This window comes from Trifolium pratense, linkage group LG5 (assembly GCF_020283565.1).
Source record: "Trifolium pratense cultivar HEN17-A07 linkage group LG5, ARS_RC_1.1, whole genome shotgun sequence".
Taxonomy (NCBI): Eukaryota; Viridiplantae; Streptophyta; class Magnoliopsida; order Fabales; family Fabaceae; genus Trifolium; species Trifolium pratense.
The window spans coordinates 29,206,228-29,350,406 of NC_060063.1; the positions used below are offsets into that span (position 1 = coordinate 29,206,228).

Consider the following 144,179-nt stretch of genomic DNA (forward strand, 5'->3'; position numbering starts at 1 on the left):
CAGTATTATCCCCATGGCCTTTTTTCATGTGGGGGGTGGATATTGTCGGTCCATTTCCGATTGGGTATAAACAAGCGCGATGGATCATCGTCGCAGTGGATTATTTCACAAAGTGGATAGAAGCAGAACCAGTATCTAGTATCTCGGCGGAACAGGTCAAAATTTTTTATTGGAAGAAAATCATTTGCAGGTTCGGTTTGCCCAAATATATTGTATCCGATAACGGCACTCAGTTCGCCAGTGAAAGAGTCGTGGAGTTCTGTCGAAGCAAGGGAATAAAAAATACCTTCATATCGGTGGAACACCCACAAGCTAATGGACAGGCGGAATCAGCGAATAAGGTTATATTAAGGGCATTGAAAAGGAGGCTAGCTAGCAAAGGCGAGGCATGGGTAGCCCACATCTCGCCCATTCTTTGGTCGTATCACACTACCCCCCAATCCTCGACGGGAGAAGCGCCATTTACAATGGTCTATGGCTCAGACGCAATGATCCTGGTGGAGATAAATCCTCCCAGTTGGCGCAGAGAAACCATAACGCAAGAAGAGAACGATAGAGCTTTGGAAGAAAATCTAGACATGATCGAGGAAAGAAGGGAGAGAGCACATTTCAGAGAATTCGCCATAAAGCAAAGAGCCGCTAGGCGTTATAACACTAGAGTCAGACAAAGAAGTTTTCAAGAAGGCGATCTAGTGTTGAAAAGACCCATGGGAAAGGATAAAGGAGGGAAGTTTGCGGCAAACTGGGAAGGCCCTTTTCGTGTGCAAGAAGTCTTTGAAGGAGGAGCATATCGTTTAGAAACTATGGAAGGAAGGACCCTCCCCAAGACGTGGAACATAGCAAACTTGAAGTTCTACTACAGTTAGTTACGGAGCATCACGCCACTGGTGGAAGAATAAGTAAATCCATTCCTTTTCAGCACTATTTTAATGATGTATAAGAACCATTTTCATTAATAAATAAAAACAGTGAGACACTCTTTTCCCCTGTGCAAACTGGGGTTTTTATCGAGGCTCACTGAATTTCAAAATTGTAGTAGTTTTTATTTTATGTCAAAATATTTACGTCAATCAAGGTCAACCTGATTAAGTTACGGGCCGTGAATAAAAAAAAAGAGAGAAAATAAATCAGGGTTGAGAGGCCTTGGCGTCACCCATAGGGGGCGTCAGAAACAGAAAATAAATCAGGGTTGAGAGGCCTTGGCGTCACCCGTAGGGGGCGTCAGAAACAGAAAATAAATCAGGGTTGAAAGGCCCTGGCGTCACCCGTAGGGGGCGTCAAAAACAGAAAATAAACCAAGGTTGAAAGGCCCTGGCGTCACCCGTAGGGGGCGTCAAAAACAGAAAATAAACCAAGGTTGAAAGGCCCTGGCGTCACCCGTAGGGTACGTCAAAAACAGAAAATAAACTAAGGTTGAAAGGCCCTGGCGTCACCCGTAGGGAACGTCAAAAACAGAAAATAAACCAAGGTTGAAAGGCCCTGGCGTCACCCGTAGGGGGCGTCAAAAACAGAAAATAAACCAAGGGTGAAAGGCCCTGGCGTTACCTGTAAACCTTACGAGTAGGGTACGTCAAAAACAGAAAATAAACCAAGGTTGAAAGGCCCTGGCGTTACCTGTAAACCTTACGAGTAGGGTACGTCAAAAACAGAAAATATACAGCGAAGAAAGGCAGGATTATCAACGCCACCAACAGGAAAAGCTTACACACAGTCAAAACAAGGCGTCTCACCATAACGTCAAGTCATAAGATTCTAAAAGCGAGAAGGACACAACTAAATCGTTCGTCATGCAGCGAAACAAGGCGACATACCGCCATACCAGCTACAATCGCCAAAAAGGCAACAGGTATAAAGTTATTCTCAAAACGGTTCATAATCATGTTTAAAGTGTCAAAGACTTCGCAGGTGTAAAGGTGAAAGTTTCCAAGGCAAGAATGATAGAAGGCGTTACCTCATAATGCAATATCAAAAGTATGAAGCAAGGAAATCAGACAAATGAAGAAATTAATAAAAGACCCAATAAAGGGCAAGATGTTCAGGCCACAAGAAGGCATACAAAATAGTTACAAAAGCCACAGAAGGGCAAGATTAAAATCCATTACAACAAGAGAGTAAAGCATTCATTGAGGAGGAACGTAAGGAACGAGTTTCCCATCAACAATCTGATTCATCGCATCAGCTTCGCCTAGGCGTTTAGCATCGAGATCTGGGAAAAGAAGCTTGACCTGCTCTATGGCAAAAGAAAAGCCTTCATCATATTGGTTGGCGGCATAGAGTTGGAGCTCTGTGACGTCACTCTCCAACCTGGTCTTCTCCTCGCCCAAGGTCCCTGCAGAAAATACCGCCTCGTCCCTCTCCTTGGAGAGTTTGGAAATCTTCTCATCTTGAGCAGCAGCATTCTCTTTGAGCTTGGCTTCGGAAGCGGCATAACCTTCTTTAACCTTTGCCAATTTCTCCTCATAATCCTTCTTCAACCTCTCCGCTTCGCCCTCCTGGTTTTCTTTCAACTTTCTAATGTCCTCCTCCAGCTTGGTCTTGGTCTCAGTATACCTCTTCTCAATATCAGCAAGATTATCATCAACGGTCTTCACCTTTTGCTTCGCCTCTTGGACCTCTTGTTCTTGGCGATTGGTCAGCAAATAGTTGAGAAGAGTGCCCTTAACCTCGTACTCCAAAGCTTTCTTCCTCAAGTCCTCAGTAGAAGTGTTGGTGAAGCGAGTCATATCGCCAACCATAGTCACCCCCCTTTCAATGAACTCAAAGGGGTCAAAAGAGCTCCAAGTAAGGGAAGCACCGGTATCGGCGTCTTGAGAGGGAGGCTGAGAAGAACTGGAAGCCACGCCTTTGCCTTTGGAGGCATCCTTAGCAGTTTGAGTGGTACTCTCAATCCTCTGCTTTTTGGGAGGAGGAGGAGCGACACCCTCGGTTTCCTTTGCTCCAGAAGCTGTTTTCCCCGGGATCTCGACACGGATCCGCCCATCATGCTTTTTCTTACTTCGTCCTTCTTTTGTAGCAGCTTCCTCCACTTGTAGCTGCTTCAACGGGTCGCCCACAGCAACGACGGGATTGGCTTTCTGCTGGCGAGCTTTAGCCAAAAACGCTAGTCTCTCCTCATTCGAGATAGTTCTCATTCTTTCTACAAAAACAAGGAAGGCAAAGAAATACAAGTTAGCAATAAGGCGAGATCAACATTAAACAAATGAAGAAAAATACAAATTTATTACTTACGCAAATACTCTTCCAAGGCGTCACTATTACCCTCACACCTAAGAATGTCAGCGGTATCCATGAGGGCATAGGAATCAAGGAAGTTGACGGTATCTTGTTCAAAATCACTCAAGGCCTCAAAGACGGCTCCCTTGATAAGCCTAGGGTTATCGGTCCAGTAGAAAGGAAATAGAGGATCGTCAACCTCATCATACATCAAATCAGGAAATTTCTCATCACTGCGAACCCGAAAGAAAGAGTCTTTAAAGTTTTTGAAATTGGAGGCATATAAACTTAGGAGACGACGGTTGGGTTGACTACTAAGGGAAATTAGAGATTGAGGTTTCAGGTTCTTTATTTGGTAAAAAGAGAAGAAGACGCCGATTGAGGGTTTTAGATCAAAACCCAAACACATTACCTCAAAGGCTTTAATGAAGGCCCAACTGTTAGGATGAAGTTGGGTAGGGGCGACATTCAAAACCTTCAGCATCTCCGCCTCGAAGGAAGTAAAGGGTAACCAGATGTTGAGCGGTTGGATCACATTGGTATAAAGGTAAAAGTAATCAGGCGAGGTGTCGTTCTTAGTAAACACGAACTCGTCCTCCTTGACGGGCTCGGTTATAATAAAATCTTCATGTGGGGGGTCAGAGAGTTTGACGGCTTTCCTAAAGCTCCTCACCATTTCCATACTGGTATACTTTGAAGAAACTTCCATGGTGACGGGAGTATAACCAGCAACAACCAGATCTCGACAAGGATTCTTCCGCTTTCCTGTGAAAGAGGAAGGGGAGATTATGACGCAATCACTGTCATTACCACTATCACTACTGCTATCACTATCACTACTACTACTCCCAACATCAAAACCCCACAATTCCGAATAAAACCCTCGGTTATTAAGAACGCCGTTAGCCCTAGTATAGTGGGCGCGTACTTGTTGCGCCCACTCGAGATAATCAGGAGAAGAAACAGGAACTCTCTCCTCATTATCACCTAACTCCCTCAAAATAACCATCTTTCTAAGCCTAACCATAAAAATTAGGGTTCCTACTTAAGACAGACCTAATTAGTGAAAAGAGGAAAGGTACGAGATGAAATACCTTAAGAAACTGACGAAGACTTCGAGCAAGGAATTGGAGTCGTCGCAAATAAAAACTGTTGAGGAGATTCGTCAGAAAGATGGAGAGAAAAGCGTAACGGGAGCAGAAGATTTGACAGAAGAAATAAAGAAGAAGGAAGGAATAGAAGCCCTATTTATGAAGTTCCAGTCCCAGTAGTTTAAATTGAAGTTGTAAGGCCGGAACAAGTAATATCACACGCGTCGTCGGATCATATACGTGTCAAAAGCGCGTATCTCGAGAGTAAGTTATAGAAGATTTATCGTCAGATAATCAAACAATAACACCTAGGGGTGAAATTAGAATCGCCTTTAAAGGAACGGTCACGCCGGGAATAAGTATCTCGCCGAGAGTAAGTTAGACTCGCCTTTAAGGCGTAACAAAGATAACAGGGGCAGCGCCCAAAGGGAAGAATTCAAGGCCAAGGCAAAAAGCGAAACATAAAGACAACACATTCAGTTCTAAACAGGAAAAAGGAATCTTTATTAATGGCGAAAAATAAAAATACAACGATGGGAAACCAGAGTTACAAAGAAAGAACTAGTCCTAAATCCTGTCAATCAGACTCCGAGTCCTTCTGCACAGGCTCAGGAAGCGTCACCTTCGATTCCACGGTGATCCGGGATCCATCTTCTTCACCCGACGAAGAAGCACGAGAAGAAAGCTCGGGAGGAACATACGTCTCCAGAAACGAAACGTAATCCTCATCAGCGCTGTCAGAATCAGAAGTATCAGAGGAAAGAACGATAATCTCCACCTTTTTGACTCCTTTAGCCCTTCGGGAACGGGTGGAATTCGAAGTGGTTATCTCCACCTTTGTCTTCCTTTGCTGAGAGTGAGACTTCTCAACGATGGGCTTTTTGGTATTTTTCCTTTGCATCGTGAGGACTCAGAACAACTTGATGAATGGGTGAGTTAACGGTTGGTATTTATAGCCAATTATGTTCAACCCTAGCATCGTTATTAATGGTCTTAATTAATGCTTGGACGGTCGCAACCACTTTGGTTTGACTGCCTCGAAAAGCGTCGTTCTTATGTTTCCAAGGAGTCAAAATTCTACCCATTTTAGTTATTGAAGACTGCAAAGGGCGGCGGTACTAAAAGAAATAAAAGAACAGCACATAAGGAAAGGAAATTGCTCAAAATTCAAATTCTTGCGAAGGAAATACAACGGAAGCAAAAGTACGAAATAAAAACAACAAAGGTCCCAAAATGCGGAAGCAAATTACAAACATAGGAAAAAAGACATAAAGGAAAAGGCGAACAATCAAAGACTTCACGGCATGGTAGAACTCCCCAATTCAACAGCATCGGCAACGGCGATACGGTGCATTTCCTCCAATGCCCGTTTCACCCTTTTCGCCTTCACCATGTTTTCCTCAATAGGCTTCAAATCTTCTCTCAGCTCGCCCTGTTTGTCCAAAAGGTCCACCAGAGAGTGACGCCTGGAAATCAGTTTAGTAACATCATCCCTAATTTCACCTTGAAGAGCCCTCTTTCTCTTCAACAACGGCTTCATTTCTTTGTTTAACAGCGTCAAACGGTCATCCACTCTTCGCTCTTCATTAAAGCATATTCCCAGAATCTCCTCTTGCACGCCCATGGTTTCTTTCGTGATCTCTATCTGGCTGTCAACAGCCTCAGTAACTTCGGAATGGCACTCCTTGACGTTCTCCACAGCAATCACAAAGGAGGCACTATCTTTTAACTCCCTTTCCAGACGCAAAACACTATCGAGAAAGCGCTTCTCCTCCTTGGTCAACCTCCAGCAGTAGTCATTAAGTTCCTTGACGAATTCCGAAAACTCACCAAAATCCTCCATCAGGTCCTCCGTACTTATGGTCAGCATACGCCGGAGTCGCTTGATGACGGGAGAAGCGGGAGATTGACCACATTCAAAGGGAGGATTTTTGGGAGACATTATTTTGAAAAGAAGTCTTAAAGTTGGGCAGATGAGAAAGGATGAGTTGATCATGTCACCGGATGCTTCATTTATAGATGAAAATTTTCATCGTGGCAGCAGTAAGTGGGGAGACGGTTGATGTATATGGCATAGGGATGTAGGAACGTGCGCAAGGAAATGGGGACGTGACGAAAATTATTTCGCGCCAAAACACTGAAAGAAAGAATTCGAACCACATTCAAGCACTTCACTCCTTTGGACTTCGTGCTTGGGGGGCTGTGAACTGGGCAATGGGCTTAAGGAAATATCCAGTAAGCCCAATTAGAGTAAGAAGGATGATAGGCCCAAATCAGGTAAACCCTAAATACCCAATAGGCGAAAAGAAGCTAGGGCGTGACCAGCAACACTGAGGCAACGCCAAGAAGGGTGGATTCTGTATTATTATAAATATCTTCTCCTTCCCTGCGTCAACTGCTAACTTAAGAAGGAAGAAATCAACTTCTCGTAACTGCCAAAGCTTGGAGACCAAGGTTACCATCCCTGTTTTCACGCTGTACCACCGAAGAAGGTGCTGAAGACCGAATTTCTAGGAACCTTAGCTTGGAGAAGAAGACTTAGCGGTCTATAAATAGTTCCACACTTTCATTTGTAAAAGGATCTTCATCTGACTTATAAAACTCTCAGGGTTGTTGGGATTAAACCAAGTGTAGTCACACCATTTAATCAATAATACAATCCCCTTTGTTTTTTACCAGAACAACGACCAACTATTATCTATAGTACTTCATCACTTCATCTTTTTTATATTATGAACTAATTCGGTTTTTTTTTTATGATTCTTAAATATTAAAGAAAAATACAACTTCATTAAAGTTTTTATATAAAATGAATAATACAAAAAAAAAATAGATTTTATTTTGTCTACAAAATTTATTTTTCTGTTGACATGCTTCTTAATAATATTCACTTAATATACCAAAAAAATATTCTCACTTATCGTGTGTTTAATAATTTAGAATAAATTTTAAATAAAATAATAGTTTTTCTATAAATATTTCATCACAGTCAGATAATTTTTTTTTTTTTTAACAAGTCAGATAATTGTTTTAAAAGTAACTTTTATGTTAATTTTTTTTTGAAACCCAAACAGCTTTAACTTTAAAGTTATGTTTTTTAACTTTAAGTTAAAAGTAACTTATAGATTGAAGATAAGTTAGGTCAAACGCAACCTATTATTTACATTTATTATATCCTTATTTGGTCAAACGATTAACAAATTAATTAATACTACTTTTGATAAGAAACAAAAAAATATCCCCATTCAGCTTGCTCAATAGTATATATAACAAGAAATAATTGATCAAAGGGTTCAATATCATTGTATCATTTAATCTATTGTGCAAGAAATATGGTTACAATCTCCAAATTTGTGTTATTAGTTTCTATGCTACTAACAATTCTTGTTGCATTGCAGTTTAACGATAGTGAAAGTACGGTCTTTGACAAAAATCATGTCACCATTACTAACAAACTACCTGGTAATTTGCAGCTTGGTATTGAATGTAAAGATAAAAATGGCGATTATGGGTTTCGAGTAATAAAGTTTGGTGAAAGTTACACCTTCAAATTTTTTGCTTCATTTATAGGAAAATCCTTATATTTTTGTAGTTTTTCATGGATTAATGGTTATAAACACTTTGATATATATGTTCAAGAACGGGATCAGGATTGTAATTTAGATTGTCGGTGGGTAGTAAAAGAATCAGGACCATGTAAGATTAAACCTGCGTCAATGGATTGCTTTAAATGGAATCCTGAGGCTTTTACCTCACCACCCCTACCATTATAGGACAGAGGCAACTTGGTCAAACTCATAATTTGTAACATGATCAATATATTTCCCTTTGGGATTTATGTTGATTAAAGAATAAACATAATAAAATAATAAGATAAAAGTTTCTTTATGGAATCATCATATATTCAATATTACGAATTATATATTAATTTGATCTTCCTTTGCTTCTTAAATTTTATTTTCATTTCTTTTGATATTTTTTTTTTTTACTACCCATTTCTTTTGATGTTAAGATATCATTTTGTTTTTCTTATGTCTCTTATTCCAAACACAATCACATTCTTAGTGCTCATGAGTTGGTAAGTGACTGATTAAAGCAAGATCATTAAAAACTGGATCCGTCGGCTCAACCGTTTGAACTAGGATCCAAATCCATCGGCCCATTCGGTTGAGTCTAAAATCCGAAATGCATAAAACGGGGATAAAAAACCCAAAAATCGAATAAAAATTGGGATTGGCCGGCTGGGTCGTTTGAACAAGGAACCAAACCCATTGTCCGATTTGGACTGTTTTTTGCCAACAACACTTCGTTCTAAACAAGAAAGTTGCAAAATCGAGTGTAAGGCCTCGAGTTTCAACCAACCAAGTGAGTGTCCAAAGTAATAATATAGTCTTGTCAATTGAGTTAGGACATGGACATAAATCAATTGAACTTTTTTTTCTGTCAAGTAGCCGAGTGGCTACCAATTTCACCTTAAAGGTGGATAAGTGGAGTGTCTGGGGTTCAAACTCCGTCTTCTGCATATATAATGTGATATCTATATCAATTGAGTTAAGCTCACAAGAACGATTCAATTGAAGTTAATCTAGTGGTTTTAAGATTTAGATTTCATGTCTTAATTTATATTACGCAAGTTTTATCTAGGCACTTCCTTCACACTTAATTTATATGTCTTAGATTTCATTGCTTATTGATTTTCAAGTTATAAGTTTTATATCGAGTTTTAGGGGTTTCCGCTGATTTTAGTGTTTAGATCGGATTTAGGGTCGATTTTAAGTTTTTCATACGATTTTATGGTTCATGTTTAACTAATGGTCAATTTTAGGATTTTATGTCGATTTTAGGGTTTAGCGACAATTTTAGATTTTTCTGCCAATATCAGGGTTGAGGTCGGGTTTTTTATTATAATTATTATAATAAGATAAATAAAATAAAATGAAGGAAATTCAATTACATTACCCAAACATAAAATTTTATAATCGATGGAATTTGACAACTTTATTCAAACAATGAAATTTGAAAATCAAGTATTTAAAATCTCTTGAATTTCTAGAATCCCCATCCAAACACACTCTTAGCTTATATTTTTTTGTTTCTTTTCCTTCTGTTGTAACTGACAAAGTTTGTTGTAACCAATTGAATTGTTACTCATTGATTAACAAAGTGATTACAAAGCTAAGCTTATATAGCTTGACATACAAGCAAACGCAAATGGGCTTGGCACATACTAGGCCCAATGCAAGCTAAGCCCAAAGACACATATACAACTATCAACAATCCCTCCCTTAAACTGATTTCTACAAACACAAGTAAAAAATCAGTTTATACACACAAAATACTAAACATCAAGTTAAGCACACAAAATCTATCATTCCGATTTTGCTTCTCAGGTCACAGAATGTATCAAGCTTCAATGGTTTTGTCATAATGTCAGCTAGCTGGTCTTGAGTTTTGCACTGAACCAGCTCAATGATGCCATCCTTTGCAAGATCTCTAAGGAAGTGAAATCTGACATCTATATGTTTACATCTGCCATGTAAAATAGGATTTTTTAAAAGCTTGATTGAAGAACTATTATCACAGTTGATGATGGTTGTATTCTTCTGACTTATCCTTAGATGCTTCAACACATTACCAAGCCAAACACACTGGCATGAGCAGGAGGCTGCTGCAACAAATTCTGCTTCAGTAGTAGATAAAGTTACTATAGGCTGCTTTCTTGAAGACCAAGAAATGGCACCACTTCCAAGCATAAAAAAAATATCCAGATGTACTCTTCCTATCATCTAGATCTCCAGCATAGTCTGAGTCAGTCCAAGCACTTAACTGCAGTTCATCATTACTTTTCTTGTATAACACTCCATAACCAGCTGTCCCTTTAACATATCTCAAGATTCTTTTCAATGCAGCTTCATGAATCTCTGTTGGTCTATCCATAAATCTAGCTACAAGACATACTGAGAAGGCCAAATCAGGTCTTGTTGCTAGCAAATACATCAGGCTTCCCACTATCTGCTTGTATCTTTTCTCATCACTTGCTTTTTCTGTTTCATTTTTCACCAACTTGCAACCAGGCATAATTGGACTACTTACTGCATTAAAGTTCTCCATGCCAAACTTGCTTAGTATCTCAGAAGCATATTTCATCTGATGAATGAAAATTCCATCATCAGTTTGACAAACCTCCACTCCTAAAAAGTACTTCATTTTTCCCAAGTCTGACATTGCAAATCTATTCATCATTGATTGCTTGAAGGTATTGATGTGAACTAGATTGTTTCCAGTGACAATTAGATCATCTACATATATACTAACAATGAGAATACCATCATTGTTACCTACCTTCTTGACAAACAAAGTGTGTTCAACATGACACTTTTCAAATTTTTCACTTAAAAAGTGAGCTTCAATCTTGCTATACCAGGCTCTAGGGGCTTGTTTAAGTCCATACAAAGCTTTTCTCAGCTTATACACCTGCTTACTATCACCCTTTAGATAACCTGCTGGTTGTTCTACATAGATGTCTTCAGTCAACTCACCATGTAAGAATGCACTCTTTACATCTAGCTGATAGACACACCATCCCTTGCTTGCAGCCAAAGCTAGCACTGTTCTAATGGTTTCCCATCTGGCAACAGGTGCAAAGACCTCACTGTAGTCTATACCATACTTCTGAGTGTAGCCTTTAGCTACTAATCTTGCTTTGTGTTTGTCAATTTGACCCATTTCATTATACTTTGTTTTATAAATCCATTTTACTCCAATTGCTTTCATCCCTTCAGGTAAGACTGACAACTCCCAAGTGTCATTGTCTTCTATAGCTTTTATCTCAGCATCCATAGCATCTCTCCAAACTTGATGCTTACAAGCCTCATCATATGTGCATGGATCTTCACTACTGCTATAGACAGCCAAATTCTGCAATTCTTGCTCATTGTCAATCTCTGCACCCATCACAAAGTCTTTGAAGTGACTTGGAAGCCTCCTTATTCTAGGCTCCAGCTGATTACCATTTTCATCTTCTGCATCTGTACTCTCATATCCAATGTCCATATCTGAGCTGGACAAGGGAGGATCATGAGGTTCATGAGTAACCTGAGGCTCAACTGGTTCATCAATAGTAGCTGTGATTTCATCAGAGTCAACTAGAACTTTATTTCCATCACTTTCTTTCAGCTTATTGTCCTAATTCCAAGCTTTTGATTCATCAAACACAACATCTCTGCTTATTATTACTTTTTTATCAACTGGATTGTACAGCTTGTAGGCCTTTGATTCATCACTTATGCCTAAATGAACACATTTGATGCTTTTGTTGTCCAATTTCTTCCTTTGACTGTCTGGAACATGAGCAAAAGCAATGCATCCAAATACCCTGAAATGTGCAACAGATGGTTTAATACCACTCCAACATTCTTCAGGAGTCATATTCTTGACTGACACAGTTGGGCTTCTATTCATAATATGTGTACTCCATTTTACTGCTTCAGGCCAAAACCTTTTTGGTACATTTCTACTGGCTAACATGCTTCTAACTATGTTCAAGAGTGTTCTATTTTTCCTTTCAAACACTCCATTTTGCTGTGGAGTGTAGGCTGCAGTGAGTTGTCTTTTAATGCCTTGAGAGGTGCAAAATTCATCAAAAGCATTGGAGGTATATTCACCTCCTCTGTAAGTCCTCAAGCATTGTATCTTGTTACCACTTTCATTTTCAACTAATGCTTTAAAATTTTTGAAATTTTCAAAAGCTTCTGATTTTTCTTTCAGCAAATAAACCCAAGTCTTTCTACTATAATCATCTGTAAAGGTTATAAAGTACCTTTTTCCTCCATTAGAGCTTGGATTTATAGGTCCACAGATATCAGAATGTATCAGTTGAAGTTTTTCAGTGGCTCTCCACTTTGCTTGCTTTGGAATTGCTTCTCTTTGTTGTTTGCCTGACAAGCAATCTGTGCATCTTCCTTCCATATCTTCTAATTCAGGCAAACCATTGACCATTTCAAGTTTGGTTAGTAATTTCAGACCATTCACACTCAAATGTCCATATCTATTGTGCCACAGCTGAGTTCTTTCTTGCTTGGAAAATTGCATACACATTGGCATTATGACTGGTGCTGAGATTAGAAACATTCTATTTGCAGTCATTTGAGTAGTGAATATCAAACCATTTTCATCATGATATCCCTTGCACATATTATCTTTGAACACAACAGTTACTTTCTTTTCTTGCAGTTGTCCAACACTTAGCAGATTTGTAGTTAGGCCTGGGAGATAGTATACATTGGTAATAACATGAATCTTTCCATTGATGAAAAGTTTCACATTACCCTTTCCCATAACAGACATCTTGGTATCATTACCTAATTTCACTGAATCTTTGAATGATGAATCAAAATCATATAACCAGTCTTTTTGACCAATTATATGGTTGTTGCAGCCTGAGTCTAAGTACCAAATTTCTTCTCTAATTTCATGATCTTTATCAGTTCTTGCCATTAATAAGGTTTCTTTTTCTTCATAGAATTCAGTGTAGTTGACATTGTCTCCCCAATCTGGACAAGAACTCTGATAATGACCTAGTTTATGACATTTGAAGCATTCAATAGTCTCCAAATTTTGCCTACCTCTGCCACCTCTCCCTCTACCTCGACCTCTACCTCTTCCATTACTAGCACCTCTTCCACCATTGGAAATCTTAAGTGCTTGTTCAACACTGCTTTCTTGTTGACCACGCATTCTTTGTTCTTGTACCAAAAGACTACTCTGCAGTTCCTCAACTGATAGTTCAGCCACATTGGTAGATTGCTCAATGGAGCACACAACATAGTTGAATCTTGGAGCTAAAGATCTCAGTATCTTTTCCACTATGGTGACTTGCTGCACAGTCTCACCACTAGCTGTCATGCGATTTGCTATTGTTAGTGTTCTTGAAAAGTACTCATCCACAGATTCACTTTCTTTCATCTCTAGTAGTTCAAATTCACGCCTAATTGCTTGCAACTGAGCCCTCTTCACCTTCGTTGTACCTTGATACTTCCTCTTCATTGCTTCCCAAATATCCTTTGCAGTTTCTCGATTGAGTATAGTCTCCATTATTGTGCGATCAATGGATTGGAAGAGATAATTCTTTACCTTGAGATCATTGAGTTTGCTTTCATTTGCAAGACGCACTTGTTCTGCAGTTGCGTTTGCTGGTGCTATGCTAACACCATTCTCAATTAACGGCCAAAACTCCTTTGATCGAAGCAAATTCTCCATGAGCATTGACCAATGCTCGTAATATCCATCAAATTTGGGAACTGTAGGCTGCAGATAGTGCGATTGTTCTGCCATTGTTGAATCAAGAAGCTGAAGAAAAGAAAGAAATTGCAGATATGGCGATGCTTCGCCGGAGAAGAAAGAAAAGAACAACCGTTACGGCGGTGGAAAACGGTTACAACTCCAAAACTGCGGTTCTTGGAGCTAGGCCCTATTGAAAGGCTCTAGATACCACTTGTTGTAACTGACAAAGTTTGTTGTAACCAATTGAATTGTTACTCATTGATTAACAAAGTGATTACAAAGCTAAGCTTATATAGCTTGGCATACAAGCAAACGCAAATGGGCTTGACACATACTAGCCCCAATGCAAGCTAAGCCCAAAGACACATATACAACTATCAACACCTTCATGTATCAGAGAAGTATAGATATAGATATGATTCAAAAGAAAGTATGGATATACAGATAGGTACTACTATCTATAAAGAATTAAATGTCATGTTTTATTTTCATAAACATTTAATTGGATTTTGAAATAGTGCAGCTATATATATTTCATAAAATAATTTACTAGCACTACTTAAATAAAAAGATAAGAAAAAGGTTGTTGGTTAATTGGAACATTATATGTGCCCTCCATTGTTAAGGATTGTCTAAACTTGGAAGGTTTTATGTTTGTGCTGCTATTTGAAGAGTCAGCGTGGAAGTGTTACCCAGAAATAACTTATAATTAACCCACATCAAACATTGTGTACTTGGAAGGTTTTATGTTTGTGCTGGCTATTTTTTTAACCAAATAAAAATACTACTTTAAATATAATTACATATGTATAATTTTTTTTCACACATTTAATTATGTTTTTCCAACAACTTAATGCCCCTAACTTATGTCACAGCAAGCATAATCAAGCTCGCCAAACAATATAATTTTTCAATCCATTATAAAGACTATAATTTTCTATAAATTATCCAATGTGGGACTTTCGGTATTGTTATTTTTTCCTTTTTGTTATTTTATTTTTTCTTAGAAACAAAGTACTATTATAACTTAATTATATTATGTTACAAACACACTTTAATACGGTCTTTGCAAAACATATTCTTTAATGAGTATTATTAACATGTGTTATTAGAAGTACTTTTTAAGAAAGGAGAATATTAACTTGTGCTCTTAAGGGCACATGTTAAGAAGATAAATGTGGAAAAAAAATGATTGAATTTGTGGTGTATTCAATTATCTAAAAATTAAATTTTTTGTATTATTAAATGCTATATTTCTATTTTTAGGTAGCTTAACATGTGCCCTTAGGGCACAAGTTAACATTGATAGCTTGAAATGGGATCAAACCGTGGTCCTTTTTATCAAGTTTTGCGCCAATCACTACTGAATTAACTAACGATTGGTCAGCTATTAGGACTCTTATTCCATCGCTATTATATGTTACACCAACACCTTGATGCCCCTTCACTGTGTGGTAAGTTTGTAATACACATTTTCTCTTAATAATTTTATCTTCAGAAGTTAAATTACCTTAAAACTAGAGTTTGTTCCTCAATAAAATAACTTTTAATTTATAAAAGAAAAAAAAAAACTGAAACAATATTTAGTCCTTATATGAACAACCATCATAAATTTATGTCTTTTTTTACACTGTCATGTGCACGGACAAATCACCATTGTATTTGTTTTGCTCTACCAAGAATCTAAGTTCTTCTCTCATTCTTTATATATCTTTTGAAGAATAATAATTTTCAGCTAGAATACCTTTTGAAGGTAGAATAAATAGCAGACCTTTTACCAAATGGTTAACAAAACTTTTTAAAAACGTATCTAGAATAGGATTAGGTTTACAGTCACAAACCATTGTCGGATCATAATGCTATTGTATAGCTTAATTGAGCAAGAAATCAAAAGTTAATTGATAGATAGATCACTCGTTGTGTTTCGGGAACGAAAATATACGAAGAGCAACAAATGAAGTTATAATTGAAAACCTGAAAGTATATAATCGATCATGGGGATACATTAAAAGAGTAGTTAACGACTCATCTCTGTTATTCTCTATTGTATTAATTAATTTGTTTACACTTCTTTCCTTCCATTCCTATTACACATTCATTTCTATACATATATTGAGTTTGGACCACACCATCAGAACAGAACACGCAAGATTATGCAAGTGATTAAAAACCATCATAGTTACTCAATAATAACTCAAAAACATTATAATGAATCCTACTAATAAAACAATTTTAGTCAACTAAGAAGTGAATTATTTATATCAAATATATTTGCTTAGTTAATTTACATTTTTAACTTGATTCAACATCATAACAATATATAAATCTAGGATTTCAATTTGAGGGTTGTGACCACAATTGGACTCCTAACAACATGCTTCACATCCATCCAAGTTAGATATCCAAAAGCCACTTTCTTTAATTTTGTCATACTTGCAACTTCAATCCTCAACTTGTAGCTTAGCTTATCATTCTTTTCATTGAACACCAACTTGTTTGGGATAACACTGACATGGAACCCTTTAATTGGAGTAATGCTAGCAACATAAATTGTTTGTCCCTCACCAACATTGGTCACTGTTCTGTGAAATTCTTGTACGGTCCTTGAAGAAGAATTTCCACCATTGAAAAAAGCAATAAAAGAAGGGTAGTTGAGATCCAATGAAGGTTTAGAGCAATCATTGGAAGAGGATCTTGTAATGGTAGTGATGTTTCTTTGTGAATATTTAAGTGCACAAAGAAGATTAACATAATCTTGTACACCAACATCATAAACAAGACCAGGGTCAAGTGCTCTATTAGGATTAACATGACCAGCACCCAACGCAAAAGGCGTCGCTGCTTTGTTACCTTTTCCAATGTCTTTGATATGTTCCTTAGTGTTATCTATTATGTCTGATGATGTCATTATTGCCGACCGTATAACCGCAGGGCTCCAATTACGGTGCACACCTTTTATAAGCGCTGCTACACCTGCAACATGAGGACATGCCATGGATGTTCCACTTATAATATTGAATTCGCCGAAAAACTTATGAGACTTCAATTCCAACACAGGAACATTTGTAGGCCATGCCGCTAAGATTGAAGTACCGGGCGCAGTAATATCAGGTTTCAACACAAATGGACAACTAAATGATGGGCCTCTTGAACTATAAGAATCAACACTAGGTGTCGGCTTAACACCAAAACCTGTTCTCATGAAAGACATGCTTGCTATTGAAGTAGAGTGTTTAGAATTGTAACTCTTGATATAAGCTTTTAAAATTTCGCCATTTATTGGATCGACAATGATGGTTGCAAAAGTATTCTGTGAATAGTATGTTTCTGAGGAATTTGAAATCAAAACGGCTCCAAAAACATTTGCTGCATCCAAATAATCGACTTGATCAAAAATGCTAGTTCCATTCTTCTCTTCACATACAACAATCTTTCTCTTCACTTTTTCCAATTCCTTAACATTGTCACATGAACCCATGAAAACAATAGGAACATTATGTGTAGGGAATGTTCCTATATAAAGAGAAATTCCTATGATTTTGTTACCATTTCCAAGTGTAAGTGTCCCTTGAAAATCCCTATCCATAGTACCAGCAGCCACAGTTATAACCCAAGGTGTTCCATTGTGTAATTTTTTAAGGGTTGGTCCCTCATTTCCAGCTGAAGTAGTAACAAAAACACCTTTTTCTATAGCTGCAAATGTTGCTATAGCTATAGGATCTTCGTACAAAGGTACCTCATCAAGACCAAATGATATTGAAAGAACATCAACACCGTCTGATATTGCAGCGTCAATTGCAGCTATTATATCAGAGGATAACAATCCACCTTCCCATAGAGCTTTATACATTGCTACACGTGAATTCGAAGCTATACCTGAAGCTGTTCCAGCTGCATAACCAAAGAATGAAGCATCATCAACTCTACTTCCAGCTGCTGTTGATGAAGTGTGAGTCCCATGACCTTCTTTGTCACGTGTGGAGTTTAATCCTAAGGTGGCGTTTGGATATTTTGCTAATATACCTTTGTTGAAGAATTTAGCACCAATGAGTTTCTTGTTGCAAAGTGATGAGTTGAAATGAATACTATTTTCACATTGTCCTTTCCATTTTGAAGGAATTTTTGTCATTCCATAATCGTTGAAGCTTTTACTTTCTGGCCAAATACCTGTGTCAATCAAACCAACGATGACATCTTTACCGAAATTCGAATCATGCCAAGCTCCTATGTTGGGATTAAGACCAAGAAATTGAGGTGAATGTGTTGTGTCTAGTTTCATGTGTAAATCTTTTATGGATGAAATATAACCCAGTGAATTTTTTAGAGATTCATGTTCTTTTGGTGATAAATTAGCACTGAAACCATTCATGGCATGTGTGTAGGTGTAAATTAACTTAGAAGAAATCGGAGAGTTGTGATTATTGGTTGTTGTGAGTTGAGGATTCTCTAATGCAGAGGAAAGAGTTGATTGATACCATGTGTGATGATTTGAAAATGCTTTAGGCATGGCTAATAAGTTCATGTGGATGATATAGTTATCATATTGAGCTAATGTGACGAAAATCAGTTGAAAGAAAATTGTAATGTAAGAGAACAATATGCATTGATAAAAATGGGGAGTCATGGTTGAATGGAAAGGTTTATTTTCAAAATGTAATTGATGTTATGTTATAAATAGAAAAAACTAAAACCAACATGGCACAGTTGCCCAATAATATTAATAGTTAATACCGAAGATGATATTCGTAAGAATTCATGTTGAATGAATATAAATTGATAAAAGAATGAATAAAATGTACAATAGAGTGACTTATTTATAAAGTTACTTGGAGTAACTAACTCCCTAACTAACTTTCTAATCTATCAACTAATTCTAGTTGGTTAACTATATTGTAATAACTACTTTAATTAGAGACGAAGTTAGTGACGGAATTATAGTTTTAAGTGGATCGATTTAGCAACCAAAGTTTTTAATTGGACGTTAAATCGGTTCTAAATATATTGCTAATGATTTTGTGAACGATTTAGAGTGTAAGTTGCAAAATGTCACTAAATCACTTGTTGCTATAATGTTAGTGATTGATTATGTGATAGAGATGACTTTTTTTTATATGTAAATCGGTCCCTAAAGTAGTGACCAACCAACAATGTCACTATAATTTTATTTTATTACTTTAAACATGTGGTGAAAAGAGTGTCTAATGAGAAATATCCAATTTTGTTCATTTGGTAGGGACATCACACTATATGTGCAGGAGTTCGGGTTTGGATTTGGGACACTCCACTTAATCACCTTTAAGGATGAATTTTCTAGTCACTAGACAACTTGAAGAAAAAAAAAGACTTGAAGAATTAATGTATAACTTTAACTGGAAAACTCAGAATTCACCGAATTAAAATTTAACAAATAAATAGTTAGAGTTATTGTAGATAACTTTAAAAAAATGGGAGAAAGAGAAATTATTATTAATAACAATGATAGTAATATCATTTTACAACTGACCCTTATAAAATTTGAAATAATATCTCTTAAAGTTGCAAAGTTATTAGATATAAATAATTGTCACCCACACATGATTATATTTTTTTTTATGTGACGAAGTAGCAACAGAGGTCCTAAATTTAAATCAGATAAAAATATTCAGTCTAATAATATTGACATTATCCTTACGGATATCTTTTCACCCACAATTTTAAAAAGTTGTCCCAAGGAATCTTCTTAGTCCCATGTTTCCTTATCATGGGTGATGAGCTATATGTGATTGCCATTGCCCATTGGTGTGGATGATTTTCATCCCACTATGGATACCTTTAATTTAATTTGTTTGCAAGGTTTGTACATTCCAAATTTGAAAACACCAATTGTTTGTTTGGTCCATCCTATTAAGGGTCGAAAAAAATGATATTTGATTCCATTCCTACGTTTAATTTAGAAGAAATAGGACCAAAATTTTTAGTATTTACAATTTAATTAGTGACCTAGTACTATATAGTATCCTCCTGCATGTTGATGTAAATTAATATCATCTTGGTGTTTTACAATAAAGGTTTTTAATCACTAGAGTCCCTCATTATATTTTCAGCTCATTTTAAAATTAAAAAAATATATATTATGAAGTTATTTCCATTAATTTTATAAATTTTAAAATATAGTTTATCAATTTTTCTTTTTAATAACTTTTTTGTGAGCTGCAAATTAAATGATTGTTGGTAGTTAAGATGTCAATATAGTTGAGATATGATCGGTTATCATAGTGATGCTTTTGCATCCCAATATTTGGTTAATGGTTAAAAAAATAGTTTTCCACAATCAAAAGACAAATAAATAAGCCTCTATATGTTAGGTAAATGGTGTGTTCTCTATTATTCTCATAAGGCAATGTACCTTATATAGACAAGTTTACAAGGAGGCTTAAGACTAGCTTGAGTACCAAGCAACTAGTTGGCTCAGGCCAACCTGCGCGCGCGCCTGTGGGCTTGGCAAGCCAGGCCTGCTTAGCTTACAACCCAACAAACCCTCCCTTAAGCTAAACCTCTATTACAAGACACCGTTCTACATACTACAAGTACGAATTACAAATTCTAAACAACAATGGTGACATCACAAATGCTAAGTCTATCTCTCAATTTACAAAAGCTCTCAAGCTTTAGTGCCTTGGTCATAATGTCTGCAACCTTGTCTTGAGTGCTGTAGTGCTCCAATTCAACAATCTTCTCTTTGGTAAGATCCCTCAGAAAGTGGTATCTAACATCTATGTGCTTGCATTTACCATGTAAAACTGGATTCTTTGACAGCTTAATGGAGGAGCTGTTATCACAAAGTATCACAGTTTCTCCCACATGTGTTTGAGTAAGTTGGTCAAGTATTCTTCTCAGCCAAATTGCTTGACAGGCACTAGATGCTGCAGCTACAAATTCAGCTTCAGTAGTGGAAAGAGTCACTATAGCTTGTTTCTTTGAGGACCAGGAGATTGGTCCATTTCCATACATGAACACATATCCAGATGTGGATTTTCTGTCATCTAAATCACCTGCATAGTCAGAGTTTGTCCAGCCTTGCAATTTCAATTCACCTTGGTTTCTTTGGTACAATATACCTAAATTGATTGTACCCTTCAGATACCTCAAAATCCTTTTCACAGCAGCCAAATGTAGTTCAGTAGGCCTATCCATGTATCTTGCTACTAAGCATACAGAGAAGGCAAGATCAGGTCTTGTGGCCAAAAGATACATTAGACAACCTATCATTTGCCTGTATTCAGTAGCATCAACAAGCTTTCCACCCTCATTCTTTGTTAATTTGCATCTAGTGACAATTGGACTGCACACTTTGTTACAATTCTCCATACCAAACCTTATCAATATATCTTGAGCATACTTTTGTTGATATATGAATATCTCTCTTTCAGCTTGTTTGATTTCAACACCCAAAAAATACCTCATCTTCCCTAAATCTGTCATTGCAAACTTGCTTTTCATTGATCTTTTGAAACTTTCAAACATCTCTTCATCATTACCTATGTATATCAGATCATCAACATATAGACTTACTATCAAAAATTTTCCTTCTCTTTCATGTTTGATGAAAAGAGTGTGCTCATATGGACACTTGGTGAATGATTCCTGCACAAAGTATGACTCAATCTTGCTGTACCAAGCTCTGGGAGCCTGCTTCAAGCCATATAAGGCCTTTTTGAGCTTGTACACCTTATACTTGTCATTGGTCTGATAGCCACATGGTTGCTCAACATACACATCTTCAGTCAATTCACCATGTAAGAAAGCACTCTTCACATCAAGTTGATACACTTTCCATCCCTTGCTAGCAGATAAGGCCAATATACACCTTATTGTATCCCATCTGGCAACAGGTGCAAATACCTCTCTATAATCAACACCATGCTGCTGACTGTAACCTTTAGCTACTAGTCTAGCCTTATACTTCTCAACCTTTCCATTCTCATTGTATTTAGTTTTGAAGATCCATTTCACTCCAATTCTTTTACTTCCTTCTGGTAATTCAGTCAATTCCCAGGTTCCATTCTTTTCAATGGCCTCAATTTCTTGATCCATTGCTTTTCTCCATACTTCATGCTTTGCAGCCTCTTCATATGTGTATGGATCATTATTGCAGAAAACAGCTAAATTGTGCAAACCATTATCTTCAATTTGCTCTTGTCCAGTCACATAGTCTCTCATCCAACCAGGTGGTCTCCTTGGTCTGGGAGAGATGATGGGATTACCATGTAAATCTTCATCAGAACTTTCAGTGTCACTAACATGTTCAACATCAGGAGTTTGTTGGGTGCTTTCTCCAACCTCCATTGGCTCATCATTGTTCATTTGATCTCTTTCATCATTGTTGCTTAGTGCTTCACTATCATCTAGATCAGTTACTTGAGCCTTTGCAGGCTTATTTTCTTTCATTTCCCATCCTTTTGACTCATCAAAGATTACATCTCTGCTAACAATTATCCTTTTATTGGCTGGATCATAAAGCCTGTATGCTTTTGATTCCTCACTTACACCAAGATGGATACACTTAATGCTTTTTGAATCTAATTTCTTCCTCTGAGTGTCGGATACATGTGCATAGGCCACACAACCAAAGATTTTGAAGTAGTGAACTGCTGGTTTCACTTTACTCCAAGCCTCTTCTGGTGTTACTTCTTTCACTAACATGGTTGGGCTTCTATTCAACACATATGTAGCCCAAATGACTGCTTCTGGCCATAATCTCTTAGGTACACTTCTCTCAGTTAACATACTCCTAACCATATTCAGAATAGTCCTGTTCTTTCTCTCAGAGACTCCATTCTGCTGTGGAGTATAGGCTACAGTGAGTTGCCTTTTGATTCCATGTTGACTGCAAAAATCATTAAATTCATTTGAAGTGAATTCACCTCCTCTATCAGTTCTTAGACATTCAATTTGACAACTTGACTCTTTTTCTACTATTGCTTTGAATTTTTTGAAAGTAGATAGTGCACTAGATTTTTCTATGAGTGGATAGGTCCATGTTTTCCTGCTAAAATCATCAATGAAGGTAATGAAGTACCTGCTCCCTCCATTTGATGTAGGGTTGATAGGGCCACAGATGTCAGGGTGTATCAACTGGAGTCTTTCTGTAGCTCTCCAATTTGAAGTTTTAGGAATAGAATCCCTATGTTGCTTGCCTATGATGCAGCTTTCACAAGTTTTTGCAGTTTCTTGTAAAGCAGGCAATCCCTTAACCATGGATTTCTTTGTCAAAATGTTCAACCCTTTAAGATTCAAGTGACCATATCTACAATGCCACAGTTGTGTAAGATCTGAACTTGTAGTCTTGAAACACATTGGAGTGATCACTGAAGCATGTATCATGTACATTCTATTAGCTGACATCTCAGTAGACATAAGCAAACCTCTGCTTTCATGATACACCTTGCAATTGTTATTGGAAAAGACAATTGTCAAGTTTTTCTGTTGTAATTGGCCAATACTCAGTAGATTATTCTTCAATTTAGGAAGATAATACACACTAGTTATGACCTGCACTATTCCTCCAATTTGCAATATCAAATTGCCCTTTCCCATGACTTGCATTCTTGAATTGTCACCCAATTTAACAGTTTCTCTAAACTCTGAGTCAAATTCAAACAGCCATTCTTTCTTTCCAACCATACGATTGTTGCAGCCAGAATCAAGAAACCAGATCTCATCTTTCAACTCACTTTTGACTGGTTCTTTAAGCTTTTCTTGCGCCATAAGCAAGACTTCACCATGTTCATCAAACTCTGCATAGTTTGCTTCTTCCCATGTTGGACATTCACTCTGGTAATGTCCAAGCTTGTGGCATCTGTAACACTCAACAAGCTCTCTACTTTGTTGTCTACCTCTGCCTCTTCCACCTCTTGAACTGTTTCTTCCTCTTCCCCTACCCCCACCTCTACCATGTGAGACTTGCAAGGCCTGCTCTTCATCTTTTACTAGGGTAGGTTTCATTCTTTTCTCATGGACTAATAAGCTACTTTGTAATTCATCAATTGTAAGAGTAGTGACATCATTAGACTCTTCTATGGAACACACAACGTAATTGAACTTTTCACTCATGGATCTCAACACCTTTTCTACAACTATAGTTTGAGTCATAGATTCACCTGATGCACTCATCTTGTTTGCAATTGCTAAAGTTCTTGAGAAGAAATCACTTACAGACTCATTAGCAGTGATTGATGTTTATCTGTGACGATGTTAACTACTGCCAACTACTATACCTTTCATTGGTATAGGTTGCTGGAATTTGGTGTAACTAACTGCACATGTTATGTTACAATCGCACATAGATAATTGCAAGAAATTACTGGATTATTTCCAAGAATATTTTTGTCAAGTACCATGAATTATTCTTAGGGGCAACATTTTCTACAAAATACTTAGCACTTTTGAAAAGGCCAAACACATGGTTTTTTATTCCATAACTTGAACCAAACACATTTTCTACAAAATAATGTTCTTTAGAGTAAGCTTGAAGCTGTGGATAAAATTGAACAAGTTAGCATCATATTCATATACTAGTATGTATGTATATATATATATATATATATATATATATATATATATATATATATATATATATATATATATATATATTGATAAATTTAGAGTAAACCTTTATTCTGGTTCTCCAAAGATGTTGAAAAACGGGACGAAAACATCACCCGTTTTATGAAAAAGAGTTTTACTTTGACTGCGCGCGAGGGCAGTGAAAAAGGTTTGAGTGTGTTGAGTTGATTTTAGGAGTTTTTTGTGAAAATGTTTGAGAATGAGAATGGTCCGAGACACGAGTCATACGTCAGGGCCTCGAAATCATCCGGGTAGGGAAATTCATACGTCAGTCCCTTCCTTTTTCATCTTTTTAATCTTAAGTCGTTTTAGTTTGATTTAACGAAATCAAAAGAAAATATTAAGAGATGTTTTTTTACGTGTTTTAAGGTTTGAGAATGAGAATGGTCCGAGACACGAGTCATACGTCAGGGCCTCGAAATCATCCGGGTAGAGAAAGTCATACGTCAGTCCCTTCCTTTTTCATTCCATTTATTGATTAAATATTGAAGAATTTAAGCAAGATGAAGAAGAAACAAACCAAGCAAACAAAGCATAGACAATATATACGTATATGTACCAACTGAAGCTTTTGTTAATTTCGTCGATTTTGCTTAATCGTATTTATTACAAGCAAGAGAAAGTTGAGTTTTGGGGTTTTCAAAGTAATGAAGTGCTTTTGAGAAATAAACTTAAGATGAAAGTATTACTTCAAGTAAGCAATCCAAACATTGAACACGAGTTTATTAAAATAAGCTTGATAGGTTTTGATTAATTAATCACTTAATTAACAATCACTTATTAAGTGTTTAACCATTTAAGCACTTAGTAATTTAAGTACTTTTTATCAAACAACTTGTGTTTGGCCTGACTTAATTTTAACTTTTTTCTGCTTAATTTGAGAAGTTGGGCCAAACAGGTTTTCACAAAAGTCCTCAAAATAAAAAGTTACTTATTTTTTATGAATAAAAACTTCAAATAAGTTACTTCTACTAAAGTTAATTTTATCAACTTCTAGTGCATCTCGCTTAACTTTTTGACATGATCATCCTTCAAGACCCATCCATGCCAAAATATTGAATTTCCTTTATTTTTTTATTTATAGTCATTTTTGCTTTTTGCAGGAAAATTAGTAGTAAAATTCTCATGCCATAAGTGGCAAACACATGTCTCTCAAATCATCATTTTCATGAAAATTAGAAGTAGTTGTTGCGTCATGCGTCAATGTTTTTTAAAAAATAATCATGTGTCAATTTTTTTTAATTATATTAGAATGTTTTTTTAACCTTCCGGTTAATTTTTTTTTTTGACTCAAATCTTTCGGTTCTTAAGTGAAGGAACTTTAATAATTCGAAGTTCGGTTGTACTAAAATAAATCTGACCAAAAAATGTTTCATCCAATAATCAAACTCAAGTTCTTCTCAACGATATGTTCTTTGATAAAGCTTATTAATCATTCGAGCCTAATGTCTTAGTTAATTTTTTTCACTTGCGATTTAATAGCAAGTGTAATATGTGAGATGCGATGAATCTCCTCTCTCAACAAATGTTTTTTTATATGCAAAAGTCGATTGAACTCTAACCAACGGACCAAACACCCTTATCATTTAGATAATTTGATGCTAAAAATTAATTTTCTTATCCACAATATTTTTTACATTTCTTAAATATTAAAAAATATAACATTGTTAAAATTTATATAAAAACATTTAATATGAAGGATGATAGATTGTATAAACTTTGTATTAATAATTTATCAAATTATTAAAAAAAAAAAAAAAACTTATCTCACTTTAATCTAGTGGTGACCAGTTTGGGTAGTATGCACGAGGTCTTATGTTTGATCCCCATTGGTAATATTGTGAACAAAAAAATTTATTTAAAAGAGAAATTAATTTAGAAGAAATTTTAAATAAAATGATGTTTTTTGTAGAAATATTTTATTAAAGTTGAACAATTGTTTTGAAAGTAGCTTTTATGTTAAAAAATTTTTAAAAATCCAAACAACTTTAACTTTAGCTTTAAAGTCAAAAATATCAACTTCAGGAAGACTAGCGCCTCCTTTTTCTCTAGTTCCCTCTTCGATACCCATTTGGAACCATTCAATATTATTTTAATATTTTTTTTGGAAAGCCAGTATAGCCTGTTTAAGGTAACTACATCACATGTTTTTTTTTTGTCCAACATATACTCATCTTTTTCATGACAGTATTATTTTTTCTTTTTTATAGAAATAAATGATTATATATACTTTTTGACGGTTATTATTATTATATTAAAAAAAAATTATTCACAATTTCATATACTAGAATGTTTTTATTGATTTTTATATATTAAAAAAAGAATGTTTTTATTGACAAATAAAATGGTAATATTTAAATGGTAGTATAAAATTCACAAGAGAAATAAAATGATAAATTATTTGAATTCAGAATCTATAATCCACTTGATAAAGTTCGAAAATTAGAATCCAAATATACACGACCAACTATTATCTATAGTACTTCATCACTTCATCTTTTTTATATTATGAACTAATTCGGTTTTTTTTTTTATGATTATTAAATATTAAAGAAAAATACAACTTCATTAAAGTTTTTATATAAAATGAATAATACAAAAAAAAATAGATTTTATTTTGTCTACAAAATTTATTTTTCTGTTGACATGCTTCTTAATAATATTCACTTAATATACCAAAACAATATTCTCACTTATCGTGTGTTTTATAATTTAGAATAAATTTTAAATAAAATAAAAGTTTTTCTATAAATATTTCATCACAGTCAGATAATTGTTTTTTTTTTTTTTTAACAAGTCAGATAATTGTTTTAAAAGTAACTTTTATGTTAATTTTTATTTGAAATCCAAACAGCTTTAACTTTAAAGTTATGTTTTTTAACTTTAAGTTAAAAGTAACTTATAAATTGAAACAAATTATTTACAAGAAATTGATCAAACGATTAAAAGTTAAAAGTAACTATTATTTACATTTATTATATCCTTATTTGGTCAAACGATTAACAAATTAATTAATTCTACTTTTGATAAGAAACAAAAAAATATCCCCATTCAGCTTGCTCAATAGTATATATAACAAGAAATAATTGATCAAAGGGTTCAATATCATTGTATCATTTAATCTATTGTGCAAGAAATATGGTTACAATCTCCAAATTTGTGTTATTAGTTTCTATGCTACTAACAATTCTTGTTGCATTGCAGTTTAACGATAGTGAAAGTACGGTCTTTGACAAAAATCATGTCACCATTACTAACAAACTACCTGGTCATTTGCAGCTCGGTATTGATTGTAAAGATAAAAATGGCGATTATGGGTTTCGAGTATTAAAGTTTGGTGAAAGTTACACCTTCAAATTTTTTGCTTCATTTATAGGAAAATCCTTATATTTTTGTAGTTTTTCATGGATTAATGGTTATAAACACTTTGATATATATGTTCAAGAACGGGATCAGGATTGTAATTTAGATTGTCAGTGGGTAGTAAAAGATCCATCAGGACCATGTAAGATTAAACCTGCGTCAATGGATTGCTTTAAATGGAATCCTGAGGCTTTTACCTCACCACCCCTACCATTATAGGACAGAGGCAACTTGGTCAAACTCATAATTTGTAACATGATCAATATATTTCCCTTTGGGATTTATGTTGATTAAAGACTAAACATAATAAAATAATAAGATAAAAGTTTCTTTATGGAATTATCATATATTCAATATTACGAATTATATATTAATTTGATCTTCCTTTGCTTCTTAAATTTTATTTTCATTTCTTTTGATATATTTTTTTTTTACTACCCATTTCTTTTGATGTTAAGATGTCATTTTGTTTTTCTTATGTCTCTTATTCCAAACACAATCACATTCTTAGTGCTCATGAGGTGGTAAGTGACTGATTAAAGCAAGATCATTAAAAACTGGATCCGTCGGCTCAACCATTTGAACTAGGATCCAAATCCATTGGCCCATTCGGTTGAGTCTAAAATCCGAAAAGCATAAAACGGGGATAAAAAACCCAAAAATCGAATAAAAATTGGGATTGGCCGGCTAGGTCGTTTGGACAAGGAACCAAACCCATTGTCCGATTTGGACTGTTTTTTGCCAACAACACTTCGTTCTAAACAAGAAAGTTGCAAAATCGAGTGTAAGGTCTCGAGTTTCAACCAACCAAGTGAGTGTCCAAAGTAATAATATAGTCTTGTCAATTGAGTTAGGACATGGACATAAATCAATTGAACTTTTTTTTCTGTCAAGTAGCCGAGTGGCTACCAATTTCACCTTAAAGGTGGATAAGTGGAGTGTCTGGGGTTCAAACTCCGTCTTCTGCATATATAATGTGATATCTATATCAATTGAGTTAAGCTCACAAGAACGATTCAATTGAAGTTAATCTAGTGGTTTTAAGATTTAGATTCCATGTCTTAATTTATATTACGCAAGTTTTATCTAGGCACTTCCTTCACACTTAATTTATATGTCTTAGATTTCATTGCTTATTGATTTTCAAGTTATAAGTTTTATATCGAGTTTTAGGGGTTTCCGCTGATTTTAGTGTTTAGATCGGATTTAGGGTCGATTTTAAGTTTTTCATCCGATTTTATGGTTCATGTTTAACTAATGGTCAATTTTAGGATTTTATGTCGATTTTAGGGTTTAGCGACAATTTTAGATTTTTCTGCCGATATCAGGGTTGAGGTCGGGTTTTTTATTATAATTATTATAATAAGATAAATAAAATTAAATGAAGGAAATTCAATTACATTACCCAAACATAAAATTTTATAATCGATGGAATTTGACAACTTTATTCAAACAATGAAATTTGAAAATCAAGTATTTAAAATCTCTTGAATTTCTAGAATCCCCATCCAAACACACTCTTAGCTTATATTTTTTTGTTTCTTTTCCTTCTGTTGTAACTGACAAAGTTTGTTGTAACCAATTGAATTGTTACTCATTGATTAACAAAGTGATTACAAAGCTAAGCTTATATAGCTTGGCATACAAGCAAACGCAAATGGGCTTGGCACATACTAGGCCCAATGCAAGCTAAGCCCAAAGACACATATACAACTATCAACAATCCCTCCCTTAAACTGATTTCTACAAACACAAGTAAAAAATCAGTTTATACACACAAAATACTAAACATCAAGTTAAGCACACAAAATCTATCATTCCCATTTTGCTTCTCAGGTCACAGAATGTATCAAGCTTCAATGGTTTTGTCATAATGTCAGCTAGCTGGTCTTGAGTTTTGCAGTGAACCAGCTCAATGATGCCATCCTTTGCAAGATCTCTAAGGAAGTGAAATCTGACATCTATATGTTTACATCTGCCATGTAAAATAGGATTTTTTAAAAGCTTGATTGAAGAACTATTATCACAGTTGATGATGGTTGTATTCTTCTGACTTATCCTTAGATGCTTCAACACATTACCAAGCCAAACACACTGGCATGAGCAGGAGGCTGCTGCAACAAATTCTGCTTCAGTAGTAGATAGAGTTACTATAGGCTGCTTTCTTGAAGACCAAGAAATGGCACCACTTCCAAGCATAAAAAAAATATCCAGATGTACTCTTCCTATCATCTAGATCTCCAGCATAGTCTGAGTCAGTCCAAGCACTTAACTGCAGTTCATCATTACTTTTCTTGTATAACACTCCATAACCAGCTGTCCCTTTAACATATCTCAAGATTCTTTCAATGCAGCTTCATGAATCTCTGTTGGTCTATCCATAAATCTAGCTACAAGACATACTGAGAAGGCCAAATCAGGTCTTGTTGCTAGCAAATACATCAGGCTTCCCACTATCTGCTTGTATCTTTTCTCATCACTTGCTTTTTCTGTTTCATTTTTCACCAACTTGCAACCAGGCATAATTGGACTACTTACTGCATTACAGTTCTCCATGCCAAACTTGCTTAGTATCTCAGAAGCATATTTCATCTGATGAATGAAAATTCCATCATCAGTTTGACAAACCTCCACTCCTAAAAAGTACTTCATTTTTCCCAAGTCTGACATTGCAAATCTATTCATCATTGATTGCTTGAAGGTATTGATGTGAACTAGATTGTTTCCAGTGACAATTAGATCATCTACATATATACTAACAATGAGAATACCATCATTGTTACCTACCTTCTTGACAAACAAAGTGTGTTCAACATGACACTTTTCAAATTTTTCACTTAAAAAGTGAGCTTCAATCTTGCTATACCAGGCTCTAGGGGCTTGTTTAAGTCCATACAAAGCTTTTCTCAGCTTATACACCTGCTTACTATCACCCTTTAGATAACCTGCTGGTTGTTCTACATAGATGTCTTCAGTCAACTCACCATGTAAGAATGCACTCTTTACATCTAGCTGATAGACACACCATCCCTTGCTTGCAGCCAAAGCTAGCACTGTTCTAATGGTTTCCCATCTGGCAACAGGTGCAAAGACCTCACTGTAGTCTATACCATACTTCTGAGTGTAGCCTTTAGCTACTAATCTTGCTTTGTGTTTGTCAATTTGACCCATTTCATTATACTTTGTTTTATAAATCCATTTTACTCCAATTGCTTTCATCCCTTCAGGTAAGACTGACAACTCCCAAGTGTCATTGTCTTCTATAGCTTTTATCTCAGCATCCATAGCATCTCTCCAAACTTGATGCTTATAAGCCTCATCATATGTGCATGGATCTTCACTACTGCTATAGACAGCCAAATTCTGCAATTCTTGCTCATTGTCAATCTCTGCACCCATCACAAAGTCTTTGAAGTGACTTGGAAGCCTCCTTATTCTAGGCTCCAGCTGATTACCATTTTCATCTGAACTTTCATCTTCTGCATCTGTACTCTCATATCCAATGTCCATATCTGAGCTGGACAAGGGAGGATCATGAGGTTCATGAGTAACCTGAGGCTCAACTGGTTCATCAATAGTAGCTGTAATTTCATCAGAGTCAACTAGAACTTTATTTCCATCACTTTCTTTCAGCTTATTGTCCCAATTCCAAGCTTTTGATTCATCAAACACAACATCTCTGCTTATTATTACTTTTTTATCAACTGGATTGTACAGCTTGTAGGCCTTTGATTCATCACTTATGCCTAAATGAACACATTTGATGCTTTTGTTGTCCAATTTCTTCCTTTGACTGTCTGGAACATGAGCAAAAGCAATGCATCCAAATACCCTGAAATGTGCAACAGATGGTTTAATACCACTCCAACATTCTTCAGGAGTCATATTCTTGACTGACACAGTTGGGCTTCTATTCATAATATGTGTACTCCATTTTACTGCTTCAGGCCAAAACCTTTTTGGTACATTTCTACTGGCTAACATGCTTCTAACTATGTTCAAGAGTGTTCTATTTTTCCTTTCAAACACTCCATTTTGCTGTGGAGTGTAGGCTGCAGTGAGTTGTCTTTTAATGCCTTGAGAGGTGCAAAATTCATCAAAAGCATTGGAGGTATATTCACCTCCTCTGTCAGTCCTCAAGCATTGTATCTTGTTACCACTTTCATTTTCAACTAATGCTTTAAAATTTTTGAAATTTTCAAAAGCTTCTGATTTTTCTTTCAGCAAATAAACCCAAGTATTTCTACTATAATCATCTGTAAATGTTATAAAGTACCTTTTTCCTCCATTAGAGCTTGGATTTATAGGTCCACAGATATCAGAATGTATCAGTTGAAGTTTTTCAGTGGCTCTCCACTTTGCTTGCTTTGGAATTGCTTCTCTTTGTTGTTTGCCTGACAAGCAATCTGTGCATCTTCCTTCCATATCTTCTAATTCAGGCAAACCATTGACCATTTCAAGTTTGGTTAGTAATTTCAGACCATTCACACTCAAATGTCCATATCTATTGTGCCACAGCTGAGTTCTTTCTTGCTTGGAAAATTGCATACACATTGGCATTATGACTAGTGCTGAGATTAGAAACATTCTATTTGCAGTCATTTGAGTAGTGAATATCAAACCATTTTCATCATGATATCCCTTGCACATATTATCTTTGAACACAACAGTTACTTTCTTTTCTTGCAGTTGTCCAACACTTAGCAGATTTGTAGTTAGGCCTGGGAGATAGTATACATTGGTAATAACATGAATCTTTCCATTGATGAAAAGTTTCACATTACCCTTTCCCATAACAGACATCTTGGTATCATTACCTAATTTCACTGAATCTTTGAATGATGAATCAAAATCATATAACCAGTCTTTTTGACCAATCATATGGTTGTTGCAGCCTGAGTCTAAGTACCAAATTTCTTCTCTAATCTCATGATCTTTATCAGTTCTTGCCATTAATAAGGTTTCTTTTTCTTCATAGAATTCAGTGTAGTTGACATTGTCTCCCCAATCTGGACAAGAACTCTGATAATGACCTAGTTTATGACATTTGAAGCATTCAATAGTCTCCAAATTTTGCCTACCTCTGCCACCTCTCCCTCTACCTCGACCTCTACCTCTTCCATTACTAGCACCTCTTCCACCATTGGAAATCTTAAGTGCTTGTTCAACACTGCTTTCTTGTTGACCACGCATTCTTTGTTCTTGTACCAAAAGACTACTCTGCAGTTCCTCAACTGATAGTTCAGCCACATTGGTAGATTGCTCAATGGAGCACACAACATAGTTGAATCTTGGAGCTAAAGATCTCAGTATCTTTTCCACTATGGTGACTTGCTGCACAGTCTCACCACTAGCTGTCATGCGATTTGCTATTGTTAGTGTTCTTGAAAAGTACTCATCCACAGATTCACTTTCTTTCATCTCTAGTAGTTCAAATTCACGCCTAATTGCTTGCAACTGAGCCCTCTTCACCTTCGTTGTACCTTGATACTTCCTCTTCATTTCTTCCCAAATATCCTTTGCAGTTTCTCGATTGAGTATAGTCTCCATTATTGTGCGATCAATGGATTGGAAGAGATAATTCTTTACCTTGAGATCATTGAGTTTGCTTTCATTTGCAAGACGCACTTGTTCTGCAGTTGCGTTTGCTGGTGCTATGCTAACACCATTCTCAATTAACGGCCAAAACTCCTTTGATCGAAGCAAATTCTCCATGAGCATTGACTAATGCTCGTAATATCCATCAAATTTGGGAACTGTAGGCTGCAGATAGTGCGATTGTTCTGCCATTGTTGAATCAAGAAGCTGAAGAAAAGAAAGAAATTGCAGATATGGCGATGCTTCGCCGGAGAAGAAAGAAAAGAACAACCGTTACGGCGGTGGAAAACGGTTACAACTCCAAAACTGCGGTTCTTGGAGCTAGGCCCTATTGAAAGGCTCTAGATACCACTTGTTGTAACTGACAAAGTTTGTTGTAACCAATTGAATTGTTACTCATTGATTAACAAAGTGATTACAAAGCTAAGCTTATATAGCTTGGCATACAAGCAAACGCAAATGGGCTTGGCACATACTAGGCCCAATGCAAGCTAAGCCCAAAGACACATATACAACTATCAACACCTTCATGTATCAGAGAAGTATAGATATAGATATGATTCAAAAGAAAGTATGGATATACACATAGGTACTACTATCTATAAAGAATTAAATGTCATGTTTTATTTTCATAAACATTTAATTGGATTTTGAAATAGTGCAGCTATATATATTTCATAAAATAATTTACTAGCACTACTTAAATAAAAAGATAAGAAAAAGGTTGTTGGTTAATTGGAACATTATATGTGCCCTCCATTGTTAAGGATTGTCTAAACTTGGAAGGTTTTATGTTTGTGCTGCTATCTGAAGAGTCAGCGTGGAAGTGTTACCCAGAAATAACTTATAATTAACCCACATCAAACATTGTGTACTTGGAAGGTTTTATGTTTGTGCTGGCTATTTTTTTAACCAAATAAAAATACTACTTTAAATATAATTACATATGTATAATTTTTTTTCACACATTTAATTATGTTTTTCCAACAACTTAATGCCCCTAACTTATGTCACAGCAAGCATAATCAAGCTCGCCAAACAATATAATTTTTCAATCCATTATAAAGACTATAATTTTCTATAAATTATCCAATGTGGGACTTTCGGTATTGTTATTTTTTCCTTTTTGTTATTTTATTTTTTCTTAGAAACAAAGTACTATTATAACTTAATTATATTATGTTACAAACACACTTTAATACGGTCTTTGCAAAACATATTCTTTAATGAGTATTATTAACATGTGTTATTAGAAGTACTTTTTAATAAAGGAGAATATTAACTTGTGCCCTTAAGGGCACATGTTAAGAAGATAAATGTGGAAAAAAAATTATTGAATTTGTGGTGTATTCAATTATCTAAAAATTAAATTTTTTGTATTATTAAATTATATATTTCTATTTTTAGGTAGCTTAACATGTGCCCTTAGGGCACAAGTTAACATTGATAGCTTGAAATGGGATCAAACCGTGGTCCTTTTTATCAAGTTTTGCGTCAATCACTACTGAACTAACTAACGATTGGTCAGCTATTAGGACTCTTATTCCATCGCTATTATATGTTACACCAACACCTTGATGCCCCTTCACTGTGTGGTAAGTTTGTAATACACATTTTCTCTTAATAATTTTATCTTCAGAAGTTAAATTACCTTAAAACTAGAGTTTGTTCCTCAATAAAATAACTTTTAATTTATAAAAGAAAAAAAAAAAACTGAAACAATATTTAGTCCTTATATGAACAACCATCATAAATTTATGTCTTTTTTTACACTGTCATGTGCACGGACAAATCACCATTGTATTTGTTTTGCTCTACCAAGAATCTAAGTTCTTCTCTCATTCTTTATATATCTTTTGAAGAATAATAATTTTCAGCTAGAATACCTTTTGAAGGTAGAATAAATAGCAGACCTTTTACCAAATGGTTAACAAAACTTTTTAAAAACGTATCTAGAATAGGATTAGGTTTACGGTCACAAACCATTGTCGGATCATAATGCTATTGTATAGCTTAATTGAGCAAGAAATCAAAAGTTAATTGATAGATAGATCACTCGTTGTGTTTCGGGAATGAAAATATACGAAGAGCAACAAATGAAGTTATAATTGAAAACCTGAAAGTATATAATCGATCATGGGGATACATTAAAAGAGTAGTTAACGACTCATCTCTGTTATTCTCTATTGTATTAATTAATTTGTTTACACTTCTTTCCTTCCATTCCTATTACACATTCATTTCTATACATATATTGAGTTTGGACCACACCATCAGAACAGAACACGCAAGATTATGCAAGTGATTAAAAACCATCATAGTTACTCAATAATAACTCAAAAACATTATAATGAATCCTACTAATAAAACAATTTTAGTCAACTAAGAAGTGAATTATTTATATCAAATATATTTGCTTAGTTAATTTACATTTTTAACTTGATTCAACATCATAACAATATATAAATCTAGGATTTCAATTTGAGGGTTGTGACCACAATTGGACTCCTAACAACATGCTTCACATCCATCCAAGTTAGATATCCAAAAGCCACTTTCTTTAATTTTGTCATACTTGCAACTTCAATCCTCAACTTGTAGCTTAGCTTATCATTCTTTTCATTGAACACCAACTTGTTTGGGATAACACTGACATGGAACCCTTTAATTGGAGTAATGCTAGCAACATAAATTGTTTGTCCCTCACCAACATTGGTCACTGTTCTGTGAAATTCTTGTACGGTCCTTGAAGAAGAATTTCCACCATTGAAAAAAGCAATAAAAGAAGGGTAGTTGAGATCCAATGAAGGTTTAGAGCAATCATTGGAAGAGGATCTTGTAATGGTAGTGATGTTTCTTTGTGAATATTTAAGTGCACAAAGAAGATTAACATAATCTTGTACACCAACATCATAAACAAGACCAGGGTCAAGTGCTCTATTAGGATTAACATGACCAGCACCCAACGCAAAAGGCGTCGCTGCTTTGTTACCTTTTCCAATGTCTTTGATATGTTCCTTAGTGTTATCTATTATGTCTGATGATGTCATTATTGCCGACCGTATAACCGCAGGGCTCCAATTACGGTGCACACCTTTTATAAGCGCTGCTACACCTGCAACATGAGGACATGCCATGGATGTTCCACTTATAATATTGAATTCGCCGAAAAACTTATGAGACTTCAATTCCAACACAGGAACATTTGTAGGCCATGCCGCTAAGATTGAAGTACCGGGCGCAGTAATATCAGGTTTCAACACAAATGGACAACTAAATGATGGGCCTCTTGAACTATAAGAATCAACACTAGGTGTCGGCTTAACACCAAAACCTGTTCTCATGAAAGACATGCTTGCTATTGAAGTAGAGTGTTTAGAATTGTAACTCTTGATATAAGCTTTTAAAATTTCGCCATTTATTGGATCGACAATGATGGTTGCAAAAGTATTCTGTGAATAGTATGTTTCTGAGGAATTTGAAATCAAAACGGCTCCAAAAACATTTGCTGCATCCAAATAATCGACTTGATCAAAAATGCTAGTTCCATTCTTCTCTTCACATACAACAATCTTTCTCTTCACTTTTTCCAATTCCTTAACATTGTCACATGAACCCATGAAAACAATAGGAACATTATGTGTAGGGAATGTTCCTATATAAAGAGAAATTCCTATGATTTTGTTACCATTTCCAAGTGTAAGTGTCCCTTGAAAATCCCTATCCATAGTACCAGCAGCCACAGTTATAACCCAAGGTGTTCCATTGTGTAATTTTTTAAGGGTTGGTCCCTCATTTCCAGCTGAAGTAGTAACAAAAACACCTTTTTCTATAGCTGCAAATGTTGCTATAGCTATAGGATCTTCGTACAAAGGTACCTCATCAAGACCAAATGATATTGAAAGAACATCAACACCGTCTGATATTGCAGCGTCAATTGCAGCTATTATATCAGAGGATAACAATCCACCTTCCCATAGAGCTTTATACATTGCTACACGTGAATTCGAAGCTATACCTGAAGCTGTTCCAGCTGCATAACCAAAGAATGAAGCATCATCAACTCTACTTCCAGCTGCTGTTGATGAAGTGTGAGTCCCATGACCTTCTATGTCACGTGTGGAGTTTAATCCTAAGGTGGCGTTTGGATATTTTGCTAATATACCTTTGTTGAAGAATTTAGCACCAATGAGTTTCTTGTTGCAAAGTGATGAGTTGAAATGAATACTATTTTCACATTGTCCTTTCCATTTTGAAGGAATTTTTGTCATTCCATAATCGTTGAAGCTTTTACTTTCTGGCCAAATACCTGTGTCAATCAAACCAACGATGACATCTTTACCGAAATTCGAATCATGCCAAGCTCCTATGTTGGGATTAAGACCAAGAAATTGAGGTGAATGTGTTGTGTCTAGTTTCATGTGTAAATCTTTTATGGATGAAATATAACCCAGTGAATTTTTTAGAGATTCATGTTCTTTTGGTGATAAATTAGCACTGAAACCATTCATGGCATGTGTGTAGGTGTAAATTAACTTAGAAGAAATTGGAGAGTTGTGATTATTGGTTGTGAGTTGAGGATTCTCTAATGCAGAGGAAAGAATTGATTGATACCATGTGTGATGATTTGAAAATGCTTTAGGCATGGCTAATAAGTTCATGTGGATGATATAGTTATCATATTGAGCTAATGTGACGAAAATCAGTTGAAAGAAAATTGTAATGTAAGAGAACAATATGCATTGAGAAAAATGGGGAGTCATGGTTGAATGGAAAGGTTTATTTTCAAAATGTAATTGATGTTATGTTATAAATAGAAAAAACTAAAACCAACATGGCACAGTTGCCCAATAATATTAATAGTTAATACAGAAGATATTCATAAGAATTCATGTTGAATGAATATAAATTGATAAAAGAATGAATAAAATGTACAATAGAGTGACTTATTTATAAAGTTACTTTGAGTAACTAACTCCCTAACCAACTTTCTAATCTATCAACTAATTCTATTTGGTTAACTATATTGTAATAACTACTTTAATTAGAGACGAAGTTAGTGACGGAATTATAGTTTTAAGTGGATCGATTTAGCAACCAAATTTTTTAATTGGACGTTAAATCGGTTCTAAATATATTGCTAATGATTTTTTGAACGATTTAGAGTGTAAGTTGCAAAATGTCACTAAATCACTTGTTGCTATAATGTTAGTGATTGATTATGTGATAGAGATGACCAACCAACAATGTCACTATAATTTTATTTTATTACTTTAAACATGTGGTGAAAAGAGTGTCTATTGAGAAATGTCCAATTTTGTTCATTTGGTAGGGACATTACACTATATGTGCAGGAGTTCGAGTTTAAATTTGGGACACTCCACTTAATCACCTTTAAGGGTGAATTTTCTAGTAACTAGACAACTTGAAAAAAGAAAAAAAAAAAAAAAAAAAAACTTGAAGAATTAATGTATAACTTTAACTGGAAAACTCAGAATTCACCGAATTAAAATTTAACAAATAAATAGTTAGAGTTATTGTAGATAACTTTAAAAAATGGGAGAAAGAGAAATTATTATTAATAACAATGATAGTAATGATCATTTTACATCTGACTCTTATAAAATTTGAAATAATATCTCTTAAAGTTGCGGTTATTAGATATAAATAATTGTCACCCACACATGATTATATTCTTTTTTTTATGTGACGAAGTAGCAACAGAGGTCCTAAATTTAAATCAGATAAAAATATTCAGTCTAATAATATTGACATTATCCTTACGGATATCTTTTCACCCACAATTTTAAAAAGTTGTCCCAAGGATTAATCTTCTTAGTCCCATGTTTCCTTATCATGGGTGATGAGCTATATGTGATTGCCATTGCCCATTGGTGTGGATGATTTTCATCCCACTATGGATACCTTTAATTTAATTTGTTTGCAAGGTTTGTACATTCCAAATTTGAAAACACCAATTGTTTTGTTTGTATCCTCCTGCATGTTGATGTAAATTAATATCATCTTGGTGTTTTACAAAAAAGGTTTTTAATCACTAGAGTCCCTAATTATATTTTCAGCTCATTTTAAAATTAAAAAAAAATATATATATTATGAAGTTATTTCCATTAATTTTATAAATTTTAAAATATAGTTTATCAATTTTTCTTTTTAATAACTTTTTTGTGAGCTGCAAATTAAATGATTGTTGGTAGTTAAGATGTCAATATAGTTGAGATATGATCAGTTATCATAGTGATGCTTTTGCATCCCAATATTTGGTTAATGGTTAAAAAAATAGTTTTCCACAATCAAAAGACAAATAAATAAAGCCTCTATATATTATCATTTTCATATATTAATAATTTTTTCAATTCCTGTCAGTTTGTTTTCAATTTATGATGAGGCATTGAGGTGTATTTTGGCTCCTTGTCGCTCATATCCTTGCTTTGTACGTCATGTTTCTTCTAGCAGTCGTTTTCTTTACTTATCTTCTCAAGTTTTCGTCCTTACAAAAGTTTTAGTACATTATTATATAGAGGTTAAATGCTTTCGGTTTTTTAAGTTTCGCGTTTGTATAAGTTAAGTTTTTTAAGTTTTTCAGGTAATAAATAATATTTTTTAAGTTTTTTATTTGTTGCATCATTATATCCTTTCAGTTATCCTACGTTTTCAAAAACTCTGACGTGACTGTTAATTCTGATATTAACCATGATAAGGTTTAGTCTAATATAAACCATGAGCCCTAGACAGTTGGGATCCAACTAGAAGGAGGAATAATTAGAAGAAAATCGAGTAACAGTACAATAAGTTAGAAACTTAAGTATCAATTCGGTGAAAAATTAATTCATATAGACGATGGGATACTATTATTCTTCATGCAATGTAAGATAACTCTTATTTTTACAATATTTATAGAAAAGAGTGGGAATCAACATCCAAACCCCACATTTCCATTTATATATTTTGCCCTCATTTGATTTGAAAGGTTGTGTTAAAGGTTCACGCGTGAACAATATAATGAAATATATATGCATATATATATGCAACAATTTCTTCATTATTCTGTGTAAGATAATTGTCTAAACTATGTATAAATGGGTAATTAATGAAGGGTTTTGCTATAAGACGTCTTCAAATTAGAACGTGTCTTTTAGCAAGCTACACCTTTGTTAGTTGACAAAAATATCTAACTTTTTTTTTAAACAACCAAAAAAGGAGGGGTATTACCGTAATTAACATATAATTATAAAAAACAAAAATCCCAATTTTCTAGTTGAATGTCATGAGATCTTCTTCTTTGAACCAATTTTTTTTTCTTCAGTTAAACTGATTTTTTTTTATCAGAGCAAAAATTGATTTTCTTTTCCTTCATCATTCAATTTCCATTTTTTTATCAGGCATCTCCGTAATGAATGACCAATGGGTTGATAAAAAAAATAAAGACTTATTGTTTTGATAAAAAAAAATCACTTTAGCTTCTTTGTTGTTGTTGCCGAAAATAATGCTTCTGAGCTACTTGCAATTTTTTTAGATCTCTTTTATTCCTTAAACTAATTTTTAATTTTAAAATCAGTTTAGAAAATTTTAACCGCCCCAAAGATTTAATCTTTCAATTCTATTGGCTATTTAAGAGCTTCTGGAATAGGTAAAGAAGAGGATGATTCACCTGGCCAAAATTTGTTCAACCAGAAATAGCCATATGCATTGCTGACCAATTGGACAAAGAAAGCGAAAATTGGAATTTTAGTTTTTTTTTTAATAAATATTAATTAATTACAGTCATACCCCTCCTTTTTTGGTTGTTTTAAAAAAAGTTAGATATTTTTGTCAACTAACAAATGTGTGGCTTGCTAAAAGACAGGTTCTAATTTAAAGGTGGGTGTCTTATAGCAAAACTCATTAATCAATGATGATATATCGACATATACATGTGCCTGTTTTTGTAGCGTTCCATGTAAAGACAAAATAATAGATGAGCAATGAAGCATACTAGCTAGCATCTAGTTTTGTAAGTATCGAGGATGGTTTGGAAATTTAGGTGAATAGAGACACAAAATGTGAATCCCTTTGCTAGCTAGTGAAGCTCTCATCTTGATCTTGGAAGCAAGTTGATCAAAATGATGATGTGTCAAAAAGGATGACACACATAAATCAAGTTACTACGTTAATTGTTAGGTTAGTTTTTTATATCAACTTGAATTTTAGATTTTTAATTCCTTTAAGGCTCGTTTGGTGCGCATGATAACATAGTGACAGGATAAAAATATGATAGAATAATAGCAGGATAACAGTTATACTCAGTTATCATATCTTATGTTTGGTGCACACAGGATAACAAACATGATAACTATTATATTTTGTTTTTAAGACATATTTAATTGACAAAATTACTCTTGGAAAACAATTGTTATTTTTTAAAAATTATTTTGTAATACTTTGAATTTTATAAATAAAAAATATAAATAAGTAATCAAATAACTTTATATAATTTAAAATAAAAATCATGAGAAAATAATCAAGTTTAATTTTTTATATGAATCATGATCAAATAAATAACTCAATAATATATACATGTTAGATAAGCCAAATAAATATATGATATATCTTATACATAAATAATTAAACTACTATTACAAAAGAAGTATGTTGGTGTTTTATGTTGGCCTCATTTTGCTAAAACAAATATTCAAGTTGAACTGAATGTTTCAACATCATATACAAGCAAGATGTTGGATAGAATGCTTCAACATTGGATACGACATACAGTGCTGCAACATTGGATACCACATCCAGTGCGCTTTGTTTTCGCGAATGATATATTTTTGCATGAGATATTTGAAAGATTTGATTGAAGAATTATTCCACGCCTTTTAATTTGTGTGCCAACACACATGTGTTTCCAGAATCTTCAGAAAGCGGTTTATGTGTTATTTGTTCCTCAAGATTGTCATAAAATATTAAGAGATAAAAGATTTGATTCTAAAATATATTTTGTGAAGATTGTTATAGAAAATATAAAAGATTTATTTCAAATAAATCTTTATGGTTCAAGGAGATTATTATTGAAAATATATTCAAGGAGATTGTTACTGAAAATATATTTATGGACAATAAATATATTTATGGAAGGAATAAATATTTGGTGAAAATATATTTGTGGAAAATATATTTTTCTTCTAGAAGATTTCTTGGAGCTGAAGTATTGTACAGCCTGTTTACTCATCAAAGCCCATGCTGCTTATGCTATATAAAGAAAGGAGATAAACCTAATTTACTCACCGAAACCGAAATCAATGTTTACAACGATGTAGTCTTTTAGGGTTTCGTGTCATGTAGCCACTCTCTAGGAGAGTTGGTGTAAGTGAACCACAAGGGTTGTGAGTTGGTCACTATGTCCTCACTTAGAAACCTTTAGGTAATGAGTAGATTGTTGTAATATCTCTAGAGCTTCTAAGCAAGGAGATAGTGTGTGTGAACCATTCATAAGCTTTGAAGTACGGAATTGGTGAATGTTTAAGAAGTGTGTCTTCATCTACAAGTTGTTATGTGTACGATCACAATGGCTGTGATTAAGAGGAGTTGAGCGGAGGTTCTCATATCTAGGTGTGTCTTAGGTAGAATATAGCACGGGTGGTGATTAGGTGATAAGTTGTAAACGGGCGAGTTTAGCTTTGAACTAATATTATCATAGTGGATTCACTCCTGGATTGGTATCCCCTAGATTAGGTGACGTTGCACCGAACTGGGTTAACAAATAACTTGTGTTTTACGTTCTGCACTTTATTATTAACTTGTTTGTACTGGTATGAGATGCTTAAGCACGTTCTGCACTTTATTATTAACTTGTTTGTACTGGTACGAGATGCTTAAGCATCGCGTTCAACATCAGTATATTATCGCTCCTGACAAATGTTGGAGCATCGTGTAGAACATCTATTGTTTACGTTTTTCAGTATCTGTTGCTAATGTTATATGTCTTGCCATATTATTCGTGATAGACCAGATGCTTCGCCATCCCGTACAACATCTGGTTCTGCTATACCAGAATTTCAAATTATATTTAATTTTTTATAAAATTTAAATTAATATCCCTATTTGTCAATTTTTTAATAATCATTTTACTTTAAAATATTGTAATTTTAGTAAAATTTTGATTTTTTAGAATATATAAATTACAAAATTACCCTTGTGAGAAAATCACATATATATTTAAAAATTAATTATTTTATTATTTATATTTTATTAATTTTATTTTATGTATTTTAAAATATATTTTATAAAATAAATCAGTAATTTTTTTTCCTTCTTATCCTATCCTGCTGGTAACCCAGCTCAAATTCAGAATAAGAATTATAACTAGAGAGACATGATAGGATAAGCTTCAAGATTAACTTATCATATCCTGCTGTATCACCAAACACTGGATTGCGGCAGGATTTAATACAATTATCCTATCTTGTCTCTTATCATGTGCACCAAACGGACCCTTAACTCTTATCTCAATTAGTTCAACCAATTGAGATGATCATCTCACCCCGATCAAAATGATGATATATGATTTGCATATATGGATTGAGTAATCATTTATACATTATTTTGAGACTATATCCACGTAATTGGAAAGACTACATATCAAATTATAGTTGTATTATTTGAACATTAAAGTACTACCGATAACATATTCTCCCTCCGTTCACTATTATAAATAAATGTATGGCTTAATTGTAGTTTTACCCCGCCTGTTTTGAATAAATTAGAATTTTACCTCCCTTATTTTAAAATCCGGAATTTTACCCCCCTACTTTGAAATCTGGAATTTTATCCCCCCCCCCCCCCCCGGTTTTATAATTTGTTGGATTTTGCCCCCCACTAAAATTCTGCACAAAATCTATTAAAAATGAAAAATGAATGATATTTATATATTCAAATTAATTAAGTATATCGATGCAATATAAGTTTAAAATTGTTAAATAAAAAAACGACGAACAAACTCGAAACATCCATATGAATAATATAAAATGACAAATTGCATAAGCCTTCAAATATGAGGCATTCAAGAGTTTGGAATACTCATGCCTCCATATATGTGAGGATCGAAGATGCACCAAGATCGAATTCTCCAACCTTAAACAAATGAACTCCAAATTAGGAGGAAAAATAAAAAACACCGCACTAAGATGGAAAATTAACACAAATAACATCGCAATAAGACAACAGAATTACAAAAATAAAATAAAAAACAAACAAACAAAAGAAAGAAACACTATATATATATATATATATATATATATATATATATATATATATATATATATATATATATATATATATATATATATATATATGTGAAAATCACAATTATTTAACCAAACAAGAAAGAAAATTATTTGAAGTGACTGTGTGTTATTTGGGACTATCTCCTTGGTTTTCAGACCTTTAAGAGTTTTTTTTAACTAAATAAAAAGTATTCATTCATTCAAATTGATAAGAATACATCGATACAATACAAATTCAAAATCGCTAAAAACAAAAAGGTTGAATCTGCGAACAAACTCACACCATTCGTGTTAATAGCATAGAACGACATATTGCATAAGCCTACATATTTGACTATATTGAAGTTTCTGGAATATTCATGCTTCCGGATTTGTAGCGTTGATGGCACAAAAGTCAATGATTGGATCTGCACTAAATCAACCTTAATCCTTCAACCTGAAACAAATGAACACCGTACCAAGACGGGACAACAATACTCCGCACTAAGACGAGATAACAATACTCCGTACTAAGACGGACAAATCAAAACAAATGATGGTGAAATCACAAAAACAAACAAACAAAAAATACTGAATATATGTGGAAATCACACGTATTTAATTAAAATAGAAAGAAAACGATTTGAAGGGGTGATTCTAGGCCTAAATTGACCCTAAATCACCACTCTCTAGTAGATCGAGAAAAAGACTGTTAAGAGTTTATCCGTCACTATATGTCAAACTTCTTACGGTGATTGGAATTTTCTTAAGATCGAGATGAACTTAGTGTTGAATTGTAATAATTCATAACTGATTTTGTTAGTTGTTTGAAGTTAGTTAGTTATAACCGTTAAGAGTCTCACATCGGTTGAGAGATGGTCTGACTAAGTGTTTATATACTAGAGGCAATCCTCACCTTACAAGCCGGTTTTATAAGGATGAGTTAGGTCCAATACTCATTTCTAAGATGGTATCAAAGTCTCTCCACGATCCGCTGGGCCACCTGTTATCAGGTTTCCGCTATCGGGCCACCCACCGTTTATATCCACGCACCAAACCCAATAGTGATGGGCGTGAGGGGGTGTGTTAAGAGTCTCACATCGGTTGAGAGATGGTCTGACTAAGTGTTTATATACTAGAGGCAATCATCACCTTACAAACCGATTTTATAATGATGAGTTAGGTCCAATACTCATTTCTAAGAATAACAACTTGTCGTTGAATTAGTTACATTTAGTGTTTTTACTTGGCTCACAAGCAAGCGGGTGTAACCACTATATATAAATAAACCCTTGTAATGTGATTTTGAATAATCTCAATGAAATCATATTACCAATATTCTATCTCTTCTCTCATTTTCTCTTAGAAAGAATTATTCATCCAATTCTCCATATTACCAAGCCTGTCGAGCCTCACAAGGCCTGAGCTTGCACAAGCTTGCTGTTGCGCTAACAATTAGCATGTTTATGGTGAAGCCCTTGGGTTTTTTATGGCTATTGGATAGTAGCTTAAAAAACAAAAAACAAAATAAAACTATTTTTTTATTTTTTTTTTATAAACTGCCAATATAAGATTAAAGAAGTATAGACAACTACTTTCATTTTATTGTTTAGCTCTCATGTTAAGTTCACTAGAAAATATATTTGTGCGCATGTATGTTTGCCAAGAGAGTAATATATATTCATATCCGCATACCAAGCTCAATAGTATTGGGCGTGAAGTGTATGTTAATAAGTCTTACATTGATTGCGAGACCTAAATATATATTTATGAGTGAGGACAATCTCAACCTTACAAGCCGGTTTGTAGGATTGAGTTAGACTCAGTATCAAATTCTAAGAGTTTGTTCTCAAGTTTTCTTTGATTTCTACCATATATTGATCTTTTAATTATATTCTTAATAAAATGTACTAGTTTGCAAAATAGACAAATGGTTTATGATGTCTTGTAGCAAAAGGAACATATTCTATAGTTTCAACACTATTTTTTTTCCTCCAAAAAATGACTCTATGAGAAAGATAAATACAAATTAAGGGTGTAGAACTAGACAAACTAGACAAATGGTTTATGATGTCTTGTAGCAAAAGGAACATATTCTATAGTTTCAACACTATTTGTTTTCCTCCAAAAAATTACTCTATGAGAAAGATAAATGCAAATTAAGGGTGTAGTAGAGTTTCTAAGACCTAAAACTTTATTTTGAACATTTGCCCCTAAATAAAGATATCGTCGAATTGCTTGTAGAACGAGATTTGACAATCCGCGTGGACCATTTTAATTCGATTATGTGCATCTTAAAGATATATCTATATGATGATAAATTCAGACAATCTAAAATAAGATTCACACTCGTGTTTAAAACCCTATGATTTTTTTTAGTTTACAATAAAACTGAAGATCGAACTCAGACATCTTACATCCTACCAAAATCTCTTATTTAAACTCAAACCTCTTATAAATATAGTGGCTTAACATTGAAGGTTTTTTCTCTCTTATTTAATTTCATGCTAATAAATGGGTTAGAGCCTTCACAACCCTGCCACCAACTTCTTCAACTTTTGATCAAATACCATTTTATTAATGGATCAGAGTGAGAGATTTTATATTATTTAAAACATAAACAATTAGCTATGCTTAATAGGTGGCAAAACAAATTAAAGTTGGTAGTATAAAGACAAATTTTATAGTACAATGCATATTAGGCTGATTGCATGCACTTATATTAATTAAAGTTCTAATATAATTGAGTATTGACTTGCTTGGATACTTTATTACGTATTAGTTAAATACTACTTTATTAGTGGTACGTATTAGTTAAGTAGTTAAATAAATGTAACCAAAAAAAAAAAAAAAAAAAAGTAGTTAAATAAATCGAACTTTCATTTAACAACATTGACGGATTTGTTAAGAATGGACAATTTTTTTAGTATATCACCGTCATTAGCAAATTTTCATTAGAGAAACTGTAAAATATACATGTTGAGTTATTCTCTATTCTCTCGAATTTTTTTCATATTTATAATCATAAATTGAATATATGACCATCTACATAAGGGGCTTAAAGACTACTAGAAAAAAAATCAATCTAGGACGGAAATTTCCGTCGCGTAACAGTTCCGTCCCAATTCATAGGATGTAATTTGTGACAGAATTATTTCGTCGAAATTTGCGTGTCGCAAATTCATTGGGACGGAAAATTATGTTCCGTCACAATTTAGGGACGGAATCAGGGACGAAATATAATAAATTGTTTGACCAACTATATTTATTCGTCCCAAGGCTACGTCAGAATGGTTTAATTCCGTCTAAATAAAGTGACTGAATATTCACATTCCATCCCCACATATTGTGACAGAATATTTCCTTTTCGTCGCTATTATGTTTTATTATTATTTTTTTTTGGTAGAATTATTAAATATTTTTTTTTACAAATACAATCATATAAATAGTGCACATTGAATTGTATTGTATTGCATCATCAATTTTTAATTTAAAAAATTCATATCAAACTAGAAATTCATATTTGCAAGCATTTGATCCATCGTAAACAATAGCATATAAGTATCTCCAAATAACAACAAAATACCAAATTTTTATCACTAGATCCAAAAAACTAAAGTTCTAATAACTAATTGCCTACAAAATATCAAACTCCATAATTTAAGTTATACATTCCAAAGTCATTAATATTACTCATCGACATTTGTACCATCATTTGCATTACTTCCACGAGTTCCATTACCAACAGAAGGATCATCTTCATCTAAATATCCATCATGTCCAAATCTATATTTGCATGTTTAGCAAATGCGGCAAATATTTTATTTTGACGAGCAAGGATGCAATTGATTGTTTGTTGTTGGTAAACCCGTAATCAACTAATTTGAACTTGAAGATTCTAAATTAAAATTGTCTAATAACGTAGAACCTTTAAAACTACTAGACAAACTCCACTTATCGGAGTTTGCCACGGAAGATGGCACCCCATTACCGCACTTAGCCACCGTCCTTACGCTCTCAATCAATGCCTCTGTCCTCGATTCTTGCGACAAAATTTCCGACAATTTCTCCGGACTAATCACTAATTTCACCTTCCATACTCCAATACTATTGTATCTCGAAAACACTTCATGTTCCGACCACATATTATTGTTGTTGTTGCTCCTGCTGCTATTCTTCTCACACGTGGACATTCGATACGGAGTTAACGTTTCGAATGTTTCACTAAATTGTTTGTTGGTCATGTTTTTGAGAGGGAGAAGATAGTAAACTTCCCCACCTTGAAGTTCCTCGTTTTTCGAGAGTGGTTTAGAGAGTGTGTTGCAGTTGTTTTTGAAAATCCCATGGTGAGGGAACTCGTTTGTTATGCATTCCACCGTTATGGAAGAGTAAAATTCCATAATGCCTCCATTTGATGTTAAAATTCTTACCATTGTGTCTTCAAAATCTCCATGATGAAAGCCTTTGAATACACAATTACCCATTTTGTTGAATCAATTATATTATGATGGAACTATATAAATGTAATATATATTGTGCTAGCTATAGGTTTAATTTGAGATGGTGGTGAAGGGTTAATTATAACTTATAAGGATTTGAATGGAGAGGAAGAGAGGTGATTATGAATATATGAGGAGGTTTCTTGAGGGTTTCTTTTTGTTAAGATGGATGATTACTACCCGACACAAAAGGTATCAAATCCTTTCTTTGTTATTATGATTCTATAAACTAAGATTGCCTATTTGTCTATGAAGGTATCGTTTATGGGTATGGGCCATACCTTGTAAGTTGTAGTGCATGTATGGCATTGAACATTAGTTGGTAGCTATATACGGGGAGTGGTCCTACTTTACTTGTATTATTGAGAAAATCTTAGTTAATCATGATTATCAATAGCTTCGTCTTAACCAAATTATTGGACTCAAATGGTTAATGAATTTTATCAAATGATAAATTATTTAAAGGAACCAAAGTTCAATTTCTGAATGAAACAATTTTTTGGCTAAATTTTATTTATCTCACGATCAAACTCTAGATTATTAGATTATATTCCCTTAGAGATTGGATAGTTAACACTTAACACACACAAAAAAAACATCATAAAAAAAAAATTGAAATTACAAGTAAACACATGTTAAAGTAAGAAATACACAATTTTTTATACAAAAATTACAATGCTTAAACAATTTCTCAAGAGTATTTCTTTGTATTTTTTTTCTTCATAAATTGAACTCGAGTTTTTCCGAACAATTTATTATAAGAAGAGTTTATTAACTACTCAAGTCAAATGTTTCGATTTTGATTAGATTTAGTTAACAATAAAAACCATTTCTTTTTATGCTCTTAATTAAATGATGGTATGAACTATGAACCATTTCTTTGTTTTAGAAAAGGGCCCCTTCTTTTCACCGACGCACTAAAAAAGATAAGTGCCTGATGTAAAGGATTTAACATTAATTTAAAATTTTTTCATATGTACTCATACACCCGAATAGCATCTTGAAAGGGAAAGAAATAGAAAGTAGTTCGATAGACGTAATATGTTGAAAATATGATAGAAAGAGAAGAGACAAAACAAAAAGTATTGAAGAGTGTTAAAAAATTAAAAGTGCTAAAATATTTTTGTAAATATTTTTTGTTTTATTTTAGCCGATCAAATATTTTTAGGTCTCCGTAAGCATAACTCAATTAATAGAAACATTGCATGTAATATGTAGGATCAGGATTCCTACCTCGATACTTTCACTATTTTTTCACCTTAAAATGTGAAATTATATCCACTAAATTAATTACTCTACCAAAAATATATATATTTCTACTAACTTGAACTAAATTTATAGGAACATCATACCTTATATTAATTTATTTAATAAAATGGCTATTCAAAGTTGAATAAATGAATTAAATTGTTATTTTGGTGGTAGTTTGCATGGGGGAATATAGGTAGTGACGGTGAAGGATGAACGTGTAGGGTCCCATACGTGTGGTAGGAAAATGGATTTTGGTTGATCTATTTGAAAATGAAATGTTAACACTTAACAACGTTGAATTGAATCTGGCAAGTCAAAAGCAGAATCCATGTGATGTGACCAAACTCAGATTGCATTTCATTTTGATTTTTGTCATCAAATAAGCACTTGTCGGTTATGAATTGTGACACCACCACAGCATCTGGAAGCATACATGTTGCTTCCTCTTCATGTGAGTAGTGCTTCATATACACCCACCTGAATTGGATTTTTTTTCTAAGGGTTGTTCATGATTTAGTTTAGAAAAATAAAACCAAATTAAATATTTGCAAATTAAATTTCTAAATAATTAAATTCTATTCATAAAAAATATTGTTGGAAGTCACATAATTTAGAGGAATTTTCCATCGACCATGGTAATATGGTAAGTGGTGGAGATCTATTCATGATGAACAAAGGCTACGGTAGAATGATGGTATCCCTTGATGAATCTCAAATAGCTAGTGAACCCTAATTTGTTTTTAGTTTTGTACGGCCGGTGAAAGGTGACTGGAAAAGACCAATTAATCTAGTGGGCATGCTGTGATGTGGACTATCTGAATTTCACGGAATGATATCATCTTTACTTGCGGGTCTTCATCAATGTTTGATATTCTTATGGAGATGGTGAAACTCTCCTCCTGAAAATGGTTTCTAGGTAAAAAAAACCTGATAGAGCCTTTGCTCCCTCTATAGTGCAACTTCTTTTGTGTTGATCAACCAAAACGAGGTGAGGATGTGGTGCCTTGTTGTTTCAAGTTCTGGTTGAGTGGTACCTCCTGGGGTGCTCTATTATAGCTAGTTCTTCCTCCCCCTCTTTTTAGTGGTTACTTTGGGTGGTTGTAGTGGCGAGTTCTTTGATGGTGATTTTGTGGTATATCTCAATTTCATTACTTTGTCTTTATCTTATCATTGAGTACTTCTGATACTCTTGATTTGTACTGAGACTCTTGTTTTTATACCTATTTGCCATTCAAAAAAAAATCTAGTCAGCTTATTTTCATTAAATTATATTGGATTATACCGTTATAGTTTTATTTATTCTTATTTCTCACAGTAGCAAAGTATTTTCATTAAAGTCGCTCTTTATATTATCAGTAAATTAACTTAGTGTAAGTATAACGGTAGTATATTAACAAAATTTAAACAGGAGGCTTAGCCTTCCATAAAAAAATACGCAAATAAATTAAAGTATAAAATAAAAGAAGATCAAGAATGTGGCAGAGCCGAACTGGACTGATTAAAGAGAGGAGAGAAAATTTTTCTTTGACCTAGCATCCACAACTTGTATATACATAATTTTTCAAACAATGTGATGTTTTATTGTAAAGGATGTGATCGAACTTCTATTAAAAGAGTAACCCTACAAATTTTTTCCATTAGGACTTTACTGGAATATCATCAACCATTTCACAGTTCACACTCTCAAATTTTAAAACTGCCTTATACTTTTTAATATACAAAAAGGGAGGACACTTTACCATAAAATGAGGATATAGACATAAAGATACTATGTACCCTAAAAAATTCAAAGGTGGGAATATAACCATAATGATCTTCACTGTTTTCTACTTAGATATAGTGACCTATATCTATTAGCTTATGAGCTTGACCAGGTAATTTTAAACAAGAACTTGGCCATATATATTATATGCGTGTGTTTGGTTCTGCGGCGGAGAGAATTGATTTTGGCAGAATTGATTCTGTAAAATTGATTCTGGTCAAAATTGATTTTAAGCTGAAGTGGTTTATGTTTGGATATATTCATGAAAAAGTGAGTTGAACAAAAAATTTGAGTGTAAAAATCAATTCTAGAATCAGAAGCTACGATTTCTAGCTTCAAGTAGAATCAATTCTGGAGGCAGAATCAATTCTACTTTTGAGAAACCAAACAAGTCAGAATCAATTCTACACGTTCAGAATCAATTCTGGATGCTCCAGAATTGAAACCAAACATACACATAGAAGTTCCGTTTATTCCTTTTATCTTTCTCTTTTCCTCCATTAGCATTGTGACAGTCCTACAAACAACTTTCGGTGATACTTGATTACAATTTGAAATTTGGCTTATAATTAATGATGAAGTCTGAATAAAAACAATTCTTAGCACAACGTGCAATTCCTTTATTCTTTTGTGTTAGGAGCAGGCACCATAATCGAGATCAATTGGCTTAATTTTTTATGGTATCTGTTAGATAATAAGTTATCGGGTCTTTGGTTAATTGGACTTAAGGTATAATTTAGTTTGTTTATTATATATTGTAACTCTTGTACTCGTGTAGATTGGTTCACTCTTATGAAACTTTAGTAGTCTCCGATGTTCATTTCTCTTAGTTTGTATTTATGAATCTAACCGTATCAACATTGTGTTGGGATTGATTGCAATGTAAGTCCCACATTGCTAATGAAGAAAAAGACGGAGGTTAAAAAATAGCTATTGAAAGTCCCACATCGCTTAGAATTGTGAAGCAAGGAGGAAATCAAAACTATATAATGGACCTAAGTTCTTTGTTTATAATTGCATCAGTCAGTAGCACTTTAAGCTTATATCTGACTTTTTTGTTTTTCTCTTGTACTCTTGTATTAGAGGGTTGAGAGATGTAGTTAGGTATTTGCTTTGGAGAGTGTGGGTGTATTGGGGGCCAAGGGAAGGTTGAGGGTAGTCTATGTGTTGTAACAATTTTTACATAGTGTTTATTCTCTGGTTGTCAGTTTTGACAACGGCCGTGGTTTTTTCTCCGGTTTTGGAGTTTCCACCTTATATTCTTGTGTTGTGCTTGCATTCTTTTATTTTCTCTATGCCGGTTTTTTCCAACAACTGGTATCAGAGCTCTTGGTTTGATTTAGGAGTAGGGAGTCTGCTGTGAAGTTTAGGCTAGAGAAAACTAATGGAAGAATCACGTTTGGCTTGTGGGAAATGAAGTCAAGGATATGGTGATGCAATTTGGGTTACACAAGGTCAGCCTGGAGAGGCGGTGGTAATAATACTCAACATCAGTCTGGAGAGGCGGTGATAAGAATACTCGGGTTACGTCTGAAACAACAACTTATTATGATGCAGAGGTGCTAGTGGAAGTTGGGAATTGGTGGAGTGTTGAGTCATGGACTTTGGAAGCTCCTATCACATGTGTTTGAAGAAGAAATACTTTTGAATCCCTAGAGCTAGTTGAAGGTGGAGTTGTTCATCTCGGTGACGGAAAGCTAGTAAGGTTCAAGGTATGGGTGAGTTTCTTTTAACATAATGCGAGGTATTTTCTTGAACTTTGATGCATAGATAGTAGGTAGATACTTGTTAGATAGTTCTACTATTATTGGTTATGCATCTGTTACTAGTGGTGATTCTCATGTTTTTGTTAAGTTGTGGATCTTCGGGTGGGTACTTGTTAGTGACATGAGTTTAGTTGGACTAGTGAAACAAGGTTTACTAGGTGATGTAACTAAACTGGAATTGTTGGAGCCTAACAATGGCCTGAGGTGGTTTCATAGATGTTTGAAGTTGTTCAAGTGACACATTGGCATCATGGATGCAACGTGTGTGATGATAGCATGCGGGCATTGGTTGGCATTGATGCAAGGTACGCGGTTATCTCGATGGCTGATGAACTTTCGGATAAAGCCAACATGGAAGTTGCACCATAAATTTTCAGCGAGGTTTCGAGATGAAATTCTTGGGATGGCTTGGTTCCAAGTGAAGAAAAATCTTGGGATGGTTTAGTTTCAAGTGAAGAAAATTCTTAGGATGGTTTAGTTCCAAGTGAAGCAAAATCTTGGGATGGTTTAGTTCCAAGTGAATAAAATTCTTGGGATGGTTTAGTTCCAAGTGGAGTGTACTTTTTATGGTGAAGTATGATAATTTAATTTGTCGGTATAGACAATGAGAATTATGATTGTCGGTGAAGACAATGATTGTCGGTATAGACAATGGAAGCAGAAGATAATGATTGTTGATGTAGACAATGAAGATTGAAGACCATTACAATCAAGGTGGAGATTGTTGGGATTGATTGCAATGTAAGTCCCACATTGCTAATGAAGAAAAAGACGGAGGTTAAAAAATAGCTATTGAAAGTCCCACATCGCTTAGAATTGTGAAGCAAGGAGAAAATCAAAGTTATATAATGGACCTAAGTTCTTTGTTTATAATTGCACCAGTCAGTAGCACTTTAAGCTTATATCTGACTTTTTTGTTTTTCTCTTGTACTCTTGTATTAGAGGGTTGAGAGGTGTAGTTAGATATTTGCTTTGGAGAGTGTGGGTGTATTGGGGGCCAAAGGAAGGTTGAGGGTAGTCTATGTGTTGTAACAATTTTCACATAGTGTTTATTCTCTGGTTGTCGGTTTTGACAACGGCCGTGGTTTTTTCTCCGGTTTTGGAGTTTCCACGTTATATTCTTGTGTTGTGCTTGCATTCTTTTATTTTCTCTATGCCGATTTTTTTCAACACATTCCAAGTTTAAGGTAAGGGTCTCGTTGTCTAGAATCCCCCTAAAAAAAATAAAGTTTAATTAATAATTATTTTGGAAAAAATTTGAATTTGAGTTTTCTCCAATGATTCATTGTTAATTGTATTTGTTGGCTACTTGAGTTTTATCACCGAAACAAGGAATTGTATCACCTTGTAGATCACTTGTAATGTTTTCTTAGATTACTCATTTTTTACTCATATTATGTTGTAATGAGTTTGTAACTAATTTCCTTGTTTACGTTTTCTTCTTGGCTCACCATGAGCTAAAACCTTTTGGGTTGGATTATATGGAATGTAACGATGACTTAGTATTATTTATGTGAATAGGTTGTGGTGTTCATACATTTTTAGCATTTGTATGTTTATTATTATATTCTTATTTGTTTCAATCTTGATCAACTTAGGAGTTAGGAGGAGAATGAAGATAGCGGTTTGTTGTGAAAGCTTTTGGTGAATAATATATTGAATATCACGTGCACATCAAACATATTGTAAAATAATTATTTTGTCTATATATCATATTTTATTCTTATCAATCTATGAATATCTTATCTTATGACATCTTTATCATATTTTGACCACTAAATGAGCCCATAACATATAACAAGATTAAATGATATGCGATCAATCTAAAAACATTTTACCCATTAGTCTATAAGTTATAGCAAAACTGACATTAGTCCAATATTTTCAATATCTTCATCCCGGGTTCTAACTTGAGAACTCATAATTGTTTGTGAATTTGGTGGTTTTCATTTTGTAAAAAAAAAAACTAAGGTAACAGACATTTAAATATATCTTTAATATTTTATATTTTATTTGAAATTTATATAATATGATGTGATAAATTGCTGAATCGTTATTGGATATCACTATAAAATGATTTTTTTTTTAAACGAAGTAATAATTACCATAAAAAACTTATACACAATGAGTGTGAAGTTCTAAACATGAATTCAGATAATGTCTAGCTTAATAATATTAATACTTTCCAGTTGAGTTAGGTTTTACCGACATTATAAAATAACTTTATAAAATGACTTTTAAAAGGTCGAATTGAGAAATTTGAATTGCTGCTATAAAAATAATACACAATTTTATATCACAACCGTTGATTGTAAATTAGTCAATTCATAATCTCAGCCATCAATTTCAGATTGGACAACTATGACGAGTAATTACATGATGCAGTTACCGCGTCTAATCCATTTTCGATTGAGAAAATGTAAATGTTTTTTTTTAATGGGCCCATTCAATGATGGCCCATTACACCATCAACACCGTAATCGTCGTGCATCATAAACCCTGAAACCCTAAATTCCTACACAATCACCATTTTGCAGCATCGAACGAAAACCCTACTCTCGTTGCATTCGATCTCGTTTCTTCAAGGTAAACCAACTCTCTTCTCCTTGTTCTTTTCTATTCCAAATATTCATGCCACATTGTGATAATTACAATTCAACATTTTTTTTTTCTGTTCTGATTGTTTGATTTATCATATATAGTGTGAAAATGTCGGTGGGAGAGGTTGCTTGTAGCTACTCACTCATGATCCTTCATGATGATAACATCGCCGTCACTGTATCCTTTGCGGAATTTCCATCTATATGGAATTAAGTTTTTCATTTTTTGATTTTTTTTGTAGTTTGATGATTTAATGAGTTAAATTCTGATTATTATTTTTTTTTAACGAATTCAGAAGGGACATGGAAGTGGGTTTTTGAAAAAAGAGATTTTTTTTGGCAAACCATCATTTTGGTCCCTAAAAATGTACTTTGGTTATTTCAATGTATCTAAATTACAAACACATCCACAATGTCTCTTTAATTAGTATTTTTAGCCCTTGAATATGTTTTTAAGTAGTCAATTTAGTTCTCAAATGTATGTTTGTTGGTTAATTTAGTATATAAAATTACTAACAAAAGAGATATTAGGGTTGTGCTTGCAATTTCAATACATTTAGGACCAATGTGATAGCAAGTTAAACTTTCATGGACCACAATGGTGGTTTGGCCGGTTATTTTTTTCTTTTTAGTCCTTGAATACGTTCCTAGGTAGTCTCTGAAACAAGTGAAAATGTGAATATAATTCATTGAAATCGTTACTTATCATCTAGTTTCAATTCTTGAAATCGTCCTTAAAAAATTAGGTATTATAGATGTCAAATTAGCTTTGATGAGTTGTAGTTAAACTTCAACTCCAAGTTTAATGTTTTGACTATATTGCATAAGGAATTTTTAAATATTGTTTGAGGATGTTATCGTAACTTTTAATTATTGTTTGACTATAATGGTTTACAATTTTAGTGAATTTTTACAGTTTAGTGGCCATACTTGTATAATCTGGGAAATTGGGTTTGGAACTTTGTTTTGGTGAATAAGAAAAGTGTGATGTAAGCCTATAAGGGTTTGAAATTAATTGTTTGAAGATAGTGTGTTTCTGAAGATTGTTTTCTCCTTAAGTCATTGTTAATAGGGTGAGAAAATCTCAACTTTGTTGAAAGCTGCAAATGTTAATGTTGAAGCTTACTGGCCAAGCTTATTCGCCAAACTTGCCGAGAAGAAAAACCTTGATGATTTGATATTGAATGCTGCTGGAGGTGGGGCTCCCGTTTCTGTTTCAGCCCCAGTTGCTGCTGCTGCCACCACTGCAGTTGCTGCTCCAACTGAGGAAAAGAAGGTGGGTTTTTGGTGAAAAATATCGTTTTTGTAACTTATTTCTGGTTGTTCGTTTTCTAATTGTTATTTTTGGTTGTACTAACAGGAAGAACCAAAGGAAGAGAGTGACGAAGACATGGGATTCAGCTTGTTTGATTAAGAGCATTTCTTGCATGATCTGGTTATCTAATTTTTGTACTTGGTTATTTAGTGGATCTCAATTTTGTTTTGTTTGCATAATTAGGTCAAGATTTTGTCATGCTTTTAATGTTAGAATTTGAGTTTGAGTTGGTATCGATTTTTCAAAGAACTAAAGAATGACAAGTTATTTCTTTTGTTAATGTGTGCCTCCTGCACTGGTTTGTGAAAATTTTTTAATGTCTACAGTTCTCAATTTCTATCATGCTGCAAATCGATTTATCGGATTTTACTATATGTTTGGTATCGCTGTATGCTCACCTTTAAATGCACGGTCTAGGTGCAACTATACCTCATATACTTAGTTGGATAAATGGTTAACTGTATCATTCTTTTTTATAAATTATTAAATCAGTTGTACATATGATAATAAGTTGGTTGCTAACTATCTTAAGTTCTTGTGTAAATATGACTCAATTCATCAATGACAAGTTATCTCACTCTTATTTTGAAGGTTGAACATAAAATTCTTGTGTATTTTGTAGAATATGTTGATGTTGAAGTGTAATTATAAAGATGAATTTTCCCCTTTATCAACATCTAATTAGCTCTCTTATATACTGAAAGTCACAATTAGATGAGTTGAACTGAGTTAAACTTGGTTTAGTTCGACCGTATAAGAATTGATTTAACTTGAGTTGTCATATACTTTTTCCAGCTTGTTCACGAACAACTTGGTTCAACTCGATTGGTTCAGATAAACAAAGAAACTGAACAGCACTGTAAATTGAACTAAACTGATGTTGTGTTAGTATTGAAGTTTTCAATAAAAAAAATATATATAATTAGGAACCAAATTGTATATTGAAAGGATTTTGTTAACTTGAACTAGTGTATTAACCCAGTTCATTGAAACTCTCAAAGCCCAGTTGTGACGGTAACAGTTCACAATCTCCCAAATCATCAATGCTGATATGGTTCATAAGTTCAAGAGCTGATTTCTCAGAGAGATATTTCTTCTGTTTCAAGCTACTATTGCTAAGTTTTTTTGGTTTCATCATCCATTACTGAGGGTGTACTTGTTAGAGCCTCAAGTTCAATAAATCAGAATAAATGTTACTGATTTTAAAGCAAGTTCAAAACACTAAAATGGTGCACCAAACCACATACAGTTCAATTTGATTCAAGTTGAACATCAACCAGTTTGGCTCAGATTGATGGAACCGAGAAACCAGTTTGGTTAGATTCACTTAAGCTTTTCATGTTCAACTGAACCATGGTATCCTTCACTAAAATATAAGGAATTATTTTCCTGCTTATTCACGGTCGAAGAAAGTACACATTACAATCTGAAAGGTAGAATACAAAAATGAATGATAATCTATCATTCTAAAACTCTCCAAATTAGATGCACAGGTTTAAACTCTATATGCTAATATTGAAAAAATGCACTTATAATCACTCAATCAATAAGGTGATGTTCCATGAAACTTCAAGAGATTGAAACTAGCATAAACTTCTCACATCTTTGTTCTTATCATGGAGTTGCCACATTTTCCATTGCCTGTGGAGCAATTTCTTCTCCATCAATTCCAGGTTCACTTCCAGGAACTCCCAAACTTAGCAGAACTTCCTCCCACTTCTTAGCAGGTCCCTAAATCCAAAACAAAATTCGCTTACTCAAGTTGATTGGATAAATTTACAGCCTATCTTTTTGGAATAAAGAAATAGTAAGCAAGCCAGTGCAATAACTAAAAGTTTTTAAACTGAAAATATCTTAAATAAGTTGAAATTAGCTTCTGTATTCTAATTTTGTCATAGGGTTTGACTTAACTTCTACAAGCTCAGAATAATTTTTCTGTAAATGAAGAACGATAAACTTGAGGTTAATCCGAATCAGAAGAACTTAGCATAGATTGGTAACTTTGCTAAGGTTCTGCTCTAACTCACCTTCCATGAAAGATCTTGAGCCATGCAATTCTTGATGATTTCTGCAAAAGCTTGAGTTCCATAGACTGCAAGGGCCTTTGTGACAGTCTTTGCTATAGCATCCACATCAACTGGATCCACAGCATCACACTAAAACAAAATATTTATAAAAAAGAAAAAAGAAAAAGAGAAGATATTGGTTAGTACTTAGTACTTAATCTACCATGGACACACTTGCATACAATGAAAGCTGGTAATTTTTATTACTTCAACATTGAAAGAACCCATCTGAAATCCAGTGACACCTTCTTTGACTGTGTCCACTAATCCACCTGTTGAGGCAACAATAGGTACCTAGCACAGTCCAAGAATATAAGTTGAAGTAAGATGGAAGACAAATTATTAGAGGAAATCTTATGGCATGAAAAATCGGATCTGGTTTGTGTGCGGTCACAATTTCGTGATTGCATAAAGTCGGCCATATGTGGACCATCCGATTATTTTAAAAAAATCAAAATATACATTGAAATTTAAACCGTCGAATTTTATCAGACAGTCCCGATGTGGCTAACTGCTTATAGTCACACTACACTGAGTCCAAATCCAGAAAACCACTAGGAAAGGACTGTGTAAAGTAGGAATTATACTGTTCCGTAGCGCATAGCTTGTAACTGAATGAGACCACAAGGCTCAAATCTACTAGGAATCAATATAAAATCAGCTCCTGCAATTATCATGTGAGCTAGGGGAACATTGAATTTTGCAACTCCTCTGGCCTTGTCAGGGTATGATATTTCAAGTTCTTGAAGTTGCTTTTCCATTTCTTTTTTTCCTGTTCCCTAAGAAATGGAATAACATATTTAATGAGTCATATTGCTTTATTGATGTATAAGAAGGATCTTTTTTTTCCATTATACTTACTAGGGCTACTATCTGAACATTCTCCTTAATAAATTGAGGAATGGCTGCTACAAGAATATCAGAACCTTTTTGCTCTTCAAGCCTTCCAATGAAAGCAATGAGAGGAATATTTTTGTCAACCGGCAAACCAACTTCTGCCTGGAGTGCTTCTTTCAGAAGAGCCTTTCCTTCCAATACCTAAGTAGACGATATCGTTAAAAAATTATGTATTTGCTTTAGAGTTAGATTTTCATGCAGTGTATACAAATTAAACTCATTTTCCTATGAGCCAAGACAATTTATAGAAACATTACATCTTCAAAATAACATTCTTACTGTCGAATCATCATATTTGACAGTTATGTATTTGTCAGTGGCTGGATTCCACTCTTGAACATCCATGCCATTTATGATTCCAGCAACACCAGTTCGGCGTAAAATGTTGTCCAACTCGACACCTTTATCTGGGCCTGACACTAGTTCTTGAGCATAATATGGACTAACAGTTAAAACCAAATGAGATTCCAATATTCCAGCTTTCATCCAATTGATTTTTCTTCCAACAACTGGTTTAACATGCCTATAAGATTAGAACAACAATAAGTACCTAACTTTTTATTGGTCAAGAATGCTAAATTGGTTAGTTAGTTCACAATTTATGAAAAGCATACCCATCAAGGAAGTCAAAGGAGCTTTTAAATTGGTCAGGGAGATTGAGAAGTGAATAGTCGGCGAATGAAAATCTTCCTTGGTAAGCAATGTTGTGTATACAAAAAACAACCTAATAATGGCAGCAACCAGAAAGAAAACTCGAAGACCTTGTTAGTTTTCATGAATGCTAAAATGGTAAATAACTTGTTATCGGTGGTACAATATAATAATCTAGTTGTCATTTAGACATACTTTGGCATTCCTAAAGAGGCCTATTGATTGGTACATAGATTTCAAGTAGCATGAGATAAGGGCGGTGTGCCAATCGTTAGCGACGAAAATGACATCTTCACCTGCATAAGGAAAGTCAAAACATCAGGCTTAAAAGATCTTCAATTCAACCAGTCGTTTTGAAGAACTTCATTCATGACCTTAGTTCATACCATATGGTCCTGAAAAATATTTATTGCTCTCGAGATTCAGAACTCTTGCTGCTTCAAGAGCTGCCTGTAAGTTCAATTCCAAGGAAAAAAAATTACAAAGGACTCTAAAGAATTAAGAAATATGAATACATATCATATGATGGCACATTAGATGGACATGAATTATTATAAAGAGCTCATGTTACTTTTATAATGTTTAGCTTTATAAAAGAAGCATTTATCAGTTGGTATACAATACAACATTGATGTATTTCTAATGTGATACTATGATTTACTCTTAAACGTCGTTGCTGCTCAATAACTGGACACAACTTAAAAAGTGCAACTAATGTAGATTATTTTCACACATTGCTTCCTGTGTGTTGTACGAGTTCGCAGTACTAGTATAATACTAATGCAACCAACATAGACAATATAAAAAGCTACAAATACAATATTTGTAAACAGAACATTTGTAACCAAATGGATATGGTTATAGAACCTGACAGAAGAGGCTAAAGCGCAATTGATTGTCTTGGTAATCATCTCCTGCCGCAGGTCCATAGATTTTTGTTCCAGTTTTACCCCAAACCTTCAAGTTCAATCATCATCAGTAAGTATCAAAGTAAAACAGTGAGTGTATAGCTTCAAAAAAGAAGAGAAATACTCTCACCTTTTCAAGAAATATAGGGTGATCTACAAACACGCGATCAACTCCTCTTTTAAAGCAATGGAAGAAGCGAACTGTTTCTTTTCTATCTCCTACTTTTATCTGTAATAAACATATTACAATACAAAGCAGTTACTTATAGCATAAGAAAATTGGATAAAAAGTAAACATGTTCAATGAAGATTTAGATGAAAACATGCTATCTCATATTTTGTCAAGGATGTATACCTCAATTGATACACTTGTATCCCATGCATCTTTGTATTGATCATAGCGCGGTGCGATTGTCATAACTCTGTGCCCATTAGCCTGAAGAAAGATGAATTAGAGAAAGTCTTGCTCTCACTAAACACCAAATATGTCAATTAGTGCATAACATAAGACTACTACCAACACATTCTATATAATTAGGTGAAATTCTCAAGATTTCTGCTAAACAAATGAGTCTCAAAGTGTCGTGATTCACGCGTAAGTTTCAATTGTGAGTGTGTTAAAAAGATATAACTTTGACGACAACATAAAGTTTTACATAAAAAGATATAACTGTTGATTATATATTTGGCAGATATGTGATCCAAGTGTGAAATATGATCATATGTTTGGATAAATTACTCCCTCCAATCCTTTTATAAGAAACAAGTCACTTTTTAAATTCATTAAATAATTGATGTATTTGTTCTATAATCAAATACATCAGTCATTCAATGTACTTAAAAAGTCAACTGTTTCTTATAAAAAAGATCGGAGGTAGTATAAAACTTTTTATACTGTCAAGACATAATAACTGAACTTCAAAAAGAGTGTCATGTGTTAGAATATCTCGAAAGTATATAGCGAAATTAATAAATAAATAGAAAAGAAGAAAACCATAACAGTAAGCTTACTGCTAATGCTGGTGGAAGACCTCCTAGAACATCGCCTAAACCACCAGTTTTGCTCCATGGAGCAACCTCAGTTCCAACAAAGATCAAATTCAAGCCACAAATTATAATACCTTTAGGCCTAACACTCTTTCTCTGAAGACCCTTCTTCCTTGATTGCACTCCCTTCATTTTAATTGAGGTTCTGTTTAACAGCTCATCCAATGAATTCAAAATTCTGAGTCCATTATGAGTATTAGCTTTCCTCATATAACCAAGTCTCATTGGTGCCGCCGTTTTAGACTCGCATGAGAAAGTTGACATATTGATATGAGAAATTCTGGATACTATGTTACTTGAAGCAGTCACTGTTGCCATTTTTTTAATACTGAAAAACAAATATTCCATTAGAATTGTACTTATTATTGCTAGAAACAAACCCTTTCAAGTTTCAATCCAATGTTTGGGAAGTTCTTGTGTACATCTACCATTCTAAATGTTATGAAGCTCGAATTTGGATCTCCTGCAGCCGTATGCACATGCAGTGGCCGTAGGGGATCCGTGTTCTTGCAGCTCTCTAAAGTAAGCTCAAACATCAGTTGTTGGATTAATCTAATGGTCAGGAGATATTTCCCCTTGACCATTACATTGTCCTAACAACTGATGTTTTGGTTGCAAAGAGCTGCAGTGACATTTTGACAATCGAGATAAATTATCTGCAGCCGATTTACAGTGCAGCCGGCTTCTGTCTCTTAATCTAAAAGTCTGCATCCGACGGCTACACTGTAAAGTCGGTTACAGAGAATCCAAGTCAAATCCTAATTTGTACAACTCAGTCAAGCTCAAATGGTAGTAATATTCAAGAAAGGTAGCATTAGAAACCATGTTTCTCATAAAGTTGACTTAAATGGAATGAAAAATGAACACTCATTAATTAATAAAAGTTGAGAACAAAATGAACAAACAATAAATTAACTTAAAAAAAAAACACTTAAAATTTGGAAGTAAAAGTATAAGGTATGGTATATTACCTTATAAGCAGCCAATTGATCACAAAAGGAGATTGAAGTGGAAGTGAGCTTCAAGTAACTTGAAGAATTATTGTGTTGATTGGAGGCTGCAGTGATGAAGTGTGTTGTTCATACATAAAGGGAACTAGCTTTTGGCTTTTACCTTCCACGTGAACTGTATTGCACACCTCAAATATTATGCCTCGTGTAGGATAAAGTACTTAAAAATGGTTTTATTATGATTATTAGAAAAAGTTAAATATACTTGAGTTCTCTATAATTTTGGGACATTTTTGCTTTACCAAGTTTGATTCTTAATTGCTTCAAAAAAAAAAGAGTTTGATTCATAATGATTTGGGCAAACGGAATTGCCATGTAGACGAGCCACTGGGTTGCCACATGGACTTGTAATGGGATGTCACATGTCATTAATATTTTAAAAAAAATAATTTAATTTGAACGAACACTTCTAATATATCTAATTAAATCTATTTTCAAAAATAAATATATCTAATTATATCTTGGATTAGTTTAAATTTGGACACCCTTGTCCGAAGTTTCGAACTTTAGTTGGGTATTTACACCTATGGACAAAATTCAATGTCAACTTACTCAAAACAATATTTTGAAATTAAAAAAAAAAAAAAACCAAATTAAAAACAAGAATAGACATGGTCTTCTATCTTGTGTCTCTCTATTTGTATAACCCTTGTCGTTGTTTCTCTCATTTTCTCGCCGTCATCTCTCGTTGACTATTGTCCATGTCATTCTTGCATCAGTCTCTTCCTCGTCGTCTCTCTCTTACTCTTGTGTCTCTCTTATACTCGAGATCTAGCGACATCGACAAGAACAGAGAGAACTAAGGTGAGGTTTCCAAGTTGAAATCTCCTTATTTGTCTCTCCATTTTCATTCCCGATTACTATAGTTTTGAAATATATATATATATATATATATATATATATATATATATATATATATATATATATATATATATATATATATATATATATATATATATATTAAATATTGAATCCGTCAAATGTCACACTATTGCATTGATATTTTTCAAAATATTAGTAATGGTCAAAATGGAGATCAAAGAGAATATACTAAACAGAATATGCACAAGGAATGCCTAAGAAAGTACAAACATGAGTTCTATGACAAAGAACCTAAGTTAATATGTCACAATCCCTATACAAACTTTTGGATTAGACAACCAATACTGTAAATAGAAACAAAATCTTTTTTTTTTGGCCTTCAACCACCACAACAAGTGAGTTTTGATATTGTAGACCAAAAAATCAATTGAAAATACTTTGTTGTTAAAAACACAATTATTCCGCTCTTTCCAAAGAAATCAAACTGTTGCTAGCCATATTACTTGAAGACAATTCATGGTTGATTTGCAGAAGTCACTCGCCCCACAAAACTGGATGCCAAAGCTATAGCATTATCAGGAAGAACGCATAGAATCCCTAACCAAGAAATAATATCATACCAAACAACACCAGAGAAAGGGCAATCTATATATTATATGTTTAGGAGTTTTTTCTCATGGAAACTTTCCTACATGGCATTCTCTTGATCAACCAATTTTTTTCTAATCATACATGGCATCTTCTAAGACCACATTTGCTTATGTGTCGTTTGGTTAAAACTCCTTAAGATTTACATATCCAATTTTGGTTGATTTTGATCTTATCTTCTTAATCAATCACTACCATCATTCCAACAATTGCCTTAATTATTACACGTTTTCTATTTAATTGTTTTAATACTCTGTTACTAATTATATCATGGTAGGAACCAAAATGACAAATTAAGGAATGTTAATTAATATTGTATTCCACATTTCGGTATAAATAAACAACTTTTCTGATACATTTTTTCCAACATTCTTTCTTTTATTCAATTCTTTCTTTTATTCAATTCTTTCTTTTATTCTTCTGTATTTTCTTTCATATTTTTTCTAATAATCTAATTTTTTTTTTCTTGTGATTCAGGTGATTTTTTATGCGTTAAATCCATATTGATCCATGATCCTAAGGACATAGTCATAATTTTGGATGAAACAATTACAAGCATAATTTTTCATGCAACATTATTGTAAATTTCTTAAAAAATAAATCAAATATAGAATAAATAAAATAATTTATTGACCAGATTATTTTATATGAACAATGTCTATATTTATGTTTTGATTCAACTGAAACATTAAATATGGAAAGTTTTAATTATTAATCCACTAATTATTGAAATATATTTAATTAAACCAATCCAAATTAATTATTAATATGATTACTATCAAAGTTTGGAAACAAGATCATTTTGTCCTATAATATATCAATCAGATAATTATTATTAAATTAATATTAAATGATATTTATAATTTTGATGTTCTTCCTATTTCAGTCTTTATTCTAATTTCTGAAAATTTACGGGGAATGAATATTTCACAAGATCATTTTACAACATACAGGGAATGAATATTTAATTTACACGAACTTTTGATATAATTACATGATTATATAATTTTATCCTATGTAAATAATAGTTGAGATGATAGTTCAGGAACATAAATTTAACTTCGTAAAATCAAGGTATAAAGTGTAAATTTATCTTCGATCCCCACCCAATGCATATGAAGAAGCATTTGTTGGGAGATGTCAACCCCTTAAATGGATCTCAGTTACCTTGAGGGAGTTAGTCTCTGCAGTTGCGCGCATAGGATACATTTGGTTTACCAAAAAAAAAAAAAGTGTAAAACTCTTCAGGAACGGTTGTAAAATGGTCGTTAGTGTCACTTTACTGAATAAAATTTGTCTTTTTCCCCAATTGTTTTTTAAATATCTTTGTGGAAATCTTTTATTAGTTGAATTATCGATGTAACTATATATAGATTTAACACAATAATTATTTTAAATGATTAAATAACAATAAAAAATTAGAGTTGAGACGGGCAAAAAAAATAACACGGGAGTGAAAGATCACGCTTCCCTTTTAAAATCACTAAAATAGTATTATTTTTTATATTTAAATAAATTACATTAAATAAAAAACTAATTTTATAGATAATTAAAAAAATCACAAAATGATAAAATTTTAATAATTTATATTTTTCATTGAATATTAACCCGTGCGATCGCATTCGCACGGGTAAGTTATACTAGTTTAAGAATAAATGGTGAACTTCCTCCACAACATCACATCTGACCGGACACAAAATGGAGTCATTACGAAGACATCCGCAAACAAATAAGTTGTACTTCATAGTTAACCTTTCACACAAAATACGTCAACTTGCAATAAGCATTTTTGTGAACACACACTATCTAGATTTTTTTTTTTTTTTTTAAAATTTTTATACAAATCTAGATTTTCTTTATAGTTTATACTCCCTTTGGTCTTATTTATAAGCAAATTTATTTGTTTCGCACATATTAAGAAAATTGTTATTTTTTTTAGGACTAAGAAAGTTGTTATTTTTACTAAACTACCCCTTACAAATACATTAAATTTGCATTGAAATTATACAAACATGTTAAAAATAGAACAATTACTTAAAGGTAATTTTGGAAGAATAACATTAAATATAATTATTTTTAGTAAGTTTTGCTTATATTTGCGACGAAACTTTTTTATTGACTTTTACTTATTTATAAATAAAATCGGAGGGAATATATATTTTGCCACATAGACCGGTGTCCGGTGTAGAAGGGTTGAGACCGAATCATTAGAGGAAAAAAAAAACTGCCTCAAAAAATAAAAAAAAAACAAACAAGCCATAGAAGAATTTAATCTTCTTAGTTGAGATATGAATGTGATGCAATCGAAGTATTGACAACAAAATTTGAAAAAAATTTAATATTTACCGTAAAGTTTAAAAATTTCTGCCTAAAAACTGCATAAACCCACAGCACACGACACCTGAACAGAACTGAATCATCATCAACTGCCTACTATGGAACTCGACCTCCGCTCATTCCTTCCCGACGACACCGATTCCTCCGATCTCCACGTCACTCATCACCGAACCGTCGATGAAATTCTCAACGACTGTGATACTTCCTCATCTTCATCATCACCTTCTCCTCCTTCTTCTCCTCATAACAACAATAACAATAAACCCATTCAATTTCCTCAACCCGTACCCGTTTATCTTTCTCGGGTCAAACCCGATAAACCTCCACGCCCATTCTCTTCCTTATTTGGTCGTGTTACACCGAATGCTAAACCCGGTGCTGCTCTTGCTGCTGCTGCAGCTGCTTCCAGATCTGTTCCGACTCCACATGCGGCGGCGATAATTTCCAGGAGGAGAAGTTATAATTTGGCTAGAACTGAATCGGATTGTTCTGATGTTGATTCTAAAGGTAGTGAATTGGGGGAGAAAATTGATGATTCTGTTGATAGGAAAATTGAGAGGAGTAAGAGTGTTGATGATGGTGAAATTGGTGAAATTGCAGCAATTGAAGTGAATGAGAATGATAATGATAATGGTGTTGATGTTCAGGTGAAGAATGATTGTTCTGTTGTGAGTGAAGTGAAGAGTGATTTAGATGAGTGTTTAGTTTCTGCTTCCTTGAATGATGTTGAAAATGGTCATGATCACGATCACGATAAGGGTTTGAATTCTACACCTTTTGATGTTGTTGATGATGGTAATGATAATGGTTTTGGTGAAAAAACTAGTCTTGATTATGTTAATGATGATAAGGGTGTTAATGAAACAGAAGAAGAAATTGTGAATGGTGTTGGTGTTAGTGGTGGTTTTGTTGAAGGTATTGGGAATGAAGTGAATGATGATGAAGGCGGCGGTGCCGATGATGGTGGTGGTTATGATGATGTTGATGATGGTAGTTCAATTGTAGATGTTTTTGAATTAGTAGAGAATACACTTGAGGAACTGGAAAGTGTAAGTGTTACGAAGAAAAAATTAGAGTCTTCAAAGAAGCCGATTGATTTAGCTGAGGAATTGGAGAAGAAGAATGCTTCAACTGGTTTGCATTTGGAAGAGGGTGCAGCCGCGCAACCGATGAGGCTTGAGGGTGTTCGGAGAGGGTCGATTCAATTGGGATATTTTGATGTTGATGCTGATAATGCTATCACAAGGACCATTTCATCGCAAACATTTAGGCGTGAGCATGGTTCTGCTAAAGTTTTGGTGGTTCATGCTAATTACATCGCAGTTGGAATGACAAAAGGGCTCATTGTTGTAGTTCCCAGTAAATATTCCATTCATCATGTGGATAATACAGATGGAAAGGTTTTTCCCTTATTCAGTCAAACTTTTAAAACCAGATCAACTTTTATGTTAGTTGAATTTTTGAAATTTATATCCTTGCCTGCAAATTTATCCAATGTGATACAATAAATAATCGTAATTAAGGGACTAAAAATGTAATTTTGCCTTAATTTAATGTTATGTTTTCTGATATATTTTAGTTTCCTAAATTTTTCTGTTAGACTTGCATGAAAGATGACTATTTTATGGAGTATATAAGTTGCTTGACATAATCAATGAGAAACCTAATATAGCAATGCAATTTTATGTTTAGTTTAGATAAGAAAATGAGAATTAATCAAACAATGAAAAAACCACCGTATAAAATATAATCTGCTTAAAATCCCCCTTACACGTTATTAGTGGAAATGTGGTATAGTGGCATAGAGTAGTTATTTGAATAATCATTTGTCCATGTATATAACTTGGTAATGCTGCTCTTTCCTTTCTTTTTATTCCCTAGTATTTATTTGATGTAGTTTTGGTATCAGATGTAGTTTCATTTATCAGTGTATGTTGTTCACTTGTTAGATGTTGATGCTTGGTATACAAGGTGATCGATCACATGCTCCAGTAACGTCCATGTCTTTCAATCAGCAAGGAGATCTTCTTTTAGCTGGTTATGGTGATGGTCATGTTACACTCTGGGATGTACAGAAAGGGGTAGTGGTAAAAGTTATCAGTGGAGAGCATACGGCACCGGTGGTACATGCCTTTTTTCTAGGACAAGATGCCCAGAATACTCGTCAATTTAAAGCAGTTACAGGTGATTGTAAGGGTCTGGTTGTCTTACATCATATCTCAGTGGTTGTTTTGATTAATAGGTTCAAAATTCAAACTCAGGTACATCATATTTTACATTTGTGTACAATGGATCGAATCTAGCATTTTGTTATAGAGGACTTGTAACTTAATTTGATTTCCACTTGTCTCTTGTATCTCTTGTTTGTTGAACTTGTATTATTTACCTAGTGTCTTCTTGATGGGAAAAATACGGGCTTGGTACTATCTGCTTCGCCACTCCTTTCCGATGAATTCGATGGAAGTGCCTCATCTTATTCCCAGGGAAACGCTACAGTCTCAGCCAGCAGTATAAGTAGCATGGTCGGAGGTGTAGTTGGAGGAGATGCAGGTTGGAAACTCTTCAATGAAGGCTCTTCTCTGGTTGAAGAAGGTGTGGTTGTATTTGTCACCCATCAAACTGCTTTGGTGGTATGAAATTCAGATGTTTGTGCCAGTTACACAATACCTTTTGTCTTGTATTTTTTACTTCAGCCTTGTTGAAATTTGTGCATTATTTATTGAAGATGGTAGATCTTTGTTTTAGGTACGGCTCAGTCCCAAATTGGAAGTCTATGCTAACCTCTCTAGGCCAAATGGAATTCGAGAGGGTTCTATGCCATATACTGCATGGAAATACATGGCACAAGCATCTAGTTCTACTGGTATGAATTCATTTTGTTATAACATAGTATATCTGTACTTTACATGTGTTACTTATGAACTATGAAGCACAAACACTGGACACAAACTCCGGTAATGTCCAAAATATAGGACACTGTGACATATCTTTGTGTGTATTATTAAATATGAGCATAATTTATAATAGATCTATCTTGAGAATCGAATTTCATATATTAATCATTGTATTAAAAGATTGTGTTAACTGTAACCAAAAAAAAATGAAAAAGAACGTGGTAACCGCACCTAGTGGGATAAAACTTGGTTGTTGTTGTATCTGAAAACTTGTTTAGTATTACATTACCCCTATGACAAGTCTCACCAAAATATAATAAGAGACATTATTTTATTTTTTTTGACAAAAATAAGAGACATTATTTTATAATATGAACACTGTTTCCTTACAAAATATGATTCCAAGACAAGATGATGAACTCTTGTACTATGTCTTTCACCTCCAATCCACCCATCTACTATGAAAAAGGTGAAAAAAATCTATTCAATTTAAGGCCATTCACTCTAATTGATCATCATCATTAAAATAAATTGAAAGTTTTTGTGTCAGTTGTGTCCCTTTTCATGTCTAGCTGAATAGAGGTGTTGGCTAGGTGTTGGAGTCGTGTTCTCAATGTGTCGTAGCTAAACAAATATTTTTATATTTTGACACTAAGATTGCAGTGTCCGATGCATGTCGGATGTGTCAGACACACTTTCAACCTGAAGTTTGGTGCTAGATAACTTATGAATGAAAAACAATCCATGCAACTTTATAATTTTTCTAATATATGAATATGAATTATCATATAAAAGAAATCAGAATGAAAGTGTAAAAAAAGAATATAAATGCTCCAAGAAAATGAAGAAAAGAGTTAGTGTTTGGATAATTATCAAACATTAATAGGTCAGTGCTTGGATACTTATCAAACTTTATTATCATTATTTCAACAGATAGATTTACCCTTATGTAACTTATCATTTACCAAGAACACAAAAGTGAAAAGTGTATCAGTTAATGTAGTTCAAACTTCAAAGGATTCGTAAGAATATTGTGAGAAATTGAAATAATATAATAGACCATCAATTTGGGTGGTAAACGGTACTGTTGGGAGTGTAGACATATTTATACAATTATATAGATATTGACTTCTTTCTATATATTGCTTACTTTCTTGTAGAAAATATGTCTGCAGAAGCTGTTGAAAGAGTTTCATTGCTCGCAATAGCTTGGGAACGGAAAGTTCAGGTTGCAAGGTTGGTCAAATCAGAATTAAAAGTATATGGAGAATGGTCTCTTGACAGTGCTGCTATAGGTCTGGCATGGTTGGATGATCAGGTATTAAATCATGTTCTGCCTACTTAGATTAGTTAGACATGTGGCCACTTTCATTGTTAATTGTTTCACTCCCTTTTACTCTTCTTGTTATATCTCTCTGCTTCTTAATAATAAATAAAAATGATAGTATTTAAAAGGATATTGTACTTGCTCAGATGCTGGTAATTCTCACTTCAACTGGACAACTGAATTTATTTGCCAAGGATGGAACTGTGATTCACCAAACAAATTTTGGTGTAGATGGTATTGGAGGAGATGAACTACTTTCATATCATACTCACTTTGTTAACATATATGGGAACCCTGAGAAAGGTTATCATAACTCCATTGCTGTAAGAGGAACTTCTATTTATATACTTGGTCCAACACATCTTATTGTTTCTCGTCTTCTCCCTTGGAAAGAACGTATCTTGGTTTTACGGAAAGCAGGTGATTGGATGGGGGCCTTAAACATGGCAATGACTCTTTATGATGGCCATGCTCATGGGGTTGTTGATCTACCAAGAACCTTGGACGCAATACATGAAGCTATAATGCCCTACTTGGAGGAGTTGCTTACATCATATGTTGATGAAGTGTTCTCCTATATTTCGGTGGCTTTTTGCAACCAAATTGGAAAACCTGATCAACCCTATGATTCAAATAATAGAAGCAATTCAGTGCATTCTGAAATAAAGGAGCAATACACCCGTGTTGGTGGAGTTGCTGTTGAATTTTGTTGTCATATCAAACGGACAGACATCCTTTTTGATAAAATTTTCTCCAAGTTCATTGATGTTCATGTTCAACAGAGAGGTATTGTCTTTGCCTTCTGTGGTAGAATATTGTTTTGAGGGCTTCTATTTACATTTTTCTTTTTGTTTTATAATCTCTGGTACCACCAATTTTTCTTTTAGTTGGCAACATAGCATTATGTCTGATTAACTTTTTTGCATTGAAGTATCTAATTTCTATTAGCCTTCTTCTCACTTGACCAAACCCTTTTAGGCGTGATTCTATAGATCTTTTCCTCACGAGGTGCTACTCATACTTTTCTAATACACTTTTTCCTGATTTTATCCTGTGCATTCTTATCCATGCGGCATGGAACTGTTGCTTTTATCGACACTTTACTGCCAATGTCCCCAACATTCAGTAGAGATTATTAAAAATCATTTACAGAAAATAAATTGAAGATCGTTTTAAATTATTACAATCATTAACAATCAAATTCTTTTACATCTCATCAATTCATTGCTGTCAAATAGTAACATGGATGTTGTACCAAAGCTATTATTCACAATTAGGTTATTGAATTGACATGAACTATGAAGATGAATGGCTTCGGAGATTCTCTTTTATGATTTATCTATTATTTTCCAATTTCAAATGGATAATAACAGTGCAAATACTTGATGATTTTTTCCAGAAACATTTTTGGAGCTTTTGGAGCCGTATATTTTGAAGGATATGCTTGGATCTCTACCTCCTGAGGTATTGGATCATGTTAGGCTTTTTTGTAGTTGGATGATAGGTTATAAGCATTAAATTCTTAGTATCATCTTTATGATTTGTCCTTCTTTTCTCAAGATTATGCAAGAACTGGTAGAGTATTATAGCACGAAAGGGTGGCTACAGCGGGTTGAGCAATGTGTACTTCACATGGATATTTCATCCTTGGATTTTAATCAGGTTCTTGTTAGATCAATTGAAATATGTTTACTTTCCATTAATTTCTTTTATTGGCGTAGCTGCTGAATCATTGTTTGATGATTTCTAGGTGGTCAGATTATGCCGGGAACATGGACTATATAGTGCCCTGGTGTATCTCTTCAATAAAGGCTTAGATGATTTTAGAGCACCTCTTGAGGAGCTCTTCGCAGTCCTACAAAATAGCCAGAAGGAAAATGCTATTGCACTTGGGTAAGCTAGTTTTCTCTTTTTATTTATTATTCTAGCTTTCTCTATCTATAGTTGACTAGTCAGTGTAGAATGCCAATTTATGGATTTGTGAAATCTATAGTTGATACTTGATACAGTTAACAAAAATAAAATCAATTCTCTTTTGAGCAATTTATCTATAAGTAGAGTAGTAAAAGACAAATTGAGTTGGTGGCAGTGTCAGTAACCTAATTAATGATGGGAATCTTTCTAAAAAATTACCTTTCCCATCTTCTGATCTCAAATGGGACAGGAAAAAACAAATAAGGGCTCCTTATTTATTTCTTTTTTAAATAAAAAAGAAACATCATATTAGAAATATGCTTAGAACTTTCTGTATTTATTATCTGCAACTTTTATGTCTGTTGACCTTATTTAAATCCAGTTCTGATTTCTCATCTTCATAATAAAATTTTAGACATTTATTCTAATAAGAAAATTCATTTGGAAATTGGTTACAATTATTCTTTGGTTCTCTCTCTATATGTGAAAAATGGGAGCAGGTATTCACTACATTTCTCAAAAGTGAAAATTGTTCCTTTACTTCATAGTTAAACTTAAATCTGTATTTTTCTTGTCTTTTTCTCCTATAATTAGGTATAGAATGCTGGTTTATCTCAAGTACTGCTTTACAGGTCTTGCCTTTCCACCAGGTATTTTTTTTTCCAGTTCTTTTATTTTCTTCTTTAAAGGCATTCCAATAATACTACATACAAATGATTCACCTATTGCATATAATTGTAGGCCATGGAACTATTCCTCCTACGCGGTTGCCATCTCTTAGAAAAGAACTAGTAGAGTTTTTGTTAGAGGACTCCAGTGCTATGAAATCACGGACAGTTTCAGGTTCAATGTCGAAACAGCCATACGTGAATCTATATCTCCTCTTAGAGTTAGACACTGAAGCTACATTAGATGTCCTCCGATGTGCTTTCATGGAAGATAAATTATCAAATTCCAGCTCATCTTCACCGGAGTCAGCTGATAGACCTATCGAAGAAGCAAAAGAAGAAAATAATGTTACTGAAACTGAAAATGTTTTGGTTCAGAATACGGTGGATGCTCTAATTCAAATTACTGATATGAATGTTGTTCCATCAGATACAACCTCTAGTAATGGGGATGACGGATTATCAAAAGTGGGGACTTCGAAAGACAAAGGCTGTGTGTTTGAGTTCATTGCATATTATGTTGCTCGCCAAAGAGCTAAAGTTTCAAAGGGCATGCTTTGTCGAATATTGGAATATTTGACATTAGATAATCACATTTCAACTAATGTTTCTTCTCACAGTTCAACTCCAAAAAATAGAGAGAAGCAAGTGCTTGCACTTCTGGAAGTAGTTCCCGAGTCCGACTGGGATGTGCCATTTCTTCTAGACCTATGTGAGAGAGCCAAGTATCATCAGGTAGGTAGTGATCCTATCTTTTGAAGCATAGCGGTACTAAGTATTGATATTACCCTCTTGTTCAAAAAAAAAGTATTGATATTACCTAGTTAAGTGATTTTACTAACTCTTTTGTTGGGTTTTAGGTTTGTGGATTGATTCATTCCATCAGACATGAGTATGTGGCTGCATTGGATAGCTATATGAAGGATGTAGATGAGCCTGTTCATGCCTTCTCCTTTATCAACAAAGCATTCTCACAGTTTATTGGTAATGACCGTGCTGCTATTCGATCAGCAGTCCTATCTCGAATTCCTGAATTGGTTGAACTAAGCAGGTAATCCTCTTTATTACCTATACTCAAGTTAGAGTCTTTTGGCAGGTTATATTGAATTTATGGTTTCTTTGTTTCCATCTATGTAACCTTATATTCTTCATTTACATATACTCTTTTCAATTGCTCGTAGGGAAGGTGCATTCCATATGGTTACCAGACATTTTAGTGATGAAAGTTCCCATATCATCACTAAACTTCATTCTCATCCAAGAAGTCTTTTCCTTTATTTAAAGACACTCATTGAGCTACACTTATTTGGCACCCTAGACTTGTCTGGTTTGACGAAGGATGTTATTACGAATCCCCCTAATGTAAAACAGGTTAAGGATCCGCCACAAGGAATTCATGATTACTTAGAAAATATATCCGATTTCCCCAAGCACATGCGTGAAAATCCAAGTCATGTGCCTGATGATCTTATTGAGCTTTACCTAGAGGTTAGTTTTTGTACTATTGTTTTTACATGGGTAGGATGATTTGTTTCAGATTTTATTTTTTATGCCATCTAGGACTAGTTTGAGATTGTTAAGGCATCGTGTTAATGTGTTTTTTGTTGTTCTTGGGATGTGTCATGTGGCAGTTTGTCTCTTTACTTTAGGACTGAACTTATACACACAGACCTTATTTCTCATTCTTTATTTGTGTTTTGGTTCCTTGTCCTCTAATGGTTGATTTTTTATTTTTTTTTAAGTGATGAAATTCATTGCTGTAGTTAAAAACCTGTTCCTATGCTTTGATTTTGCAGCTATTATGTCAGTATGAACGGGGTTCAGTTCTGAAGTTTCTAGAAATGTTCGATAGCTATCGTGTGGAACATTGTTTACGCCTGTGCCAAGAATATGGCATCATAGATGCTGCTGCTTTCTTATTGGAAAGAGTTGGTGATGTTGGTACTGCTCTTTCACTTACTCTTTCTGATCTGAATGATAAATTTGTTGAGCTCGATACTGCTGTGGAGGCTGTAGTCTTAAATCATCCCAAGCTTGATTCTTCCAGTACAGAAGTATTCAACACTGTTTTAAGAACAAAAGAGGTTTGTATATATGTTCCTGGAGTTATAACATATTTTAGTGAAGTTCTAAAGATGCATGTTTGCTTTGATGGGTGTGCATGTATGCTTGTATGTGTTAGATAACCTAACCTTTCAAATGGCTACAAATCCAATAGGTGAATGGCATGTACGATTTATTGCATGCCTGTATCGGTCTGTGTCAGCGGAACACTCCTCGTCTAAATCCTGAGGAGTCAGAGTCACACTGGTTTAAATTACTGGACTCGTAAGTTTAATATCAAAATGAATTATCTTTCGTTCATACTTTTTTATTGTCTTTCATGATGTTACGGAGTTTTATTTTCTGACATATGGGAGGTCTTTCTACCCTTTTGATTTTCATGCAGGTTCTGTGACCCATTGATGGATTCATCTGTTGAAGAGAGAGCATATGAACGAAAAAATTATTTTGGTGTGCTGGCTGAATCAGAAGATTCACAACTGGATAAAGACACCTATAAAACCAGTTGGAAGATTTCAAAGTCCCGAAATGGTGATATCTTGAGAAAATTGCTATCACAGTTCATTAAAGACATTGTTGAGGGAATGATAGGTTTTGTTCACCTTCCGTCTATCATGTCCAAACTCTTGTCTGATAATGGTAGTCAAGAATTTGGATATTTTAAACTTACGATATTAGGGATGCTGGCAACATATGGTTTTGAAAGAAGAATTCTGGTAAGATAAACTTGTTCATTTTTGTTTTTGTAATTTTTAAAAATTTGATTCATTTATCAAGATTTACCAAATATATTACTTTTCATACACATGACAAGATTTATCAAGATAAACATGACAAGATGAGTTCAATCTGAATTTTCATGTTTTATATTTTAGTTGTTTTTGTTGACAAGATATCTTTATGGTACACTTGCACTTGTACATGAGTTTTATCATACACATATTCGAGCAATGCTGCAAATATATCCCGTGCATTTCGTTATTCATATTCACTGGCTATTTATTTATTTTTCAATTGTTGTATTGTGTTTCTCTTGGCATATGTAAATTTAGTGGTCTTATTAGAATAAATTGAACTTCCTTTACTAGAGATGTAAAAAGGACTTCCTTTGATAAAACTATATGGCAACCTGTAAGTGTAACTACTGCTTATAATAGTTTAAAATATTGCGTGGAACATCTAGAAATTTATGGACAAATTACTCTCTTCTTTCTTCTTTTCATCTTCAAGGGTTTTATGTTTTCTCCTGATTATCTTCTCTTTATTCTCCTTGTGCACTTAGGATGCTGCCAAATCCTTGATAGAGGATGATACATTCTATACCATGAGTTTACTCAAGAAAGGGGCGTCTCATGGATTTGCTCCCAGGACTTCAGTGTGCTGTATTTGTAACGCCCTGCTTACAAAAAACTCAGTTACCACCGGAATTCGAATTTTCAACTGTGGCCATGCAATTCATCTCCAGTGTGAAGTCTCTGAAGTCGAGTCGTCAAGCAAAGGATTTTCATCTGGATGCCCTGTATGCATGCCTAACCAAAAACCCCAAAAGTCTAGAAACAAATCAACCACTACAGATAATGGTTTGGTCAATAGATTCTCATCAAGACGCCAACACCCGCATGGAAGTACAATTCATCACCATGACAATGATTTATCAGAGAATATGTATGCAGGACAGCAACAGATATCACGGGTATAAATATGAACAAACCTCTACATTTTATCAATATAAAGGCCTTGTCCATACTTTTACATATTGTTTGGCTGGGTGAGAATAGATAGCGAAGAGGTTTTTATGAATCTTTCTTATTTGGTTCAACATTTCGTAGGAGAGGGGAGCAGATTCCCTTTTCAGTAAATTTTAACATTTTTCTTATATTGGAGGATCTGGAGGGGAAAGAAGCTTAGGTTAAATTATTGTGAATACAATGACTTAAATATGTTTACATAAATATTAAACATTATAAGCTATGTAGCACCGCCACTGTAGATTGAAAAGCGTGTTCAGTCTCCGACATGGGCACAACAGTGACACATTATTCCAAATTTTCAAATTATTACTGTTGTGCATGTGTCAGTGTCGTGTCTAGTGTTTGTGTCTGTGTCTATGTTAGTGCTTCATAGATTATAGGAGTATAATAAAAAGTAAATTGGCTTTACTATCTCTCCCCTCCGGTTCTCCACCTCTGGACGAAATAAGATGGTCATTTCCTTCTCCATTCTCTCAGCAAAACAGAATATCTTACTAAATCCCTCCTTCCACTTCTTCCCCTTTCCCTCTCTTTCGAACCAAACACTTTATTAATATTGTGTTTTTGTGCAGTTTGAGATCTTGAGCAGCTTGCAGAAAAATCCAAGATTTATGCAATTAGAAAACTTGCCTCCTTTGAGACTTGCCCCGCCTGCTGTGTACCATGAAAAGGTAAGTAAAGTTGCACACTATCAGACTGGAGAAAGTAGCAACAGTTCTGCAGTTATAGATAAACATAGTCGTCAAAAACAAAACCGGGAGCTGAGAGTTAGAGGTTCATCGATTCGTTTTCCTCTAAAATCAAGTATATTTGGTGAGTAATATTATTATTTAAGAAAGTTATGGTTCTCTTTATAGTTTCTTAGTCCTGACACAAGGGAAATAATGCATATCTGCAGGCAAGGACAAGACGAATAAGCGGTGACATAACTGTTTATAAGAACAAGAGATCAAACACTAACCAACTAACTGTACAGGCTAACAGAAGATATCTTCTCTATTAGAAGATTTGATGCATATCTAACCATTATTATTCTTTTGTATCTTACTCTACTTTTTGTACTTGGTAGTTGATACTAACTGTTGTAACTGTTGTATATAAGTTATGCACAAGGTTGTTCATGTGTACAATATAAAAACCATTTGTAATGAGTTTTAAGATTAAAAAAAAATAAAAAGTAAAATATTTGAATCTTGTGACGAGGAAACGTTTATGTCTATTTTATTTATTGGTTTTACTCCTTCCATTATTTTTCTTTACCTATTTTGTATCCAATTAATGAAAGCTTCTTTCTTTCTTTTTTTGCTATTTTTATGGATTTATTTAGTGTGATGTAGATAATTGAATTGGTAAACCACCTGGTGCAAACATTACATAACATTTTGCTGTAAAAAATATTAATAAAATCTTCATCCCCTTCATTATATTTTGGTAAAGTATAAATAATTGTTAACTATAACTGTTTGAGTTTTTCTTTGGGTGAATGATAAGGGGCAGGCATGGGTGCAGGTTGTCTCCGGTGGGATTTCAACTGGATTCCCTGCAGTGACCATATCAGCCCTTAAAAGTCATTTTTTATTTAAATATCAGCAAACAAATAAAAAATGAATGGTTAGGATTACACTGGATAAAAAACTTCACTGGAACTATACAGCTTGAGTTAGCTTCAATTGTACTTGCAAAAAAATGTCCAGCACATCTGTGAATAGTACATAAGATAGAAAGGGTAACATTTGAATAAAGTATATAGCATCCATTTACATTTTCAGATTTGAAAATAATACATATTATTTGTGTATATTGTAAAGATAAAAATATCTTAAAGTTTTATCTAAATACGAGAAATATAAGAAAATGTGACTTTAGAGAATTAACGTTTTGTCTAAATAAGAGAATTATAAGAAAATGTAACTTTAGAGAATTTAAATTCCTGTTTTTTCACCTATATAAACAAAAAGTCTTATTGTGTATTATTAAAATGAAAACTTACTTTTTGATAAGTCACAACCCAACCAATAAATATTGATATTGTTAGATTGAACGAGTTCACCCGAGTTTAAATCTAAGACTTCCCAATTACGTGAGTTTCAATGATACTTACGACTTCGTTTACAAATAAACAAAAGAAAAAATGGATAGTTATTTGTCACATTAATCAAATTTAACTCGAATGCAGTTTTCCATTAAAAAAAAAAATTGAATATCATTTTTCTTTATAATTAGTAAAATAAATGTACCAACAAAGTAAAAATATTAAAAGAACATGTTATTATTATAATTTTAATACTGATAAAAAAAACTTTAATCATCATCAACAATGTGTTATTTATATTATTTTGTAGGTAAAATATTCTCTGAGTACACATAGATTCTTGACCCGCTACAGTTTTGCTATGAAAAGAATTGAAAAGAAAAGAATTAAAATTGAGAAACATAAAAAGGGCCCAACCGGGTTCGAACCGGTGACCTCTTGATCTGCAGTCAAATGCTCTACCACTGAGCTATGGACCCTTCGATGATAAATCTGCAATTTTAAGTCTTTTATACCGTAAAAGCGCGGGGGCAGGGGGGGGCACACACATAAGCTGAATGAAAAGGACTTGAAATTGATCCATATAGAGGCAATGCCAGATCAGCAGTAACAAGGATCACATGATCATTCCACTCCATTTAACTTCTTTTGGCCTTCAATTCACCTTTCAAAATATTTCATAGTCTATTAAATTAACCTAAGAATAACCTACTACTAGAATATGAATGAATCAACCACACATCATATATGCACTTGATTTTACATGTGCAGATTTGGTCCAAATTGTCTGGAGGTGTGATGTAAGATGTAAACAAATATGCATAAGAAATATCAATTCCATTCATCTTCAATCATATGATCACCTCAACATGATTGAATTAAATATTTTATTCAATTTTTTTATTAATTATTTTAGTCAAATTTTACTTACCACTAATCAAATATATCTCTTCGTCAATAAAAATCAAATATATCTTATGATCCAAAAAAATTATTTCTATTCTAAATTTATTTATCCTCATAAAAAATAGTTCAAAATATTAAGCAGATAAGTCGACACACGTACCATAAAATACTAAGCATATTAACCATTTGATTTCTGTGAGAAGGGATCCCAATAATCTAAAATTCGGTCGTAGGATAAGTAAAATCTAACTAAAAATCGTTCTCATCAGAAATCAAATTCGGGTTCTCCTGAACGAAATTAGCTTATTAAAAGCCGCAAAGAACATGAAATCAATTCTTAAATTTATTAAAAGCCACAAAGAACAACACACATAAATTATTTATAATGCTCACTTTGGATCAAAATCAATTTTTTTATAAAATTAATTTATATTTATATACTTTTTATTTTCTTGTCATCATAACCAACCAATTCCATACTAAAATGAATGTTGTTGTTGTTAATGTAGTAAAAGTTAGTTGGTTTTTGGTTGCACCTAATGAATTTTCACATAGTAGACATAGCCAACAAAAACACCTCCCAAACACTCAAAAATCGATTATCTCCAAGTCTCACTCTCTAGTTTTCTCCGCCCCCTTTTACTTCCCTTAATAATTTCTCTCTTATTTTCATATATAAAAATAACACAACCTCATTTTCTGTTCCATTTTCCTTTCATAACCGCATTCTTAAACAAACAAAAAAGCACATCTCTGTTCTTTTTTTCTTAGTTTTTTTTGGTTGCAAAGTGTGAAGAACAAAAAATGTCTTTCACTGCAACAAAATTCTCACACTCTCTTCTTGCTGTTCCTGTCAATTCTTCAAGTCCTAGATCCAATGATAAACCACTTTCTTTCTCTTCTGATCTCTTCAAACACAACCCTTCTTCCTCTTTTCTTGGATCCACTCAAAAGCTTCTTCGTTTCAATGCTATCAATAAGCCTTTTCTTCATCGCCGTTCATCATCACCTTCTGCTGTTCTTCTTCAACAAACCTCCAATTTGGTAACCCTTTTTCATTCTTTGGATCTTTCTTCGTTTTTGTGTTTAAAATCTATGCCTTGTGTTATAGTTGTTGATTCTCTCTAATGGGGTTGTATAAAAATCTTAGCTTTTTGTTATAATTGTTGATTCTCTCTAATGGGGTTGTATAAAAATCTTAGCTTTTTGTTATAGTTGTTGATTCTCTCTAATGGGGTTGTATAAAAATCTCAGCTTTTTGAATTGAACCATGTTGGGTTGGGTTTATGAATTGCATGATTCAAAATGTTGATGTTTTTCTTGTTGGGCTATTGTTTATTCTCTTTTTAGATGTTATATTGCTTTGAATTCTATTGATGTATGATTTATGGGTTTTAGCTTTTGTGTTATCTGTTTAATTGGTTTCTGATGGTTGAACTATTGAAGTTAATTTTGTTGTTTTGTTTCCATTTTAGTGTATAATTGGTTTCACTTTTGGAGGACTCAACATTGATTATAGAAACCTATAATTGATTTTCATATGTTTTGGTTTTCTTGTGTAGAATTGCTTTTACTCTATTTTAAATTGAAGCTAGAGTTTAAATGTGTGTTTGGTTCTGTGGTGAAAAAATTTGATTCGAATGAATTGATTTTGGTTAAGTGAGTTGAGCTTGAAGGTAAAGTGATTTATGTTTGGATACATTACTGTAAAAGGTAGTTGAATGGTTAATTTAAGTCTAAACATTAATTCTAGAATCAAAATCTTTAAATTCTAGCTTAAGTTAGAAGCAATTACAGAGACAAAATCATTTCTACTCGAGAGTATCCAAACATGTGAAAAATGAATCTACACCTCCAAGTTAATTTTGGCTCCTCCAAAAGCTTTTTCCTTTAGAATTGATTCTTTAATCTCAAAGTTGTTATGCAACTATCTTTTAGGTGAGTTTATCATATTGCTTTACATTCAACTCACTTTTAACCAAAATCATTTTTCATCATACTTGCTTTGTTATTTTCATCCTCTTTAGTTATATAATTATTACTTTTTTATTCCTCATACCTGTTTTGGTTCTATTTTCACTTTTGTTTACTGATTTTGAAGTTTTGAAAATTATTAGGTGACACTTTTGTAATTTAATTTGAAAACATACTTTTTATCCTTAAACCAACCGAAGAGGTTTGAAAAGTGATTTTTCTGATTTTATCTTAGGCTGTTATTTTAATCTGGATTTGTGTGTGCAGCTTATTACTAAAGAAGAAGGGTTAGTGCTTTATGAAGACATGGTTTTAGGGAGATCCTTTGAAGACAAATGCGCTGAGATGTATTATAGAGGTAAAATGTTTGGCTTTGTTCACTTGTACAATGGCCAAGAAGCTGTGTCAACTGGATTCATAAAGTATTTGAGGCAAGAAGATTGCATAGTGAGCACATACAGAGACCATGTTCATGCATTGAGCAAAGGGGTCCCTTCTCGAGCTGTCATGAGCGAACTATTTGGAAAGGCGACTGGATGCTGCCGAGGTCAAGGTGGTTCAATGCATATGTTCTCAAAAGAACACAACGTGCTTGGTGGTTTTGCATTCATCGGTGAAGGAATTCCAGTAGCAACCGGTGCAGCATTTTCCATGAAGTACAAAAGAGAGGTGTTGAATCAGGCAGATTCTGATAATGTTACGTTGGCATTTTTCGGAGACGGAACTTGTAATAACGGTCAGTTCTTTGAGTGCTTGAACATGGCAGCTTTGTGGAAATTGCCAATTGTGTTTGTCGTGGAAAATAATTTGTGGGCCATTGGGATGTCGCATATCAGGGCAACTTCAGATCCTCAGATATGGAAAAAGGGTCCAGCATTTGGAATGCCGGGCGTTCACGTTGATGGGATGGATGTTTTGAAGGTCAGAGAGGTGGCGAAGGAAGCAATTGACAGGGCTAGAAGAGGAGAGGGACCAACTTTAGTGGAATGTGAGACTTACAGATTTAGAGGACATTCATTGGCTGATCCTGATGAGCTTCGTAACCCTGGTGAGCAGTTTTATTTAGATATTATTTTATTTGATTATGTTCTTAATTTATGAAGTATATATTTTGATGTTCATTTGCATTTCGAGTGGTATATCTATCTTCAGTTGCACTTTGCATAATCCTTTTACATTTATTTTGTCATGTGTTTGCATAATACTTTAATTCATTTTAGCTCTAGATTGTGTAATAATCTGATTAACAATGATTGATCACTCCGATAGCTTGATTTCAGTTGTTTTTGCTGGTCATTCTTTTGCCGCTAATTTGACCCTTGAGTCCACGTAAATACAAAAGACACCGAACTATTACCTCAGAAAATTATTCTCTTAATTATTTGATGGAAGAATAATTCAGGTTCAACAAAAAGAAACATTATAATTCAAATTGGAAAATGATTATTAAGTATGATGGAGTTGTTTCACAAAAGCCTACAAATGCACTCCAACTATGACCTTTTGTTTAGATTTTAACATATCGTAAAAATATCAAAACCAAACACGTCATTCAAGCATTTTGTGTGCGTTTATTTCATGCCCTATAGGCTGTAGCATCATTGTTGACTATGAAGCACCGGCACATACACAATGACCAAACAAAACATTGATACGTCTATACTGTAATAGCTTGAGAGAATAGAATAATTGAATATAACCACATGTGTCGGTATCATGTAGGTATCAGACACTGACACATGTCAGACGCCGAACACACCTTCAATGTGAAGTGTTGGTGCTATGTAGACCGTTAAATCAATTGTGCAGTAAACAGTTAAGGTCATAATTTGGGTTGACTGATACATCTAGCATGATACCCTTTGAAGATGTCGTCATAAATTAGTAATCATATGTTTGCTTACGCATGACTAGTAGCTACATAACTATAACTATTAACTAGTGTTGTATTTGAGAAGCCTATAAATTTTTGAGTAAACCATCGAATTAGTCCCTGAGTTTGTAGGGCACTCTCAAATAGGTCCATAAGATTATGAATATTTCAAAAAGCTCCCTGAAATTATTAAGCTGTCAAGTTGGTCCTTATATTTAATCACTTACTATTAATTAGGTCCTTATATTTGAACAACTTAAGACCAATTTGGTCTTGTGTTTAAACACTTACTATCAATTTAGTCCCTAACATGTTGTGAAAAGGACTACTATGAGAAAAATTTGATAGAGTTAAGGACGTTTTTGAAATATTAATAATGTCAAGACCTATTTGAGAGCGTCCTACAAAGTCAAGGACGAATTTGATGGTTTATTCAATTTTTATCTCATGAGGGGCTAGGCCACATCTTTTTGTTTTTCGTCCTATTTGGACTGACTTATTTGAGCTTATTTGCTAGCATAAGCACTTGTGAGACTGTTTGAGAGAGCTTATGGATACAACTTATGACACGTATAAGTTGTTTTCATTTTATTTGCATAAAGTCTCCAAAATAATTTATGAAAACAATATAACTTTTATTTTTTTGGCAGCTGAGAAGGAACACTATGCTGGTAGGGATCCAATCACTGCATTGAAGAAATACCTTTTCGAGAACAAATTAGCCACTGAACAAGAATTGAAGACAATAGACAAGAAAATTGATGAGATCCTTGAGGACGCTGTTGAATTTGCCGAAAAGAGTCCTCAACCCCCTCGCAGCCAGCTTCTCGAGAATGTCTTTGCTGATCCGAAAGGTTTTGGAATCGGACCGGATGGAAGGTACAGATGCGAGGATCCAAAGTTTACAGAAGGCACTGCTCATGTCTAATCCTTTCTTGCGCGCTTTCATTTTTGTATCAATGTTTTTTACTCATATGGTTACTAATGACAAAATGTTACTCAGAATGCATCATCTATCTTGTTTAATCTAAACAGGATCTGTTATTTAGGTTGGAAGTTTGGTTTTTCATGTTTTATATTTATTATTGTTTGTGGAATTAGTGTTAAGAATGACAATCTTCAATGTTTTATTTGAGCTTTCTATGAACAGTATAAAATAAATTAATTTTTTTTACTACTGTTTTCAATCAATATATACTTGTGTTGGCTTATTATAGTATATTCATTCAATTAATTCCATTCAATCAATATATACATGTTCAATAAGCTATTTTTATGTTGTCAATAAGCTAATTTATAGCTTGTTATTTGACCATGTTTCAAGCTTAAATTGAGAATTCTCACTTCTATATCATTTCCTAAAGGATTAGCCGCTTTCCCAATTTTCTTGTGTTCTCAATCTCTTTATTTTTATTCAACTAGTTTTGGTGGAATTTCTTATCTTACCTCCTTTTTTTAGAGATTCTTTTCTACATGACAAGATGGATTTATCTTGTTACCGCGTTTTGATTAAGTTTTTCTTTTTGTCCTTGTTCTAGGGTTCAATCACATTTTTGCTAGTGCAAAAAACAGTTCTTAAGTGGGATAAAAAAGATTTTTTCTAAGTCAATTCTTTTATTAGACTTAACAACAGACGACATAAGAAATTGATAATAGTCATGTGCAATTAAATGATCAAGAGCCTGAAATACCACAATTTTGAACTCAACTCTCATGAAAACAATTAACCTTGGTGAAGAAGTCAGAACTGTTGGAAGAAACCACAAACGCAAGAGAACAATTCAACAATGCAATCTCTCCCAAATACCAAATGCAACGACAATTTATAAAACACACTAAACAACACAACAATTTTAACGTGGAAAAGCCTTTGTTAACAAGGAGTAAAAAACCGCGGGACCCGTAGGCCACTTAATATCTCCACTAAAATCAACAATGGGTACAAGCAAAGTTCTCTCTAACACTAGTTAGGAGCATACATAAACATTATCAATATCTACAATCAATCTTGGAATACAACAAGAATCAAGAAAGACAAACAATCCAAAAACACCGAGAAATTTGGACCTCACGAATGGACTCGACAGACAGACTTAGAAAGCTCAAAATCCGATATCCACCGTTTAGAATGTACTCCTTTGAGTGCGAACATTGTGTCGAACGATTTGCAAGAAAAATCTGATTTCGTGGGACTGGTCGGAGCTGAAAACAGGCTGCGGGAATTGATGTGCCTGCTGTATATTTCACTCTTCTCTCTTCTTTTCTTTTGTTGTTTCTCACATTATATTAACCCTATTCGGCTATTCCTCTTTGTTGGATAATAACAAAGGGATACACACATGAGCCACTAACCCACATTCATTTGTGCCACTTCAAATAGGAGGAATAACCCAACAGGAACTACATCGATTGTGAATACGTCGAAAACAAAATTTCTTTAGTTTGTGCATAAAGACAATGTACTTTAGAGCGTTTGTAAGAGGTCAAGTGCTCCTAGGGCAATGTCTTGGACTCGTGCTTTCGCTTAGGATGAAATGGTCTGTGAGAATTTGTGTTGTTTGTTGAAATCTTCCAAATTCATGTTAAGAATAATATTAAGCAACGAAAATAAGCCATGTCAAGAAAAACTATAGACGTGGTAATGCAACATCAACTTCAATTAAATCCAATGAAGCACGGACACAGATACGTATATCGGATACGATACGTATCCGACACGATGATACGTCAATTATTGAAAATATAAGATACGATACGTTTAAGATACATATATTAAAATTAGATTTATTTATTTTAAAAAAATCAACTAAAATCAAGTCACGAACTACAAAACTTGCAAAACTACGATATATCAGTATCAGACACAAAGTACCAATATCAGGGTATTACACCAATGCTTTTCTTTAGCTGATATTATATTGATATTGAAATAGTATTTGCATAAACAACCTAGAAAATTGGTGATAAGTATTAAGGGTCCGTTTGGTAAAAATAAGCTATAAGCTAGCTGATAGCTGAAAAGCTAGCTTATAGCTGATAGCTGAAAAGCTAGCTTATTGAAATTAAAGTGTTTGGTAAAATTAGCTTTTAAAGTGGTTATTAAATATAAAATTACATAATTGATAGTGGGTAGTTTATTTTTTAGAGTGGGTAGTTATTAAATTAAAGGGTAAAAATGGAATAAAGTGTAAAAAGCTATAAGCTATAAGCTCAAATGCTACTTGAAATAGCATCTGAAAAAAAGCTATAAGCTAGTACAAAAAGCTTGTTACCAAACACCTCTAATTTTTTGAAACAAGCTTATAAGCTCATATAATAAGCTATAAGCTAGCTTATTTGTGTTACCAAACAGAGCCTAAATGTGAAGGAATGGGTAATTGGAAAGGTTACTAAATATACATAAAAAAAAAAAAAAGTCTTGCTAACGAGTGCCCCCGGGGCACTCTTTAAGCATTCTATTTAAAAAAAAATTTTATTCAAAAAGTTAAATACTACAATTTCCAATGCGTTGACTTTACGCATTCCGATAAAAATTTTATAAAAAGCTTACTATTTAAGGGCTTAAAGAGTGCCCCGGGGGCACTATTTAGCATTTGCCAAAAAAAAATGAACAGAGTGATTTAAAAAAAAAATGAACAGTCACGCGTATCCATGACGTATCGGAGACGTGTCGACGACGTATTGCAGTGTGTCGCCGTCGTATTGGAATTTTTTTATTTTTTATTTAAAAAAATTAAATTCGGATACTCCTTCGATACGTATCGACAGCGCATCGGAACATATCGGCGTATCGGTACGTATCGAGTATGATTCGGAAGCCATTTTAACATATCGGTGCTTCAGAGATTAAACCCATCTTAAGTAGTGACGGAAAATTTTATGAGAACCAAAACTTGGTAAAAATATTTAGAGACTAAAAATAAAATTTAAAATATTTATAAAGACAAAAATATTATTTAATCTATGAGAAAGTAACAATCATCTACCAAAAACAATTAACAACTAAAAACTTATAGGAAAGCTAATTGCCACAATAGCCTTAAAGGAAAATTTAGTTAAAGCATCTGCTATTTAGGGGTGTATTGGATTGAGATTTCAAAAGACTATTTTGACAAAAAAAAATTTGGGGATTTTAAAAGACTTTGTGAGATTGTATTGATTTTGTGAGACTTTTTTGAAAGACTTTTACAATCAAGATTTTTAACACAAGAATTCGTGAGATTTTATAACACAGACTTTTGAGATTTTGAGGTACTATATAGACTTTTAAGATTTTAATGACTTAATAAATTCGATACAAATTTCTTCTAAATAATGAATCAATCAATAATTAATAATCAATGAAAATGAATTATTCCTTAAAAAAATCAATGAATCAAACAAAACAAAAAAGGAAAAAAAAAGTATGAATCATAAAAAAAAAAAGCAACGATGATGAAATTGCAAAAAGAAGGTTGTATCGAATTATCAGAAATTGCAATATACTAGAATCAACGAATCAATATACAATGAAAAAAACAACAAAGACTTTTCTTTTGGCAAATGCTAACATGTGCCCCAAGGGCACATTTTAAGGTGCATTTAATTAACTAATATTACATTTAATTTACTTCGAAAATAGTAATAATCAACTTTATTAATTAAAAGATATGGTCCACTATATTTATTACCTATTTAAAAGAATTGGAAAGACAAAAATATTATATGCTGCCAAATTTGATTTATGATGACGAGCCTGATTATACGACCATAATTATATGATTCCAATTTTTGTTTTTGTTTGTTAACAATCAGGCTTATATGTGCTCCTAGTAATACTTGATTTATGCTAACTTGTGTTTTTTGTTTTTTCTCGATGAACAAGACCGAATATTATAGTATTATGTTATAATGGTAACGATTGTTAGTACTATTTTAGCTTTTGAATTGCTAATATGTTTTAGAATTTTATAATAGTTACTAGTATAATTTAATTTGGTTTTCTAACTTAAAAAAAAAGTTTGACAAAAAAAAAGATTTGTAGAAAAAAAAATATAGTTAATTATCATATTTGGCAAGTATCATATTTTGCCTATGCAATTTTTTTAAATGGGTAATAAATATAATGAACTATATCTTTTAATTAATAAAGTTGATTATTGCTATTTTTGAAGTATATTAAATGAGATATTAGTTAAGTAAATACACCTTAAAATGTGCCCTTAGGGCACATGTTAGCAGAACCCTTTTCTTTTTTATGAGAAATTTGTATCAAATTATCTTAAGAATTGTTTATTCTTTTGGTTGCAAAAAGTTGCAAATTATGTTGCAGAAATTTTCCACAGGCATGGATTGAAATGAACCGTATAGTTTGGTTGTTTATTCTTGCGTATGGATGTATACGATGAACGATTTTAAACTGGAGTGATATATAATAGCCATTCAACAAGATGATTGAAAAGTATAGGAGGTTGTAAAAGAAAGAAGGTGAACTCCAATTTTGCCCCGCAGGAAAAAGTCTATGGAAGAAAAGAAAAGTCTTGAGGGTTTGAGTGGGATTGTTGCATGACAAAAGTATTTATATTCTCAACAAAAAAGTTTCTCAAAATCCATTTCACAAAAAAATCCATCAAAATCGGTAGACTTTTGAATACCTAGAGACATTTTAAAAGTCATAAGAAATCTCAATTGAATACCCACTGATTTCGTTGCCCTGAAAAAAAAATCTTAATTGTCTTAATTGAATACCACAAGATTTGTTTATATTTTATAAAAGTCTTGATTGAATACCACAAGATTCTTTTTCCACAAAAAAGTCTTTTAAAATCCTTTGAAATCTCAATCCACCACCCGTGATTCTTTTATCTCCTGAATTTTCAATTTTACCTTTTCAAAAAATTTCGGTTTATAGAAATCGAAGTTTTTTTTTGCATTGAAAACAAATTTCGGTTTATAAAAACCGAAATTTACTCCGAATTTATACTAGAAAAAATTTAATTTCTACGAACTGAAGTTTTTTGCAAGGACAAAATTGGAATATTAGGATATAAAAGAATCACGGGGTGGGGAGACAAAACATCATTTAATTTACTTACTCATTGGATCATATCGAGGGAGTCTCTCTGACGACAATGTCACTAAATCCTGTAAAGAAAATTCCTATTACGTTGTTGTATGCCACTTGACTTCCAAATAAGTTTAAATATAGATCATGGGGGTGTGAAACCCATGATGAATTTAGGATAGTGATTGGTTCTCATCACTAGCTTTATCCATAATTCCCATCACTGTCAAAAAAGAAAAAGCTAAATAAAATTTTCATTTGTAAAAGAAATGAACCAAAGGATGGGGATTTTTTTTATAAATAAAATGAGAATATTCAAAATAGATGATAAGATTTTTCTATTAAAAGATAAGATTTTTCAAAATAGGATGGGTAATTTTTTATATAAAATTAATGATTTTATTTTATTTTTTTTTATAAAAAATGAGAATATTCTATTCATATCAAAATAGAGAAAGATAATATTTTATATAATACTGTACATGGTTAAGGTAAAACATCTAACACAAATTATTGAAAAAAAAGTAATTAACTTGTATCGTGAGCTAAACTCAGTTGGTAGAAATAATGTATTTTATATGCAGAACAAGACATCACATTTTATATGCAGGGGTGTTCCATTTATCCACCTTAAATTTGCAGCTACTAAGCTACCTGACAAAAAAAATAATTATCCCAATCACAAACTGATAAAGTAAAAATTAATAATAATTTAATGGAAATAAACCATCAAATTAGTCCATGTAGTCTTTCTCAAATAGGTCTTTAACTCTTTTAATATGTCAAATTAGTCTATGCTTTTGTGAAATGTTTCTCAATATGGTCTCATCTAAGCCTCTTTTATACATGTCATTAATGAAGTTTTCTCTCCCGACCCCCCTCATTTCTTTTATACCCCCCAAAAATCTCATTTTGCCCCTTGCGGTATGAAAATTTTTTGCCAACAAACTTCGGTTTATATAAACCGAAGTTTTTAACCATGGAAAAAAAATTCGGTTTATATAAACCGAAATAACATATACCCCCCAAAAAGAAGGAAAATTTATGTGAAAATTCGTGTAGAGCTACCTGTGGTAAATTTATCATATCTCTCTGAATATAGGTCGTATGCTAATGATTTTTAATCCAGTGTAAAGAAGACAAAATTTACTACAAGATTGACACCGGAATTATTAAATTTCATTAAGTATAGTATGAGAAAATCTACCTACAAGTTTGAGAAAAGTTTCTGCAAAATGTTGTAGAGATATCTGTGGTAAATTTATCATAACTCTCTGAATATAAGTCGTATGCTAATAATTTTTTATCCAGTGTAAAGAAGACAAAATTTACTACAAGATTGACACCGGAATTGTTAAATTTCATTAAGTATAGTATGAGAAAATCTACCTACAAGTTTGAGAAAAGTTTATGCTCTGTTTCTGTACCAGTACCCATTATTTCGTCAAACTGAACCAATTGGATAGTTAACCCTCAAAACAAAAATTATATTTGTATTCTTGACACCCTAAGCTTTCCAACGAGTGGTCATTTACTCAAATCGGACATCGTTTAGTATTTCAAATAAATTGTGGAAGTTGAGGGTCTCATGCAGAATTTATGCAGGAAAGCTGGAAAAAAATTTGGAACACAATATTTCGGTTTATATAAACCGAATTTTTTTAGCATGACAAAAAAATTCGGTTCGTATAAACCGAAGTACCCCCCAAGGGCAAAAATGGAAATTCAGGGGGTAGAAAAGAAATGAGGGGGGTCGGGAGAGAAACCATCGTCATTAATTTGATAGTACTTGAAAATGTCTCAAACTATTTTGAAGAAATACATGTTCACAGAGGTGCCAAATTGATACATATTTGAAGGAGATAAGGATTAAATTGAGATATTGAAAGAGTCATGAAATTAATTGAAAGTAAGTTAAAGAGAAAGAGATACTCTATTCAACCTCAATTATAAATAAATAAATTTTCACTTTTGAATTCATTGGATAACTAATGTATAGCTCCTTAATTATAGACCACATACATTAGTTTTTTAATAAATCTAAAGATCAGATATATTATTTATCCAATATATACAAAAGTGAAAATTAGTTATAATTAAGGTTGGATGGAGCAGAGATTATTCATTTAATGGTAAATTAGATTAATGTTAAATTTGGGGATATATCCACGTGTGAGTCTTCTCACCACAAGATCAAAAGCAAGTTCGTCAACCATGATTTTGTTTTGGATTTCATGACAACGACGAATCCCCATTCCACAAAAATATCAACCTCAAGATAAAACACAGCCCGACACGTGTCCAATCAGTAGACCCCAACAGATAATCTCAAACCACCACATTAAAATAAACCAATGGCTCATATTCTTCCACGTCACCCTCCAGTAACAACTCACCTTTTGATTTGATCTAAGAAAATTGAAGGATTTTATATAGAAGATATTTTCAGCGTTTTTCGCGGTTTAGTAAACGAAATTGAAAACTCGTTTATCATCCCTTCAACGATTCAACTAAAATTCACCTCATTTTTCTCATGATATTTTCATCCCCCTAAAAATGAGGTTAATTTCAATTTTATATACTCTATAGTCTTTAATTATCTTCTTCCATGGTCATTATGATAAATTAGGGTTTTTTTTTTTTTATTAATTTTGATTTTTAATGTTTTTTAATTTTGATTTTTTGTGTGAAATGTAGCTTGTTCGAGAATGGATGAAGAAATTGAATTAATCAAAAAAATGAATGAAACAGAGTTGAAAGAAGAGAAGAAGAACAATCATGATGATGATGATGGTGGTGATCAATCTAAAGAGGTTTTTAGATGGGAAATGCTTCTACCAAAGATTAATGTTACTGTTCTTCTTGTTGAATCTGATCGTTCTACTCGAAGATTAATCACTGCACTTCTCAAGAATTGCAGTTATAAAGGTTGGTTTAAATTCATTTTATATAGTTAGTTAATTATTAGTTAATGTAGTAAAAAATTAGTTATTAGTTAATGTTTGTGATTTAATTTTAGTTCTGTTTTGCAAGACACTTCAGATTGAAGGTCTCAAGTTCCGGACACAACACTGACAATTGCTATAAATAGCAGATACTGATAACTTAGCTTATAACCGATGAACTTATAGCGGATAGTTTATAGTTTGGTAAAATTAGCTTATAACATGTATGAACTTATAGAGGATAGTTTATAGTTTGGTAAAATTAGTTGTTGAATGAGCTTATGAATATGAAATGACATAAAAAATATGTTTAATTTGTTTTTTCAAGTAAGATGACAGTGTATAAAATTGAGAGAAAAAAAATGATAAGTTATAACCTGATAAAAAAAAGCTATAAGCTCATGAGAAACTTTTGTACTGGACGATACTAGCTTAGTCCACAAATCCTAACTCAACTGGCAAAACATGCCAAAATTGTTAGGTCGTACACTATGACAGAGGTTCGAACCCCGGCTCCTCCCCTTGTGTGTGAGTTTACAATGGTTACCGTCATTTCGTCTATCTACCAAAAAAATAAAATAAATAAACGGTACAAGCTTATATGCTCAAAATCTTACATTGCCAAACAGTCAGAAAATGAGTATCAATGTCTTATTAGGTGTGTGTCTGTCATAGCTCTGGTCTCTAGAATTGCTTGAAAACAATAGCATTCCATGGATGCTTCATTTAATTTTCAACCTGTTGGATATTTTGTTTTTGAAAATATCGAGTTGGATTTTATTCTCTGTTTTTTAGTTTTAGTAGGACTATTATAAGTACCATTTTTTTTTTGGAAAAGACTTTGGTTTGAGTGTATGGAAAATGAGTGATGTATTTTGTATTTATGTATGAGAGTCTCTTTTTTTTTTTTTTTTTTTTTTTTTTCTCATCGTACAGTTTATTCATATATCTTTCGGAGATTTGTTTTAAAAAAACAAACAATATACCTAGTATTACCAAAAATGTAAATTATTTTCACTTCTAAAACAAAAGTTTTAACGTATTCCAAAAGTTTTAATGTGGTAGTTTTTGGAGATAAAATAGGAAACTTTCTGTGATGTTACTGATATGATATATGACTTTGGATCCCTACAATCATGTAATCTAGCAAACATTGATATGGTCCAATTGGAAAATCCACGTTTTATCAAAATTGAAAATTGAGCTGTCTGATTTTGATCTGATAATTCAGATGTATGATTGTGTGAAAAGCTTCATTTTGTATATAGTAATTTGGTAACAATATAATGTGAAGTTTTTTATAATCTTATGATGCAGATATTACTGCCTACTCAAGTTCAGCTTGATGTGATTTTTTTACTCTGGCTTACTTCTTCATGGTAATATTTTCTATATGCAGTTATTGCGGTTTCTAATGGATTAAAGGCATGGGAGACGTTGAAGATGAAGGCAACTGACATTGATCTCATATTAACAGAAATGGAGTTGCCTGCAATATCTGGATTAGCACTCCTTTCTAAAATTATGGAGCATGAAATTTGCAAAAACATTCCCGTTATAAGTATGTTGATTTGCCACTTGTTAATTGTTATGTTCTGCTCTTAATCTTGATATTAGAAAGATATGCCTAATTGTCTATGGTTTATGTTGAAGTAATGGGTTATAGATAAAAAGATGAGAGATAGTAAGAGCTTGAATATTATTGATAATAACTTGATACACAAACAAGAGGATCCTGGACAGCAGAGTACTGAACATTTGTCACAGGACAGGTCACAGAGGATTGAACCGAACTGGCGAACTCTAGATACCATGTTTAAAGTTATGAGTTATAGATTAAAAGATGAGAAAAATAATAAGAACTTGAATATTTTTCATTAAAACTTGATAGTAGCTTGATACTAACTTGATACCGAAAATTAAACACTAAACCCTATACATTGGGTACAAGACTCCTAATCCTAAGTAGTAGGAAATTTAAAACTAATTTTAAGAGCAAATCTAAGATACTCTAATATTCTAACAGTTTTTTTCTCACGGGCATGCAGTGATGTCTTCTCACGATTCACGTATCACGGCAATGAATTGCATGTTTAAAGGTGCAGCTGATTTTCTTATCAAACCTGTTCGGAAGAATGAGCTGACGAACTTATGGCAGCATGTATGGAGAAAACATGTTGTATGTCTTCTGAATCTATTTCCTTCTTTCACTGTGGCCTTGGTTGGTATCAGCATATATGTACTTGTGCTTGTTTTAACCTCGGTCGTATGTTATTTATACAGATTAACAGGCCTCTTCAAAATACAACATCTGCACAAAAGAATCTTAAAATTGCCACCGAAGATAATTTTGCTGGCAATCAATCAACTGATTCTGTTTCTGTGGCTTCCTCACAAAAAAATGATAAATGCAGCGGGAAATTGAGCGAGGCTCAAGTAAGTTCCACCTATAAACTTATCTCATAATGCAAACTTAAATATGTCATTCTTGTTAGACCTTGATGTGTTGGGTGTGAAGTGAATAACATTTAATTTACCATTTTTTCTTGGAATTCTATCCACACTTTTTCTCTATGCTTGGCTTCAGTAACAATTGAAGACATATTTACAATGCATCTGCAAAGCCACTTAGCTTAAGGAAAATTTTCATTATAAGGTTGCATCCATTAAATTTTACTTTAGAAGAAACTACAACTTTTACCTATTCATGTGCAGAGCACACATGCACTGCCATTTTCTGATGCTGAGAATGCATACATAGATAATATGCAAAATGCCTCTCAGATGAAGTGTTCTTTGAAGTTAAGCAACATTGATGTGGTGAAGCATGAAGAGTCTAACATAATTGCACGGGGATCTACTAAGTATAATGATGAAACAGGAGGTACTTAAATTTCTCACATTTTCTTCTTTGGTTAAAATTATTGTTAAAATTAATTAACAACTTACTTTTTACAACTACAATTGTTTCATCTCTTAAAACATTTACTTCAGAGAAATAAATTACATTTACATTAGAGGCTGCATGGTGTAACAAAACTTTTAAATTGACAGATTCAAGGCTAGAACAAGATTTCGGTACTGCTGAAATTGAACCCAAAAATGAAATACTTAGAGCTGAGTTAAGCAGAGAGAACCCTGATATTGATAGCGAGATACGCAGATGCAGTGATGAACTGATAGAACCTTCTAGAAGAGCAATTGACTTGATTTCCACATTTGGAAAATCAAACATGCAAGCAAGTGAATTTTCTGGCAGCTCATGCAAACAAGCAAGTGAATTTTCTGGCAGCTCATGCAAACAAGCAAGTGAAGCATCTGAGGAACGGCAAAGATTGAATCACTCAAATACTTCTGCCTTTTCCCGGTGAGGGCACCGTCTTCTTTTCACATTTTTAGTTCTTACTTCTTAATTGATATATGAAAACACAAAAGCTAGGTGCAATATACAATATTTGATTTGAGCTATCATGAAAACAAACTAGTCAAAAAATGGAATTTAATCATAATTTTTGTTCTTTTGTTTTTCACTTTTGCTTTATTTTTAATTTCTGTCCTAGTCTATTTGGTCTGAAAGGTAATTGTGAGAGCCTCAGTATAGTTTGTGAGAGCAACCTAATTATGGTAAATATAGTTATGCTTTTAAAGATTAAAGAGAGAGCAGTTTTTGCTCTCATTTATAGCAATAAAAGGAATACATTGAAAAGACTTTTTTTTGGTACATACATTGAAAAGACTTTGTTAATTAATGACTAACAGACTGTCTCCCTTAAGTTTATATTTCAATTCATCTTTTTGTAAACTGTATAGATTTTACTTTTTCTTGTAGCATTCGCCTCTCCCGCCACTGGAAAATAAATGTTGATCTTAAGCTTTTACTTTTGCTTGATGAGAAATCAGCATATAATCTTCCATTCAAAAGTATTTTTCATGTTGCTTTAATAAAAAATCAACATGCAATATTATTCTTCATGACTATTGTGTTGTTTTTCTTCTTCTAATAATTACCGACAAAATTTCTACATGCAGGTATGATGGTAGTAAGATGTCGCGGCCACTTTTTCAGAACCCCAATTGGAATTCTAATAAATCTCATGAATTATCTCTAGTAACTGCTGGTAATTGTTTTCAGTATAGTGGCTTAATTAAAACAGAGGATATGACTACTTCTGTAATGGCTCAGAATGGACAACTTGCACCAAAATTATTTAATATTGGACTCTTAGCTGATAATAGGTGGACTCCTAAATTAAATTGCCAAAGAGAGAGCTCTCCCTTTCCCTCGAGTTCCTCCTCCCAGTCCAATCCTGAAAGTCACAATTCAGACCATTGTCATAATTGCTCTTATGATGTTAACTTCAGTTTTCGTAATCAAGATGTTGTTGAAAAAATTGATTTGGATCATGTAGTGCATGATTCCCCTACAGCTGGTCAGGATTTTCATAATGAATTATGTCATGCTTCAAATCATATTAATGGTAGTGGTAATGTTGCAAGGGCTGCTTCAAATGCGGTTACTAAAAACGCTTCAAATCATATTAATGGTAGTGGCAATGTTGGAAGGGCTGCTTTAAATGCAAAGAACTCAAGAAGTTCTAGTGATGACAGGCGCTACAAACATGATTATTATGATTATGCTGATGAATTTAGATCGAGTGATTCTCAAAGATCCAGTCAAAGAGAAGCAGCTCTAACAAGGTTTCGATTAAAACGAAAAGAGAGATCCTTCGGGAAAAAGGTACTAAGGCTACTGCTATAGATTCTTTAGAAATTAATTGTATGTGTAATCTATGATTTATTTAGTTTGGAAACTCGTAGCATGGTTAACCACGGATCTTAATGCTCTAATTTGTTGCACAGGTTCGATATGAGAGCCGGAAAAAACTGGCAGAGCAACGCCTTAGGGTGAATGGGCAGTTCGTACGAAAGGTACACAATGATGATCATCCAAACGCAGATGCTAGTGGTGGTGATCAATGAACTTGCTCTTTTTTACTTACCTTGGTATAAATTACCGTTGACTTTAGCACAAATTTTTTCTCACAAGGATTAGATGAGGGGTGAAGTGTGTACAGTGGAATAATCTTTTCTTTTCTTCTTTTTTTTTTCTTTCTTGAAGCATTACGCAGTCCTAAAAGCAGTAGCGAGATAACTAAGGAGATATTGTTAAATATTCCTAGTGTTTTCTTCTGGCTTTTTACTTCTGATTGCTGCATTTAACTTTTGAATTGTAAATATTTAGTGGGATTGCTCTGAAGTTTGATTTCAGCTGTTTATATACTTTCTTGGTTAAACACTATTGTGATCAGGTAATTATGTAGGTTTTACATTCATTTTGAAAATGTTCAGTTAAGCACCTCTGTTTTCGCAATCTTGAGCATTATTTATTATGAAGACTAGTAGATTGCATACCTGTTTGAAGCTAATGGCATTTATTCTGAAATCTCATTGTGATTTGCAAGGAAATACTGTCTAAATGAAACTTTACTCTGATTTTCAATTCGTCTTCTTTCAATCTGATTCCTCTTTTGTACTAAAGAGGCTACTACACTGTATAAAAATATATTTTACTTCCTCCGGCCTTAATTATAAACAAGTTTTCACTTTTTAAATTCATTGAATAACTGATGTATCTGACCTTAATTATAAAAATACAACTAGGTTCAATCTAAGGTGAAGAGAAGAGGAGAACCTTCTCTATTTACACCTCCATATAGTCGGTTGAGACCATACCTAGGGTTGAGCCACCATCTTCATAGGCCAAAAATGAGAATTTTTAATAATAAAATGAGTTGTTTTTAAATATAGTTTTCAATGAATTGTATTTTTTATTTTTACAGTTTTTTGTACATGAAGGTTTTGGGTGTAAAGAGAGTTTTGGACATGGATAGTGGTTAAAATGTGCGATTCATTACTTGTAGAAGACTTAATTAGTAAAATGGTCCTTTAAAAATATTTTTGGTTTTACATTGGTCCCTTAAAGAAAAAATTGTCCGAATAGGTCCCTTAAAGACATATCCCTTAATCAGTTTGGTCCTATTCAGACCTTTTTTTAGGGATCAAACTGATTAACGGGGATGTCTTTAAGGGACCTATTCAGACTTTTTTTTTTCTTTAAGGACCTTTTCGGACTTATTTTTTATTAAGGGACCAATCTGAAACCAAAAATATTTTTAATGGACCATTTTACTAATTAAGTCTTAGTTCAATTAATTCAATAATCTAACTTCATGAGTACAAAGGATAAAATAAAATAAAATAGAAGCTTGTAGCTTGCATCAAAGTTTTTTATGGATTCTTAATATGGGCTATCAAAAAGTATTATTTGAGGGACCTGGATTGGGTGCAGTCAGCACCCTTGACTGCATGTGCAGTCAGTGAATTTAAATCCGTTAGATCCAGATCGAACGACTTATATTTAATGATCAGAATTGTTATATTTAAACTGCATTTAAATCTGAACCGTTTGATTTTAATCAGACGACTGTGATGCACTGACTGCATCACAGTGACTGCACTGTATCGAAGTCCTTATTTGAGATGACTACAAGTTGATTATGGATGATGTTAATAAAGTTCAAATAAATTATTCTAAGAATTGCTATAATTTAAAATTGTAGAACTTTATTTCATTATTTTTCTTTTGAAACAATCAATATTAGTGTTAGTAATCATTGTTAGTTTTTAGTGTGGGTGGGAGTTATACCGTTGACTTCTTATAAGGTGACTCAACTCATCCACCTCAGCTATCAAACCATCTTTATAACTTACTTTGTTTCATTATTATAACAATTTTATAGTCGTTTTTGCTAGCAAGCAGTAGCGTGTATGCTCAAACAGTAGTCGTTTTCACTTTATACTTTTTAGATTCATAGACTAGATATATCTAACATTATATGAATCTTCTCTAAAAAAAGAAAAACATTATATGAATCTAAAAAAAATAAATTATAATAAGGATTGGAACTTCGGAAGGAGAAGATCATAAAAAATTCAGATTTTTATATTTTACTAGCGGGTCAGGCAAGCGCGTTCCGCGCCTGGCTGTGTCTAACTTATGATAAAAGAGTTTTGCTGCTAAAAAAAAGATGTGCCTTATATTTTGATGAGTTTGTTAATAATTTTTTTTTGTTGCTACTAAAAAAAATCAAGGGTATTGTTGGTATTATGAAAATTCCACACCAAAAATTATGTATTCTCTTTATATATATTCTTTATCTTTATATATAGTATAGAATAGATATAGTATAGATAAAAATAAAATCATATAATTTTAAATAATATTTTTTTTATAGAAATAAATTATAGTAAAAATACAAATGTATGTAAAAAGATAAAAAAAAAAATAAAAATTAATTAATTACTGGTCTAGAAATAATTTTTTTTTTGAGAAAGATAATTTTTTTTTTGTTGACAAAACTATGGTCTAGAAGTAAATTATTTTGTCAAAAAAAGAAAATTACTATTTTTTTTAAACGGTCAGAAATAAATTACAAATATACTTTTTCACATGACACATATAAATACGACTCGTAGAATAAGCCCACACACACTATGGTTCATAATAATCAGGTTTATGACTTTGTGTTAGGTTTCTTTGTTACCGTTTTCAATCTTTCCAACTCCGAATTCAATTTCTTTTCTAGTTCATCATCGATTCATTCAACCCTAGTAAGAAACCCACAATGTCAACTCGCCGCCAATCTTTCTTCGACCCAATTTCTTCTCTCCTTGCGAAATTGATTCGTTCTTTCATCAATCTTAATTTCTCGAACCCTACAAAATTTATTTGAATGATTCAGTCAGTATCGTTATTTTAGGGTTTCATGTTTCTGAACCCGAAAATTCTTGATTCAATTTGAAAGAGATAACTGATTCGTTCTTTCATTAATCTTGATTTCTCAAACCCTACAAAATTTATTTGAACGATTCAGTTTCGTTAATTTAGGGTTTCATGTTTCTGAACCCTAAAAATCTTGATTCAATTTGAAAGAGATATGTAGAAATGGAAAAGAATTCTAAGCCCTTGCAACTTGGGATCAAACCATTAAACGACAACTTAGTACTGTGGATTCACTTCACTCTCAATTTGAACTGTCAAGGTTATTATTTTATTGTTTCTTGTTTAAATCCATGTTTAATTGTGTGTTGTTGTTAATTGTTATATACTAATTACTATCTTGATGTGGAATTGTAGGAACTTTGTTACTCTGAGTTCTCATCCACTATTGAAGTCACCAGATGGTGGAAAACATTTATCTTCACTTGAGTTTCATTCTACCCTTCACAAGGCTAGTAAGGTATCTTTTTCATCTATAATGTTGTTTTTATTTTATTTGGGTTCTGTTTGGAAAAACAATTCAATGTCTTTTTATGTCTAAACTATTTCTATAAGAAAACATTCGTATGGAATCAGGATAGTATACTTGAAAATTTTGATGGGCTAAATGCAATTTGAAATGTAAATGTTTATTCCAAATGCAAGTCGAAACATGATAAGGATTTATTTATTTATTACAGTAAATTGGGAAAATGGTTGTTTGCCTTAGTACCTTTGATGTGAAATTGAGTTTATGTCCCTTGGATGTCCCTATATTAGTAAATGTCCCTAAATTGAGAATTTGTCCCTAAATTGACGGCTTTAATGAAATTTAAATGTGAATGCTTATTAATCACTTCAAATGCCTTTGATGTGAAATTGGGTTTATGTCCCTCAATGTCCCTAAATTGTATATATGTCCCTTAATGTCTCTAAATTGATGGCTTTCATGGAATTTAAATGTGAATCCTTATTCATAACTTCAAATGCCTTTGATGTGAAATTGAGTTTATGTCCTTGGATGTCCGTATATTAGTAAATGTCCTTAAATTGAGAATATGTCCCTCAATGTCCCTAAACTGACGGCTTTAATGGAATTTAAATGTGAATGCTATTCATCACTTCAAATGCCTTTGATGTGAAATTGGGTTTATGTCCCTGTATTGAATAAATGTCCCTCAATGCCTCTAAGTTGTATATATGTCCCTTAATATCCCTAAATTGACGGCTTTAACGAAATTTAAATGTGAATGTTTATTCATAACTTCAAATGCCTTTGATGTGAAATTGAGTTTATGTCCCTAGATGTCCCTATATTGAGTAAATGTCCCTAAATTCAGAATAGTCCCTCAATGTCCCTAAACTGATGGCTTTAATGGAATTGAAATGTGAATGCTTATTCATCACTTCAAATGCCTTTGATGTGAAATTGGGTTTATGTCCCTGGATGTCCGTATATTAGTAGATGTCCCTAAATTGAGAATATGTCCCTCAATGTCCCTAAACTAACGGCTTTAATGGAATTTAAATTTGAATGCTTATTCATCACTTCAAATGCCTTTGATGTGAAATTGGGTTTATTCCCCTCTATGTCCCTGTATTGCGTAAATGTCCCTCAATCTCTCTAAGTTGTATATATGTCCCTTAATGTCCCTAAATTGACGGCTTTAATGGAATTTAAATGTGAATGCTTATTCATTACTTCAAATGCCTTTGATGTGAAATTGAGTTTATGTCCCTGGATGCCCCTATATTGACTAAATGTCCCTAAATTGAGAATAGTCCCTCAATGTCCCTAAGCTGACGGCTTTAATGGAATTTAAATGTGAATACTTATTCATCACTTCAAATGCCTTTGATGTGAAATTGGGTTTATGTCCCTGTATTGAGTAAATGTCCCTCAATGTCTGTAAATTGTATATATATCCCTTAATGTCTCTAAATTGATGGCTTTATTGGAATTTAAATTTGAATGCTTATTCATAACTTAAAATGCCTTTGATCTGAAATTGAGTTTATGTCGCTGGATGTACGTATATTAGTAAATGTCCCTAAATTGTGAATATGTCCCTCAATGTCCCTAAACTAACGGCTTTAATGGAATTTAAATTTGAATGCTTATTCATCACTTCAAATGCCTTTGATGTGAAATTGGGTTCATGCCCCTCTATGTCCCTGTATTGAGTAAATGTCCCTCAATGTCTCTAAGTTGTATATATGTCCCTTAATGTCCCTAAATTGACGGCGGGCTTTAATGGAATTTAAATGTGAATGCTTATTCATTACTTCAAATGCCTTTGATGTGAAATTGAGTTTATGTCCCTGGATGTCTCTATATTGACTAAATGTCCCTAAATTGAGAATAGTCCCTCAATGTCCCTAAGCTGACGGCTTTAATGGAATTTAAATGTGAATACTTATTCATCACTTCAAATGCCTTTGATTTGAAATTGGGTTTATGTCCCTGTATTGAGTAAATGTCCCTCAATGTCTCTAAATTGTATATATATCCCTTAATGTCTCTAAATTGATGGCTTTATTGGAATTTAAATTTGAATGCTTATTCATAACTTAAAATGCCTTTGATGTGAAATTGAGTTTATGTCGTTGGATGTACGTATATTAGTAAATGTCCCTAAATTGTGAATATGTCCCTCAATGTCCCTAAACTAACGGCTTTAATGGAATTTAAATTTGAATGCTTATTCATCACTTCAAATGCCTTTGATGTGAAATTGGGTTCATGCCCCTCTTTGTCCCTGTATTGAGTAAATGTCCCTCAATGTCTCTAAGTTGTATATATGTCCCTTAATGTCCCTAAATTGACGGCTTTAATGGAATTTAAATGTGAATGCTTATTCATATGTCATAACTTCAAATGCCTTTGATGTGAAATTGAGTTTATGTAACTGGATGTCCCTATATTGACTAAATGTCCCTAATGTCCCTAAACTGAAGGCTTTAATGGAATTTAAATGTGAATGCTTATTGATAACTTCAAATGCCTTTGAAGTGAAATTGAGTTTATGTCCCTGGATGTCCCTATATTGACTAAATGTCCCTAAATTGAGAATAGTCCCTAAACTGACGGCTTTAATGGAATTTAAATGTGAATGCTTATTCATCACTTCAAATGCCTTTGATGTGAAATTGGGTTTATGTCCCTCTATGTCCCTGTATTGAGTAAATTTCCCTCAATGTCTCTAAATTGTATATATGTCCCTTAATGTCCCTAAATTGACGGCTTTAATGGAATTTAAATGTGAATGCTTATTCAAAACTTCAAATGCCTTTGATGTGAAATTGAGTTTATGTCCCTGGATGTCCCTATATTGAGTACGTCCCTAAATTGAGAATAGTCCCACAATGTCCCTAAACTGACGGCTTTAATGGAATTTAAATGTGAATGCTTATTCATAACTTCAAATGATGCCTTTTATGTGAAATTGAGTTTATGTCCCTGGTTGTCCCTATATTGAGTAAACGTCCCTAAATTGAGAATAGTCCCACAATGTGATGGCTTTAATGGAATTTAAATGTGAATGCTGATTCATAACTTCAAATGTAAGTGAAGATGACCCGTGGCACCATAGATAGAAATAGTATATATGTCACTCGATGTCCCTAAATTCAATATATCTCCCTTGATGCTTCTAACTGGAATATATGTCCCTCGATGTCTCTAAATTGAAGGTCCTGGTAAATGCAGTTTCAATGTGAATGCTTAGTCATAACTTGAAATTTAAGTGGTGACGACCCTTGATGCAATGACTATATTATGCCTTTGCTATTGGTAAATTGGGATGATGATTTTGTGCTAAGTGATCTTAGATGCAAAAATTGAATATATGAATTGGGATGATGACGGTAAATTGTTCGATTAAATTCAATTTCATTATGAATTTTTATTCATGACTTGATATGCATATCTAGGCGACCCATGATACAGTGACTCTATGATACTTTTTTAATAATGGTAAGTTGGCATGATGAATGGTAGTGTGCTTTTGGTTACCTTAGATGTGAAATTGAGTATATGTTACTATGATGCAAAATTAAATATTTGAGTCTTACTACCTCTAAATTGTTGGCTATTAATGTAGAATGGAAAAGAATTTTAAGATTCTTGATTGGACCTTCTACGACTCTCTTGTAAATCCGTTCAGATTTGGTAGCGTTGCTTGTATCAATTTGATTGCTTTGATTTTTATCACTTCTACGTCTATGTTTTCAATTTTTTATCCTTTATCTTTTAGAATGTTTTCTAATTGATTTGACTCAATTTTGTCTTTCGTGAAGTAACACAAATTCTCCGAAATATTGTTCGACACAAATGTTGTTTTGGGTAGTTTTTGTATGCATTGATTATCCAAGAGTGTGCTAATAAGTGAATCTTAATTTTTCATGCTTAAGAAGGTTAATTTGGGCCTTACGAAATTGCGTAGTTGCTAAAAGAATTCTTAAGACAAGTCCTGGGATGCTGTGTTTGGATGATCCAATAATATGAATTTTTCTTACTAAATTTGCGGCTTACAATATGAATTCTATATTCATATGGAATCAGGATGGTATACATGAAAATTTTGATGGTCTAAATGCAAGCTGAAACTTTGATGCGAAGAAGGTTGTGTGCCTTGGTAATTTTGATGCGAAATGGAGTCAATGTCCCTAAATTGAGTATATGTCCCTCGATGTCCCTAAATTGATGGTCTGAATGGAACTTGAATGTCAATGCTTATTCATAACTTTCAAATGTAAGTGGAGATGACACTTGTTGCGATAAATGCGAAATAGTATATATGTCCATCCATGTCCCTAAATATGTCCTTCGATGCCCTAACGTGAATATATGTCCCTTGATGTCCCTAGATTGAAGGTTTGAATGAATGCAATTTCAATGTGAATGCTTATTCATAATTTGAAATGTAAGTGGAGATGACCCTTGATGCAATGAGTATACTATGCTGTTGGTAATGGTAAATTGGGATGATGATTTTGTGTCGAGTGATCTTAGATGCAAAAATTGAATATATGTCCCTTGATGACCGTAAATTGTTGGCCTAAATTCAATTTTATTATGAATTTTTATTCATAACTTGATATGCATATCGAGACGAGCTATGATACAGTGACTTTATGATGCTTTTTTAATAATGATAAGTTGGCATGATGGTGGTGTGCTTTTGGTTATCTTGTGATTTTTATCACTTATACATCTTTGTTTTCACTTTTTTATTCTTTATCTTTTGGAATTTGTTCTAATTGATTTGACTCAATTTTGCGTTTCATTGAGTAATGCAAATTCTCTGAAATATTGTTCGACACAAATGTTGTTTTGCATAGTTTTTGTATGCTTTGATTATTCAAGAGTGTACTAAATCAGTGAATCTTAATTTTTCATGCCTAAGAAGGTTAATTTGACCCTATGAAATTGCGTAGTTGCTCAAAGAATTCTTGAAACAAGTCTTGGGATGCTGTGTTTGGATGACCTAATAAGATGAATTTTTTTTTTTACCAAATATGCGCTTACAATATGAATTCTATATTCATATGGAATCAGGATGGTATACATGAAAATTTTGATGGTCTAAATGCAAGCTGATACTTGATAATGATTTTCTTATTACGGCAATTGTGAAGAAGGTTGTGTGCCTTGGTACCTTTGATACTAAATTGAGTATATGTCCCTAATGTCCCTAAATTGAGTATATGTCCCTCGATATTCCCTAAATTGATTGTCTGAATGGCACTTGAATGTGAATGCTTATTCATAACTTCAAATGTAAGTGGAAATGACATTTGGTGCTATAGATGCGAAATAGTATATATGTCCATCCATGTCCCTAAATTGAATTTATGTCCCGTGCAACTTGTGTTCAGCCATTAAACGACGACGTTGCTAAGGAGTGTGGATTCAATTCACTCTCAATTCTAATTGTCAAGGTTATTATTTTATTGTTTTTGCTTAAATCCATGTTTAACTTTGTGTTGTTGTTATATCCTTATTACTATCCTGATGTGGAATTGTAGGAACTTGTTACTCTGAGTTCTCATCCACTATTAAAGTCACCAGATGTTGGAAGATATTTATCTTCACTTGAGTTCCATTCTACCCTTCATAATAATAGTAAGTTGCTATAACTTTACATGTAATTGATTTGTGTCTTTTTCGTCTGTAATGTGATTTAATTAAGAGTTTATGCTATAAACACTTAATAGATTTACTTTAATGAGAATCCTTGTATTGTTTGTTTGTAAGCGAGACGAGAGGACACAGACAGAATGACTCAAAATGGCGAGATAATGCCTCTCTTTCGTTTACACTATAATGTAATGCAATGGGATGATAGATTTGTGGGAAGAGAATTTTGAATAGAAAGTGAAACTTGGCAACGCCCAATAAATAGCAGTGATGATGTTGTCATCATATATACCCATTGTCATTGCCATTGCCGCTACTTTCTTCCTTCTTACCATACCACTTACCCAAACTTCCTTCCTACTTTTTTCTTCTTCTACTTCAACATTCCTCTTTACAACAACAACGACAACAAGAAGAATGGGTTCACTCTCTGCCTTCCATGATGAAGCCATCCAATATCCTATTCCTCACAGAGACCACTCCGTCGTTGACAACTATCACGGCGTTAACACACTCAGTGACTCATCCATGCTTAATTTGTTTTTGTTTTATTAGGCTTGAAAACCCTGATGCAGAACTAGTCAAAGACTTTGTACAAAAACAGGTTGTGTTGACGGACTTTGTACAAAAACATGCCATTATTTTAGAACCAAACTTGGTAACACAATCAAAATGGTGTTTGATCATCCTCGTTATTCTGCTCCTTTCAAAAGAGGGCTTAACACCTACTTTTACTTCCACAATATCAGTTTTCAACCTCAGAGCGTCCTTTATGTCCAGGATGGTTTGGACTTTGGAGGGTCAACCACAGGTTTTGCTTGATACCAATGTTCTCAGTGACGATGGCACCGTTTCAATTCTGAAATTTATATTGTTTTTGCTTTGGAAGTTAGCATTATAACTAGGTTCAATTGAATAACAGGAAATGAAAGGCCAGGACAACCCTTTGATCCCTTAAAAGTGATCCAATTAATTTCGTTTTTAATTATAGTTTATGATTTTTTGAATTTCTGACTTTGGGTAGTTTCTTGCTACACACTTGAGTTTGGAAAATATATATGTAGCTTAATGTCTCTTATGGAGTTTTTGAGTTACCCTTGGATATTATTGTCTTCAAGGGATATGTCTTGTGTTGATTGAGTTCTGCTTGGGTTCTCATATGATGTCTTGTACAAAATTTACATCACATGCCACACCCTTAGTGTGTATAATTGAATCAACCTTGTAGTGGTAAACTATTTTAAAATTTCTTAATTTAACTAAATGAGATTTTACTTTTTAATTGAATGAATAAGTTGATATTGCTATCAATCAGGTTCTTAAAATGCCTTGTTACTTTTAGTTATTACATTACATCACTTTGATTTTTACTATTGAGGTGTGATTGCTTAAGGTTTTAACTTCAGAATAGGAGATGAAGAAGGCCATGGCTGTTGCAAAACACAGAGATAGGACATGGAGTGACACTACTGAACAGATTGACCTTTGAAACAGCTTTACACTGATTTTTGTGTGCTTTGATTTCTTAACATTTGCATTTGTTATTTTAATGATTGCTTTGGCTGCAGGTCTGGTGTTTTTGTGAGCTTCCACTAACTTCCAAACTTGAATTTTTCACTCCGAATTTGAAGGTAAAAAAAAACTACAAATTATATATACACTTTCCATTTTCAAAGAGGCTTCAGATTAGAAGCAGTATATAGGTGATATATGTATAGTACTTGCATGTAAAATGAGATTGAATAAGTAACAAGGGATATTAATTGAATAAGTAAAATGAAATTCAATAAGTAACAAGGGGGTTGTGGCCTGAGCGACTTTTATCAATATTCAAACCACTTTGCTATATTACTTGGTTGAAACTTGCAAGTTTGATGTTCTTGTATCTTTTCAAATTTCAGTAAGGCAAAGATCTTAGACTTGTTTACATAAAAACTAATATAATGATAGAGGTCATAAATGTGGGTAAAATGGTTGGCTATTTGCAAGTGTTTGCCCCATTTTTCTACTGTCCGTGTAGTATATGGACTAGATTTCTCTCTCTCTCTCTCTCTCTCTCTCTCTCTCTCTCTTAACCAATGATTATCAGCTTTCTTAGATAAAGATGATTCAACTAGTGCAAGGACCTTATCAAACAAGAAGTTCATATACTCCAGAAACTCTAACATAGCTCTGTTAGTGTTAGTTTTCAGTTTTTAAACAATTTAATTAAGAGTTTATGCTATAAACACTTATCATATTGGTGCTTATGTCTAAACTATTTCTATAACAAAACATTCATATGGAATCAGGATAGTATGCATGGAAGTTTTGATGTTCTAAACACAATTTGAGATATGAACATTTATTCGAAATGCAAGTTGAGACTTGATAATGATTTTCTTATTATGGTAAATTTGCAAGATGGTTGCGTGTGTTGATTCCTTTGATGCAAAATGTCCCGAAATTGACTATATATCCCTGAATGTCCCTAAATTGAGTATCTGTCCCTCAATGTCCCTAAATTGATGGCTTGAATGGAATTTCATATGTCAATGCTTATTCATAACTTGAAATGTAAGTGGAGAGGATCCGTGACGCCATAGATGTGAAATAGTATATATGTCCATTGATGTCTCTAAAATAGTAAATATGTCCATCGATGTCTCTAAAATGCATATATGTCCCTCGATGTGCTGAAATTAAATTTATGTTTGTCGATGTCTCAAAATCGAGTATTGGTTCTTCGATGTCCCTAAATTGATGGCCTGAATGGAATTTCAATGTGAATGTTTATTCATAACTTCAAGTGTAAGTAGAGATGACTTATGGTGCCATAGATGCGAAATTTGGAAGATGGTTGTGTGCCTTGGTGCATTTGATGCAAAATTGAGTACATGTCCCTCGATGTCCCGAAATTGACTATATGTCCCTCAATGTCCCTAAATTGAGTATTTGTCCCTCGATGTCCCTAAATTGATGGCTTGAATGGAAGATGGTTGTGTGCCTTGATGTCCTGAAATTAACTATATGTCCCTCGATGTCCCTAAATTGAGTATTTGTCCATTGATGTCCCTAAATTGATGGCTTGATTGGAATTTCATATGTCAATGCTTATTAATAACTTCAAATGTAAGTGGAGAGGACCCGTGGCGCCATAGATGTGAAAATGTATATCTGTCCATTGATGTCTCTACAATAAATATATGTCCCTCGATGTCTCGAAATTAAATATATGTCTCTTGATGTCTCTAAATTGAGCATTGGTTCTTCGATGTCCCTAAATTGATGGCCTGAATGGAATTTCAATGTGAATGTTTATTCATAACTTCAAATGTAAGTGGAGATGACTTATGGTGCCATAGATGCGAAATTTGGGAAATGGTTGTGTGCCTTGGTGCCTTTGATGTAAAATTGAGTACATGTCCCTCGATGTCCCGAAATTGACTATACATCCCTCGATGTCCCTCAATATCCCTAAATTGAGTATTTGTCCCTCGATGTCCCTAAATTGATGGCTTAAATGGAAGATGGTTGTGTGCCTTGGTGCCTTTGATACAAAATTGAGTATATGTCCCTTGATGTCCCGAAATTGACTATATGTCCCTCGATGTCCCTAAAATGAGTATTTGTCCCTCGATGTCCCTAAATTGATGGCTTGAATGGAATTTCATATGTCAATGCTTACTCATAACTTCAAATGTAAGTGGAGAGGACCCGTGGCGCCATAGATGTGAAATAGTATATATGTCCATTGATGTATGTAAAATGAATATATGTCCCTCAATGTCCTGAAATTAAATATATGTCTATCGATGTCTCTAAATTGAGTATTGGTTCTTCGATGTCCCTAAATTGATGGCATGAATGGAATTTCAGTGTGAATGGTTATTCATGACTTCAAATGTAAGTGGAGATGACTTATGGTGCCATAGAAGCGAAATAGTATATATGTCCAGCGATGTCCCTAGATTAAATATATGTCTCTCGATGTCCCTAAATTGAATATATGTCCCTTGATGTCCCTAACTTGTATATATGTCCCACGATGTCCCTAAATTGATGGTCTGAATGAATGCAATTTCAATGTGAATACTTAGTGATAACTTGAAATATAAGTCGAAATGACACTTGTTGCGGTGACTAAAAAATGCTTTTTCATAATGGTTTTGTGTCTGTGACATGTGTGACCTTTGATGCGAAAATTGAATATATGTCCCTTGATGACCCTAAATTGTTAGCCTAAATGCAATTTCATTATGAATTTTTGTTCATAACTTGATATGCATGTCGAGACGACCCTTGATACAGTGACTCTATGATGCTTTTTTAATAATGATAAATTGGCATGATGGAAATTTTCTTTTGTTTACCTTAGATGTGAAATTGAGTAAATGTCACTTCATGAATTCGAATGCAAAATTCGATATTTGAGCGTTATAACCCCTAATTGTTAGCTATTAATGTAGAAATAGAAAAGAATTTGAAGCTTTGATACTCTGCAATTCCATTCAGGTTTAGCAGTTTCGCTTGTATCAATGTGATTTCTTGTGATTTTTATCACCTTCTATATCTATGTTTTCAATTTTTTATCATTTATCTTTTGGAATTTTTTCTAATTGATTTGACTCAATTTTGTCTATCGTGAAGGAACACAGGTTCTCCAAAATATTGTGTGACAGGAATGTTCTTTTGGGTAGTTTTTTGTATGCATTGATTATCCATGAGTGTGGTGAATCTTGATTTTTCATGCCTAAGAATGTTAATTTCGGCCCTAAGAAATTACGTAGTTGCTAAAAGAATTCTAGATTAGTCTTGAGATGCTGTGTTTGTACGAGTTAATGAGATGATCTTTATTTACCAAATATGTGGCTTACAATATGAAATTTTTTTTTTCGTTTACAATGAGGTGGGGATCGAACTCAGGACCTATAATGTAGACTACTCAAACCCCTCACTACTAGACCAAATCCTAGTGGCTTTACAATATGAATTCTTTATTCTTATGGAATCAAGATGGTATACATGGAAATTTTGATGGTCTAAATGCAATTTGAAATATGAATGTTTATTCAAAATGCAAGTCGGTACGTAATAACAATTTTCTTATTATGGTATAGTGTGAAGAGGGTTGTGTGCCTTGGTGCCTCTGATGCGAAATTGAGTATATGTCCCTCGATGTACCTAAATTGATTATATGTCCCTCAATGTTCCTAAATTGATGGTCTGAATGGAACTTCAACGTGAAAGTCATAACATGAAATGTAATTAGAGACGATCCTTGACACGATGACTATACTATGCTTTTTCGTAATGGTAAATTGGGATGATGATTTTGTCCCGAGTGACCTTAGATGCAAAAATTGAATATATGTCAATTGATGACCCTAAATTGTTGGCCTAAATTCAATTTCATTATGAATTTTTATTCATAACTTGACATTATGGTTGTGTGCTTTTGGTTACCTTAGATGCTAAATTGAGTATATGTCCATGTCCTTGATGACTTTGAATGCTAAATTTTGTTGTTGTTAATTGGAAAAGACCCATGATTCAAATATAATATTGATGCATTCTTTTCGTCGAATTTAAATAGAGTTGGCATTGGAATGAATCTGTGATGAATTTGGTCAATTTGTGCTTTCATAGTCAGCCTTCAGGTTTGATACGGGCTTGTGCTTTGCAGAATGCTACTGCTGCTGAGCCTAGTGCGGCGCAGATAGATTCTGCTGTTGTTAATTGGAAAAGACCAACTCTGGGATGATTCAAATGTAATATTGATGCATCATTTTCGTCGAATTTAAATAGAGTTGACATTGGAATTTGAATCTGTGATGAACTTGGTCAATTTGTGCTTTCAAAGCCAGACTAGATCGCCCTTCATTGTGGAGTGGATGTTGGTGAAGCTCTTGGTGAGTACATATCCCTAGATGTCCCTAAATTGTTGGTCTGATGCAATGACTATACAATTTTTTTTTTTCGTAATGGTAAATTGGGACGATGGTTTTGTCCCTTGATGACCCTAAATTTTTGGCCTAAATGCAATTTCATTATGAATTTTTATTCATAACTTGATATGCTTGTCGAGATGACCTTTGATACAATGATTGTATGATGCTTTTTGCACAATGATAAATATAGATGATGGTAGTATGCCTTTGGTGACCAAAGATGCAAAATTGAATATATGTGCCTTGATGACTTAATGCGAAATTCGATATTCGAGCCTTGATGACCTTAAATTGTTGGCCTAAATGCATTTTAATTGTGAATTCTTATTCATAACTTGAAATTCGTCGAGATGGCCCTTGATAAATTGACTTTGATGGTTTTTTAGTAATGATAAATTGGCATGATGGTAGTATGCTTTGGTTACATTGTCCCTTGATGACTTCGAATGCAAAATTCTGTATTGGAGCCTTGATAACCAATTGTTGGCCTAAATGCAATTTCTATATTAATGTTTATTCATAATTTGAAATGCATGTTGAAATGACCCTTGATGCAATTATACCAGGCATTTTTCATAAATTGGATGATGGTAGTGTACTAATGTGCGCCTTGGTAATCTTAGATGTAAAATTTTAATATGACTTTGATGACTTTGAATGCAAAATTCGATATTGTCAATACCACTGGATGTGTTCTTATTTAGTCGAAAGAAACTATTAAATGGCTTTTTCACTTTAATAGTTGCTGACTTGTTTTCTGAATGTGCATAACATCTTTCTATTCAGAGCTTGCCTAACCTATATGGGTTTCGATGTTTTAAACATAATTGTTTGATCGAGACATGGCTTAACTAACCCTTATTTAGACTGGTTTGCATAGGGTAAATTGACCTAAAGTGTGAAGGTATAAAGGAGAAAAAGACTCGAGAAGAAGGGGAAGTTCTAGTGGGTGGGTGATATGGAATCTGACTAAGCAAGAGAAGACTCTTAGCTTGCTCAAGGATAGAAATTTTAAAAGGTGCATTCTTCTGATGTAAACTCTTATGGAAGAATAGTTTAGTCTAGTGTATGATTAAACACCATATTGAACAGAAAAAAAATTCTTATTTAATTGACGTAAGTGCTTGTTTGAAAGAATGGGCTCAAAATTGAGAGAGACTTGAGATAGTAAATAGAGGCTAAACATCAACAATACACCGTTTATGTTGATGAGTGTGATGGAAAATAGGCTAATGCATTATCCTAATGTCAGCCATATATTTTAAGAAAAGAACTAAATTCATGCCTAATTTGTTTGAGGCTTTTAATTTATTTTTTTAAGCAATTCAGCAAATGACTAAATTTTTGCAAAAGTTTCAATATGGGATTGTTGTTGATCCAAATGCAATGGTGGAAGATTTGGGTGAATAGGAGGGGCAATGGCTTTTGGTGTGGAAGTGGCCGAGGGAATAAATTCAGTAGGTGTATCATCGTATGACTTAATCAATGTGTTGCTGGCTAATGTAGTTTTGGAGGTCTCATGTTCGATTTTCTCTGGTGCTAATTTGGATGGACTAATTTAGCTTCTTAGAAAAAAATGTAGATTTGGAGGTTGGGATATTGACAAATTGAAATGGATATTGAAATGGTTGGTTGGTTGGAGTTTTGCATAATGATTGTATGAGTCACTTTCTTTAGTTTCAATGGGTTTTTGCACTTTGGGAACGAGTATCGGGATGCTTGGCAATCTATATGGTTTGTTGTTATCTCGACAATTGGGTGATCTTGTATCAAAATTGAAAGTTTGGAGTCCTTGTGATTGTGATGCTGGCTAGACCCTCACAGGCTAAATATTCCCCACTTTCTAAGACCTCGGATGCTTTGCCCTAACCAGCCCTCTTTCTTGGTTTAGTGCAAGGAATGTCTGGTTGGGAAGTGCTCTATCCTTTTCACTTCTTATTACTCTTTTCTTTTCGTTCACTTTTTCCAACATTTCTAGTACCAACTAATTCATTCGGAATAAAACACAATGGTAATGATCTTAATGAGAGAAAGTATTTTCTAAGCTTGTAAAATCTATCTATAAATAGTAATTAGTAAAAACACAATGGTAATGATCTTAATAAGTGCTTTGATGGTAATGATCCTTCAAAAAATTAGTGCAGGGACTTTTCTGAGCAAAAGCATTAGTAATTAATAATGCAATTGTGGGGCAAATATGTTTTGGAAGTTTCGGGAACATGATGAGGCAATGTCCATACATCATCAGTCAAAGGCTCAAAATTCAAATCCAGCCACATGATCTTGCATACCTGGTATCATCTCTTGGGTTCATTCTGTCCTTTTTCTCTGTTTTTGGCTTCTATTTTTGTGAGGAAAAAGAAATTTACTAGTCATTTTACAGCTTTCACATTAATTTTCCTAGAAAGAAAAGGCATTTCTATTTTTTTATTTATTAAATGTATGATTTGATTGACTGTAAATTTGACAAAATGCTAATGTCATTGTGATATTGTCAAAAACAATACTTAAGAACTACAACAAAATTCTGTTAATATAAGAAGACATCGAACTTGGCTCCTTGAGCGACTCTGATGTCTGGCTCCCTGGATTAAGTTATATGACATTAACTATATGAAATTCTTTCATAACAGAAAAAACTATATGAAATCCAACAGTAATGCTTACTCTTTTGGATATCAGTTCCAAGTAGGTATCATGGTGAATTTGGTAAAATAAAGGTGAGCCACCGTGATTCTATGATATCAAACATGCACTTAGGTAATTTGATCGTGACTATGATGTTTATACTTCGTTATATGGAGCACCTGTTATACTTGAGTCTATACATCAGCCATTGGAAAGAGCTGTGTTATTTCAACGCAGTTTTTCCAAACACGTATTTGACATAGTAGACAAATTGAGTCTATACACGCATATCGAGACAGATTAACAAATGGGAAAAAGGTAGAAAACTGTATATTTGTTAGTTTTGTGTTTAAAATTTGTGTTGATATAATATTTTTGCACTGGAAATGGTTTAGGGAAACATGCATGGTATAACCAAAAGTTTTAAAATCAAAGAAACCAAAGCTAGGTTATTAAAAAACGAAACCAACAAAAGCTAAATTTGGAAAACAGAATACATTTTGAGAACCCACTTGGGGTTGGTCTAGTGATGTCTTGAATCCTTGGAATATGCTCCTCTCAAGGTCTCAGGTTCGATTCTCCCTGTTGCCAATTTCGGTGGGCTAAGTCCATACAGAGCAAAAAAACTCTGGCTTTAAATGGGGCCCCCGCAAGTGGGTGGTGAGATTGGTCCCCTTGGATTAGTCAGTCCTAAAGCCGAATACCAAAATTATTTATATATTATTATAAAACAGAATACAAAATCATTAATATACTTACATTTTGAGAACTATAAAACAAAATACAAAATTATTAATATATTTGAGCAAAAATTTAAATTATTTTAAAAAACCTACAATTCAAACATACCCAATATTACTTTTTATGATAAAACTAAAGTGACATGGAGATAGACTATCTCCATACATTAGCCATCCATATTTTAGCTCATTACTACTATTTTTATTGTTATCTTCATTATTAATCTACAATATTATTTTTTTATAAGTTAGTAAAAAGAAAACAAGCTTGGGTAAAGAGAAAGCAAGGAACAAAACAGAAAGTAACACACATACACATAGCATAATATACAGTAATGTGATAAATAATCAGCCATTAGAATGAGTTTTGCTTGGATTCCAAGTAACCTTATTCAAATTCCTCCTATTCAAATTCTATATACATTTCCTTTCACTTTTTCACTTGTTTCACAAACAAAACCTGTATTCATTGACAATTACACACACTCTAAGTCTCTAACACACACAATGGAAGAAATACTTCAAATGCATCACGAAGATGATCCAACTCCACATCATTCACAGCGTCACGATCCAACTCCGCACCATTCACAACGTTATTTCCCTATCAAGATGACACCACCACCACAACAACAACATCAACAAAATCATCAATATCCCATGGAACACAAAGGTAATATGATTCCTCGTTATAGAGTACCGAATGCTCCAAAACGCGAACATTGCATATGCATCACAATCTTTTTCCTCATACTTGGAATCATAATCTTAATCTTATGGCTTGCATATCATCCTTCAAAACCTCACATTACAGTCACAAGTGCTGCAATCTATGGCCTCAATGCAACTTCACCACCATTCATGTCAATCTCAATGCAATTCACAATCTTCATAAGGAACCCAAACAGGCGTGTTTCCATTTACTTTGATAGGCTTTCTGCCTTTGTTTCATATAGAAACCATCCGATTACGCCACATGTTGTGCTTCCGTCGTTTTTCTTGGAGAAGCACGGAACAGTTTCGTTGTCGCCTGAGTTAGGAGGCGTGCCGGTTCCGGTTTCGGTGGAAGTGTTGAATGGTTTGATGGTGGATGAGAATTATGGTGTGGTGGGTGTGAAACTTATATTACAAGGTAGGTTGAAGTGGAAAAGTGGTGAGATAAAATCTGCTCATTATGGTTTGTATGCTAAGTGTGATTTATTGTTGGGTTTGAAGAAAGGTATTGTGGGTCAGATTCCTCTGATTGGTGCTCCAGTTTGTGATGTGGATACATGAAGCTAGCTAGCTATATTTGTGTTCAATAAAATATATTAATGTGTGTATCTTAATCTTTTTGCATGTGTAACATAAATTGTAATCCTTTTTTAAGAAAATGATTTTTCCCACCTCATCTTTATACTATATCCTTAAATCCTTAATTTTGTGTATGATAGGAGGAAGAAAGAGATTTACAAACTCTTTTATATATTTGGATTTGGACTAGATGAATTAAAAAATATCCAACTGTTGGATAAAGATTGAATGATTTGTATTTTAAATTTTTATGTGAATATAATCTGATAAAGTGGAAATATGAACCATCTCAAATGTTGCATTGAATGCGAGACATTTTAAATTCAAATTTGTCAAGGTTGCTTGAATCATCAAGCTCCAGCCTCAAATCTTATTCAAATTATCATGCTCCATCCTAAAAAAAACCTTGATTTTGGGGCATATATATTCTCTACAAATCTACATTTTAACTTTAAAACAGTGTGATGTCCATTATCTATGAAGACAAATGATCAAGTCAAAATCCCATTTTAACCTTAACCTTGGCACTGACCCCATTTGCAATCGACCACCCTTGGTAGTCCCACAAGCATCCCATACAACTGGTCGCGGAGCTAGAAAATTTTTAAGTCCAGGCAAAATCTCAGTTTTAAACAAAAATTTCAGTTTTGTACTAAAAAAAAAAATTCAATTTTGAACAAAATATCTCAGTTTTACCATAAATTAATCTCTAAAAATTTCAATTTTGCCCTGAACTAACCCCTAAAATACCAAAAATTTTGGGCCGAGCCGGGGCTGGCTGGGCCTTGTCTCCGCTACTGCATACGCCTCTTCAACCCTCAAAATTTTAGACAATTCCACAAGTTGCACCACAACCTCTTCAACCTCCAACATGTTACTTTCCGTCCTCTTAAAAAGAGATTCACTTGCCGGTACCCTTGGATTTTGGGATAGTCATACAAGTTGCACCATATCTTCTTCTTCAAAACCCTTTGTCTCTGTCATGTTCCATTATACATGAAGGGTTTTATTAGGGCCGTTTCTTAGATTTTTGTGGCCTAAGGGTAAACCTATAATTCGGGCCTAACTAAGTATTATAAAAAAATTTGAATTCATAAAAAACATTGAATTTTTATTTAATATCCAAATATTTATACAAAATAATGAGCATTTCTAGATGCAAAGTCACTAATAATTGTGTTTACATTAATATGTTCTACCATATTTATCTCAATACATAAAAGACTAAACCATTCAACCTTTCTTGTGATATTGACGATCTCAAGTAGTTTTTCAATAATTCAATAATTTCAACTTCAAAAAACTTCTTTGTACAAATGCAACAATCACTGACATAGTTAAGAGAATTTGATAAGCAATTGAAACATGTGATAACAATTTTGCAGCTTTGACAAACTCAGGAATTTAAAATGTAGGGATGACAATTTGACCCATATTCAAAGGGTACCCGCAAAAATTACCACAACGGGTAGGGTAAAAACCCGCATTTTGGGTACAGGCATGAGTATGACTAATTACCCGCAAAAATAAACCGGTACGGGTGCGGGTACGAGTACCTTAGTAACCACCCCGCCCCATACCCACATAATATATATTTATTTATTTTATGTATATTATTATATAATAATATACGTAAATCAATTTAAAACAATACAATACTATTAAACTATTACATATTTTTTATAAAAATATTTATTTATAACAAAATTATACAAAAATAATGTGAATATTTAACATAAATATGAACTTTAACATAAGGTCGGTAATAATTTTGTTTATAATTTTCATTAGTCAATATTAAAATTTTTGAAATTTTTTAATTCTGTTAAAATGATATGATATTTTATAATTTATCAATTTATTTTTAGTAAAAATACGGGTAACGGGCACGGGTATGAGTTCTTAGGTACCCATATGGTATGGGGGAAAAAGTTGTTACCCACGCGGGTATGGGGATGGGTACTATAATACCCTACTCTTCCCTATTAAAATGTTGATATTATCAACACATTTGGCAAAGACATTCACAACACTTTCAATTCAAAAAATATAACACTTTAAAGAAGTAGAAAAAAAGAATGAAAATCATATATAAAAGAAGAAAAAAAAAACTAAGGATGGTTGATGAGTTGCAAATTTGCAAGGAGAAATTAGAGGAAGACGATGGGTATGTGTTCATACCCGCAAGATTGCAAGAAAAAGAGAAGTACCAACGTGCAACAATGAGGGAGTAGTATGGAGATGGTGTGACAAATAATTTGATATATGGTCTGAGTGGGAGATAGGTATACAATTCACACAAAATTTGATCATTGATAATTACATTTCATTGTATCAACTAATCAGTTATCAACCATATCAAGTAGCATTGCACCAAAATTCTTATTTGATACTTATACAATCATATGTCTGTCGAGAGAGAATAATTGCAACCGGCAAAAAATAAGGAATTTGGTACTACCTTCGTCCCTAATTATAAGACTCCATTGATATTGTTTTCACAATTTTATCATTCAAGAAAAAAAATGAGTTATCCTTTAAGAAAGTAGTATGTTTTTTTGTTTGGCTTAATAGATCCCCTTAAAAAATTATTTTGGGACCTAAATTTTAGACATATTTTTTAGCGCTTAGGATAGTCGGCCTATTTACCGTGCTTCGGATACGGCCTTGAGTTCCTATGAAATGTTGTAAAACAACCTGCTATTTATAGGCAAAACAGGCACACATTTGATTCGAATCAATGACTTCATCTTACTAGAGTGATTCGAATCATCATGCTCCATCCTAAAAAGACATGATTTTAAGGCATATTTTCCACTATTTGATTCCGAAATGGAAGAGTATGAAGTAAAAAAAACAAGTGTATAAAAAAATCCTCAGTATTTGTTTTTGTTTTTGTTTTTTATGACTTGTTTTTGTATTTGACTGCTTATTTGCAAGTTTAACGCAAGGTAGAGCTACATTGTCCAATGTCATTGTCATGCATAGGAAAACTAGAATTATAAGTATAGGCATGTTTTTACATGATATTGCATCTTTGGATTCACTTACAATTTTCAACTATTTGCGTCAATTGAATTTGTGTTACTCTTGCTAGCTTGCACGAATCAAATTAAGTTCATATGCATGCATGGGCTACATGCAACAAGAAAGCACTAGCTAGCTATAGCTAAGTTGCCTCTAACTATCGTAAAGTGTTCTCTTTTAATAAAGCTAGAAGAAGCATATTACTTGTCACTTTAGCTCTTGTGTTTACTTCAACACAATGCAAGGAAAACGGTTAAACTTGTTTACTAAGAAAGGAAGAAATATTTCCAAATTTTATCAAGTATTGGTTACAAATTAAACTTGGTAAAAATAACCAAAGGTATCCGAGTTTTGAAAAGGTTAATTTGATTTCTTTTCCTAGTTAATATATTAATTAATGGGTCTTGCTAACATGGGCACATGTTAAGGAAATAAAGATAGAAATTTTGATAGTCGGGACTCAGAGGAGCATCCGAAATTAACAACAAACTAATTAATGATTAAGATTATAAAAAACAATTGGTCAAAAAAATATATATAAAAAATTTGGGCACTTCTTCACCTAAAATTTTTAGTTAGTTTATGAGCAATGCTTGAGGAAGGGAAGGCGAATTATAGAGAAAATTATGAAGGACAAAAAGAATGGAAAGGGATTCTATGATTAGAGCTGTTAAAATTGGGTTAGGCTAATGGGCCGGCCCAATAGCTATTGGCTTGGACGGATCAGACCTAAAATAATCTAACCCAAATGCAATTGGTTCTTTTTTATCCTAGCCCATATAACCCATATGAAAATTGGGCTAGGCCGGACTAGCCCGTTGGACTTCGGGTTGACCCATAATCAATATTTTTTGCCATTTTTGTAAAAAAAAAATCAATAAAAACATTAAAAAAATTATCATAAAATTGAAAAATTATTATACAAAAAATAGTTAAGGTGTAAGCTTAATAAAAAAAAAAGTTATATTTGCCTAAAACTTTTTAAAAAAAATCAAGTTTAGAATTTATTAATTTGATTTGATTTTTTTTACATGATTTATTAAATTCGAGCAAATTAAGTTTAAAAGCCATCCCAAAAGCTTCTTGAGCAATACTTAAAAATTCAAAACATAATTTTCTCGAGTTCCAAAATTTGAACCGTGTTTTTGAGTTTTTGAGTTCTAAAACTCTAACTAGTTGGTGGTTCAGGAGTCTTGGCCTCTTGAATGTTGGTCTTTTCTTATTGGCCTTTGGAGAGACGTTGCCTCTTTTTCGGCGAATTGATTGTCTCCTCGAGTCTATATAAATTGTAGCCTTCATTTTTTCTTTCCATCATTCATCCATATCACCTCTCTATTTCATTTATATATCTTCTTGTCGGTTATTTTAAAAAGTTTGTTGGAAAAAGACTATGTGGTCCATCGTTGATTAATCATAATATTTTTATCGTTATTCTTTGATGATGATTGAGAATAATAAACGAGGGACTATTGGGTCATGTTTAAGCTCTTGGGTTGCTTTAGAACTGCAACTCAAATGGGGATTTCCCTAACGGTGTTACTCTTAAACCTAGTGGGAGATGTCAACGACATACCTTATACAAACAAACTCCACACTAAGATGGGAGTAAACAATAGATAAAAACTCAAACAAACCTTAAAAGAATATACGAAAATCACTTATTTAAATAAAAAAGCAAGTCGCACGCTCTACCCAGTCGCCATTTAGAAAGAATAAAAAACCTTATTCTTCTTGCTTCTTTTCTTGTTTATCCATTAGTGATTTGTTATTTTAGATCTATTTTGTAAAAATAATTATTAAAAAAGAGAAATGCTTGTTTTTTCTCTTATAATTTAGAACAAAGAAATTGATTTTTTTGCCCTTATAATTTGAGACGGAGGAAATATATAACTATTAAAAAATAAAATGTCGGCCCAAATATAATTTTTGAAATATCTATTTATGAAGAGTTCAATATCTTTAAAAAAGTTTATTCTTGTATAATTAAGATTCCATAAAAAAATTATCTAATTAAAGAAATTAAATATTATAATTTGAATTTAATTTTTTTATATATTCCAAATTAAGTCAAAAATATTTATTCAGAAAATTAATATAATACTTCATTTGGATATTTTTAAATAGTATTTTTAAAGTAAACTATTATAAAATTCCGAATTTAATTTATTGGTGAAGAAGAATGTTCAACTTTTAGTCAACAACTTTTTATTGGAAATATCTTTTGAGTTTTTTTTACCATATAAGTACGAAATTTTTAGACTATTCAAAGATGACTAATCTTCATCGAATATTAAAAACACAAAATAATGGTACTCACTCCACCAAATTTTCTTATTAAGGTTTTTTTTTTTTTTGTCATGATATTGCTACGAAGTTTATTGTCGTTGTTAGCAATGACTAATTTTCGTCTGAGAACCTGTGGGGTGCACAATGTGAGTTCTCCCCTCCCAATAGAATTTTCTCTATACACATGAGGCAAAAATCGAACCTCTGACCACGTGCTTAATAGGATCAATACCCCATTAGTGACCAATTCATTTTTTTTACGAGCTAAGACTAATTCATTGTTGCTTCATATTTAAGGTTTTAGACCGTCAAATATAAATTAATAAAATGTATAGATCTTTTTCAAATTATCTAAAATCTAACTTTTTTATCAAAAGAAGCTTTGAAATTTTATTTTTTTTGACAAAAAAAATCGAGTTATTAAACCAAAGTTTGCTCGGCCCAATATGCTTCAATGTTAAATCAAGTTATTAAACTCGAATATTAATAAACTTATCAGAATCAGAAAAAACAAACATTGTTAATTTTTAATTAACCTTTTTTTATCCGATCAAATATCAAATTATCAAAAATCGAGTTAATTAATTCCAAAAAAACAAAAAACAAAAAAAAATACCCTGGTGTTAGTGTGGTCTATTCCCTTTTCTCTTATAACTATCTTTATCAATGATTCTTTCTTTACTCAAATTTTTGTCCCTATAGGCTATATATATATATGCATAACTTTGTTTTATTTTTCAGCATTGATAGATACAGAGAATAAACCTAAACATAACGAGAGAGGATTCAGAATCTCAAGCCAGTGAGTGGAAAGAGAGATCGCACTGCATTGAAAGTACGTTCATAACATCCTTTTCTAGTTTCTATACACACCCTTTTTTTCTCTTCATTTTCATCTTAATATTTACACATCCTGTTAAAAAAATTACACTTTTTTCCTTTCTTTCTGCTGAAAAATTGTGTTTTTGATATTGAATTTGGATACCCAATTGATAAACAGAATGAATGATATTACTTTTACAAACCTGGACACCGGACACTGTCACTAATTACATGTGCATACTGATAATAATTCGAGAATATGACATAATTTAATGTAATGTAATCATATGTATCGGTGTGTCTCACACTGGGACAAGCCTAATCATAGAATTGTCTGTGCTTCATTTATTTCACTTGTTTTTTTGATGTTTTTTTATCTTAATTTTATAATATGTTGTTGTATGAATTAGATAATTTTTGAAATTAAACTGAAGTTTCTTTTGAGGATTTTTCTTCTGAAGACAATGCCTTTGTCGGCTATGGTTACCACAAGCCCGACACTAGATACGGACACTGTCACTACTTGCATGTCAATACCGATGATACTTTGAGAATATGACATAATTCAATGTAATGTACTTATAATATGTGTCTGTGTGTCTGACACTGGGACAGGTCTAATCTGATGATTGTCGGTGCTTCATTGATTTCATTTGGTTTCTTGATGTTGTTTATTTCAATTTTATTATGTTGTTGTTTTGTCTTAATGTTTTTGTTTTTGAGGCTGTCTTGATCTTGCATGTTGTGCTGAGTCAGTCTTTGTGTCTCATAGTGTTATGAAATTATTGTTTCTTCAGGATTTGGTTTTAAGTTTTTTTATGTTGTTTTGTGTGTACTGTTGCAACTTTTTGGTTTTCCTTTGTCAGAATCCTGGAATCTTCTATTCTATTGCATTAGGTGTTAAAATTTGATGTGAATGGATGTAATGGAGTTATGTTACCTAATCAATTGAATAATTCAGATGTTTGTATTATTTATTTATATTTCAATTCATTCATTGTACTTGTGTTGATTAATATAATATTCACCACCTTTTTTGATCTTGCTCTCTGCTAGTGGTAACTTGATTATGCCATTTTACTATGTACTTCAAGGATTCTTGATTTTCTTTGTCCGAATGTTTTAGATTTATGCATCCTTTGTTTGCTCTGGTGGTCTTGCATAGTTTTAACTTTGAAATTTGTAGAATATTCATAATGGATTGATGTTGTTGATATTGTTTGTGTCTGCTTTGTTTCATACTTTTGTGAATAATGCATTGATATGGAACTGAATCGATTGGCTGCTTTGTTTCATATCGATGTTCAAGGAGTATTAGTGTCGGAAGCATGTCTGTACTCATAAATGTCAAGAAACTGACAGCAGTTTCGGTGATTCGTATGTTGCGGTGTTAAATAACGATTTTCATACACGCCGTACCTACTGCCGTAAAGCAAGTAATTTAGGCCTTCAAAGTTTTCTTTTTACCGGGTACATTTAGGCCTAAAAAACACACTTTACGTACAAGTAAAAGACATCAGTTTTCTGCCTCTGTTTAGCCTACGACTGATGTGCCGTGTGTGCGTGGTTAATGTTATTGTCTAACGTTTCTTTTTTGTGCCAATGATTAGCATTAAAAAGGCCTCTATCGTTTCTTTTTTGTGCCAATGATTAGCATTAAAAAGGCCTCGATTAAGGCCTCGATAAGTGTTGAGCCCGACTTTGGAGAGAAATTTAATATACGCCTAAATTTTCATGAATGATGTTTCTACTCAGACTCATCAATATTCTATGACCATTAAATGGTGAAAATAAAATCCGTTTATTAAATTGGATGAATTATATGAAACTGCGCCAACTCTTCAAGAGCTCTAAGATTTTAATAAAATCATTACAATCTACGAAGCTCGGAAACTGCTGTTTCTTGGAGATAACGATGGTCTTAGACATTTTGTTAGATTATAGTTGATGCAGAATCACATAGTTGTTTTAAGTTACTTCTTTTTTGCCAGTTTTCTTTTGACTACTCATTCTACTTATGTGCAAAGATTTTCATGACTGATTTAATAATTTATTGTTTCTGTTTAATGATTGGAGTATTGTATGCTTATGTATTATGGTTTATATCAAACTCAAGAAATAATCATTTTCATGAATATATTGCAGATGGATGCTCACAGCTCTCACCACGGCCATATAATTGAAATCAGTGGAGATCTTCCTGATGCAGGAAGGAAGATTTGCGGCGAAGCACCATGTGGATTCTCAGATGCTGGATCCATCTCTCTGGATTCTAAGGAACGTTCGACCTCTATGCGAAAGCTTTTGGTAGCAGTGATCCTTTGTGTTATTTTCATGACCGTTGAATTAGTCGGTGGCATCAAAGCAAACAGTCTTGCAATATTGACCGATGCAGCACATTTGCTTTCTGATGTTGCAGCATTTGCAATCTCCTTGTTTTCTTTATGGGCTGCAGGATGGGAAGCTACTCCTCGTCAGTCATACGGATTTTACAGAATAGAGATTCTTGGTGCTTTGGTTTCTATTCAATTAATATGGCTGCTCACTGGGATTATTGTATATCAAGCCATTGATAGACTTATTACCGGTTCTCAAGAAGTCGATGGTTTTCTAATGTTTATAGTTGCAGCATTTGGTCTTGTGGTTAACATCATTATGGCTGTGTTATTAGGTCATGATCATGGACACGGTCATGGTCATGACCACGGACACGGTCATCATGGCCACAGCCACGGACTTACAGTTTCTACTCATGATCTTACAAAAGATGAGCACCACCATCATACTCATGAACATGGCCACGACACTCACCATCACAATGAAAACCACTCAAAAGATGCACATCATCATTCTCATGAAGGCCACATTCACCATCACGGCCAAGAAGGTGTTACCGAACCACTTCTCGGTGAATCAAAAGACAAGTCAAAGAAGAAGAGGAACATAAATGTGCAAGGCGCTTACCTCCACGTACTCGGCGACTCTATCCAGAGTGTTGGAGTAATGATTGGTGGAGCAGTCATATGGTATAAGCCTGAATGGAAAATAGTTGATTTAATTTGCACTCTTTTCTTTTCCTTAATCGTTTTGGGAACAACTATCAATATGCTGCGAAACATTTTGGAAGTTCTGATGGAAAGCACACCTCGCGAGATCGATGCTACTCAGCTTGAAAGAGGGATATTGGAAATGGAAGAGGTAGTAGCTGTTCATGAGCTGCACATTTGGGCCATTACAGTTGGGAAGGTTTTGCTAGCTTGTCATGTTAAAATCAACCGCGATGCCGATGCTGACATGGTGTTGGACAAAGTTGTTGACTACATCAGAAGGGTTTATAACATCAGTCATGTAACTATACAGATCGAGCGTTAGTTTTCTTTTTGTTTTTCTCTATTGATTATGATGAAAGGATTTAGAATAGACTATTTTCCATTGTGTTTTTTGAACTCAATTATCTTTGACAAAAATAGTACTTTTGTTACTCTTATTAGGCATTTTTAAGAATGTGGATTTGAGCATTACATATTTCCATGCAATTTTTTTTCATCTGTGTGATCTTATTGCTAAATGCTTCACTGCTATTCTGATTCTTATCAGATTTGTAGGTGTTTTGGACCCATGACAGGCCCAAATATTAATCCATGGGCTGCCAAGAGGCTTCTGGCCCAATTCCTAAACATCCAGTAGAACTTTTGTGTTTAGCATATACTCATTTTTGGTAATGAACTACAGCACATGTATGCTATCATTTAGAGTAACTCACTCATAGTGTGATATCTCATTGACTTGTTCATTGGAGTCTCCGCAGTCCGCAGGTGTCTGCCATAACCATGGCCTTCAAACGTCATGATCACTCTTTCATGCCGGCCTTTCTTTGATTAGTATGTTAACACACCTAACTTTTGTTATGCATGTGATTGTAATAACTTTTTCGCTGGAGTCTCTGCAGCCCGAAGGTGACGGCCATAAGCAATGGCCTTCGAATGTCGTGATCACTCTTTCATGGCAACCTTTCTTTGATTAGTATGTTAACACACTTAAATTTTGTTATGCATATGATTGTAATGTAAACAATTTTGATTTATTTATCAATAGTTTTTTTTTTAATATATAGATGAATTGCCTAGTGGCCACACACATAGGGAAGGGTGGAAAAATGAGATTTAATCTAGACACACATAAAACATCCTTAGAAAGTCAACCACTAGGTTGTAACGACGGGTTTAAAATAAGTTGTTCACTTTAGAAGAGTCAGCTTTTCTTTTCGCAGTTTCTCATATATTTCGTCTACCGGAGATAATCCTATTTGAGACACGCCAGACACTAAATGTTGACATCTCTCTCAGTCAGGATTCCAATATTAAATGTTGACATCTCCCACAACGTAGTGAACCAATATTAGACACTAAATGTCTCCTCTAGCCCCTTTCTGTTGAACGCAACTCCGTTGGTAGAGGAGACAACTTTTAGTGACATATAGTTTCTTCTTTTTGCATATTTCTCACTTGAAACTTTATTTGTTTCCTTTATATGTATAAACGAGATATCTTCCGTACGTAATTGCTGAGACAAATTCATTGAGCCGAGTACAAGATGTGGGTGGCAAAACTCATCGTAGAGTTTTAATGTTGTATTGCTGAAATTGGATTAGAAAGCATGACCACAAGACTAAAATCACCTTATCTTAAATGTTTTGTATGACTCAAATAATCTCTTAGAAGCATTACCACTTTTACCCAAAAGGGTACCTAGCCCCTCCCCACTTGAGAAACAACCAACAACCGTTGTGTTTTGGAATGTATTACTGACAAATCATGTTTTAGACAAGCAAGAGCATGCATGATGAGATTGTAGAGGTTATCAGTTTGTCTGTTTTAATGATAGTCTAGTCTCAACTCATGAATTTGTCTGTTTTAATAAAATTGTAACATCAATTTTGCCATCACCTGATGAATAAGCAGTTCAAGGTGTTACTTGAATGCACAAATTAAACCGTACTGAACGAACACCTCCGATGAAAGGCGTATCATGTATCCGACATATGCTGATATTCGATACCGACACATATGGTTAGATTCAAAATTTTGATTTTTTTCAAGTTATTATTGGTGTGAGTGACATACATGTCAGTGTCGTGTCCGATGTTCATATTTGTAGTCGTAAGTTTTGGGACCAAGACTCACTACTATTAAAGCAACATGCCGTTTCACACATTCTTTAATCACAACCATTGATTTTATTTATTTTTTTAAATACAGCCATTGATCTTTGATCGGTCGATTCATATTATATATATTAATATAAACCATCTCATCCGTCAGTTTTAGATCGGACGGCTACAACGAGTACCCGCGTCTGCGTCTAATCCAACTCCTAAATTTTGCACAGTTTTAGAGTTAGACCATGCTTCTGATTGTAGTTACATAAAGGGGGTGCAATTAGTAGGAGTTATTATTACCAGTATGATGCAACAATTCTGAGCCAACAGCAAAATATTCTTACAAATTCATATGATTTTGGTATTTTTAGAGTCATTTTTTTCTTTAAAGAGTAATCATGCGTAGTGTAGTGGGGTTTGATTACGTAGTATATAGTACAGACAAAGGAAAACATCCCAAAGACCCAAACTGTTGATGCCCCAATACTCAAGGCATCTACAGGCACACAGTAAAATCCTTGGAACAAATTTTTATTTCCTCAATTATTAAAAATAGTTACTATTATCACCTCAAAATTATACATTTATGAAACTTGAAACATATTCCTTGCTCTCATTTATTTAATTTGATGCACTCGTCCATTTAGGACAACTGCGATAATTGGATTAAGAATAGACTGTTCAGATTTTAAGACACTTACATATGCAAATGGATTTGGTTTTTCCAAGTTTTAATCTTGTTCATTTATTGATGTTTTCTCTCTCCGACCCCGTGATTCTTTTATACCCCCAATATTTTAATTTTACCCTTGCAAAAAATTTCGGTTCGCAGAACCCGAATTTTTTCTAGTGCAATTTCAAAGTAGATTTTGGTTTTTATAAACCGAAATTTGTTTTCAAGGCAAAAAAAACTTCGATTTCTACAAATCGAAGTGTTTTGCAAGGGTAAAATTAGAAATTCAGGGATATAAAAAAAACACAGGGGTCGAGAGAGTAAACATAGATAAGTATATGTCCCAATGTTAACTGCTCCTGCCCCGAGAGTGAAGGCAACAACAGACACAATAAGCCTTACACCAAGGAATCATCCATTCGTTTTTGTCTTGTTAATTACTCCATATATGTTCCATTATAAATTTTATTTAATTATTTTATATTGAAAGAATTATATACGGCATCTTGCTATGTAGTTCCGCGTTTATGAGTCTCTATTCGTCTTGTGCAGAGACTTGATATTTTATATAAATTATTTTATATAAATTAAAAAGAAATGAATGAGAATAATAACTTTATCAAATTATAAGTTTATTCACCATATATGTGTTAGATAATAAAGTATTGAGCTTAAGCTATTGGGCCTTTAAACTAGTAAGTTAGAGTCCATTAGGTTATATTATAAATATTCTCTTATCACTTTTGTAATGTCAAGTCATTGTAATGTAATGAAACCCTAGCCCCTTTTGTTCTTTTCCATTTTTCTCTTTGATTGATTGTGTAGTTAACATGGTATCTAGAGCATGGTTTGATCCTCCGTGAATATATTTATCGCTTCCGCTATTGAGTTCCCAAGAAATCGGGGAATGAGAAAAGAAAAATATTTTGTTGATGATAAAGTTGCAATTTTGTGGTAAGCTCTGTTTGTTGTCGTTTTACTTTCATGGTGTTGTGGTAAGAATATAGTTTCTGCTCATGAATCACACTTCAATTGGGTATTATTGAATCTTCTTTAATTGGTCTCTTTGTAGTGAAAGTGGCTACTTCTTTTGTGTAATTCAGTCATTGTAACCCTTTGAATGCGTCTTTTGGTTTCTTCAATTTGGTTAGGATTATAGTTATAGTTGTTGTTAAAATGGTTGACACCTTCACTCTTTGGTCACCGATCCTGTTTTGGTATATTGATAAAAGTGGATATGATGTGTCTTTGGTTTGCTGCTTTGCAATTGAACTGTGAACAAAGGGTAAATGGTATTTTTTGGAGTATAGTTATGTTTTGGGAAGACCAATTTGTTTAAAGAATTGATTGGTGATGTTGTTTTCTTGTTCCAGCGTGGTTATGGTGATTTTGTGTCTCTTGTTGCTTTTCCTTTGGTTTGGGTTGATGACTTGATGATACTTTTTGGATTTGCTTATTTAGAGGAATAGACACGGTTTGGTGTCCTGAGTTGGTAAAAAAAAAAAAAAAAAATTAGTTTGGTTTGTTTGTCTTGATTTGGTTTTGTTCGGTTCAGTTTGATCTAGTTTTGTTGGTTTGGTTCCATTAATTTGGAGATTTGTTTGAATGAATCAGTTTGGTAAGGTAATACTCATAATTTGATGGTCTGGTTTTGTTTGCTGAGTGAGTGCTCACAATTTGGTTTCTTATTGTCTCTTTTTTTTTTATTGTCTCTCCCCTTTTGATTTCTTCTTTGTTTGATTGGTATTCTCCCTCATTGGCTTCTTCTGTTTAATTGTTTCTCTCTTTATTTGGTTCTTATCTTTGATTGTTTCTATCTATTGATTCTTCTGGTTGATTGCATTTCTCCCTCTATTGTTTCTTCTAATCGATTGCATTGCACTTCTCTCTGTCAATTCTTCTGTCTGATTGCTTCTCTCTGGTGATTTCTTCTATATGATTGTTTCTTTCTAATGATTTCTTCTATTGCTTCTCATTGATGATGCTTTTGTCTGAATTCTGTCTGATTGCTTCCCTCTGTTGATTTTCTTATGTCTGATTGCTTCTCCCTGTTTGATTGCTTCTCTCTCTGATGATTTCTCTTCGGTTTGCTTCCTCCCCTTGTTTGTTCTTCTATTTTGGTTGCTCTTCTCTCCATTGAATAATTCTTCTGTTTGGTGGTTTGGTTCTTCTTTTTGATAGTTTGGATTATGCTTGTTTTGGTTTGGTTTGTATTGGTACAATTTGGTTTGGCTTAGCTTGGAGTTGTTCAATTGGTTCAGTTTCAGATGCTTTGGATTGGATATTGGATCAATCTGATTTAGTTCTGCTCTCTTTGATGGTTTATCTTATGTCTGCTCTCTGATGGTTATGATATTAGTTGATTTAGTTCAATTTTCTGGGTTAATTTTGTAACAAGCTTAAAGCTTAGTAAGCTTTAGCTTGAGGGGTGGTGCTATAAGTTTATATTATTTAATATGTTTTTCGTATTTTGTTTGACAAACTCACAATGCTTTTTGTTGACTCATTATGAGTTTGAGGGTAGGTGTTAGATAATAAAGTATTGAGCTTAAGCTATTGGGCCTTTAAACTAGTAAGTTAGAGTCCATTAGGTTATATTATAAATATTCTCTTATCACTTTTGTAATGTCAAGTCATTGTAATGTAATGAAACCCTAGCCCCTTTTGTTCTTTTCCATTTTTCTCTTTGATTGATTGTGTAGTTAACAATATGTATTCATCACCATTATTATGTGATAAACTCTGATTTAGTGTATTATATGTAGATATTTTTTGGGTTAATTTAGAGTAATTATTTATTATTATATAAGTAACTCACTTGATTTGCTCTATATTATACAAAAGAGAAGACAGTTTTGGAGAGGCAGAGATTGAAGAACATAGAGGAGAATACCAACAACAATTGAAGTATTTTTGGGTTATTCTCTTCTCTTAATTTTATGAATCTTTTAGTGTTCTTCATGATTATATGTAGCTAAATACTCTTCTAGGGTTTATGGTAGATCTTGTAATTGAAATTCCTTATACTATGTCTTAGTTTTATGTTCTAGTTTCTTGTTTGAATTTCTATTTTTAGTTCAATTAATTTTATCCTATTGATTTTATCACATGATTAGGAATGATCAACCTATGAATGTTTATAATCAATTGATTGATCAGCGACCGTACTGCAGTTAATTGGTGGACCTATAGGATAAATGAGACTTAGATTATTGCATGACCAAACCTTAATCTTAGTCTTCCAATCATTTAACCTCTTTGCACTTTATGCTTTTCTTGAATTTAAACTCTTTGCATGACCAAACAAGGGGTTAATTTAGGAAAAAGAATATTAATCACGAATGACCAAACGGATTAATAGTTTTAGTAAAGGGATTGGTAATTGAGTTAAAATAATGGAATTCAAGTGCAACTAGACATAGGGAATCAATGATTGCGAGTGAAACCATGACCCCTAGGCCTCTCTCTACTAGTTAACAACTTCACGTTTTTATTCTTGTTCTTACTCGTACTCGTCATTATTTTCTCTTTAGTTATCATAAACAACTCAACTCTTTATCCGTCTAGATAATAAATAATCTTAACTAGTTTGGTAATTGTTAATTAATCCCTGTGGATACGATAATCTTTTATACTACTTCTGCGCTAGAGTACACTTGCTCTAAGTGTGTTTTTAACGCAACAAGTTTTTGGCGCCGTTGCCGGGGATTAATTTAACAATATTAGACAAAAAAGATTTTTTTATTAATTTAGACATTGTACAGTTTTTGTCTGTTTATTTTGTTAGTTTCCATTCTTAATATCACTTTTGCGTACTCACCTGCTCTCAAGATCCTGTCTGTAGTTGATTGTATTTTGCAGGAAAAGAAAAATTCATGGCTGAGAGGAAAACAATGAGAGATTACATCATAGAAGCTAAATTGGATGCTATAATAGCTAAATTGGAAATTCTTCAAAGGCAATGTGAGATATATACCTCTCTTCCTTGTGAACATTGTGATTTAGTGGGGCATGAAAGTGAAAAATGTCCGACAAGAAGTATATGGGATGATGGTGAAATTGTCCATAATGGGGAGCAACATCACCCTCCCAAGCGGGACATTAACTATATACCACCTTGCCTGCGACGTTGGTCTCAGGAGCAACATGATCCTCACCCTTTCAAGAGGGACATTAATTACATACCACCTTGCTTGAGACGTTTGTGTCCAGAACAAGCGGAAGAGCCATATGTCAATGAGACACTTACAACCTTGAACCAAAACACTCTTACTAAGTTATCTCAAAAACCTCAAGACTCAATATCCACACATGTTGAGCCCAAGCAAGAGGAAGAATACGAAAATGTCACTCTCATTAGTGGTGTAGACTTAAATGAAAAGCTTGGACATGAGGGACTTGTATCAGTAGAATGTGAACAAGCTCTTACTGAAGAGAGCAATTGTGAAGAAAAATACCTTGTGGTTCAAGACAAAAAAGAAAGTCTAGAAGCCCCGATCATTTTGGGTCAAACTCTAGTAACCATTGGTGATGTGGTAATTGAGGTTCAAAAGGGAAAGGTAAGCTTAAGGCATGGTAAGGAAGATAATGTTTTGAAAGCTTTAAATTCTGTTGAAAATTTCTCTCATTTTATTTCTTCCTATTTTGACAATCTGGTTATTACTAATAATTTTAGTGATTTAAGGATACAGGACCCTTTGGAAAAGACTCTTATTTTGCAGGATCCTAGCATAATGGTGGATGTTGTGGATGTGAAAATTTCACTATACTTTGAAGCTCATCCACCACATAGAAAAAGAAAGAATAATGTCAACCACATGGTTAGAAAATTAAGAAGGGGCAATGCCTTAAAGGTGAAATTTTCCCTGGGAGAGCCACCTGATTGATTATTTGGCTCTCGTCAAGCTTAGGACGTTAAATAAGCGCTTCGCGGGAGGCAACCCGTGTTTATTGTTTTATATTTTAGTTTATTATATTTTTATTATGTTGGTATGTTTAATTTTGTTTTGAAGAAATTCAGCATCTTTATCCTGAAATGTTGCACTCAAGATGGTTCAGACCCTAGACCCTACACTGTCACTGGAGTTCTTCCTCACGGAGCACTTGAGGTTTCTAAAGAAGATGACACCACTTTCAAAGTTAATGGATAGTTGCAAAACATTATGATGAAGGGTTGCTCCAAGTGAGATATGTCACTCGCCTCAGTGATTGAAAGCTTTTTTTTTTTTTTTCAGGGAAGTTTTTTGATACCCTCTCACACTTATTTATGTTAGTTTGTCCATTTACATATTTTTTTTTTCTTTCTTGCATTGAGGACCATGCTTATTGCTAGTGTGGGGGAGGTATTATTAGGTACTATATTTAGGTATTATTAGGTACTATATTTTGACACTGCCTTTTATTAGTTTTGTTGATGGCATTTTTCTGGCTTGTTTTGATTAAAATTATGTTTAAAAATAGAGATCATGCCTTTGAGGGATCCTAGAAAAAAAATTATTTGACAGACTGGTTCAATGTTATATTGGGGTTGTCTTTTGAAAGCTAATAATTAGCATAATGTGCTATGTGGACTATCTTTTTGTGAACCAAACTTCTATATGTGAGATTTGAGCCTTTATAAGGGGATTACTTGTTAAAGTATAAATTCTAACCCCTTCTTTTTGTGTGAGTGTGAGTGTGTTTCCCATTTTGTCACATTCTAGAACTTGTCTTGTGACCGTGCTAAAGCGAAAATTGATCTGCATCATGTGAAAAATGTTGGGGCATTTGTAGGTATTTTTTTCTGGCCTTTAATTTTATTGTTTTGAAATCATCCTTAGTTGCCCACTTTGAGCCTATTGATTATTTATTCCTTGGTACCTAGATATGATTAATATATTGTTTTTTGTGGTAACCATTTGAAATTGAAAGTGGAGTAACTATTCAAAAGAAAATTTTCCCATATTTGAGATGTTCAATTGGATGTGCATGATACAGTAAAAAAAAAAAAAATGTATGATGATGCAGGATAGGAAGAAAGAAATAAAAGTAGGTTGTGTGGTTATAGTGAACATTTCTTTCAAAAAGAATAAGAATTGCAAAACAAAAAGACCAAAAAGAAAAGAAGAAAAATAAGATTTTCATGTTTGAGTTGCTCAATTGTTTAATGAGCATGATAGAAAGAAAGAAAAAACATTATTGAAAGAGCACACTTTGGTAGAAAAGAAAGGAAGAGGTGTTGATTTGGAGTTTGAAGCAACAGTTAAAAGTATAAAGTATATATGAGCTCCATTTTTGTTTCAAAGGTTGCTATTTGTTTCTTGTATTTTTACCCCTTTGATTATCCATTTCTTCTTATATCCCACCTTGCACAACTTAACCATGGCCCCGTTACAACCCGTAAGACCTTAACTTTTGCATGCATGTAGACTATTTAGTGGAGATATCGGTCAAATTACAAGCTTATGGTAATGTGCATTTTGTGGAAACTTGAGTGCTTATTTGCCTAGTCCCTAAACACTTTAGAGAGATTGTGAGAATGTCCTTGTTCATTTAAAGATAGTTTTCATGGACATTAAAAGTCTCTAATTGGGCAGATTTTTGACATCCCATATATTATATATTGTCTGTCATTATTGTTTATAATTTTGTTCTCTCATTTGGCTATCTCTATCATCTCTTTGAAAAAATGTATTTGAGCCAGAAAATTTGCTTGAGGACAAGCAAAGGTTAAGTGTGGGGGAGTTGATAAACTCTGATTTAGTGTATTATATGTAGATATTTTTTGGGTTAATTTAGAGTAATTATTTATTATTATATAAGTAACTCACTTGATTTGCTCTATATTATACAAAAGAGAAGACAGTTTTGGAGAGGCAGAGATTGAAGAACATAGAGGAGAATACCAACAACAATTGAAGTATTTTTGGGTTATTCTCTTCTCTTAATTTTATGAATCTTTTAGTGTTCTTCATGATTATATGTAGCTAAATACTCTTCTAGGGTTTATGGTAGATCTTGTAATTGAAATTCCTTATACTATGTCTTAGTTTTATGTTCTAGTTTCTTGTTTGAATTTCTATTTTTAGTTCAATTAATTTTATCCTATTGATTTTATCACATGATTAGGAATGATCAACCTATGAATGTTTATAATCAATTGATTGATCAGCGACCGTACTGCAGTTAATTGGTGGACCTATAGGATAAATGAGACTTAGATTATTGCATGACCAAACCTTAATCTTAGTCTTCCAATCATTTAACCTCTTTGCACTTTATGCTTTTCTTGAATTTAAACTCTTTGCATGACCAAACAAGGGGTTAATTTAGGAAAAAGAATATTAATCACGAATGACCAAACGGATTAATAGTTTTAGTAAAGGGATTGGTAATTGAGTTAAAATAATGGAATTCAAGTGCAACTAGACATAGGGAATCAATGATTGCGAGTGAAACCATGACCCCTAGGCCTCTCTCTACTAGTTAACAACTTCACGTTTTTATTCTTGTTCTTACTCGTACTCGTCATTATTTTCTCTTTAGTTATCATAAACAACTCAACTCTTTATCCGTCTAGATAATAAATAATCTTAACTAGTTTGGTAATTGTTAATTAATCCCTGTGGATACGATAATCTTTTATACTACTTCTGCGCTAGAGTACACTTGCTCTAAGTGTGTTTTTAACGCAACATTATGTATACAAAACAAAGTAAACTATGATGCAGAAACGAGACAAATCTTTTACCATGAATAAACTTGTTTTTATGATTAAATCAATATGGGGAGGATCAAATTACACCAGTGTAACATTTGAGTAATGTTACACCGCTCAATAACGCTTCAACGAATACGAATTTTACAAAATCCACCGTTGGATTGAAAGTTTATATCATATAGATCATTCATGTTCAATTCTATAAAAATATAAAATCATTTGATATGTTATTGAGATTTGAGATTGATCAAGCTTAACGGTATTCAATAAAAACACATAAAGCGTTAATCTTGATCGGTCTCAATAACATATCAAATGATTTTAGATTTTTATAGAATTGAACATGAATGATCTATATGATATAAACTTTCAATCCAACGGTGGATTTTGTAAAATTTGTATTACTCAAATGTTACACCGGTGTAATTTGATCCCTCCCCAATCAATATATTTAGATATTAGATCAAATGAGATGTAATATTTTAATTCAATGGGAGATTTGTAAATTTAATGGTGAAAAAAAGTTTATGGATATGCATATAATGAAAGAAACTTTGCTCACTTTGTTCATGTTAAAAAAGGATAATTTCTCTCCCGATCCCCCACATTTCATTTATACCCTCAAAAAATTTCATTTTGTCCCTTGCGGTTTGAAATTTTTTTGCCAAAGAACTTCGGTTTATATTCACCGAAGCCAAATATTAGACCATTTCGGTAACTGCGAACCGAACATTAGTACTTTCGGTACACAGAAACCGAACGTCAGCTTGTTCGGTACCTGCGAACCGAAATGTCCTAAATTTCGGTACGTTGTTATCGAAAATTTCATTGGGTCGCTGGAATTAGGCCATTTTCGGCAGAAGTTTACCGAAATAATTGTTTCGATACCTGCGAACCGAAATGTCCCAGATTTCGGTAAGTGGTTACCGAAGTTTATCAGTATGTCAAATTCCTTCGATTCGTATAAACTGCAGTACCCCCAAGGACAAAAACGAAAATCTACCTATATTAGAAAAGAATATACATAAGAAATTTCCATTTTGCCCCTTTTTAATTTTTTGCCACATCATTCAATCAAGGTTATTTTGTGTCTTTATTCAAAAAAGTTAGTAAATCTACCTATATTAGAAAAGAATATACATAAGAAATTTCCATTTTGCCCCTTTTTAATTTTTTGCCACATCATTTTGCCCCTTTTTAATTTTTTGCCACATCATTCAATCAAGGTTATTTTGTGTCTTTATTCAAAAAAGTTAGTAAAATATTAAAATGCTAAAAAATTTCTCAACAAGATTCGAACCCGTGACTTTTAGTTACACTTCATATTACATTTACCATTAAGCCATATCAATTCATTTGATATATTTTTGTAACCAATATGAGTTAAATACCCAATTGCAACCATCTACCATGTTTTTTTAATATAGGTAGATTACACTTTTTTTTTCTTCTTTTTATCTACAAATCCAATTTTTTTGTATGTAACCCAAATTCAAATTACCTCACTTTATTTTTATTTATTTTTTAATCTAAATTACCTCACTTTATTTGTTACTTCTCCCACTTTTTTTTTTTTTATCTACAAATCCATTTTTTTTAATTACCTAAAAAAATAAAATATTAATTTTATATTTGTCTACACATTTTTTTTAATCTTACTTAAAACAAAAATAGTTGTCCTTTAATTTAATGTTTTAGTTTTTTTTTTATTTTCAGAAAATTTTTATATGGAAAATTTTCATCAATAAGCCATCAAAACTAATTACCTAAAAAAATAAAATATTAATGCTATATTTGTACATTTATTTTATATTTGTCTACACATATTTTTTTGAATTTTTTTTATATTTTTTTAAAATCAACTTCATTTATGGACTTCAAGCCAATATTCAATTAAGTTAATTTTTAATTTAACTAAATATATTTAAGAACAAAACTTAGAAACAGTTCCATAGAAACTGTTTTTTTTTTTGTACAACCATAGACACGCTTTTTACTGTGACCAATTAAAACATGACACGTGGATTAATTTATTCCATATCACTAATTTCAATTTTAATAAAATTGATGTTGTCAATTCGAATTTCGTCGAGCAAGTGGAAGACAAGACAAGAGTAAAGTGATGGAGATCACCACTACTCTTTCCTTCAATTCATCTCTTCATTTTTCACCATCCCAACTTATGGCTTAACAACGTGTGTATATATATATATATATCTTCATCAAGGGGAGGACTCAAACGATTTCAGTTCGTTGGCCTTTCATCAAAGCCTCTGCATGTTATATAGCTGCAAGATTCTCCATTGTTGGGGGTTATTGTCATGTTTATAATGTTGTTGTTGATTTCACTTTCAATGATACAATCAATGTTGATAACAACGGTGGAAATTAAAAACACAGTTTCACTTTCAGATTTTTCGATAACGGTGAACTGACGGAGTTTAATAAATTATTAATAAATTATTAATGACGAATAATTTAATTCAGTTGTGGCGTTTTAATTGGTGAACAACATCAACAGTACCTATGGAACTGTTTCTAAGTTTTGTCTTATATTTAATTAATTTAATATGAGAATATGGTGGGAGAAAAACTGAAAAATTCCCGAAAAAATGATGACACTAAGAATTCTCAGTCATCTCGAGGGGATTAGTCTCTGCAGGGTTGCGCAGATGATACTTTTAGTTAAAAAAAAAAGAATTAAATACAAAGTTGAAAAATAAATGACATTTTTTTAGAAGTTTTTTTTTGGAAGATACGTCGTTGATATAAGGACTAATTAATTTTTTGAGAAATAAATTTCATTTTATTTTACCGGAACAAAAAATTCACTTGTCATCAATATATTGGTCATTCTTTTGGAATAGATTGACCATCAATACATTATGCAGAATCTATATTTAGTCTCACGGAAATTGTGTTTTACTAATATATTATGTTGTATATTTTTTTTAATAATTTACACGGTTTATATTCATATTAATATGGGAACCTAATTTTTTGGTTATATCTACTGGCATTAAATTTTTAATCATATATTAATAGTTGTATATATTTTTATTAATTTTACGAGTTATACTCATATGTTAATACGGGGACATAATCTTTTGTGTGAATTCTGAGAAACCTATGCTTTTCTTCTTATTAGTAAAGTTTCCTATTCTTTAATAATTTATGTAGGACCTATATTTATACTCATATATTAATACGAGAACTTTTTTTTTAATTTCTACAAGATTTATATTTTTAATCATATTTTAATAAAGTTGTTTAATTTTTTACAATTTTACGGGTTATAGTAGATCATATATTAATACAGAGACCTAATTATTTTGTTGATTTTTATGAGACCTTTATTTTTTATTAATATATTAATAAGGTTGTCAATTCTTTCATAATTTATACATGACATATATTTATACTCATATATTAATACAAGGATCTAATCTTTTGTGTGATTTCTGCAGTGCTATATATTTTTACTCTTATTAATAAAGTTTTCAGTTTTTTACTATTTTTTGTGAGACCTATATTTATACTCATATGTTAATACAATGACCTAATATTTTGTGTAATTTCTGTGGGACCTATGTTTTTTACTCATATTAATAAGCTTGCATGTTCTTTTATAATATATGCGGAACCTATATTTATATCATATATTAACATGGAAACCTATTTTTTATGTTGTCTATTTTTTTTAGAATTTTACGGGTTATACTCTTATTTAATATTTAATACGGTGACATAATTATTTTGATGATTTTTGCGAGAACTATATTTTCACTAACATATTAATAAGGTTGCCTATTTTCTAATAATTTTTACGGAAATAGATTTATATTTATATATTGAATACATGAACATAATTTTTTGTTGATTTTTACAAGACCTATGTTTTTACTAATATATTAATAAGGTAACCTATTTTTTTCACAATTTCTACATTATCTATATTTATTTATTTATTTTGAACAAATTTTTTATTATATTAATATGGATACCTAAGGTTTTTTGGTGATGGTTTTACCATTGTTCTTTTCAATTTTTTTTTTTTTACCAAATATTATATCCTTTCTGATTTTTTTTAATCTTTTGATTTATTTTTTCAATAAATTATTATTTCATGTTACCAAGTGAGGAGCGGCAACGCCGCGACTCCCGTGCGGACGCACGGGTGTCCTGCTAGTTAATAGGATAGAAAAGAAATGAGTGATGCGGGAGAGAAATGATCTAAAAAAAGTCATAAATGTAAAGTACATAAAATAAAACAACTAATATTACTGTTTTGGACCGTGTGAGATTCCAATTCTAAAATTTGCAGACCGAATTAAACGGAGGGTCCAAACACAGACACCAATACTAGCTAACACGAAGCAGTAAAGAGACCTAGAGTAAATTTGGGCCCTTTGATCACAATCACATGGATATATGAACGACATGTCACTAAAGGCTCAACAACCTAACAACTTTACGCCTATGTGGCAATTTTAAACGTTTACAAAAGGAGTCACTCTTCTAAAAACAGGTACACACTCACATTCTGTAAAACGCCTCAAAAGCTTCTTAAAATCTCATTGATTTTAGCGATAGTGATTTTGCATATACATGCCACCCTTTCATGTAGAAAATGTTGGAACCAAATTGAGATTTATATGTTGCTCTTGTGATTATTAAAGTTTTGATGATAACAAAGTATTAAATGTACAATTGGAAATACTAAAATTTATTTGTAAGTATGCAGAATTATTTTGAAGATAAGTTCTCAATATATGCCAGAAGATAATCATTCAGAAGTTCTCAAAGCTCAGAGGATATCAACGTCAGAAGATGTAAGCCTCAGAGGTTGGAAGCCTCAGCAGTTGATAAGTCAGAAGATGATAAACCTCTGGATTGATCTTGATCTTTGTGAAGATTGGGTTATGAAGTTTGAATCATTGCATCAACACTTTTATCAATGAAGAAAGCGAGTTCACAAGTGGTTCAGGATAGTCTTCTTACATAATCCCTAGTCTTAAGGAAGGAACGTGGTTTGTCTGTCTTCTTAGCTAAGAATGGAAAGTCTTCTCTGCATCAAGCCAAAGTAGCTGAAACTCTTGTTTAGATTTGGATGCTATTCAAATTCATGTCAAGACAAGTTCAAGCTGACAACCTTATCTTCATCAACGGTCATTTGCAACGTCTATAATTTCATTGGTATATAAATACAAGACGAATTGCATTGCTGCATACAACAATCCTACGCCTGCAATCGAATTGAAAGAATCTCTGCACAAAAGACTTAAAGCTCTGAAGCTCTTGTTCTGTCATACTCTGATAGTTCTTTAAACACTTGTAACTTATCATACTTGTGTTTATTTAAGTCTTATGTGTATTTCTATACTTTCATTTGTAAATCTTTGTGGTTTTCGAAGTCTCTTGTTTAGGTAACTTGAGCATTTGAGTAGGAAGTCTCTTGTTAGTTTAACTTGAGCAAGTTGTTGTAATCTTGGTGATTATTTTAGTGAAACTCTCTTGGAAGTGCAAGATGACTGGACTACTCTCGATTTGTGAGATGAACCGGTATAAATTCTTGTGTGTTC

General features: G+C 33.2%; 10 protein-coding genes, 1 long non-coding RNA gene and 1 other non-coding gene across 17 annotated transcripts; 7 read left to right on the forward strand and 5 right to left on the reverse strand.

Moving 5' to 3' along the window:
- Positions 1–15,599: 15,599 nt before the first annotated feature.
- LOC123885974 (subtilisin-like protease SBT1.9) lies at positions 15,600–18,233 on the reverse strand. The gene has a single exon (XM_045935313.1). The coding sequence runs from the start codon at positions 18,208–18,210 to the stop codon at positions 15,913–15,915; it is 2,298 nt and encodes a 765-aa protein (XP_045791269.1). The 5' UTR covers positions 18,211–18,233; the 3' UTR covers positions 15,600–15,912.
- A 17,084-nt stretch (positions 18,234–35,317) lies between these two features.
- On the reverse strand, positions 35,318–37,927 carry LOC123887034 (subtilisin-like protease SBT1.9). The gene has a single exon (XM_045936308.1). It carries the CDS (start codon positions 37,913–37,915, stop codon positions 35,621–35,623), a length of 2,295 nt encoding a protein of 764 aa, XP_045792264.1. The 5' UTR covers positions 37,916–37,927; the 3' UTR covers positions 35,318–35,620.
- Positions 37,928–47,942: 10,015 nt separating this feature from the next.
- Positions 47,943–49,210, reverse strand: LOC123885154. Its single transcript, XM_045934420.1, has one exon. The coding sequence runs from the start codon at positions 48,892–48,894 to the stop codon at positions 48,289–48,291; it is 606 nt and encodes a 201-aa protein (XP_045790376.1). The 5' UTR covers positions 48,895–49,210; the 3' UTR covers positions 47,943–48,288.
- A 6,968-nt stretch (positions 49,211–56,178) lies between these two features.
- Positions 56,179–57,942, forward strand: LOC123884894 (60S acidic ribosomal protein P1-2). Its single transcript, XM_045934119.1, has 4 exons — positions 56,179–56,274; positions 56,389–56,466; positions 57,361–57,564; positions 57,649–57,942. The coding sequence occupies exons 2-4, from the start codon at positions 56,398–56,400 to the stop codon at positions 57,700–57,702; spliced, it is 327 nt and encodes a 108-aa protein (XP_045790075.1). The 5' UTR covers positions 56,179–56,274; positions 56,389–56,397; the 3' UTR covers positions 57,703–57,942.
- Positions 57,943–58,944: 1,002 nt separating this feature from the next.
- LOC123883156 (granule-bound starch synthase 1, chloroplastic/amyloplastic-like) lies at positions 58,945–64,470 on the reverse strand. The gene is made up of 14 exons (XM_045931885.1): positions 64,144–64,470; positions 63,137–63,500; positions 62,481–62,561; positions 62,256–62,354; positions 62,085–62,174; positions 61,604–61,667; positions 61,413–61,513; positions 61,181–61,290; positions 60,846–61,089; positions 60,531–60,707; positions 60,257–60,448; positions 59,877–59,963; positions 59,631–59,759; positions 58,945–59,334 (listed from the first exon to the last, which is right to left on the reverse strand). Exons 2-14 carry the CDS (start codon positions 63,488–63,490, stop codon positions 59,218–59,220), a joined length of 1,845 nt encoding a protein of 614 aa, XP_045787841.1. The 5' UTR covers positions 63,491–63,500; positions 64,144–64,470; the 3' UTR covers positions 58,945–59,217.
- A 3,388-nt stretch (positions 64,471–67,858) lies between these two features.
- Positions 67,859–79,806, forward strand: LOC123885786 (vacuolar protein sorting-associated protein 8 homolog). Of its 2 annotated transcripts, none has more exons than XM_045935107.1 (19): positions 67,859–69,389; positions 69,939–70,250; positions 70,380–70,619; positions 70,735–70,852; positions 72,044–72,201; positions 72,357–72,996; positions 73,610–73,674; positions 73,771–73,872; positions 73,961–74,103; positions 74,719–74,774; positions 74,866–75,527; positions 75,653–75,843; positions 75,974–76,280; positions 76,589–76,876; positions 77,011–77,120; positions 77,242–77,572; positions 78,139–78,549; positions 79,180–79,420; positions 79,506–79,806. In XM_045935107.1, exons 1-19 carry the CDS (start codon positions 68,088–68,090, stop codon positions 79,529–79,531), a joined length of 5,703 nt encoding a protein of 1,900 aa, XP_045791063.1. In that variant the 5' UTR covers positions 67,859–68,087; the 3' UTR covers positions 79,532–79,806. The 2 variants fall into 2 exon arrangements, with proteins under 2 accessions (XP_045791063.1, XP_045791064.1); XM_045935108.1 differs by having other exon boundaries at positions 67,946–69,389; positions 72,059–72,201.
- Positions 79,807–81,046: 1,240 nt separating this feature from the next.
- Positions 81,047–81,118, reverse strand: TRNAC-GCA. The gene has a single exon. It is a non-coding gene; the product is annotated as a tRNA-Cys (tRNA).
- An 889-nt stretch (positions 81,119–82,007) lies between these two features.
- LOC123884699 (pyruvate dehydrogenase E1 component subunit alpha-3, chloroplastic-like) lies at positions 82,008–86,579 on the forward strand. Its single transcript, XM_045933863.1, has 3 exons — positions 82,008–82,589; positions 83,787–84,567; positions 86,043–86,579. The coding sequence occupies exons 1-3, from the start codon at positions 82,350–82,352 to the stop codon at positions 86,318–86,320; spliced, it is 1,299 nt and encodes a 432-aa protein (XP_045789819.1). The 5' UTR covers positions 82,008–82,349; the 3' UTR covers positions 86,321–86,579.
- A 7,078-nt stretch (positions 86,580–93,657) lies between these two features.
- Positions 93,658–99,751, forward strand: LOC123883883 (two-component response regulator-like APRR3). The gene is made up of 9 exons (XM_045932830.1): positions 93,658–93,996; positions 94,133–94,363; positions 95,780–95,941; positions 96,429–96,559; positions 96,664–96,816; positions 97,096–97,264; positions 97,435–97,747; positions 98,410–99,118; positions 99,241–99,751. Exons 2-9 carry the CDS (start codon positions 94,144–94,146, stop codon positions 99,358–99,360), a joined length of 1,977 nt encoding a protein of 658 aa, XP_045788786.1. The 5' UTR covers positions 93,658–93,996; positions 94,133–94,143; the 3' UTR covers positions 99,361–99,751.
- Positions 99,752–101,931: 2,180 nt separating this feature from the next.
- Positions 101,932–109,835, forward strand: LOC123883000. The gene is made up of 4 exons (XR_006800091.1): positions 101,932–102,482; positions 102,578–102,680; positions 108,230–108,326; positions 109,748–109,835. It is a non-coding gene; the product is annotated as an uncharacterized LOC123883000 (long non-coding RNA).
- Positions 109,836–118,013: 8,178 nt separating this feature from the next.
- Positions 118,014–119,024, forward strand: LOC123885014 (NDR1/HIN1-like protein 26). The gene has a single exon (XM_045934247.1). The coding sequence runs from the start codon at positions 118,147–118,149 to the stop codon at positions 118,912–118,914; it is 768 nt and encodes a 255-aa protein (XP_045790203.1). The 5' UTR covers positions 118,014–118,146; the 3' UTR covers positions 118,915–119,024.
- Positions 119,025–124,925: 5,901 nt separating this feature from the next.
- Positions 124,926–128,600, forward strand: LOC123887530 (metal tolerance protein 1). 5 transcript variants are annotated; one of them, XM_045936859.1, is made up of 2 exons: positions 124,926–125,080; positions 127,213–128,600. In XM_045936859.1, exon 2 carries the CDS (start codon positions 127,213–127,215, stop codon positions 128,437–128,439), a length of 1,227 nt encoding a protein of 408 aa, XP_045792815.1. In that variant the 5' UTR covers positions 124,926–125,080; the 3' UTR covers positions 128,440–128,600. The 5 variants fall into 5 exon arrangements, with proteins under 5 accessions (XP_045792815.1, XP_045792816.1, XP_045792813.1 ...); XM_045936860.1 differs by lacking the exon at positions 124,926–125,080 and adding an exon at positions 126,091–126,125; XM_045936857.1 differs by lacking the exon at positions 124,926–125,080 and adding an exon at positions 126,099–126,218.
- Positions 128,601–144,179: the final 15,579 nt, after the last annotated feature.

Bases quoted from the DNA above. Each gene is read 5' to 3' on its own strand.
- LOC123887034 (XM_045936308.1), bottom strand. From the start codon at position 37,915: ATGACTCCCCATTTTTCTCAATGCATATTGTTCTCTTACATTACAATT.
- LOC123885154 (XM_045934420.1), bottom strand. From the start codon at position 48,894: ATGGGTAATTGTGTATTCAAAGGCTTTCATCATGGAGATTTTGAAGAC.
- LOC123885786 (XM_045935107.1), top strand. From the start codon at position 68,088: ATGGAACTCGACCTCCGCTCATTCCTTCCCGACGACACCGATTCCTCC. The intron at 70,251-70,379 runs GTACATCATATT...TTATTTACCTAG, and splicing joins GGTTCAAAATTCAAACTCAG to TGTCTTCTTGATGGGAAAAA. The intron at 77,573-78,138 runs GTAAGATAAACT...TTGTGCACTTAG, and splicing joins GTTTTGAAAGAAGAATTCTG to GATGCTGCCAAATCCTTGAT.
- LOC123885014 (XM_045934247.1), top strand. From the start codon at position 118,147: ATGGAAGAAATACTTCAAATGCATCACGAAGATGATCCAACTCCACAT.
- LOC123883156 (XM_045931885.1), bottom strand. From the start codon at position 63,490: ATGGCAACAGTGACTGCTTCAAGTAACATAGTATCCAGAATTTCTCAT. The intron at 61,514-61,603 runs GTATGAACTAAG...TTCCTTATGCAG, and splicing joins ATATTTTTCAGGACCATATG to GTGAAGATGTCATTTTCGTC. The intron at 60,449-60,530 runs GTAAGTATAATG...TCCATTTCTTAG, and splicing joins ATGTTCAGATAGTAGCCCTA to GGAACAGGAAAAAAAGAAAT.
- LOC123887530 (XM_045936857.1), top strand. From the start codon at position 126,198: ATGCATCCTTTGTTTGCTCTG. The intron at 126,219-127,212 runs GTGGTCTTGCAT...AATATATTGCAG, and splicing joins TGCATCCTTTGTTTGCTCTG to ATGGATGCTCACAGCTCTCA.
- LOC123885974 (XM_045935313.1), bottom strand. From the start codon at position 18,210: ATGACTCCCCATTTTTATCAATGCATATTGTTCTCTTACATTACAATT.
- LOC123884894 (XM_045934119.1), top strand. From the start codon at position 56,398: ATGTCGGTGGGAGAGGTTGCTTGTAGCTACTCACTCATGATCCTTCAT. The intron at 56,467-57,360 runs GTATCCTTTGCG...CATTGTTAATAG, and splicing joins ATGATAACATCGCCGTCACT to GGTGAGAAAATCTCAACTTT. The intron at 57,565-57,648 runs GTGGGTTTTTGG...TTGTACTAACAG, and splicing joins CTCCAACTGAGGAAAAGAAG to GAAGAACCAAAGGAAGAGAG.
- LOC123884699 (XM_045933863.1), top strand. From the start codon at position 82,350: ATGTCTTTCACTGCAACAAAATTCTCACACTCTCTTCTTGCTGTTCCT. The intron at 82,590-83,786 runs GTAACCCTTTTT...TTGTGTGTGCAG, and splicing joins TTCAACAAACCTCCAATTTG to CTTATTACTAAAGAAGAAGG. The intron at 84,568-86,042 runs GTGAGCAGTTTT...TTTTTTTGGCAG, and splicing joins TGATGAGCTTCGTAACCCTG to CTGAGAAGGAACACTATGCT.
- LOC123883883 (XM_045932830.1), top strand. From the start codon at position 94,144: ATGGATGAAGAAATTGAATTAATCAAAAAAATGAATGAAACAGAGTTG. The intron at 95,942-96,428 runs GTATGTTGATTT...ACGGGCATGCAG, and splicing joins CAAAAACATTCCCGTTATAA to TGATGTCTTCTCACGATTCA. The intron at 97,748-98,409 runs GTGAGGGCACCG...TTCTACATGCAG, and splicing joins AATACTTCTGCCTTTTCCCG to GTATGATGGTAGTAAGATGT.